General features: G+C 55.3%; 1 protein-coding gene across 3 annotated transcripts; it reads right to left on the bottom strand.

The window, feature by feature from the left end:
• Positions 1–16,401: 16,401 nt before the first annotated feature.
• Positions 16,402–107,953, bottom strand: PAX7 (paired box 7). 3 transcript variants are annotated; one of them, XM_037147998.2, is made up of 10 exons: positions 107,869–107,953; positions 105,072–105,307; positions 104,373–104,502; positions 103,355–103,483; positions 56,907–57,106; positions 52,956–53,121; positions 51,582–51,788; positions 50,729–50,755; positions 23,731–24,003; positions 16,402–16,517 (listed from the first exon to the last, which is right to left on the bottom strand). In XM_037147998.2, the coding sequence occupies exons 1-10, from the start codon at positions 107,951–107,953 to the stop codon at positions 16,402–16,404; spliced, it is 1,569 nt and encodes a 522-aa protein (XP_037003893.2). The 3 variants fall into 3 exon arrangements, with proteins under 3 accessions (XP_037003893.2, XP_037003895.2, XP_037003894.2); XM_037148000.2 differs by lacking the exon at positions 50,729–50,755 and having other exon boundaries at positions 23,731–23,977; positions 51,586–51,788; XM_037147999.2 differs by lacking the exon at positions 50,729–50,755 and having other exon boundaries at positions 23,731–23,977; positions 51,586–51,788; positions 103,355–103,489.
• Positions 107,954–141,304: the final 33,351 nt, after the last annotated feature.

Raw genomic sequence — 141,304 nt, forward strand, 5'->3', positions numbered from 1 at the left:
TGACCCTGAATCCTTTCTCTTTCCACTAGGATGTGCCGTCTTGCTTTCTGAGCTGGAGTATGACCCAGTCTTCATTTGGCCCTGGGCTCCACAGTAGGGCAGGAGGGGCAGCTGCAGGGTAGGATGGGGTCAGAGGAAGAGGGTGGGGTCCAAGTTCAAAAGTCCCAGAAGGTACTTTCCAAATGAACAGCTTGAAGACCTGGCAGTGGGTTTTTGATTGATGGGTCTTGAACTCTTTTGCTAATTCCCTGCTTTGGCCTAGAATATTTGGCTACTGCTTCCTCTGTGAAATACTGAGTGTGTCTCTTAGCGAGTACAGTCCTCCACACAGGACAGCAGCAAGGTGGGACTGGGTTGAAACGAGCAAAAACGTTTGGAAAACAAAAGCAAATACACTAGACAAAAGCAAGGTACTCTCAACAATGCCTCTTCTGAACAGTGCGGGTTTCTTTCCAGACTTTGTGTGTGTGTGTTTTCGTTAAACCTATTGGGAATCTTTAAAAATAAATAAAATCTTAAAAAAATAAATGTGCGATAACATTATTTAGTAACACGATAGACTTTTCTTTTACATCTCAAAGAGATCCTGTACATCCACACTGACACGGGCCCGGCGTGACTAGCCCAGGATGAGCCGGGAAGAGCCAGAATCACCCTCAAGGAGGAAAAGACAGACAAAACTGGCCTGAGTGAGGTGAGGCCACACAACAGAGAGGAACCACATCTGGGGTTGCAAGTGGTGAAGTCCGTCCAGCGGAAGACGGGTCAGGGCAGGAGGCTCAGAACCGAGACCAAGAACCCAGTAAGAGGTCAAAAGTCTGCCGTTAGGTGACTTGGAGGCAGATCTAATGGACCACGCCCAAAGCGCAAACCCAAGGGATGGTAGTGCAGGATGGCCGGCTTACGGACGCAGGGGAGAGGTGACTCAGAGCAAGAATGACCTTCCTCAGAGTCACCCAGCTTGGCCAGGGAACAGAGAGACCCAGGTCCACTGGCTGCCTCCCCTGCCCACTCCCGCTGGACCCCAAAGTTGTTTATCCAGCCCACAGGGCAGGAAGAGCCGCAGGCGGCGGCTGCCCATCCTTTGGTCTCCAGCCGTAAAGAGACAACAGAATGGAAAAATAATTAAGCACTAAGAGCAGAGGTTGAGGGGCTGCGCGTCGTCGGGAGGGGGGCTGAGGAAGCGATTTCCAGGGGAGAGAGGGATGGAGGGTTGGAGAGGCTGCCGTCGAGATAGCCAACAGATGCGATTCTTCAGATAAGCGTAGCAATTTAGATAAATCTCAGGCTTTGGAGCTGGTCGCCTGCGTCCCCTCTCCTCCGCCTGCCTTTTTTCAATTTTATCTCTGAGCCAAGGGGTGGGGGGCAGGGGAGGGCAGGGAACTCTGAGGGGTGACGAGGTGGGAGGAGGGGAGGGCAGCGAGGGGGGCCAACTTCATCTTCGGGGACTTTGGTTTTTCTTTTTAATGTGTTTTTCCCAGAAGGTGGGAAATGCCAACACACAGGCGGAGACCTAGAAGGCGGCCTATGTTTTTTAAAAAGCGGCAGACAAAAATCAAAATATTTGAAAATGTATTTCATGGTAATTATGTCATATTTCATGGGCTGGTGCCACTACTGAAAGAGAGGCTGAATGCCTTAATTTGTATAGAAATTGTAATCATTTGTTCATTTCAAGGTGAAAATTGCATTTTTTAATTTAAATTGTATCCTGCATGATAGTCTATTATCTAGTAAAATTGTCTCCATGTCTGAATGCCTCATATGCAGCTGCAATGCTTGTTACAAATCCACTTATATTCATAAAAGCAGGTGGACATCTCAGGAAATGGAAGCCGTTGTGTGTGCGTGCGTGTGGATGCGTGTGGATGCGTGTGCAGGCGGCGGCTCCCATGCCCATCTCTCACTCCTGCCTTCTCGGCTCCCTGCCCCGCCCCCCATGCCTGACTCTCACGCGGGCCTTTCTGGATCTGCTGAACAAATGATAATTAGTTGGAACAAACGAGGAAGCTGTGCAACGCGAAAGCTCATGGCCTGGATGGAGTTGGGGGGCCAGGCAGGGCTCCGTCTCCACCTTGCCATGGGCCCCTGCGCAGGTCGGTCTTGATCCCCACTCTGGGCCTCAGTTTCCCCCATCTGTAAAGTCAGAAGCTGGACTTCCCTCGAGTGAGAGGTCCATGCTCACATGGGGAGTGTGGTGAGAGCCTGGCCGCAGAGCCGGACCACCCGACGCCAAACCCTGGTTTTGCCACTAGCCGGCTGAGTGATGTCGCACGGGCCCCTTCACCTCTCTGGGTCTCAGCTGCCTCCCCTTCAGAATGATGCAACAACAGACTTTACTGCATCTGGTTGTTGTCGGCAAGCTATGGCCGGCGAGCCAAATCCGCCTGCTGCCTGTCTGTACGGCTTGACAGCCAAGGGTGCCTTTTCCATGTTTTTAAATTTATTTTTCACATTCTTTATTTTTCTGGTCAAAAGGAGAACGACCTATGGCCATGTGATATGAGTTTCAGGTTGACGTGTCCAATCCTAAAGTTTCACTGGGACACAGACATGCTCATGGGTTTCCGTGTGGCTGCTGTGGTCAACATCAGAGCCACGTGGTTGTGACAGAGACCCCGCAGCCCATGAAGCTTGAAATAATCATCGTCTGGCCTTCAATGGAGAAAGCTCGCCAGCCCCCGAAGTAGCCAGCCCCCGAGGTGCCTAGCCCAGGGTTGGTGGTCATAAACCTTAGTTCTTGTTGGCACAGTGGGGGATTTAAGGAAGTTTGGGCGTCAGGGAAAAAAAACAACCACCATTGTTTGCTGAACAGCTATCATGTGCCCGGCTTATACCTGGTACAAAGATACAGAACTTCTCATTGGGGTGAAAACCAGAATTAAGAACCTTGTTTTCCCAGAAGAACTTCTACTCAGAGTTTTCTTGAAAATTCTGTTAACGCTGGTTTAACCCTGGGATATCAGAAGGGGCGATGAACCAGAAGTTAGCTGCTCTTGTCCATCCACCTGCTCTGTGAAATGGGTCCCTTTCAGCAAAAAGTACAACAGTGTGTACACCATACCTCGTGTACAGGGTTAGCATGTTCTTGGCGCATAGCAGCTGTCCACATGCTTAATGTCTTCTCCTTTCACTGGGTAGACTCCCTGGTCATCGGTTGACCCTGTTTAGAAGCACCTACTACGCATCTTGTAGCCCAGCCCATTCATTCATCCACTCATCATCCATCCGTCCATCTGTCCGTCCGTCCAACAGTTCCCAAGCATCTCCTCTGTCTCAGCCATTGTCCCAGGGGGCGCTCCCTGAGTTCTCTCTGAACTCCAGGCTCCCTTTGATGAAGGAGAATAAAAACGTGCCCTGGAACCCAGGCTGAGTGTCCCGTGGGGAGTGACTTCATCTCTGAGCCTCATCTCCCTGACCAGGAAGTGGAGACAATAAGGTCCCGCACAGGACTGTGGAGGAGGGTTCGGGACAGTGTGTGTCCAAGTGCCTTGCCAACTGTAGAGCCACCCAATTGCTGTGTAAGGATTTCCCTTCGCCAGCAGTTAGGGATGACTTGCCAGAAGCCACATGGCTGAGGTGACCCAGACGAGGCTGACAGTGCCCGGCGCTGTGGACTGAATGTTGGAGTCCAACCTCCCAAAACTCCCATGTCGACGCCCTAGCGCTCCAGGGTGGTTGTACTTGGAGATGGGCCTTCGGGAGGTAAGTGTGGTCACATAGGTCACGATCAGACAAACGAATGCTTGAACATATGGGAAGGGCCTGAGCTGAGAATTCAGAGTCATGGCCTCCAGCCCTGATTATACTGGAATGGAACGAAGCCCCCGTCCGCTCTGGACTTTGCTCTCAATACTTGTTGGGAGAGATTCTCCTATAAAGTCGGTATGGTCAAACCCACTTGATAGACTAAGAAGCCTTGGAGGGATTAAGTCTCATGCCAAGGCCACCCAGAGCGCTGGGATTTGGCACTGGTTCACCTGGTCCTGAAGCCCACACACTTCACTAGGCGTCCACCCTGTATGTGCCTCCCACCCCAGACCTGTTCTGTCTCCGGGTTGGGACCAGCGGCACACCCTGCTGCCGCCGCTGGAGCTCCTCACCTGGGGCCCCTCATTCTGCAGAACGCTCCACACCTCGCCCCCAACCTGGCCACCCCCAAACCAGCCACACCGGGTCAGAGAGCACACTGTAAGTCACAGCGTACCCTCCTGAGACCGGGCATGTGGCCACCTCCAGCTGCTTTCTGGAAAGAATCAGATCAACCGCTACTCTGGTAAGGGTGGAAAAATTCCGATAATGGCATAAGTCTGGACACAGTGTAGAGTGACCAAGGCCTTAGTCTCCCAGCCTCTGAGAAATGGAACACACCACCTCTTGATCCAGCTCTGACACTTGAGATTTTGGGCCAGATACTTCTCTGTAGAGGGGACTGTCCTGAGCATTGTAGGAGGGTTGGCCACAGTCCTGGTCTCTGCTCCCTCTGTGCCAGCAGCAGCCCACTCACTCAGTTCTGACAACAAAAGGAGGTCTCCAGACATTGCCAAAGGGCTCCTGGGGGGCCAGTATCCCCCCAGGTTGGGAACCACCGTTCCGACCTTAAGCGCAGCCCAGTCCCTCGCTGTTCTTTCTTGCAGGAAAATGACTGTTATCCTAGGCAGTACTTTCCCCTGCTGCAGGCTTCTAATGGTTAGTAACGCATGTTCAGCACCTACTAAGTACCAGGCATTAAACCTCTAACACAGACTAACTCAATCACAGCAGCTCTTGGGAGCAGGTATCATATTATCCTATTTTACAGATGAGGAGACTGAGGCACAGAGAAATTAGATGAGCCAGAGTCAGAGCCAGACTCACTGCAGGGCATGAGCTCACGTGCATGTTCTCATTCAATCCCAGCAACTTCGCACGTGGTGATGTTACGATGCTCAGATTCCAGAGGAGGAAACTGGGGCTCATGTGGTTTCCATGAGGTCACTCAGTGTTCTATAGCCCCAGCAACTGGCAGAGCCAGGGTTTGAACCCCAACCTCATGGGAATGCCCACCCTCGTCCCACCACTCCTGGCTGCCCTTTGGAGACCTGTAAGTATACTTTCAGCTTGACAGGTGCTTAGAGTTTGTCCCCTTATTCAACAAATAGTTACTGATGCCCACTCCATGCCAGGCCCCATGAAGAATGTGGGCTCTTCCTTATCTTTCAGAGACACATGCAAAACTGTCTAAGGATGAAATGACGTGGGATCTGAGATTTGCTCCAAATGCAGCCCAGGATGTGGAGGGGAGGTGGGCGAGGGTGCAGATGAAACACACATGGTGGAAAGTTGATAATTACTGAAGCCAGGTGATGGCTCCATTGTTACTCCTGGGAAAATTTCCACCCTACCATGTGGTTAGAAGTGTGGATACGGGTTTCTTGTCTGCTTTCAAATCTGGGCTCTGGACCTCTGGCATTTTCAATAACTTTCTTCTCTCTAGACCTCAGCGTCCTGATCTGTGAAGTGAGGGGATTACATGTGGCCTGCAGGGTCGTCGTGAGGATTAAATGAGCTAATAGAGAGAACACGTGCCATTTCCTGCACAGAGAGAGGACCTGGACGAGAGCAGGGCTCCTCAGGGGTCACGGAAGCTGCTCTTTCTCCACCATGAGTGTCGTTGCCAGTAACCAGCATGGAAGACCCAACACTGTCACAGAGCTCATTCCAGTGCGTCCCCCGGGCTCCAGGCCTGCTCGCCAGGGAAGCTTCGGGCCCTGTGAGGGCCCCGGGGGCCTCTGACCCCGAGTTATCTGCAGAGCCAGATGAACGAAGCTCCTAATCCCCATGGGGGACTCAGAGTCCTTCAAGTCCACCCCCCTTGGCCCCAACTGTGGCACAGCCTCATCTGTAATTCTTGGTGGCTGAGCTGCCAGCAAGATCCTTGCAAAGCAGGTGAAAGGCCCCTCGCACCTGCGCAGCTCCCTCTCTTTGCTCCCTCTGCTCTGTCGAGGGGCACCTCCTTTCCCTCATCATCATCTCTCTGCGTTGGTTGAATTACTTTGATGTTCCCAGACTCCCGGGAGTTGGCGTGAAGTGTTGGGAGCCCTCGGGGGATCCTGGCAGGATTCAGGGCATGGAGAGACTTACACGTGAACTGCGCCCCGTTCATCTGTCCCTGGGAAGCGTGGGACGTCTCCGGGCCAGATCGCTGCTGTTTGGGGAAGGGGCCTGGGGCCTCCATCCAGCAAACACTCCTCCTGCAGCCTCACACTTCCCAGACTGCCTTGCAGTGGGCGGAGCCACAGGGCCAATTGCGTGAGAGAAAATGGCGACGCCCTGTAGGCGTGGTCCCATGTGGCAGTGAGGAGTCAACTCTGACTCTGCGGGGGCGAGTGCGCAGCATCTGGAGCCCTCCCGGATCCCAGCCCGGCGTCTCTTCCGGGGGCCGATTTCCGTCCAGCTCCTTGAGTTATCGTAAACCGTAACAGCTTTCAGTGAGACCTGTACCCTTCCTAGTGAACCCCCAAACCCTGGAATAAGTGAGTGTCAGAAGTGAGGGTGGTTTGGGGACTGTCCCCCTAACTTTACACTGCCTCGGCCTTCTTCTGTCATAAAAGAACTGTACCCCGACGTGGCACCGGGAGAACGGCCCCCTGTGTGCCCTGAGGGTTCACTTGTACCCAATCTGTTCTGGGTACAAAATCACAAATGAAGAACACGACAGTGAGCTCACCCCTTGACAGTGCGGGGTGGCCCAGCGGGGCTTGATGACCTCATGGCCCCGCTGCTGGCTGTTTAAGGCCAGGTCTGCGAGGAGCTACAGAGAAGTTCATTCGGCACTGTTGGTGGGAGTGGGGGGGGCGGGCAGAGGCCACCCTGGCATGCATCCCTCGGGGACTGGAGATGACACTAGCACACAGAGCCGATGCTCCGACATAGTCACGTGGAGGAAGTTCAGTGTTACCCCAAAGTGAGAGGAAAGGGGAGAATATCCACTGTACAAGGAGATGTATGCAAATGCATCACATGCACCAAGAATGTGAGGAACACGGTGGGTGCTAAGTGAGCAAAGAAAATGATAAAATAAGGCAATGAATTCACGTAGGATTAGCGATTACAGAGTTATGGGAGGCACCATAGGTTATCAAATTACTGACATAACTATGGCCTATTTGTCCTGTCCCCTGTGAGGGTCTCATTTTGCTGTCCCTCTTCCCACCCTTTACTTCAAGCAAACACATTGGCACTCATCGTTTAATATTTGATTTATTTTTTAAAAGATTTTATTTGAGACTTCCGCCAAGATGGAGGCATAGGTGGAAACGCTGTGCCCTCTCTCATAACCAAGTTTAGAGACAATAAAACATTAGCAATAGAAAACACAGCCAGAACACAGAAAATTGAAGTTTTCGGAAGTCTGATAACAACAAATTCTTCAGCCTGACCGGTAAGAGGGGCGAAACCAGCAGCTATCGGAGCGGGGTTGCACAGAAAAACTTGGTCAGATGGACTCGGGCACACGGAACCCAGGCCCAGGGTTGGACCTAGTAAGCGACTCAGCGAGTAACCTCGGGGGAAACAGCGAGGGAGCAGGGCTTCGGGTTGACTGTGGTTGCGCTTTCCTGCGCAGATAGACAAGCAAGGGAGTGGGCGGTGAGACTACAGGACTGAGCAGGCCCCACGGCGAGCGCAGCAGCACAGGGCGCCGCCATTTCCCTGCTCTGACCCCGCCTCCACATACAGCGTCAGAACCCAGCGACCTGAGTGGCCCCACCCTGGTGAACCACCTAAGGCTCTGCTCCTCACCCAGCGGCAAGAAACTGCAAAGGAGGTCCTCATTTCCCGCTCTGACCACGGCCCCCCATATAGCGTCACAACCCAGCGACCTTAAAGTCCAAGGCTCCGCTCCTCATACTTAAAGGGCGAGGACAGACCAAAAATGGCTCAAGAAGATCTCAAAGCCCCAAGCCTATAAATCTAAGCGATGAAGAAATAGCAAAACTCTCAGACGCACAGTTTAAAACACTGGTGATCAGAATCCTCACAGAACTGGTTGATTATAGCCACAAATTAGACAAACATATGAAGGCGAAACTAATTGAAATGAATGGAATTGCACAGGAAACCAATAGCGATGAAAAGCAAACTGGGACTCAAATCAATGGAGTGGACCAGAAGAAAGGACAAAATGGCCAAACAGAAAAGCAGTGAAGAAGCAAGAATTCAAAAAAATGAGGAGAGTCTTAGGATCCTCCAGGACATCTTTAAATGCTCCAACATCCGAATTATAGGGGTACCAGAAGGGGGAAAGGAACAGCCACCAGTGGAACACTTATTTGAACAAATAATAAAAGAAAATTTCCCCAATCTGGCAAAGGAAATAGACTTCCAGGAAATCCAGGAAGCTCAGAGAGTCCCAAAGAAGTTGGACCCAAGAAGGAACACACCAAGGCACATCATCATTATATTAGCCAAGATTAAAATGAAGGAGAGAATCCTGGAAGCAGCAAGAGCTAAGGGGACAGTCACCTACAAAGGAGTTCCTATCAGACTGTCAGCAGATTTCTCAAAAGAGACCTTCCAGGCAAGAAGGGGCTGGAAAGAGGTATTCCAAGTCATGAAATCCAGAGACTACAACCAAGATTGCTCTATCCAGCAAAACTTTCATTTAGAATGGAAGGGCAGAGAAAGTGCTTCTCAGATAAGGTCAAATTCAAGGAGTTCATCATCACCAAGCCCTTATTATATGAAATGTTAAAGGGACTTATCTAAGAAAAAGAAGTTAAAGAAACATGAACAGTGAAAGGACAGCAAACTCACAGTTATTAACAACCACACCTAAAACAAAAGCAAACTAAGAGGACAGCTAGATCAGGAGCAGAAACATAGAAATGAAGATCTCAAGGAGGGTTAGCAATAGGGGAGTGGGAGGAGGAGAAGGGGAGAGAAGGTACAGAAAATAAGTAGCATAGACAGTAGATAGAAAATTGATGATGGGGGTGGGCAAGAATAGTATGGGAAATATAGAATTTAAAGAACTTGAGACACATGGTCATAAACTAAAGGGGGGATAATGGTGGGGACGGGGGGTAAGATGGAGGGGAATGAAGGGGGGAATAGAACAACTGTAATGGCATAATCAATAAAAAATAAATTTAAAAAAAAGAATGAGGCAAAAAAAAGATTTTATTTATCTTTAGAAGGGAAGGAGAAAGGGAGAGAAATATCAATGTATGGTTGCCTCTTGTGTGTCCCCTGCTGGGAATAGGCCTACAACCCAGGCATGTGCCCTGACTGGGAATTGAACTTTGATCCTTTAGTTCACAGGCCTGTGCTCAATCCACTGAGCTACACCAGTCAGAGCTGGTACTCATCGATTTCCATAAAGTTCCTTTTGCTTCCTGAGCCTCATAGTCCCCTCCTTCCTCCAGCAGCCCGTGAGCAAGGTGTGCTGTTGGGAGCATCTGGTAGCCTCCTCCCACACAGTCAGGGGTCTCTGTCTGACTGCAGTCTAGCACCTGTGGGGACACCTAATCACCCCCACCCCCACCTTGAGATGAGTACACTTATCTGGGGTGGGGTCTGGTCCCCCACATCAGCCCTTTAAATGGCCCCAGGTTGCACCCAGGAATGGGAACTACCGGAATGGGTGCTCCGCCCCAGCTTCCCTCTGTTGGAGCCCCGCCCACATTCTCTACAGTTTTCTACATATTTCTTCCCAACTCAGTTGCTGCTGAACCACCTTGAATGGGACCAGCCTGTCAGGCAAATGTTTCTTTGAGACGAACTGTTTTTAAACTGTTGGAGCAGATGAGACACACGTCCTTGTTCAGCCGGACCTGCAATCATTTATTTTTCAGCCTCCCCCAGATTCAGATCCTAATTCCCCCTGGATGCTGGTCCTCTTACTTGAGAGAAGGAAAAGTCTTCTTTTTAACAGTTTTAAACAGCTGGGATCCACCCCACCGCCTTTCTGCCCGTGGCTTTATCGGGAGCCCGAGGGTTTGAGGCAGTAAGCCCAGGGGTCAAGGGCAGGCTAGGGGGTCATCTGGGCCTGGGTTTCATGTTGCCAACAAGGAGACATCCCTGGGGGAGCGTCCCTAGTGGGGAGACCTGGAGCAGGACCCCAACTTCTCATCCTAACATGAGAATGGACAGGAAAGGGATGCGCGGGTTGCTTGGTGCAGTATCTACACATATAAAATGTATCGTGAAGGGAAAATTATTCTTAGCAGCTCCATTTGGTGATGCCACCAAGCACTAGGTCTGCCCAGGGGCCCAAGAAAGCACAGCAGCCTGGGGGGCAGTGGTCTGAGTTTACGGAGAACTTCAAGGACCAGCGGTCCCATGGAGCCCACTTCCCGGCAGGTGGGACAGAGCCACACCTTGTCTTTCTGGCCATGGGGCCAGGCAAACAGGCTCCTGTGAGCCGGAGCATGCGAGAAAATAGTCTGTTCTCTAGTTAGTGTTTTCCCGGGGTTTGTAAGCAGGGCTTTGCCCGAGAGAGCACTTTTGGTTCCTTGCAAGGAGAGAGTGGAGGCGACTGGAGCTGAACGTTGCTCTCCCTGGTGCCTCGAGACACTGTGTCCCTGCTCCCTGCATGAGCTGTTGACGTCCTCAGGGGCAGGAAAATGATGCTCTGTTCAGAGTAAGTCCACAGCAGCCTGGGCAGTGGAGGGTGTGTTTCTGGAAGCTATACTCTCGAAAGGACCAGATACTGTAGATTCATCTCCACAACAGTTGGGATTATAGTCAGAAGCCCCTGTCCCTCTGTCCTGCTGTCCCTCCTCACCTCAGTGGCTGCACTTATCTCCTCCTAGGAGCCTCTTCCCCATCCTGTGCAGGGAGAAGCTGTGAAACTCACCCACCCCGAAGTGTGCATGAGCCAGAAGATGAGGAACAGCCTGCCGTGTTACGTGGCATGTTGTGACAACAGCCGACTGGCACGCTGTCTGTCCAGGACCCATTCCTCTCCATTCCTTTAGATGCAGACACCTGGTCTTATTCCAGGCAGGTAGTGTGCCTGGGAAGAAGACTGTTTCTCAGCTTTCCATGGGTGTAGGCAAAGGTTTTGGAGTGGGACTCCTAGAAGATGTCCCTAAGGGGGGTGACCAGAGAGCTCCAGGCAGGCCCTGAGGGCAGGCTGGGTCTGGGAGCTCTTTGGCCTCAGGGGGAGCTTCCTTCCCAGCACAGGTGTTGGGCAGCTCTGAGTTGGCCCAGTGCTCTCCCGGCTGCTCCCAGACCAGCCCGTGGCTCAGTTTCTTGCCCTGGTAACCTGGAAGATCCTTAGAGATCATCTAGCCTGCTTTTAAAAAATACGCGGAATTAGGGCCCGAGATGGGGAGAAAACTGTCTCTGATCCACAGCAAGTTGTATGCAGAGCTGAGAGGAGAACTTGACTCGTGCGTGTATCTTCCTGACTTCCTGGTTGACCGTTGCCTGGTTGGGTGCTGGGGGAGGGGTGGAGGGTGGGACATGGTCCGGAGCCCTGGTCTGGAATGAGTTACCTGGCTGGACTTCACACGGGGCTGGATCAGAGCTCACCCTACTGCAGGGACACCATCTGGCGGAAGGAGGGTGCTGAGGCAGCCGGCCGACCGGTCTCAGACCTCGGGCTTCAGACTCAACCTGCCTTGGCCCTGCCCTGGAGAACTTGGCCGGGTTGGGCGGACGGGGTCCGTAGGAGCGCCTTACCAACCCATCATGCACAGCTCCTCCCACAACTCCTCCATCACAGCCCCTTCCTGTGCAGATCATCCAGGTGAACCAGTGCCCTGGAATGACATGGGGACCCTGGTTTAGAGCCAGGGGAGCCCGGGTGGAGTAGACACTGCTGGTCCTGGCCCAGGTGCCCTTCACTGGGCCAGCGCCCCTGTCCTCTGACCGATGTGAATGCTGCCACCAAGGGCCCATTGCAGCACTTTTCTCTGGAGAACGGGCCCCAGCCCATAGGAGCCACTGTAACCACAGACGCTTAGGCACACACGCCCTTTACCCACCCACCCACCCACATCCCTGGGACAGCGGACAGCCACTCCTCTGGGCCAGAAGGCCAGTTCCTGGTCTCGAGGTGAGACTGCTGAATTCCCGCCTGGAGCTCCCCGCAGTGTTAGAATGAAGCAAGGCCCCAGTCAGAACTCCCCCTCTGCCTAGCCCCTTCCCCTGCTTCCTCCTGCTTCCTTCATCCCCTTACCGGTTTCTTTTGAGGGCTTCTCCCCCAGGAGTTCACCCGCCCAAGGACCCTCACAGCAGGCTCCGCTTCTAAGGCAGTATGCCTGCCGCTGGGCCCCCTCCCGCCCCCACGTGTCCCAGGAGGTGGCCACAGAAAGTACGAAGCGTAGCAGCAGGAAAAGTTCATCCTGGTGAGGAGAACTGAGGTTTTACTGGAGATGCTTCAGCAGCTGCATCCACTGATCAAGTATTGATTAGGGAGCCACAGTAGATGTAGCCGTGCATGGCACGGAGGGACCCATGGGGCGTGGGAGCAATGCAGTGCCTAGTCGGGCCCTCTGCATTAGGTCCAATTACTCCCCCCCCCCCCGCAGACCCTTTTAGGGCGGCCACACGGTGGTGATGGAGTGAGCACACAGAACCTTGGAAATGCTTTTAATTTCTTTTAATGTATAACAGTTACGCCTGAGTTACAGAGGAAGCGCTTACAAGCAGGTAGTTAAAGCAAATGCCAGTTTCTCTTTCTAGTCTACTACTCCATATAGCTGAATAAATTATGGCGCGATTATATTTAAACACACACCCTGGAGCCCACGCGCACAGCCCACTCACACTCTCATGCACACGTACACTTCCACGTGGAGGAAAACAGCCGCTGAGTCACACACACGGAAGCAACTGAGTTGCAGTTACTAGGAAGAAGGAATGATCTAGAGCGCTATGTAGATAATTTCCCGGGCAGGGGACCGGCCACGGCCGAGGCGATGGAGCAAGCATTCAATGCGTGCTGTCTCTGAGCATTTCAAGATGGCAGCGGGAGGACCCCCATTTGGTCTCGGCTTGGTGCCTCTACAGGAGGGGAGGAGAGAAGACCTGTCGACCTCAAAAAGTGTCCAGCAGGGAGGGGCACATTTGGGAGCTTGAGGAGAACACCGGTCTGAGAGAGGCCCCAGAGAGTGTCTTTTGGGGGCAACTGTGGAGTTTCAGCAAGTTCCGGAATCCAAAGCGCCGTGGACAACAACACTGGACTTTGGTGGAGTGGTCTGGGCCTGGGACCTGACCTGTTCTCAAGCCACGTCAGACCGGCCGTCTGGCCTCCCCATCTCTGTTCTGGGCAAACCTCCCTTCATTCTTCCCTTCTCTCTCATCCCCCAGTCTCTCTTCTCCTTCATGTTCCACTGGCAAAAGAATGGCAAAGGCAAATCAAGTAAAAAATAAAGAGTATAAAAGCATAGCTCGGTTCTTACACGTCACTTTTTTCTTTTCATAGCAAGACAGAAATACCAAGTGATAAAAAACAAAAGAATACAAGTGAAAGAACCCAACAGAAGCTGGAATGTATAATTTGAAACACACGATATGCAGATATATCCCTACAGGTGGTCCCTGGCACTAGCACGACACGCACTGTGGGGGGCTTTCTTTCCTTGTTTAGTATATATATTTATATATAGAAAAGTCAACTTCCTAGAAACGAACAGCACATCACCACGTTTCCAACTAATGTACAATGAGCTCAGAAGAGGGGCTGCCCGTAGGGAGAACCAACAGCTATTTGTGATCAGCTGGAGGGAATGTCTCTTATCTTGCTACAGACTCTATTTACAGGCGTGGATGGGGGTCGTTCCTGGGCTGGACCAGCCACTGGGGATCAGGCCTCCTTTCTCAGGCTGTGGTCGACCCCCAAGAGTTTGGGGCCTCGGACCTCTCATCCCACACCATCTCCGGTGAGCTGTGAGGTGCCAACGCAAGCCTGAGTATTATAGGCTGAGTCAGCTAAACAAAGCAATGTGTGGGGATTTAGGAGAAAACCTGTCTGGGTCAGGGTCTCTTTCTGAGGGGAGTGGGGGCCCCTGGGGGGGAATAAGTCTTGTGTTTTAGCAAGAGGGTGGTTTGGGAGAACTCCGGAGAAGTTGGGTGTGATGAGAAACCATTTGGTTGCTTCCCATTTCATCATAAGGGTAGAGATTTGGCTTGGTCCCTGCACTGGAATGTCACCTCCTGGGGGTAGAACCGCACAGTTCTGACATCACCTGCGTGACATCCCTTCGCCTGGGTAACAGGGTAGAGAGAGACTCAGGCGATTCCTGAGCCAGGCCTCCAGGAGGAAGGTCGGCCATTCGAGGAATGTGAATGAAGATTGTGGCGGATCTTAAGGAAGAGCTGTTTCCTGGCTGTGAGAGCTACGGAAGGGTGGGCGCTCCTCCAAGGGGCTGCACAGTCTTCCTTTTTGTCCAGAGCTTAAAGAGCCAAAAGTCTCCTAAGATGGATGTTCCGTGGAAACCTGGGCTGATCTTGATGGGCCACACACATCTTGGGTGTCCATTGCTACCCAAGAGTCTGTTTGTCCCCACCTATTAATAGGTTCTTCTAAGCCAGAGATATGGGCCACCCTGGCGTGGTCCAGGACGGGCGTGATACCACTGAGTCTGAAGACAAGAAACAAGGGAGCATTATTCACCGAAGTGATGTCCGTGCAGGAAAGCGTCCAGGCTCCCAGAGGGAGGGACTCAGCTCCTCTCCCGAAACTGCAGCCCCACTCTCTGGGGGTGTCTCGTTGGCTGAGGGCGAGGGGCCTGGCTGGAGCAGAGAGGTGGCCTCGTGTGCCCATATGGGGACAAGCAATTTGGTCCAGTCTTTGTGGATTCCGTGCCGTGTCTCCTGTCACAGTGCCTTTTACCCAGCAGCACTTGAGAAAGGTGATCCAAGTGTAGATTATAATGATGGTGATGGCGAAGATGAATCTAGTTTGTTAAACGGGAAGGTGGTAAAAAGTTCCAAGGGAGGCGTAGTCAGGGGCTTGAACCATTCCCCAGAGGCCGCGACTCTAAAGAAAAGGAGCTGGAGGAGGCCACTGGAGTGGCCAAGAAGGGCATGTCCCTCTTCTCCAGAACTGTGGGCATCCCCCTCCACCCAGGGGTGGCAGTTTGAGGACCAACCACCTCTGTCCCTGCACAGCAGCACTGCACCAGGAGACGGAGGCCTCTTGGTCAGGAGTGAATCAACACTGAAAGATGCCACTCTGGGTGGACAGGGACATGTCCCCTTTCCCCAAATGCCAAGGGGAATCAGTGGTCTTGTCTGTGGAGCAAGTGGTCCTTGCTGGTCCAAGAACCTTCTCCAGAGCTCTGAGCTCCAAGGGAAGTTCTCTGCACCCCCAGCAACTTGAAGGGACTCCCCGGCAGATGGAGGCCCCTTCCTAGAAGGCTGAGCCTGCAGCGGTGGGCTCAGGTCTCTGTGGAGGCCTTGCGAGAAATCAAAGCTCCACGGGGCTGAAGCCTCTGGCAACAAAGGGTTGCAGCCCATAAGCAGAGGGACCCCAGTTACAAACACCCCTCTGAGCTGCCCTGTGCCTCTTCATTCATGGGTCCTCAGGAGTTGATCCCTCCCCCCCATCTGATCCAGTGGACGTGAACACTGAGGGTTTTGTGGGCTCCCCACGTCCTCACTAGGTGGGCAAAATTGAAACTTGGGCTTCATTATGAAAGCCAGCTGCTTCTGGATGCTTCATTGGGTCCTTGTATCTTGGGCCACTCTACTGGTGACAAGCCCTATCCCCACACGGCCCCACCCCCTGGTTAAGTCTCTTCCTGGTTTTCTCAGTTCCCCCTGTCCCAACTAGATTCCCCCGTTGACCCAACAGAGGTGTGTGGGGAGGGTCCTGAAGTCCTCAGAATTCCTGGGTGACTTCCCCGGGACAGCCCAGGGCTCAGTTCCCTCTCTGCTGGAGTCCCGGTGTCCAGAGGAGGAGTGGGCTAAGGTTCTGGCCCTCGGCCAGACACTCACCTGGAGGGACTGGCTCCCAGCACTTGCAGCTGGGAGTGGCCTGCAAGCTCCTCCCCCACCTCTGGCCAGGGTCCCGACTGGAGTCCAAGGGCTCTAGGACCTCATCCCAAACACCATCCTCCCTTGGGTGCTCATGGTGCTCTTTTGGGGTGAGCTTCCAACTCTGTGTCTCAGGCAGCACAGAGGCCACAACAGCGTTTGACCGGGCAAGGACTGTGGGCTGCCCAGAAACTCTCCTAGGGAGAAAGTACAGGGGCAGACTCCAAGGTGGGGGGTCACTCCAGGTCTCCAGCCACAGGTGAGTGATGGACTGACTGCACGCGTCCAGAGGGCTGGCTATGAGAAGGGAATGGGCTCCTTTCCTGGCTTCCTGGGACCCCCAGGGCCAGGAGGAACTGCGGCTGGGAGGTTCAGGGATCGGTGAGGGCTGAGCTGGGACGGGGGTTGGGGCAAGTCGCCCCAGGGGCCCTAGTAGGCCTGGCCAGTTTCCACCGGCAGGAGTCCCAGCACCGCGGAGTGCTCCCCAAGCTTCATGCGTCGCTGTGTGGAGAGGCTCACGTTTTTGGCCAGGTAATCAACAGCAGCTGGGAAGAAGAAAAAAGGAAACTCCTAGAAATTAAAATTCTTTTTTTTATTCTTCTATCTGCCCTGTATCTAGCCATCAAACCACCCACCCACATACATACCCATCCTTTTATCTGTCTCATTCATGGGTCTCTCATCCATTCATTTATCCATACATTGGTTTGTCCGTCCATCCATCCATCCATCCATCCATCCATCCATCCATCCATCCATCCTTCCATCCTTCCACCCATCCATCCATTTTGTCATGAAGGTCTTTCTTCTCACCTCTCTCCAATCATTCAGCAAATATTTACTTAACACTTAATAATAATAATAATAATAATAATAATAATAGAACCTCAGCTCTCTCATGAGTTCTGTAGGGAGGTCTGGAGGACACCCACATTGGTGAGGGAAGAACTGGCCCATCTCTCTGTGCATACGCCATGGGGCCCAGGTAGTAACTAGGGCAAGGTCCTTCTGCCTTCTCTGGACCCCGAACTCAGCTCACAGATGAGGCAAAGCAAGACCCCTTACTCAAAACTTAAAGCTGCTTTTGCAGTTGAGTTGAGGGGTCCATTTGGGGGAGGAGCCAGGGTCCTGATTTGCAGGAAGGCGAGACCATTAGCCTTGTCAATTGTGGTCACCCAGGAAAAAGGGATGAGAGTTGGAGGTGTGTGCTCGTGTGTGTGTGAGAGAGAACAGTGGACATGAGAACCTTGGTGAGGTGGCAATGGGCGTGAACATGAATGTTCCCACATGAGCAATACTTGCACAAGTACGTGTGCATGGATGTGGGCGAGTTGTGTGTACCCGTGTGAGCGGAACTATGGGAATGCTTATGCATGTACAGGTAACCGTGTACAGGTGAGTTCCACCGAAGCCATGCACATGTGTCAGAGCGTGTGTGCACAGGTACGACTGTGTGTGCACGTGTTGTCTGAGCTGTGTTAATTGCACCTGCCTGAGGCTACGGCAGAAATCAGCTCTGACCAAGTGATGAGACTGGCGTGTGACCAAGGACTCCTGAGCCACACAGATGCTGCTTCCCAAGCCAGAGTCGTGGCTGTCGCCACTCCACCCCCCTGGGATGTCTCAAACCCAGGGGGGAGAGGAGGATGGACAGGGTGTTGCACCAGGGATCACGAGGCTGAGCCCAACACTCGCTTTGTCACCTGCCCACTGAGGGACCCCGTGACACTCTCCACGCCTCCCTGAAGCTGAGGGCTTCTGCCTAGGGTAGGTGGTTGGAGCCAGGAGGTGACAGGGAGGCCAGAGGGCGGGCCCAAGAACTGAGCTATAGGAGGCCATATTGCCTTGTGGTTCAAATGACCTAGGTTCAAATCCTCTGTGCCTGCCAGCTTTGTGTAATTCCGAGTATCCCACTTCACCTGCCCAAGCCTCAGTTTCCTTGTCTGTGAAATGGGGATAATAATGGCAGCTGGGCTGAAGAGCTGTGGTGAGAATGAAACGGGAAAATGCATGTAAAGTGGCTGATTGGCTGGTTAGCACTGTGCCTGGCACACAGCGAGCTCAGCAGACGTTGGCCACTAATTTAATAATCAGACGTGACCTTCGATGGGGCAAGAAGAAAAGTGAAGAGGGCAACGTGGAGTCCCGACCACCTCCTGTGCGTTGGCATTGGGCGAACGTCCTTGCCACTCCAAACACGTTTCCTTGCCCATCAAATGGAAAGAGCAAGTTCTACCCTCCTCAAGGGCTGTTACGAGGATCAAGTAAGACAATGTGCTTTAAGATGCTGAGCACAGAGGGCTGGCTCAGGGCACAGCCCCCTAGGTTCCTAAAGAACGTGCAAACATCCTGGGCTGAGCCACTGGGTTGTGCCTGAAGTCACTCCTTCTTTACAGGCCCCGCTGGTCGGGTGGAGGTGGTGGGGGCCAGCCCTGCCCTGCCTGGGTCTGTCCCACCTCTGCTCTGCCTGGGTCTGCCCGTTACTGGTGGGGGGGGGGGGGGCATTCCCCATCTCTGGCCTCAGGGGACCCTGCTCTTCTGGCCACACCACCTCTGCAGCTTGAAGCCTCTTTATCTGGGCTCTAGTGCCCGCCCAGTGGGAGGAGTCTAATTTTCAGAGTCACAGTGGGAACAGGAGGAGGAGGAGCTAACGTTTACTGAGAGCTTGCTCCTGTCCTAGGCAGTTTCCATGGTCATCTCCCAACAGCTCTCTGAGGCTGGGGATAATGATTTAGGAACCGGGGACCCTTCCCTGAGAGACGGCATAATTTGAAGGATCACGTGGCTCCTAAGCTGTGGAGCCAGGACTCAAACGGAGCAGTCAGATGCGCTCTTGACCACTCCCACGACTTCACCCAGCAGCTGCCTACAGTATAACCCCAGCACTAGGAGTGCACGGGGCACCCCCAGATCCTGCACTGGCCTCACTTTCCACTCTGGAAGCGTAAGTGACTTCTCCAAGGGCACGTGGTCGAGTGTGGTGATGCTGCCTGAATTCCCAAAGGCTCTGCCCACCCCTCCTTCCTCCACATCATGCCACCCTCTCATGCCACCCTCTCCAGCTCTTCCTGCAGACGGGTGGGAGGGTCTGGCTTTGAATAGCAGTGACAAGAACAACAAAGTGAGACCCCTGTGTATGAGCCCTTACTATGGGCCAGGTAGACATAATCTCACTGAGTTCTTTCAACAGCCCCAGGCTTTAGGTACGGCTGTTCCCATTTTACAGAGGTGGACACTGAGGCGCTGAAAGATTTGCTGGCCCAGAGTCACGCACCACACGTGAGGTGGCAGAGCCTGAGTTTGTCCTGTTTGCACCTCTGATCACTCTGTCCCTTCCTCTTCAGCTTTTCCCAGTTACTAACGATGGCCCAGCACACAGTAGGAGCTTCCCCAGGCTCTGCCAAGGTGAGCAAGAAGCCAAACTCTACTGACGACCCAGGCAATTCCAAGGACACCCATCACACCGCAGAGCCTGCCTCTCCCTGGGGCCCAGCAGGGGTCGGCGAGGGCAGGGCTGTGGCATTTCTCATTATGGCCTCTGTCAGCGGCCCTCCCTGTCCCTCTGTCTCTCTGTGTCTCCCCTTCTCTGCCTCGCACCCACGCTCGGGCTCCAAACGTCTCAAATTAGATTAATCGGGAGTTGGCAGGAGATGCGGCCGTGATGCCAACCGGTAAACAAATCTCAGCCGTCAGCATCCTGTCAGCCTGCGGCCCCAGAGGAGGACCCTTCCAGACACCAGTTCTTATTAGAGTTGTCAGATCTATTAAAATTCTCTTCACACTTCTGCGTTCTATCAGCCCCGTCATTAGTGCGGCCCTGGCCTCTGGGAACGCCAGGGCCATATTAATCTGCCGTGTGCCCTGTCCCTGTCCCCCTACCCCGACCCCCTCTGGGGACAGGGGAGAAAGACAGATGGACGGACAGTGGCTGGGGGCAGGTGAGGAGGGTGTGGCGGTGTCCCCATGCCGGGAGAGGACATGCACTCTGCCCTTTAAGGGTCTGGCCCGTGTGCACGGGCTGTGCACACCTGAAGGCGAGGCCCTTTGGGGCAGGGACGTGGGTGGGGGTGTGCACACACGGATGCACACGTTGGTGTGACCTTGGGCGAACAACCTCCCCGGTATCCCATTTCCTCATCCATCCACCAGGAATAACTATACAGGATGGCCGTGAGGATGGGCTTCCAGGCCCACAATAGGTGCTCAATAAAAAGCCATTTCTCCTTCCTTCACATACACACACTTTTGTATCTTTACACTCCAAAGCCATGTATACACACGTATTCACCAACACTCACGTACAAGCTAATTTCTGTGTGTGTGCGCCTCTGCGCAGCATAGATGGGTTGAAGCTGTGAATGTTAGCCTGTACACAGTGGGTCTAGGTATGTACCATTACGAGGTGTCTTACATGAGTTTGTGGTTTGGCTAGAGAACTGGGTTTGACGTTAGGAGCCCCGGGCCCCCTATTCACCTACTGTGTGACCTTGGGGAAGTTTCTAGCCTCTCTGAGCCTTAGCTTGTGCATCTGCAACCTGAGGACAAATAACATCTGCCTTGGGTGGGGTTTCGAGAATCACAGGAATTACAGAAAATGAGGAACATGTGTTTCACTCAGTGCCTGCTTGTGAAAACTCACGCACAGGACAGACGTGAGCAGATGGCAGGCTGGACTGGGCGTGCACAGGCAATTCAGGACTTTTGCCTGTGGGCTGTGGGAGCCTGGTCATAGGGGCGTTTGGTTGCCCATGAACATGGGGTGGGAGGTCAATGGGAACACAGTGCACCCCTCCATGGTCCCAGGATGTCAAAGGCGAGGAAGATGCTACAATGGAAAATTTTGAGAAGGTTGAGTCTAATCCCCAGGCCCCCATTTCACAGATGGCAAAACTGAGGCTCAGAGAAGCAGGGTGCCTTGCCCACTCTCAGGGTACGAGTGGGGCAGACTTCCTCAGGCCCCTCCTAGCCCAACCCTGGAGCCTTTGTGGGGTGGGGTCTTGTGTTCATTCCCTCTGGGCTGGGCTGGGCTGGGCTGAAGAATGTGCTCTAAGTCAGGAGGAAGAGCCAGAGGAGCAGGGGTGGAGCTACAGGGGAGTGGGAGAGGGGCCGAGGGGGAGGAGGGATGGTCGCCAGCTTCTGGGAGGAGATGGGAACAAACACTCCTTTCTCGCCTCCTGGGCCCTTTCTTTTTTGATCCCCCCTCCCTCACCACCCCTGTGCTGACTCGGGGTTAATTTTATTTCCGAGCTGGGCAGGCGCCCCTGGAGTCGGGCACAGGGCTCCGGGTGTGACTAACGCCTGCCCCAGGCCGGGGCTCTAAACTCTTTATCAAGAGCACATGTGTCTCGCCGCTCCGCGCCCCGGCGTGTGGCTGGGGCAGTGGTCTCCCTTGGCTCCTCTGGAAAACATCATCCGCGTGGACACACCCTACGCTCAAACGTGCGTGCACCCACTTTATTGTGCTTCCACACACTTGCTCCCCATGCACACACGTTCACACACAGTTATACACACAGATGACACCGCGTGTCCAAGCCTGGACACACAGCTATACACAGGAGCAGGCAGCCACGCCCATGCAGACACTCACATGTGCACACACCCATATTTACACATGGCACACGCCGTATACCTGTCCACACACACCCTCCTAATACAGACACATGTGCACACATGTATACAGTCACACATACTTGCACACTCACATCCACATACACGTCTTTATTAATATACGTCTACGCAGTAACACACACACACCATATGGCAAACACAGAGGCACAGCCACACGCACATGCCTGAATGCACATGCAAACACGTGTTGTTATAGCCACACATGCTTATGTGACCAAATGTGTGTAGGCATGGTCACATAAAAGGCCACGTGCATACCATATATACACCGTATGCTAATTTAAACTCGCATGTGTGTGAATAATCACATGCACACACCCCAGCATGTGCCACTCACATTCACACTCACATACACACATACACCTTTGCACAAGAACGTGTGCACTAACACTTGTATGTTGGCATCCTCACGGATACACACAGACACACACAAACTGTAACACGTCTAAAACACAGGTTCACTCTCATGCACACACAGGTGTGCACATACATCATATTCAAAGGCGCACATGCAAAAGGAAGCCGTGAACACAGCTGGGATGTGGAGGCCAGCACAGCTGGCCCTCATTTAGCCGTGGAGGCCAAGGTCACACGAGGAGGAGTGGGCTGGTGTGGGGAACAGGAAGCAGAGGTCAGGGAGGCCGGGCCGAGGCTGTGGCGAGGACGGGGGCTGTGTGAGGATGGCCTTGGGCTGGGAGGTCTCACCCTCTCGCCACACGCCCTTCTGATTAGTTTGACACCAGCAGGTGAGGCCTTTGCCGGGAGGTGGGGCAGGAGGAGCAGCCAGTGACCTCGGCGACCTGTGCCCTCTTGGCCTGCCCTGCTGCTGCCCTGGCCAGCAGCTGGGAGCTGGGGCTGGGCTGCCTTCCGAGCTTTTGGTCTGAGGGTCTGCACGCCGGCCTCTGGGCAGAACGCCAAGGGGATGGCGACTGGGCTGGGCGCGTGAGACACGCTAAAAATTTTGGGAAACCAAGGCTGAGGACAGGGGTAGAGGACAGAGCCCCCAATACAGCAGTGCCCCACAGCCAGGGGACAGAAAGGGGCAGGGTCCCTAACACCATACTGTCCCACTCAGCGGCTGCCGGCCATGGGTGGCTCTGGAGCACCTGACCGGTGACCAGTGAGACCGAGGAGCCAAATTTTACATTTTGATTCCATCATACCTAATTTAAATTTAAAAACTCAAATTCAGTTTAATTTAGTGGGTGGGAAACTTTTCAGTATCTTTGGAACAACCTGGGTATGCAAACCCATAATTTCCTCAGAGTAAATTGTATAAAACACTGACTCAGACGAAGCACTTCCAACGAACACTTTGAGTCCGAACAAAAACGGGATGCACTTCAAAGAGGCAGAATGAAGAAAAGAATGTAAAATGTTTCATTGATAATCTTATATGGACTGTATGTCAAAATGATCGCCTGTTAGATAGAATGCGTGAAATAAAATATATTAGTAAAAATAACTTCGCTGTTACTTCTCACATTTTAAAATAACAACTTCTTGGCCCTGGCCGAGTGGCTCAGTCAGTTAAGTGTGTCGGCCATACACCAAAAGGTTGTGGGTTCGATTCCCAGACAGGGCACATATGTAGATTGCGGGTTTGATCCCCAGTAGGGGCGCATGCATACAGGACGGCGATCCATCGACATTTCTCTCTCACATCCATGGTTCTCTCTCGCTCCCTCTCTATCAATAAACATATCCTTGGGGGAGGGTTAAAAAAATAAAATAAATAAAATACAATGTGGCTCCATGGAAATTTTAAATGCCATTTGCGGCTCATATTATGCAGGGTGGGCAAAAGTAGGTTTATAGTTGTGAGTGGCGTTCTTCTGAGTTCGTCGAGCTATTGTGAGAATCGTAACCTGTGTCTTTCCGTGCGAACCACTGTGAAGCCCGTTTGCCCAGCCCTGTGCGCCTACGAGAAAGCTTTCCCCTGCCGCGGCGGCGGCTGCAGGGCTCCGGCTCAGTACCGTCTTAGAACGGCTGTTCCTCCCATCTGGACGGACCTCCACGTCCTCATCTGTGAGATGGGAACCCCCCACCCCAACGACCCCTTATAGCTCTGTACGAATAAGCAGGGGGCGGGGTGGGGAAGGGGAGGCTGGGGCACGGGGCACTCACTCTGGCCGTACTGGCCGTACTGGTAGCCAGCCACGGGGTCCACGCTGTAGCCGGTGGTACTGTAGGTGGGTGGGCAGTAGGACTGGGAGGTGGGCAGGCTGTCCCCCGGCTTGATGGAGTCCGCCCGCTGGCTGCAGCTGGCCGAGATGGAGGGGGCCGAGTCCAGGCCGCCGTGCAGCGGGGAGATGGAGAAGTCGGCCTGCGGCTGCGGCGGCACTGCGCTGGGGTTGCTCAGAATGCTCATCACCTGTGGGGAGAGACCATCCGTGTCGGCTGAGTGGCCGGGGTGGGCGCTGGAAGGACCCCCAAAGATGCAAGCACTGCAGAGATGACGCCAGGCCGGCCCCAGACGGGCCGCTGCTGGAGTTTGTCTCTGGAGGTCCCGGCAGCATCGAGATCTTCAGGTGACCTGTCTGCTTGCCCTTGCGGGTTAGAGAGTTAGTGGTTTCTCCTGGTTAGGTCCTGACCCAGGGAGGCTTCCCCCGCTGCGAGCTCTGGGGTGAGGCGGGGCCTGTTCATCTCTCTAGCCCCAGGCCTGACTGGCTGAAGGAATGCCCAAGTGCAGGAAGGAATGAATGAACAAACCGGCTACTTCTGTCTCCCATCAGACAGGGAGCTTCCCGAGGACAGGGCCTGTGCCTCCCCCATCAGACCGGGACACCCCAACTCCAGCACAAAGGTTAGAGCAGGACTTGGGTCTGTTGGCTTCACTCCTCACCCCATGCTAGGCCCGCTATGCTTTTGACCTTGGCCAAGACCTGGTGCCCTCCTGGGAATGTACAACACCCATGCACATGGCCAGTCTGTCCAGTGGCCTCCCCAGAACCTTTCTTTGATTCTGACAGACCCCAGATGTCTGTGACCGTCCCCGCCTCCTTGAGTGGCCTGGTTCAGTAAACAGAAACCCACGTCAGTGCTGGCAACTCGGACCGAGGGCGTGGGACTCGTCCCCAGAGACTCCGCTTAAAGAACCGGGTGTTGGTTCACTGGTGTGTTCACGCATTCATTCAGCAAACACGCAAACATGGATGGTGCTTGGACACCAGACCTGAGGCAGAGCCCTGGGACTTCAGAGGACGGAGAGCCATGGTCACGGCCCTCAGCTTGGGGAGTGTCTGGGTCTGGGGCAGGGGGGCACATGGCAACAGACTGTCGAGGTACGGAGTGACGAACTGTCACAGAGGCAGCTCAAGAGGCAGTGCGAGCCCAGAGGAGGGCCCCCAGCCAGCTGGGTGGCCCACCTGGAGGAGGTGACACCTGCTATCCAGCTCTCTAGAAGAGACAGTGGGGAGAGAGGGGCAGGCAGCAGGACTCCCTGCAGAGTGAGAGAGCACAGTGCCATTGTCAGTCCGCGGGGGAGGGGCAGAGGGAGGGGCAGACCTTTGTGCATCTAACCTGCAGGCCCGGGACCCTGGTAACCTTCTGGTAACACCGCCCTCTATGGGAGGGAGGCCCCAGTGCCCGGTGGGGCCAGGCTTGCTGACAGTCTGCCCAACGCCGTGCTAAAGAATCACGCCGCCATCCGTGCTGGGCACATGACTATACTCTCTGACTCCTGGTTTCCCCACCCACCTCCCGGGACACTGAGGGTGAAAGACTTCCGAGCAACGACCTTATGGTTGATGACATCTTCGTAAACAGCTGCCTTCTCCCTCTTGACTTGCCCCTGCCATAGACATGAGGGCATGGTCGGGATCGACAACCTCATGCCAGGGACAGACACGGAGGACCTCCACTTCCTAGCTGTGCAGCCTCCCGGTGTCCCTGACCCTCTGTGACCGCCCCATCCTGGGGGCTGTGTGCCCTAACTCAGGTGGTGACGGGCTAAACTCAGAGTGTGGCAGGGGATGGGACGTGCTCAGCAGCGAAAGGGCTTTGTGTCCAGCCTGGCAGGAGGAAGTGCTCGGGGAACTAGCAGCCCCGCCCTTCCAGTCCTCTGCTTCCCTGCCTCCGCCTCGTCTTGCTCAGCCACACACTCACGTGACTCTCCCAATCCAGAGCCCTACAGAGACACGTGGGATGGAGCTGCGAGGCCCATTTCTCAGATGACAAACCCGAGGCCCACGCAGGGCTGGGGTTTCTCCCCATCTCACGGTAGGGCCGGTTGGCCGGACCCCACTGGCTCTCCTGGAGAGCGCCAAGACTAACTCAAAGATGACTCTTAGGCACGAGACACCTTCAGAGGTTCTTACTCCAGGGACCGGCCAGTTTGTTTCCTGGGCAGCTACTGGTGGGGGTCCTGTCCCCTAAGACTCTTCCCATGACGCTCTCAACACACTCCCCTCAGCACTGGGGACACCCCTCTTTTGTCCTTTACCTGCCCCGGCACCTTCCCAGAGCCAATCAGTCCAGACCTCCCCAAAAGAGGTGCGATCGGTACCAAAAAGCACACGCCGTGAGGAGATGAAGCAGACAGCTTTCCAGGGAGGGGAAGCAGCAAGTGCAAAGGCCCTGAGGTGGGCGCAGATAATACTGGGAAGGCCACCCGTGCCATGCACCCCGCAAGGAGAATCCTTTGTCAGAGGGACTTGCGTGGTGCCCGTGGCTCCGGGGGCCTCGGACCCTGGGCCATTACCGGGCTCCTCTGAATCAGCTCAGGCCCAGGGAGCTCTTGCTGTAACGGGACTGGCTCAGTGGGATTTGCCCTGGAACATCAAACCAAATCCCCATCTGGGGTAGGTGTGAATGGAGGGGGCGGCATCTGCTTACTCTGTCCCAGGGCCCCTGGAGGCCTGTGGATCAAAGGGCTTCCATTCCACGCGCATGGCGGCTTCCAAGCAAATGGGGCAGGACTCAGCTGGAGGGAGGTGCCAGGTAGGAGCAGCGACTCCTCAAGGAAATAGACTATTACCACCCCCACTCCGCACACGGCGGCGGCGTGAAAGGTGCCCGAGAGGACACAACCAGTGAGCAGCAGGGCTGGGCTATGAACCCAGGTCTCTCTGGCTTCTACCATGTTCTTCCCCACAACAAGCAGTGCTGGGGAAAATGGGCAGAAAACAGAGAGGGGTGCTCAGGAGCCCACCGCGCAGAGCGGTGCGGGCCTCCAGTTGGCCCGTGGACTCCCCGGAGTCCCGTTTTGCCCTCAGAAGCAGAGAACGTTTGCCCACCATCAGGGGCCTAGCCGAGGTCTGGAGCCTGCAAACTTTTGAACTTGAGGAAGTCCTGGTCTGATGCGGTAATCCACCCTCCTCAAGAATGCTAAGGCCTCTCCCTGGTGGGTTTTACTTTTTTCCCGGTGACCTTGCTTTCACTAATGTATTACTTCTTGGTACGTTACCGTTACTAACTCAAAATCAATACCGACCTCCACATCTGTAAGGTTTTATCTGAAGGCAAATCTCCCGGCTGTCCGTCAGGCTGAGTGACAGCCATCCCTTCCTCTACCCCCCCACTGGCCGTGGCCCCCGCCCGCCCCCAGCCCCTTCCTTTCTCTCTGCTCTAAATCAGTCCCAGCCTCCACCAGACTAAATCAATAAGGGGCTGGCCTCACCCCCCCCCTTCTGCCGCTGGGGAGAGGCTTGCAGGTTTTGGGGGGGTGGGAGCCGAGGGAGCCCCGTGCCAGCCCCCCTTCCACATCCTCTGCTCACCGCCCCCTCCCCCGGGACTTGCTGGCGCTCCCCTACTTTAAAAGAAGGGGCTGGGAGAAATGTAATTAATTCCCTCCGTTCCTGAGCTGGCCCGCAGGGCCTGGGACCAAGGAGGCTGAGCTGAGATCTGCACCCTCTGTGATAACCGAATGTGGCTTTGGGAGCGAGGCTGCAATTAGAAGGGGCGATCTCCATCATAGGGGCTCTGTGGCACGGTTTGGGGTAGATGAGTGGGGGCCTCCGCAGAAAGCAGAGGAGGGAGGGAGGGGCAGGGGCTGAGACCGATGAGGTCAGGACATTGGACCTGGAGGTGAGGCTGGGGCTGGAATGGGGCCAAAGACCACTCGCACCAGCGGGTAGGTTGGAAGGCTCACCATGCAGTGCCCGAGGAGGACCAGACCGAGAGTTCAGCAAGGGCGCCCGGCCGCCCAGTGCTCTGCGGGGCTTCCCTGCCGCTCTGGGAGCAGAACACCTGCAGTAGCGTCCATGCTCTGCTGCTGACTAGCTGTGGCCCTGGGCAATTTCTTTAACCTTCTGGGCCTCAGTTTTCCCGTCTGTATAATGGGAATGATAGTACTTGTAGCTGCCTATAGGGTCGCTATAAGGATTAAATGAAGTAAACACACATGATGGTACCCGGCACACCACTGGTTCTCAGTAAATGCAAGGTCTCCCTTCCTCTCCCACCCATTTTGGAAGAGACCTGGCTGAAGGGAGAAATGAGCACTCGAGGGCAGACTCGAGGGACTGCTGCTCCCTGTCGGGGACCATGTTGTCTTTACCTCTTCTTCCCCGTGGGGCCTGGCACACAGTGGGTGCTTTCTGAACAGAGAATTAATGACTCCGCCTCCGTGAAGAAGCTGCGGCCTATGCTCTGAAAAGGCGGCTGGAGGCGGGTCCCTCGGATGAGCCGCATCCCCGCTTTGGCCTGAGCGTGCTCATCTACAGTGAGGGGGTGGTATCAAAGGACACGGGGCCCTGAGAGTGAACCTGTGAAGTCTCCAGTCGAGACTTAGCATGACCCAGAATTCACACCGGGAAGCCCACGCTGCACCTCTGTGGGGACACACACCGAAGCCAGGGAGGCCTCTTGTCTGGTTGGCCGAAGACCTTTTCCTCAAAACTCCCATGAACCAGCATGAAAACCCTTCACAGGTGCATCTCTCTTTCTCTTCAACTCATTAGTATGTTTAATATGTGCACACACTTACATGTAAACACACCAGAAAACACCCATGAACCTGAGAAGCACTTTGGAGATGGATGCATTTCACACGTGGGGAAACTGAGGTTCAGAGAAGGGCAGACTTGCCCGTGGGGAGCGGGTCGGCGGCTCGCGGCCCCGCCCCTCCTGCCCCAGTCCCAGGCGTGGCTCCGAAAGGGCCTGCTGGCCCGTGTGCTCACCTCCAAGCCTCCCATCCTCACGTTCGGTAGCAGCCCTGGCCCACCCTCCAACCAATTCACTCCCGGGGCTTCCACTAGCAGTGAGAGGGGCTGGCATGTTTGGGGGTGGCCTGCAGACCAGAGGCAGAGAAGGGCACAGTGTGCTGGGCATGGAAAACAGCGTCTGTCTGGACTGAGTGAAGTAGGTCTCCTTTGGGCCCCCAACTGTCCCAGACTGGGACAGCCCAGCTTATAACTTGCCCTGGTCCCTAAGGGTCTGGGGCCTGGAGTCCGTCCCTGTGTCCATCTCTGTGAGAAGAAGGGACAGGGCCACTCCTGCGGTTTGCCCGCTCAGTCACTGCTTCTTCACCTCGGTGCCCAGTGGAATCAGTTGAACAGTCTTTCAAAATGCCGATGCCTGGGCCCCACCCCTTAGAGATTCTGGCCTGTCATTCTAAGGCCTAAAGCTCATTCCAATGTGCAGCAAGGCTAAGTACCATGCTCTCCAACCATCAGCACGATTGCTACACACACGTCATACAGCTACACACCCACACCCGGGTGGGCGAGACATGAGCACACCCCCCCCCCCCCCCAGAATGCAACAGACGCTCGTGCCGGAACACACACAGCATCACACAGGCAGACCCATGAGAACACAAGAGAATGCACATGAAAACACCCCCACCCCCACGCACCACTAGCCACGTGCCATCCGCATGCTTCAGAGATGCTCAGGCAAAGTCACACGCACATCTGTGTGCACCGCAGCCTCACAACTCTGTGATTGCCAGCGCACCGAGGCTCGCCCATGTGCCTGCACAAGCCCGCAGCAGACGCCCGGTACACATCACGCAGCAGACCCCTGCCCACTCCGCCGCCTGCCCCCAGCTCCACGCTGGGATCAGTGCAAGCGAGAAATCACCCACCCAGGCGGCCCACCACCCTCCCTCCCCCTCCCCTGCGCAGTTCTGCTAAGAGGATCTGGGCCCCCTCCCCTCTCCCTGCCCCCTGTAGACAGCAGTAATGGGCTTCGGGTGCTGACTTTGAGCTTCCAAACAAGATTTCCTGCAGGCTTCCCTGTTCCCACCCCCTTTCCCCGCCACCTCTGGCTCCCGGCCCTCTCCCTGAACCCCCTCCACGTCCGCAGCTCATCCAGTGGCCCCTGCCCACCAGCAGAGCCCACCTCCAGGCATGGCCCTCCCCCGACCTCAGCCTCAGCCCCTGATTCCAGGTCTTCATCCGTCACCACCCAGCTCTCCCGGGGGGGCCCTCTAAGTCTGCCTGCCGTCACTCTCTCTCACACAGCGCAGTACCTTAGTTCCCAAAGCATTTCCCTTCAAGCCTATAAGTACTCTAGGAAGCACCACTAGCCCATTTTTCAGTTGAGGAAACTGAGTCTTAGGGGCTCATCCAGAATTTCCTGGGGGATGCCTGGCAGCGTTGGGGCAAGAACACCTGACCTCTGACTTCTAGCCCAATGGGCCTGCCCTGGCTGTGGTCTTCATTACCACGGAAGGCTCTGGGCTGTTCTAACTGGTGTGTGTGTGTGTATGTGTGTGTGCTGAGCAGGTATCTGTTGGAATATCACAGGTGTGAGATTAGGGTGTGCATGCATGCACATATGTGCACATGGGAGCACTGTGTGTAGTCTATCTGTGAATCATGTATGTGTGTTTATGAGTTGGCATGTGCACGTGTGTGAATATTGTGGGTCGGTGTGCCCATGTGTGTGATTATCATGTGTATTACATGTGCATGTGTGCATGAGCACTTCACATGTACTCCCATGTGGGCGTGTGTCCTATTGACCTCTCTAGTTGACCTCACCAAGGGCCTGGGGACTCGGGAGCCCAGAGGGCACTCGGTGAGCACCGGGTCACTGACTGTCCTCTCGGACCAGGAGGGGCCTCCCCACTCCACACTCTGGCAGGTTATCTCTTCCGCTCATGTGGGAGTTCAAAGTGCAAGACCCGAGAAGACTCACGAGACAGGCTGTGTGCGATGAAGAGGAATTTCTGCAGAGAAAGGATTCAGCCAAGACTTCAGTAAGAGCCTCCTAGTGTGTGGAGGGCGAGGCTCTGAAGGGCTGAGCCACAGAAGGCTATGAAGTCTTGGGTTTGGGCCCTGCCCAGAGCAGACTTTCAGCCCTCCTAGGGCCCCGTCTTCCACCCTGGGCACTAATGCATCCTGACCCTGGATCTAACCAGGAACTGCTGGGGGTAGACTTGGTGTCCTACTCCTACCTAGTGCCTGGCACATAGTAGGTATACAACGAACATCTGTGAGCGAGTGAACGCCTGGCTGAATTCCCGAATGAGTGAGTGAATCCATCTGTCTGTCTCCAGCACGGGGCCTGGCACAGAGCTGAATGAATGAGAATGGAGGGTCTTGTAGATGCTCCCACCCAGCCCTCAGCTCAACAAATTTCAGAGCCCCCTCCCCACCACAGGGGTCCCTGCAGGCTTTAGCTGAAAACTATGTGGAAGTAAGAAGCTGCACAGAATGACTTCCCACTCATTGTCCCAGAAGCTACAAACTCTGATATACACACACACTTTCAATGTTTGGCCTATAAGATGTCAATCTCCAAAAATCTAGAAACATATAGAAATATCTGGAAACCCTGCAGGGAGCCTGAATTTGCCCCTCCTCCTTTCCTGGGAGGATCCTGGGTTGGCCCAAGTCCGAAGGTGTCTGTGCAGGGTAGGTCCGAGGGCCCCCTGGCCGCCGGAGGGCGCCGGGGCTGGTGGGGCTCGAGGGAGGCAGAGACCATCCCCGGTGGCGCGATAATGGCGGACGAGGGATTAGTGCAGCTCCGCTCAGAGCAGCAGCGGGGTTGGAGAAAGAAGGGGCCGATCGCTGGGAAAGATATGACTATTTAAAGATAATGATTGCATAAATTTAATTAGCACACTTTCACGCGGCAAATGGCCGTTTTGTAATTAATGTATTTGGCCTTACTAAGCATGAAAGATCCCATCTCCTCCCCCTCCCCTCCCGCTCCCCCTCCTCTGCGGCCCCTAATGAAAGACAGAAAGCAAGTGACAGGAACAGTTTGTCAGCGGCTCCAGGTGTCAGGGGCCTAATTGGCTGAGCCGAGGGGAAGCGGGGAGGCAGGAGGGCCGTGAGGGGTGAGACGAGCGCCTCCTTGGCTCGCCGGGCCCAGGTTGGGAGAGGAGGAGGAGGATGGGGAGGCCTGGGCTCTTGGCCCCCTGGTGTAGCGGGGGACTCCCCCTTGGTAATTGCCAGAGACATGAACGCAGATTGGCGGTGGCAGGAAGTGAGTGGTGGCAGGCAGGCCTCGTTAGTACCTGGGCGGACAAGCTGGCACATATCACCATGCGTTAAGGACTCATGGCCGTGACAGCCCAGGCCCAGCTTGCCCTCTCCCAGGAGCCAAGTCCTTTCAGTGGAGGGAAGTGATGAATGAGCCTCAGTTTCCTCTTCTATAAAACGGCCCCCGGTTATCAAAAGGCTCAAAAAAAAAAAAAGATCATCGTTTTCCATGACTAAGCACCTAATACGTGCCAAGTACCTACTATGTGCAGGCAGCACTGCCATTTACTCCTTACCACAGCTGTCAGAAGAATGGGTATCTTTATCTTCCTGAAATTCAAATGCATTTTACCGCCCATGGTGTCTTTCTATGGCAGCCAGGCAGCACCCCAGTCAGGCAGCAGGGGTGTCAGAGCTGCGTGCAAAGCTTTTGCTGACGCCTTCAGATAAGGTCAAGTAAGGGCCAGCATCAAGGTCTCTTAGATCCAGTGACAGAGGGCTACTGGCTGCTCCGTGTTCGAGATCAGAAAACTGAGGCTCTGGGAGGCTTAGCAATTGGCCCACGTCTGTGAATTATTTAGTAAGTGGTGGGCTAGGACGTGAGCTCGGGAGACATAACTCCAAAGTTAATGCTCTTCCTAGCATCTACCAGCAGGACCTGCTGCAGGGCTGGCCCAGCACCTGTCCTACCCCCATGGTGCCATCCTCCCCCCCGCAGGCCGGCTAAGATGCTTGACTGGCTCCATAGGAAAGCCTCTTTGTCGGGTGGCTATAGTTGTCCATTGCCGTACAGCCCCAAAGTTAGAGCTGCCCGATTTTCTTGTACGGTGACAGGAAACTGCATTGAGAGGGTTCTAGCTGCCACGTCTGACCTCTGTGCCATAGCCCTCATGAGGCTGTGTGGGCTGTCACCTCTGACCATGACCTTCCATCATCTTCACATGCTGCCCTCCGCCAGCCTCAGGCACCGGCCCTGCCCCAACGCAGCCCAGCCCCTGCCCAGTTTTCTCAGAGGAAGCCAGGGCAGGGAGGCCTTGAGCCAGCCTTGGCCGGGTGGAGCAGGGCCCAGTCAGCCCTCTCCCAGACCAAATTCAATTTCAAAGCTTAATGAGTTTGCAGAAGAGCCGGGTGAGCTCGCCGACACCACTCCTTGCCGGCTGGGTGGTTCCCGCCCTGGCCACAGAGCGCACGGCAGCCGGAGCAGGGAGAGCCCTGGGCTCCAGCGAGAGTGGCGGGGGCACTGAGCGAGTGAAAAATGTCAGAGCAAATTGCTCTTGACAGCGTTAATATCTGCACCTCATAGCAATAATTACATGTAAATAAATAGCAAAATGACACTCAGCTGGAGGCAGCTTGGGGAGGGCAGACGCTGCTAAGGACCAGCTGGGGACCCAAATGCTCTGCTCCATCCTTTCCCGTCCTTTCCATCTTAGAGTCTCTGCTTCCGCCCCCCCCCCCCAGCTAGATTCTCGCTGCGGCACAGAGCAGGGGCCTCAAGATCCTGGCCACTCATTCAAAATGTAAGGGGAAAAAAACTGCGGTCCCCATGGGGGGAACAGTTGGACCAACCATCCTCCCAGCCTCTTCCTCTCCTTTCTCCCTGAGCATCTCATTCCCCATAAGCGTCTCAGAGGAGACATGCCTCTGATATCCACGCCTCTGCCTGACCTCTTGGCCTTGACCTCCACACACGCACCCCCACCCCATCCAGGTCCCCCTCCTGCACTTCCTGTTTCTGTCTATGATGACTCCATGATGCTCTTGGTCGCTGACACTGGAGACGTCCAGCCATCCTCGGCTCCTCCCTCAGTGCCAACACCCAGGATGCTGTGCCATCACGCGCTGTGCAAACTCAGGCGCTAATCGTGGCGCGACTTCCTGGAGAGGCAACTCGACCCGATGCTGATTTATTTCATTATTATGGCCGACCAATATGGCTGCACCGTGGCAAAGAACGCAACATGAGCGTACGTCTTAAAGATAATCCGTGAACCTCTGTGATACCCCCTGCAGGGCCTCTCGGGTGACACACTCCACTATTATCAGGGGTACTTGGGACAGAGGTTTGAGGAGCCCAGTGTGCAACCAGAATGGCCCCCCTGTGCCTAGTTTGAGGGCCTATTCATTAGTCGGCTCGGTTTTGTGCTTTTGTCTGTAAAAGCAAGGGACATGCCTTACCTATGTCTGGACTCATAGGACTTAGCAAAAAAGGGCTTTGGAGAGGTTTGAGGAAGGCAGAAAAAACCAAAAAGGAAGTAAGAGGCTGGGAGGAAGGGAAGGAAGGAAGGGAAAGCTGGAGGGAGGTTGGAGATGGGGAAGAGGAAGCTGCTGCCCAAGGAGGGAACATTCTCCAAAGGGGCCCCGGGACGCCAGGTAGCTGGACTGAGTGCGGGGTTCCACTCTTCCCTCCCCAGAGGGACCCAGGGGTCGTCCTTCTGAAACCCAGCCTCCCCTCACCTCTTTGCCTGCGCAGTAGAGAGTTCCTACCAATCAGGGCTCCCCCCGCCTGGGAGGAGCGTGGCGGGCCCTCCAGCTACCTGGGGCCCTGCCTGCCTCACCTGCACGGGGCAGGCAACGCAGGCTCTTTCTTCTCTAAACAAACACCTTCTCTGGAGCGGCCCCCGAGTCCCACACGGTCTTGTTTAGCACGCCGACTAATCCACTTATCGAGGATAAAGCGTCTGTGAATCCCGGTTTGATAAAGGCAGTCACAAAATTAGCAAAAACGCGCCCTGGGCTCCCACATACCAAACAAACAAGAGGCTGGGGACTGCGTGGAGAGACGGCGCCCCGTTCAGTCTCAGGGCCCGCAGAGATGGGAGAGATGCGGGCAGAGATAGTGACTTTCTAGCGGGCGCTGCGGGCTGGGCGGGGGAGGCGCTGCCTGGGGGTGCACAGGGTGGGCAGGTGGGGAAAGGAGCCCTGGTGGAGTCCCCACCTCAACCTAGCCCACACGCACCCCAGTGCTAGCCTGGGTCCCCAGCTCCCATCACCACCCAACTTCGTGACCCGGCTGTTGCACCCACTCATAATTCTAGCTCAGAGTTTGTCCATGCTTCCTCTCTGCCCAGCAGCATTCCGAGTACTTCACGTGTTCACTCATTTATTCCTCATAACAATCCTCTGGAGTAGGACTACATCGTCCATGTACTGTAGTTGGGGAAACTGAGGCACAGAGAGTTCCAGATAACCAGAGTTAGGTTGCCCAAGTGTTACGATCTCTTATTTAACTTAGGCGATAACACTCCAGTCCAACCAGGCCCGATTCAACACTCAACCCTCACCTCCAACCATGGTCCCGGCTCTGACAGCAGTACCCCAGCACACCTGGCTCTGCCCCCGACTGCACGGCACAGGGCCTTTGAGTGGCTGAAGCCTGCGTGCCCCGTCCACGGCCTGAGGAGTCACTGACAGCTGAGTTGCCCCATGTCCGCCATCACTGACCCCACTCTCAGGGCTGCGGGGCCTCCCCGTGGGGCAGCAGCCTCTGCGGGGCCCGCAGGACCTGCGAGCGCTCTGCTGACACGGACTCCTCACCACGGCACCAGCAGTTACTAACTCCCACTGTGACACTGATGGAAACAGAGACTCGAACGAAAACTCAGTCAGCTGGCTCATCCAAGGTGGCTTGGAGGAGGGGTCGCTTATCTGCTGCGGGTGGCTAGGGAAGGCTGACAAAGAGGGGGGACCAGGAGGGGGTTCTGGAAGGCTTGGTCCTGGTGCAGTCCACATACCCACTGACTCTGGTTTGGGGAGGAAGGACTGGTCCCAGGCCTAGGGGGTGGGGACATTAATCACAGGGGAACACCTGTCAGGGTGGCATCTGGAACTAAAGGGAAACACTTGGCAAAAGGGCAGGACTTCTCACCCCGGGCTCCTGGGGCTCCGGGACCAACCACTGCCAGACCAGGAGGCCGGGGCCGGGGGCGGGGCATCTGGGGTTGGGGCTGGGCAGCTCACTTTGCCTGGGAAAAGGTCCCTGCCACGGACCCCGGACTGTGGGCGGGAGAAGGACTCATGCAGAGAGGCTGGGCTCTGGCAGGTTACCACAGAGGAGGAGGAAGGGGCCACACTGTCGCTGTTCCCGCTCAGGGAGGAACCGAACGCAAAGTTCTTTCCCTCCCCAAGGCAGCCAGCTAGGAGGTGGCAGGCCAGTTCAGTCTCGAGTCTCTCGCTGTCCCTGTCTGTACACCTCTCTCTGTCGTCTGTCTCTTGTTCTCTCTCTCTCTCTCTCTTCCTGTTTCTGTCTCAGCCTCTGGGGGTCTCTCTCCACGTGCTTCTCTCCTGGACTCTCTTTCTGTCTGCACTGCTCCTCCATCCCTGACTTCCCCTGACAGTTCTGAGCGTCTGCCTGGAGCCACCTCTCTTCTCTCCACCAGCATCTCACACCCCGATTCTCGCTATGGGTCTCTCCGTCCACTTCCATGCCCCTCTGCACCTGCAGCCGGAGGCACCTCCCCAATCAGCCCTGGAGCTTAGTGCACCAGGCCCGTGCCCTGGTCTGCTGGCTGTGAGCACAGAGAAGGGCTATGGACTGCAGGAACCCTCGGCCCGCCTCCGCTGCCCCCTGCTTCTTCCTCTGGACCTCCGGGCTGTCTCTCCTGGGTGGTCAGTCCACTCTGGGTCACTGCGGGGAGCTGACGAGGCATCTGAGAGCTGGGGAGTTGGGGAGGGCCTGACAAGGTCATTTCAGCCCGTGCTTCTCAGATCCCCTGGGATCTTGTTAAAGTGCAGACCAGACCAGGCCTGGAGCAGCAAGAGTCTGGTCTAGGCCCTGCCTGCTCTGGCAGCCCCGCATGGAGGAGAGAGTCCAGTCTGCACAGGGCAGACCTGACTTGTGGGTTCTGACAATGCCCCTTGCTGTGGACCTTGAGTCTGCAAAATGGGCATGGTGATTCCAGGCCTCGGGGCTCAGGGAGGGAGGATCAAACAGCTACAAATACCTGTCCGACTGACCACCAGGTCTGGACAAATCAGGGGTGCCATCGCTATTCAGTGGACAGAAACTGATGCTGAAACAGTGACCCTGCTCCTTTAGGGGCCAAAGCCAGATGGGACCCTAGCTGGGATAGCTGCTTCTTCCCAGGGATCTACAGAGAGAACGCAGGTGCCTGGGGATGGAGTCAGAAAGAAACCTGGGGAGTTTGGGGCTGGGGGGCATTATCTGTAGGTGGGGACGGGAAGGTGGTCTCTCAGGGGAGGCCGAGGAGATTCTGCCCAGGGCACTGTACCTCTGCTCCAGCCCGGACACAGCCCTTTTGTGGAAGACACTCACTAGGGCCCTCACAGGGCTTTCATCCTCCAGCGCTCTCTGCTGGCCCCAACAGACCAGCAGGAAGGGGGACAGGAGCCGGGCAGGGTGCGCCCCCCCCTCCGTCCGGTGCTCCATGCTGGATGGAGAAGGTTTCCCAGGGCTTTGTGTCAAGGCGGGGCTTGTCCATGTCACTCGGAGCAGAGTGGCAGGGATGGTCATAAAGGCTGTCCCCCAACCCTCTGCAAAGATGTGGCCACCGCCACACCCACCATGCCCTCAGAAAAGCCCTGCTAACTCCTGAGTCTTTCTTGGCAGTGGGAAGAAGGCAGGTTCTGGCAGATGTGTCTGTTTTTACAAGGAGGCCGTGGCTCCGCTATTCCGAGGGTGACTTCTGGCTTGAAGATTGCTGGCCAGGGGATCCCCATTCCATTCGGACAGCCCCACCCCACCCCAATCACTTCCCAGAGAGATGGGGAGAGGAAGTCGGGGTTCTGTAGCGGCCGTGGGGTCAAGGTGAGGCTCCCCAGTCTGGGCTGCCGACATGCATGCTGGGGCCCAGACCCACTGCCCCACCCAGACGGTGCTGCCCTTAACGCCCAGATCCTCCCGGCCTGAAAGAGACCTACTGGGTCAGGCCGTCAGGTGGAGCCTGGGAACTTAGGTCTTTAACAGGTTCTCTGACAGTCCTGGGCAAACCAGATTCTGTCTGCACCCACCGCCCCCCGCCCCCATGCCAGAGAGGGCGGGCTCACTGCTTTGTACAAGGCTGCCCTTTCCCTCTTCCTTTTTACTTTTTTTTAAAAGATTTATTTTATTCTCATTCAAAGGAGAGGGGAAGAGAGAGGAAGAGAGAGAAAAATACTGATCGGTTGCCTCCCACATGTGCCTCAACTGGGGATCGAACCTGTAACCTAGGCATGTGCCCTGACCGGGAATCAAACCAGTGACCTTTCGGTTGTGGGACGATGCTCCAACCAACCGAGCCACACTGGCCTAGGCGCCCCTTCCACCGTTCCATCCGGCCAGTTCCGCTGTGAAAGCCCTTCCTCGTCCTGAGCTGAATCCGCCTCCCCATGACGCCTGCTGGCTGCATCACCCCCAAACACCCTGGCTCTCTCTGTCCCAGCAACAAACAGCCCCAAGGGGATTCAGGGTGGGATGGTGAAGGCTCCCCTTTGGCCTCAGTTTACATAATCTGATCACCTAACCGCCAGGGAAGGGGCTTAGAAAGCAAAGGTGGACCTCCAGGTGGTCCGTCCAACCTAGCCAGGCCAAAGCATTCATTCCTCTTGGCAGGAGAATGCTGGGGGCCACCGACACCCCTCCTCAGCCCCTGCCTGGGGCACCCCTCCTCTCTGGAGGCTCCTGGCTCCCGACTTGCTTGCTCGTCTCTAGTGGAACTAACTGGAAAGTCCTTGAAGGCAGGGGCCACAGCCGGGCATGGAATGGATGCTCGGTGCCCAGTGGGTGCCCAGTGGGTGCCCACGACCATTTCCTGGCCCCCAGCTGCATGCCAGGCCTTGCACCTGAAACAGGCCACCGGCATAGCCTGGTCCTTGCTTTCGGGGAGAGGGCAGTATCCACAAAGTCAAAATTCAGAGGCGACACAGGGAAGACTCCCGGGAGGAAGGGACCAAGGAGCTGAGACCAGAGAGAGGAACAGAGTATGTGTGGCTTGTGAAGAGAGGGGAGAGAATGTTCCAGCAAGGGCACCGGCAGCGGGCTGGGGATGGGAGAGGCAGTCCTCATGGGAGGCACCGCCAACAAAGAAAATGCCCATCTGCTTCTTTCACTGGGTCAGCCTCACGGGCCCTGTCACCTGGCCACTGCTCACCTGGGACAGGTGGCGAAGGCGGGACCTGCGACCACAGGCCGGTGTCAGGCCCAGCCCAGGCTGCTGCTCGGCGGCGGCATTGGGGCTCAGCGTTTCTGGGGGCCGCCGGCCCGCTGCCGCTCCCCATCCCAGGCCGGGCAGCGGGAATTAAGCAGGCGGCCGAGCCCGAGCGCGTCCTTATCTCGGGGAGACAGTTGTTGGGAATCACTTTGACTGAGTGGTTTTGTCTCCCCGCATTTTCCACTGTCAGGCGGCCTCGGGCCATGGATCAAAGGCGCGGCGGCAGCAGCGGTGGCAGTGGCGGCACAGCGCACAGGGAGGGGTGGCTGATCCAGCCAGATCCCCCCTTCCGCCCCCTCACTGCCCCCACCCCTGCCTGGTCCCAGGTCGGCTGGGCCCCCAGAACCTGCGCCCAGCCCAGCCTGCAAGGCCCAGCATTCTCGGGCTGGACAAGTCCGAGAGATGGGAGAGAAGGCACCAGGGAAGGGGAAATGGAGAGGGGGACAGGAGGAGGATGGGGTGAGGGGAGGGGTTGAAGATGGAGAAAGGTGCTTGGGAGAGAGATCCGGAAGTGAGAGAAGGGGTGGAGAAGAATGAGAGAGATTAGGGGAAAGAATGGGGAGGGGGGCTGGGGGCTGGATTTGAGAGGAAAGAAAGGAGGAGGGAGAAAAAGAGGGTCTGAAAGAAGGGGTGGGCCGAGTCTGCAGAGGTGCAGGAGGCTTAGGAGGGGGTGATGCTAATGGGGGGGAGGGGGGAAAGGGGCTGAGGGGGAGGGGGCTGGGAGAGGCCCAGTATTGGAGGGAGGAAACGGGCGAGGAAAGCAAGCGGCAGAGGCGGCGTTCAGAAGAGAACCAGGGTTGCTTTCCCACCTGCTGGGCCCACGGGGAGGTTCTGGGATGAGGGACTGGCTGGAGGAGACAAGTGGGATGACAGGCCCGGCTGGGCCAGGCGTGGGGCAGAGGCTGCCCTCCCTGCAGCCAAGTGCTGGCCCTGGCCACTCCGGTGAAAACAGCAGTGCAGACTGGGCGGCTGGCTGAGACCGCACAGGGGTTAGGGTGGGCACTCGGGCCGACCCTTTGATGCCCTGGGGGACAGTGGCCCAGCTCTCTGATGCTCCCAGAGAGAGTTCTGAGGGCAGCTAAGAACACCCGTCCCCACAAAATATTCACAGCTAGAGAGGGACGGGACAGAGCAGGGGCTAGGTATGAGAATCAGCAGAGGGGGAGGCCCTGGGGCTGAGGTTGGGGTGGGGCAGACGCCAGATAGGGAGGCAGGAAGGAGCAGGGACGCCCAAAGGTGCCAGGGGAAATTATTCTGCAACAGGGGGCCGGGGGCTGGGCCCTGTACCCCACTCACCGCAGCCTTGGGAGCCCTCTCTGCAAATAGCCGCCTGCATTGTGCAAGGCACCAGCGAACAAGCTTTGCATGTATCCACTCAGATAAGCTCTATGAGATGGAAACCCTGATTACACCCACTTTACAGACGAGAAACTGAGTCAGAGAAGAACCTGTTTGGAGTCATACAAGCAGGAAGTGACAGTGCTGGGGACCGGGCCCAGGCCCAGGGACTCCAGAGCCTGCGACCTGAGCCCCTGCTCTCCTGCCTCTTAGGGCCCTGGGAATAACTGAGTCAAAACACAGAAGAAGTCACCAGCAAGTGGGAAACAGACCATTTCTGTGACCTGTACTGCGGAACGGCATGGTTCTTGGGGTCAGGCTGGTGGGTTCAAGTCCAGGGTCTGCTACTTGTTAGCAACTTATCTTACCCAAATGATTTAAACGGCTTGGTGCCTCTGTCCCCTCACCCCCCCCTTTTGTAAGAGAGAAGTGATCACGGCCCTCCCCTTCCCAGAGAGGTGTTCAGGAGATTAAATACCACAGCATCTGGCCTGTCCTAAGTGCTCAAAAAACTCTGAACCGTTACTATTATGATCTATACAAGTACGTTTAAGATGCTGATAAAGTGTGATAAATGAACAACGAAGGCACAACGACCCGCCCTGAGGGGTGAGGGGAGCCGCCTGGAAGGGCCCAGCCTGGAACGATGGAGGAAGTGGGACTGAGGAGCTGAGGGGGCTGGAGAAGGAGGCCCATGCAGAGGCAGCAGCGGGTGCAATGTCTTGGAGCCCTAAGGGGCCCCCAAATCTCGTCTCTCCTGCCTGGGGCCTTGGGGTCCAGTTGCCGGCCATCCCGGCGGCCTCCTCCTGCTGGGGACCCCAGGGACGGGCCTGAGCCACTCTGATCCGCCCGCCGTATTAATTGCTAATCTCCCTCATTTTCTTCCCCTCTATCTGCGGGGACTGTCTCGTTCGGAGCCCCTGTGCTAATCAAGAAGAAGGACAAATCCTCTATTTGCATTCTTTCCCACCCAACCAGGCAGCTCTGGACAGTTAAATGAGAAGCCAGCAGACCCGGGCTGCGGCCCCAGGAGGGTAGGGAGGAGGCACAGGATGGACGGGAGGGCTGCACCGCCCGCAGAACTAGAGGCTGTGACTCACGTGCTCATACAAAGAGCCCGGGAAACCAGACTCTGAGCAGGGAGGTTTCATACTAGCAGCTCGTCCGTCTCTTTAAATTGCCCAGGTGGGGAAATCGAGGCCTAGAGCAGGGAGACCACACAGTGGGTCAGAAGCAGAGCTGGGAGGGAATTCGGATCACCTGACATTCCAACCAGTGACCAGGCCTAGCCCCGGCTGAGCCAGGCCTCCAGTCCCAGTTGAGCAATGGGCCACGAAGAGAAACCCAGCAGGCTATCGCTGACTCAGTTTCTAATCAGAACATGGACAGCACAGAGAGAAAGGCGTCCCTTATTAAGCTCTTCCTGTACAGCAGGCACAGTACTAAGTATAAACAGTCTCATTTACTTCTCATAATCCTACAAGGTGAGTGGCGACACCCCATTTTACAGATGAGGAAACTGAGGCTCAGAGAGCTCATGTCACTGGTTGGGGTCAGGGAGCAAGGCAGCAGAGGACTGAGGATCTGGGATCCGAATCCTGGTCCATATGACCATTTCACTGGGGCTGTGAGGCTGTGATGTATCCGACTCAGACACTGTTTTCGTGTTCATGGTATTATTTGCTGCTGTCTGGTCTGCACCAGCCTCCTACCCCTTCCTGTTTTCCCCTGGACCAATCCTACTTCCTTTTTGAGACTCCTCTTCCAGGAAGCCTTCTGTGGCCACACCTTCCCTTCTCCAAACTCCTCTGCTCTGCCTGTCCTGTCGGACCAGAAATCCCACCAAATCGTCAACTGCTGATTCTCTCATTGCTGGGGGCGGGGGTGGTGTGAGCACATTCTCCCCCCAGATATACCTGGTGAGAGCAGACACAGCCGTGTGCATTTCTTCTCTGAGCCCCCCTGTATGCCGTGCTTGATAAATGAATTAGAAGGGAATCACATAATGACTTTCAAGTACAAACTAAATGATCAGCTGCCCCAAAAGGCTCTTGGGAACAGGCCACAGCTACGTGTTATCACTTAGAACCCACGGAAACCAGACTCTGAGCAGGAAGGTTCCTACCTGGCAGTTCGTCCGTTTCTTTAATTGCACAGACAGGGAAACAGAGGCCAAGAGCAGGGAGATCACATAGTGGGTTAGAAGCACAACCAGGAGAGCACTCAGAACTGCAGTACTCCTGAGGGTGGTCAACGATGCTTGTAGACCTACTAAGTGCCAGACACTGAGTTCTGTGCATTACCAAATAAACCACTTCGCACCAGCTATCAATGCCTCGCCTGTGGTCCTAACTGAAGACCAAGGTCCCTGAAATCGAGGGGTCCTTGAAAGTATCCAGGTCTCCTCTCCCCAATTGTTTAGGCCAGGAAGCAGCAGAGAAGCCCCTGTCCCCATCTTCTCAAGGTGTGGAGTCCCACTCACTGCGCCTGCTTCAGTGGTGGGCAAAATGGGAGGCCCAGGCTGGCCTCTGAGGACAGCCTTGAACCTTTATCTCTTGTCCACCCGCACAGGGAGGTGGGCGCCAGATGCCATCGTCCTGGAATCCCACACAGTCCTCTAAGAAAGGAGAAAAGACCAGGGTTGCCCCCCCCCCCCGCTGCTCCCTCAATGACTAAAGACTCCAAAGTCACTCAGAAGTCAGACAATAAGCCAGATACCCCCATTCCTAGCATAACCTGTCCGTGGGAATGACTCTTCCCCTCCCCCGACTCACCAGCAGTCTGGAAAGTTCCTTATCCCAGTCTCGCCTCTCTCCCCCACCCCGTTGTTCCCCTCCACCCAGGAGAAGAGGGTGAGAGGGACAGAGAAGTAAACACGGGTCTGTTTTCACGGAGCACAGGCTCTGCCCAGGCCTCTCCCTGCGGGCGCCGGGCCACTGACTGGCGGGAGCAGGTGGTTTTGTTTGGTGAGGGACCGCCGGGGGGGCAGGGGGTGGGGGTAGCTCAGCTTTTCCCACTGAGGTAGGTTGACTGTGGGCAAAGGCAGAACTGGATGTGAGCGCAGGATCTTGGCAGCATCTGTCTCTCCAGGGGCTGGAAGGGCTTGAGGATGCCCAGGGCCCCCTGGCCAATTCTCTGAGCCCCGTAAACTGGCCTGGCCAGGAGTCAAGAGGGAGGGGCACTCAGGGGTAGGAGACACCTGATGAGCTGAGCGGACAGTTCCCACAGCCCTCAGTTGGTGCCCCAATCAGGGCTATGATGAGGGGCTGGCAGATGTGGCTGGGGGCAGGGGCGCCTCTGGGTGCTGGGCTGTCGTCACCGGGTATGGCAGAAGCCAGTTTGGCTTCCGGTGCAAGAAAATCTGGCCACAGACTCTTGGCCCTTTCCACAAACTGACCTCTGACCCCACACAGTCACGGTTGATCATGGTGAGAAATGGTGAGAAAAGGGTGGGTGGGTGGAGTGACTCAGTTAGCTTTCCCCTAACCCTGGGAAAAGCCACTTGGAGCCAGTGTCTGTCCAGAGGGAGCCAGTCAGTCCTTCCATCCGAGCTCCTTCCTTGCCCAGAGCCCTGGGGTGGGGGGAGACGACAGCATTTCCTGTGCTTTCTGCAGAGCGGGGTGCTCCCTGCACCCCAGCGTCCTCTCTTCCCAAGACAGGGTGCAGCAGAACACTGCTCTGGACTAGAAACTGAGTCTGTTATCTTCCAACCAACTGAAGACAGTGAAGGAGAGAGAGAGGGGGAGGGGGAAGGAGATGGAAGAGAAGGGCTGGGCATAGAGCAGGGTTGGGGGCATAGATTGGGGTGGGTAGAGGAGAGTGAATGCTCGTTTATTAAGCACCTACTATGTGCCAGGCACATTACTCATGTTCTCCTTTAGTCCTCATGGTACCCTGGAGAGATAGGAGTCATTGCTCCCATTTTCAGATGAGGAGCAGGAAGCCCAGAGAGGTTAAGCAAGCTTCCCCAGGGCCACAGAGCAACTCGGGAAGTGGCAGAACCAGAACTTCAACCTGGGGCTGCTTGTCAGCAAAGGCCATGCTCGGGGGCCTTGCTCGGGGGGCCTCTCGGGAAAGGGAAAGCCCAGGAGAGACCCTGAGAAGTTGACGGGAAGGAAGTAGGAGGCAGAAGAGCCACCGGGAAAGCAGGAGGAGAAAGGGCTGGCGAGGCCCAGAGGAGCGCCGGGCTGGGGTTAAAGCCTCATGTTCCCAGAACCTGCTAAGCCGGAGAAATGAATTCTGATCCCTCCAAAACCCAACCTTGGGAAATGTGCGAGAGAAGGGTCCCCTTTCAGGAGAGCAGGAAATCCTCCGCACCTCCTCCCAGTGCCCCGGTAATGCCAGGATGTCCCCAATCTGCTTTGAGGAACGGAGAGATTAAGAATAATAAAAAAATTGCAATAAAATGTGTGTGAAGGAGGGGGTAATTGTGGACAAACGCAGCATTCAAATTCATTTTTCAGCTCTTTTACACACCATTTCAATCTTATTTTCTGCTTGTTAATGAGATCTTGTTGCCTGGGCTAGGCAAAACCTTCCCATATCAGGACGTAATTGCACATAATTTTCTCTCCTACCAGTGATTTGCATCAGTTTTTTAAAAAATTCTGGGCTATTTAACACCCTACACTCCCCCTCCCTTTCACCCCCTCCCTTTCTCTGACTACAAATCTCCCACTCCCTCCTCCTTCCCCATCCCTGGTCCAGCAAGACTCATTTTAAATGCTTATTATAAATGCAGTGTCACCAATAAAGGGGGGAAACACAAAGAGGAAGTGAGAGGGGAAAGAGGCAAAGGAGTTTCCTGTGCCCACCACGTGAGGGGCACAGCTCAGTTCCCCAGCGAGCAAACTTGATCCCGTCCTGCTAAAGGTCAAGGGAAGGTGCAGCGGTCCGGGTCAGGCAGGTCTGCTTTAGACTCTGCCGCTCACCTGCTCTGTGGCCTTCAGCAAGTTACTTAACCTCTCTGAGCCCGTTTCCCCAAATGGAGGGTTTCTGTGGGACTTGAATGATTTCCTAGAGGCCAAGTGCTTATACAGGATGTGGCACTCCAGCGGCTGATGGCGTCTTTCCTTGCTGGGCTGGCTACCCTGGAGGCCGTGAATGATGCCAGGAGGGCAGCGGTGGGCATCTGCTGTTGAAAGGCATTCTGGGGACCCCCTTGATCAGGAAGTAAAACTTAAGTGTTGAGCTTTATTTCTCCTGGGTTCAGGAGGAGGGGGAAGCTCTGAACCTGGCTATGCCCCTGTGGCTACAAACCTCAGCTTTCCCGTATGAACCGTAAGACCGACCTCCCCGGGCTAATACAACTAAATGGTATTGTGGGCTCTGCAGCTGGACCATTCGAATCCTGGCTCCGCCATTTCCCAGAACCCACCACGGAGCCTGGCACATGGTAGGGGCTTAATAAATATTTGTTGGATGGCGAAAGAATGGATGGATGACCCTGGAAAAGTGAATTTCCTCATCTGTAAAACGAAAGTCACAGGAACTGCCAAGATTCAATGAGTGGAAGCAGGCACGGTGTTTAGCCGTGTCCACAGCTGGCCCATCGTCAGCGCTCACGCCACACTGGCTGTCATTAGTAATTGTGACAGGCACAGGAAGGAAAGGACAAAAAGGCTTGGTTTACTGTGACTGTGGCCAGGTGATAAACTGTACACTTAGAGAATATTTTTCATTAATTCACTGGGGGGGGGGGGTTGTAAATACTTAAATCCCTTCTACACGTTCTTTCGTGTTAAGCTTCAGAGAGAAGCAGAGGGGCCGCCAACGTGGGACATTAGGAGGGAACGAAGCAAGTGGCAGTGGCAAGACAGAAATGCCCCCTTTCCAAGGGGCAAGGGTTTGGCTGGAGTCTGGGGCCCTGAGTGGCCGTCCCAGACTGGCCACGGACAGTGGGATGATGAGATTTGGGGCAACGTTCTCTCCCTCTCTGGGCCTCAGTTTCCACCTCCCGTTCTGGTCCCATCTGCATCCGAAACTGCTTGGGGGTAGCGGGGAGCTCCAGCTGCACCCCCTCTGAGGGCATACACACAGGTCCTGACGAAGCCCCCTGCCCAGGGCACCCTGCCTCTGGTCTCCAGCCCAGACGACCCTCGAAATGGCAAAACCTCGCACCTGATTCTTTACTTGGGAGCTTGGGTTGGCAAGCACTGCAGCTGCAAACGACTCTGAGTGCCTGCCTGTCTCATCATAGTGGGGACTCTGCAGGAGAAGGCTGCGATTCCACCATCACATCAGGGCATCTAAGGACATGACCTCCTGAGGACAGGAGCTGGGTCCCTCCTCTCGGGCCAGGAGCTATGTCTCCCCCGTCAGAACTGAGGAGTCCCTAAGGGCAGGCTTCCGTGTCCCCTTTACATCTCTCTGCCCACCTCCCCTAAAAGCACGCCTTGCTTGAGATTCCCACAAACAGGCCAGTGGGAAGTGATGAGTCTGCAGGTATCAGGTTATTCAAAGCCATTCCGGTCACAAAAGGTTCCTGTTGTCCTAAGCTGCCCGCAGTTGTTTTCCAAGTAACTGACTCTCAGCCTGGAGTGAAGGGGACAGGGTGGGCTGGGGGTCTTTGGGCCCTAGCCTTCAATGAGCCAGCAGAGAGAGAGGTCTCATGGGCAGAAGTTGTCTTCCTCTTCAGAAGGACCCAGCACGCAAGGCCGGGGAGTGCATGTGATGTGTGCCTGGTCCTATATGGCTGGCTCTGCGGGTGGGTGAGGGCCCAGGCTAGGAGAGCGATAAGCCTCACAGTTACCCAAACCTCTAGGAAGGCTTTCTCCTGTTTGAGTTGGTTCCGCCCATCAGCCCCTAACCTGTGGTCCTGGCCTCAGTTTCCTCGTCTACAAAATGGGCTGAGTGAGCTTTTCGCTCCACTGAGCTGAAGGTACCAGCTTCCCAAGACGGTTTCTTCTGGCTGCCAACCAATCTCCAAAAAAGACAGCAAGGTTGGGGGCATTTCTGAGGCAGGAAGGTGAGTGGTTAAGCGCTCAGGCTGCAGAGACAAGGGCTGAGTCCTGGTTCTCTCCCCCTGTCAGCTGGTTTCTCAAAAGAGACCTTGCAGGCAAGAAGAGGCTGGAAAGAAGTATTCTAAGTCATGAAAGGCAAGGACCTACATCCAAGGTTATTCACCCCAGCAAAGCTATCATTTAGAATGGAAGGGCAGATAAAGTGCTTCCCAGATAAGATCAAATTAAAGGAATTCATCATCACTGAGCCCTTATTATATGAAATGTTAGAGGGACTTATCTAAGAAAAAGATCAAAACTATGAACAGTAAAATGACAACAAACTCACAACTATCGACAACTGTACCTAAAAAACAAACTAAGCAAACAACTAGAACAGGATCACAGAAATAGAGATCACATGGAGGGTTTTCAGTGGGGAAGGGGGAAGGGGAGAATGGGGGGAAAGGTACAGGGAATAAGAAACATAAATAGGAGGTACAAAACAGACAGGGGGAGGTTAAGAATAGTGTGGGAAATGGAGAAGCCAGAGAACTTTTATGTACAACCCATGGACATGAACTAAGGTGGGGGGATGCTGGAGGGAGTGGGGGTGCAGGGTGGAGGGGAATAAAGAAGAGAAAAAAATGGGACAGCTACAATAGCATAATCAATGAAATAAACTCTAAAAAAAGAATATTGGAAACCGAGCAGGGCCCGAGTCACAGGGGCTCAGAAAGTGAGCTGTCCTTGTCAACATTGGCAGGAAACTGTGACGCGCTGTTTTACGATGCATATCATCTGTCTGCCCTACACAGCCAGCTCCGCAGGGCAGGGGTCTCCATCTCTCCTGTTCACTGGCTGATGCTAGAACAGGGCGGGGCATGGAGCAGGCACCCATAACTATTTGCTACCTTTGAGGCAGGGCTCAGGCACAGAGCTGAGATACCTAAGTGGCTTTTTGGTGAATTTGGCTGGGCAGTCTCTCTGGGCAGCCCCTGAGGGTCACAGCACCCTGCTGCCCAGGCTGGTCTGAAACAAAGATGGGGTCAACCCCTGAGAGGAAGCACACCTTCCCCAGGTGGCGCCAGGCCAGTCGGTGTGACCAGCAGGTGCTCAGCAGGACCCCCAACTTCACTGCCCAACATAATCCCTTTGGGCCAAGGCTACGTGGGCAGTGGTGGCAAGGGCCTGCGATTCTGTGTGAGGGGTTATGCGCCAGCCACAGCCCAGGGGGAAGCCCCAACCCACACGGGGCCCATCCTCTCGCCCAGGTGAGCTCCTCCTGTTGGGGAGATAGGTCATGGAAAATGGACTGGTCTTGGCGGAGAACCCTCACAGCTCCGCAGACCACAGAGACGTCAGGAGAGGTCGGGCGGGCCTGCTCAGACCGAGGAGGGAGTGTGCTGGGTGGGTGTGGGGGCTCAAAAATGCCCGGAACTTCTCTACAAGACCCGAACGCCCCCTGGGCTGCCCCCTTCCTTCAGGAAGTGTTCGCAGCTTAACCCCAGAGGGTCACACGCTCAGAAGCACACATGGCCTGGCCCCGTGTCTGCCCTGCACGCAGCCCCTCTCCCCTCAGCAGCTGTTCACCTCCCGGTCCCCTCTGCCCCTGTCAGACCCTCCATCTGTCTTCACACCTTTGGTGGGAACCTCTGGGTGAGTGCATGTCCGAAGTCCGCCCGATCCATCGCGGCCTCGCAGCCTCTCCGCCCTGAGTGGTGGGGAGGGAGCCTTGGAGGGTTGGGCTGGACCTGGTTGCTTCCATTAGTGGGCCAGCTTCTCTTCCGCTTCCCTCCCTCCCTGAGGTTCAGCGCTGGACCCCAACAGCACAAGGAACATCCTCACTCTTTAACCCCCTGCTGCAAATGACCCTACAGAAGCCAGGGACCCCTGGTTCACTCAGCTCTCCTCTGCCCTGTGACAAAGTGTTGCTTTGGGAATAAACCTCAGCCCATGCTGAGAGCAGGGGGCTGGGGAGAGCGGGGTCAGGGAGCCAGGTGCCCTGAACTCAGACAATGTGTGTATCCTGGGCCCTCCAGCTGTAAAGTGAGGTGGCTGGTCACATAATCTCAGTGTCCCTCCTCAGGCTTCCAAGTGATGCTCTTCCCACTTGTTCGTACCAAGAGGCCAGGCCAGGACCATGTTCTCGGGTGTAGACACCTTGGGTCTCTGCAGCATCCTTACCCAGCCAGCTCTGGGACCCTGTTGTGCCTACCATACCTCCTGACTCTGGAAGGTTAGCTGGACTCATGAGTCCCTGGCACTAGTGAGATGGAGGTCATGACCTTGAATCCCAAAGAGGCTCTACTGGGTCCCACTGGGAAAACATTCTGGTCTGCAGGCTGCATCCCCCGCCCCGCATAACATGGGCCCCAAGGGGACTGGGTGCGTCACCGTTAGGAACCCAGCGTTCAGCTGCACATGATCACCAGACACTCAACTCTGCAGGTACCTGGGCTAAGGGCATCATGTAGCTCATCTCACTCAATCTCCAGTGACCTTGTGAAACAGGTGCTAAATTGTCCCCATTTCACGGATGAGAAAATCAAGGTGTAGAGAGGAGAAGGGAACTTACCCACAAGTAAATGATGAAACTAAAATGCAATTGGCCCTCAACGCCACACATGAATAGAGGCAAACAGGAATGAACCAAAAACATGCAGAAAATTAACATTCTTAGAAATGTTTTAGGCCGGGGAGGAGGGGGCAATTTTTTCTGTCAAGGCCAGATAGTAAATATTTTAGGCTTTTCAGGCCATCTGGTCTCTTTTGAAACTACTCAACTCTGCTGTTTAGAACAAAAACAGCCATAAACACATCAATGAAGGAACACGGCTGTGTGCTAATAAAACTTTATTTACAAAAACAGGCAGCCAGATGGACATGGCCATGGTGGGGAGGTGGGGGTTGCAGCTGACTTTCCCTTTGGCCCCTTTTGTTTCAGGCATCAGGTCTCTAGACTCGTTCTGTTGTCTTGGTAATGGTGGGGGGGATGGAAAAGAGAACTGAGGTTTACCTGGCCCCCGCTGGGCCAGGCTCTATGCGGGGTGCTTTAACCCAATAGCACATGAATGCAGAGAACATCATTCTTAGCAGGTTAGGGACACTGTTTAATTGCTCTCTTGTTTAATGGGGGGGGCAGACTGAGGCTTAAGGGTGCTACCTTGCCTAACACCTGAGCAGCAGAGCTGGGATTAAAACCTCCTCCGAACCTTCCCCTTCCTACCCCCCAATTCAGGTAGGTTTGTATCACACGCATTCTTACCACACAAGAGAAGAAGGTGTCTCAGACGGTGCGAGGCAGGGTGAACCCCACCCCACCTTGTGCACAGCTGAGAGCCTGCTGTTGCTACAGAAATGAACTCACCAGTTCGTCAAATTCACTAAAACTTCCAACATCACCAAGTCCTGTTCCCCAAACCCACTGCTACCCACCTCGAACCCCAGCATGGTCTTCCCCACTTCATGTAAGTGGGTCCCAGGGCTTCTAACAGCACCACCAGGCCATGAGTGACTTAACCAGCAACCAATCACACGTGAGTGAACAGAGTTCCAAGACCCAATGGGAGTAGAGTTTTTCCCATGGAACCCAGCCACCATTCTTTCCACCAATAGGACATGGCCCTGCCTTTCATGCATGGGTCACTCCTGGTGAAAGGCGGGGAGATGGAACACAGGGTGGAATCCAGGAGGGGCTCCTGGTTCTAGAACAAAGCCCCAGCCACCATCAGCATCCCACAGGAAGTGGTGCAAAGGCCCCACCAATGCACACTCTGACAATGCCCCACTTTCATGGACTGGACAGCCACGAGGTGGGTGGTGGCCATTTTCACGAGCTCAGGGTGGCTCTCAAGCCAAGAGCTAGTCTGTAACGCACCTGTTTGTTTCTGGGCAGCAAGGAGTATGGAAACGTGTTATGAAAACCCTTCCTCTGCCTCCACCAGTGGGTCACCCAGGTCTGCAGCTTGGGAAGATAAACCCAAGGTGAAGGACCACAAAGTATTGACAAGTGGAGGTATTTAAACCCTCTCAAGGTACCCAACAGCCAGTGGCTTTGTGAGCCCAGTGACTTTTTCCCCAAGGACAGCCAACTGGGGTCACCTGGAGCCCTTGAGGCCTGGGCTGGTGGGTGTCTGGCGACAGGACCTTGGGCAGAGGGCCGAGGCCACCTACCTGAGGGGACAGGCCGTTGCTGACAGGGTTCATGTGGTTGGAGGGCGCCGCAGGGTTCATGAAGCTGTCGGAGTAGCTGGAGAAGCCGTGGCGGGCTCCATAGGCAGAGCTGGTGTCCGCGGCGGCTGCGGCCGCAGCCAGCCCCCCCTGGTGCATGGTGGACGGTGGGAGGGGCTGAGGCCGGTGCACGGTGCTGCCCCCATCTGTGGAGAGACCCAGGGGAGGGCCTGAGCGGGTGGCACACCTTGGAGGGTGGGCCTCCCAGGGCAGGGAAATGACCTCCTGTTTGGAAGGCAAGCTATGAGCCTCCTTCTCCCAGTCCCCATCCAGTGGAGGGAAGGGGCCGTCTCTTGATACCTGAAATGGGACAAGCTGGCTTCTAGGCAGGACACTGGGGACTGGCCAAGTCTGGACTGACAGCCAGCTAACATTCCAGACTACCTCTAGGAAACCGTGCACCGGTCCTGCCCCTCAGGGCTCGGCACACACTGGGAGCCTGGTAATTACCTGGACTGAAAGTCAGACCTTGTGAGGACTCTGTCTGAATCTACCCAGGCCTGTCTCAGTAGCATTTTGTGAGCATCGACCACTTGCCGGTTGCTTCTACAAACACTAAGGGTATGAAGCAAGACTACAGTTCCCATTTTATAGATGAAGAAACTGAGACTCGGTGGGGTAGGGGCTCTTGTGCGAGGTGACAAGGGTAGTGAGTGGTGTGGCCAAGGGTGCTAAGAGGCTATTCTGCTCTGTTAGGGCCCCTCTGTACAGCCTTACGGCAGACGTGACCATGATCCTCTGTGAAGGTTAATGTCTCATCGAGAATCCCAGAGAAGGTCCCCTGCTTCTCTCCTCAGCCTCCAGAGCTCCGCCTGTCTGCCAGCCCTTTCAGAGGAGGCCACCAGGGCTTCATGAGGCAGATGTTGGGTATTGGGGTTCCTAACGTGTGCTGGGAGGGGGGACTGAGGGGAGTGGAAAGAGGAGGGGGAGGGCGCAGTTGGAGACAGGAGCCAAGGAAGAAGGGGAAGAACCCTTCTCCTCCCCCAAGGTGCACCATCTCTTCTGCATTTGAATAAGACCCGGAAATTCATGAGACTTTACAGTTTGAGAAGCTCTGTTTTAAACATGGACATGGGAGTGACCTTGTTAATCCTTACCTAGATGCTCTATAGCCTGTTGGCAAAGCCAAGAAGTTCAAGGGCAGGACCTCACCTTTTTTGTCTTAATAGACTGTCCACAGGAAAGCAGACAAAGGGTCATAAACACACAACCCTTCTCATTCCTTCTTTGTTAAGGAAGGACGGACTGGGTGGGCCAAGGGGGGAGGGACAGAGGGCGTGGCTAGAATGCTGGGACGGGGGTCGGGCACTCACCTTGGGAAATGGTGGTGGTGGGGTAGGTGGAGTCCGGCAGCTGGTAGGGGGGCAGCGTGGGCATGCCGGTGGGAGGGAAGCCCCCGGGCAGAAGGTGGTTGAACGCTGCCAGCTGGTTGGCTCCTGCCTGCTTACGCCAACGGGCTCGGCGGTTGCTGAACCAGACCTGGTGGGTCGAGAGTGGAGAACAGAGCCCTCAGCCCGGCTCCTGGCAGAGAGCTGAGGCTCAGCCAGAACCAGTGTCCCCAGCCGTCACCCTCGGTCCAGCCAGCATGCTCCCCTGAGGGAGGACATGCCCTCCTTCACACTGCTGGGGACAGTTTGCAGAGAGCTCTAATCATACCTCGTTCCGTCTGAGGGTTATGGTGAGGATGAAAAAATAATGTATGTGAAGTGTTTCGCATCATGCCTGGCACATAGAAAGTACATTATACGTATTGTCTAGTATTGTGAGAAGTTTGGGTTAAGTGCTAATTAGTGAGTCCCTCTAAAATGAGAGTCAGTTCAGGGGGCCTCTGCTTCTGGAAGAATCGCAGGTGCGGGGTTCCTGGCAGCTGAACACACGGGATTTGTTTACCTTCCCAGAAGGTGTGTGCAAGACTGGGGTTGCCCTCCTGCTGTTTAAAAATGCAGATTCCTGCAGAGAAAGTTACTGGCCCCCAGGCATGCGCCCTCTTGCCTGACACCCCTCTCGCTGCCCTTCGCCATGGCTCAGGCTTTCTGCAGGCTGAGACGGGGTGTCTGCGCCACACACTGGGGGTGCCATGTAACACCCTGCCAGTTTCCAAAGTGGGGCTGGAGGGGAGCCAGAGGGAGGCAACACGCTTGAATCACGAACTCCACCTGACACATGTTTGCCTAATGGTTGTTTATCAAATATCAGCTCCATGACTACAGATTTCTGTCTGCTGAATCCCCAGGGCCTAGACCAGTCTCTGGCACATAGTAGGTGCTCAATAAATGAGTGCCGGATGAATGAACCTGGAGTTTCAAGGGTGGCTAGAATTGGAACCATCGAGAACAGATGGAGTTTTAATAATAATGACAGCCCCCACCCCCACTTGTGGCACTTCCGTGTGCTGGCCACTTTCTAGCTTGGTGTGTGTGTGTGTGTTTCCATGCCATCATTTAATCCTCAGATCCCATTCTTGCCATGTCCATGTGGCCGATGAGGAAACTGACTGTGAAAGGAGGAACTGATGAAGCTGGAATTCACACCCGGGCGTCTGTCTCTGAGACCACTCCGAACCCCTTTACCATCCCACACATCTCCCGGGGCCATGGAGAAAAGATGGCACAGAAATAAAATTGATTGCCAGAAAAGAGGAGGTTTGGGAGGATGGCTGAAACAGGGGAAAGGATTAAGAAGCACAGTTTGGTACAGAATAGTCATAGGGATGTAAAGTTCAGCACAGAAAATATGGCCAATAATACTGTAATAACTATGTATGGTGCCAGGTGGGTACAAGAAATACCAGGGAAGTATTTTGTACAGTATGTGATTGTCTAACCACTATGCTGTATACCTGAAACTGATATAAAATAATGCTGAATGTAAACTGCAATTGCAAAATAAAATTTAAGTTAAAAAAGTGGCATAGGATTGCAAAATCCCTAAACCATAGACTCAGAATCAGAGGCCAAGACTTCAAAAGTACAGATGCATAAAACTTAAGCATTGTTCAGGTGGCCTCGAGGTCCCTGCCACACTGTCCGCAGCAGAAACCCTCTCTCCAGGTTTCTGACCCACTAAATGTTGCACTTTTGCTTGAATGCTTCTTGTAACGGGGATCTCATCATCTCACGAGGCAGCCTTGATTGTAATAAGGATCCTAGCACTTTAAGAGACCTTAGTAACTATTTAGCTTGATTCCTTTATTTAGAAATGAAAAATGAAGTCTCAGGGAAAGAATCTGTCCTGTTAAATGGGACACAGCCGATCAGTGGCAGGAATCCACAGGAGTCGAGACCCGTGGCTCCCAGCCCTGCGCTCTCCTTTCTGCAGACCATCATATGGGACTTGGGACATTTCCCTGCTGACCCTGTTTCTACCCTTGAGACCTCTCAAAGCAGCCACGTTCTCCGAGTCTCCTCTTCTCCAGGCTAAATGCTGTGTCATTCCTGTCTCCATTTTTAGGGGGTTACTTTCGGTTCATTCTTCTTAAAAAAATCAGCACTTACTGTTTTTCCCTCTGCAGGGAAAGCTCTCAGGCTGTGGGGGGAAGACCCAGCCCCGCCCTGGGGGAGCCAGAGTCTGAGGGGGGCGTCAGCACATGGAAGATGTCTGCCCTGGCTGCCCCCTCCCTGTGGGTTTGTCGGGGGCCCTGGCTGTTGCCCCTCATCCCAGCCCCCCTCCCTCCTTGGACCTTGAGTGACACCTGCTTCTGGGTCCCCTGGGCCAATAAAAGCCCTGCCCTGACAGCCAGGAAATTTTACAAGGAGCAGTCAGGCTGCAAGGTGGTGGGAAGCAGCCGAGGCCCCCAGACGTGGGAATGAGAAGGCACCCAGGAATGTGCCGGGAGAACAGCTGCAAGCAGGATCAGAGCAGGAGGGAGGCCGGCGGGGGCGGGCTCGGGTGTCACCCAGGAGAGGAGGGGCGGGGGTGAGAAGAGCTGTCTGCGGCTGCTGCCCGCCCCCACTGGGGGTCTCTGTCAAAGGCAGCCCAGGGCCCCCCACTCCAGAAGTGGGGGTGGGGAGAACGGAGGGAGGTGCATTTGTTCCTGGAGTAGTTAAATGTTGCTTTGCTTCCAGAACTTTCTCTATTGCTTTCAAATTCTAGGCTCTGAGTCAGCTTCTTGTTCCTGAACGGAACCAGGGCTTTGGTACCCACCAGGCCTGAGTTCCAGGCCCACTCAGCCCCTACTCAGCTCTGCGCCTCTGGGCCCATCACGGCTCTGAGCCTCAGCTTCCGCACCTATGGCCTGGGGCGGGACCACACTGACTCTGATGGGGTGGCCTGAGGTGCCACCAGCCCCATGCACAACAGGCCCTGGGATGGCAGAGGGTGGGTGCCCGACAAGAGCTGGCTAACCTTGGACGGAAGCGCCCCCGTGAGCAGTCTGGGGCAGCCCCTCTACCTGCCTCCCTCTTTCAGGGAGAAGACCGGCCAGGAGTCGGCTCCCACTAGAGCTATTCATCGTGATCTTCCTGCTCCACCACCCAGCCTGGGTCCTTCCCAGCCGTCCCCCGAGGCCCCCTCTGCACTCAGAGAGGACCGTAGTCCTCTGAATGTGAGAGCACAGCCTGGGGAGGGGAGGCAAGTCCCTCCCCCACCATCAGCCTGGAAGGCAGGCAGGCTCGCCCTGCCTGTACCCTCCCTCCCCACCCTCACCGGTTAGGAGATGCACAGCTGAGGGTGTACGTGTGGAGGGGTGGTCAAGGTCTGGCCACTCTCCCTCTGCTGCTTCTAACCCACCAGGAACAGGCCTGCCCAGTCTGCTTGCATGCTTCCCATAACGGAAAACTCATTACCCATCTTAGGAGGCTAAGCCCGTTCAGAACTTTTCCTCCGAACGACTTCCACCCATCGTCAGAGGTGGGAAGGGTTTTATACTCCCTGAGCCCGCTCTTCCTGGCTGACCTACTGCCCTCCCTTCCTTACTGCTTCCTCCCTCCTTCCCTTGACTTCTTCTTCTCTTCCTCTCCACGTCTCTCTCCATCCCTCCTTTTATCTTTTTTTTTTTGAGGTGCTTGCTGCCTGGAGAGATGAACAGAATCCACCAGCCCCCACTGCAGCCCCTGGCTTCCCTCGGGCTGCCCGCCACGCCACCCTCCATCGGCCAATCAACATTCGTTGCTCGCTTACTCAGCATCGATTGCTGGTGGCATTACTTGTTTGCACAGTCCTCAGACCACCTGCTGCACAACTCCCGGGGGGCCCAGGGAACCCCCAGGCCCTGGCTGCGCCCCTGGACTATGCCCACTGTGCCAACATCTGAGACGCCTGCTCACCTGGACACGCGCCTCAGTCAGCTTGGTCCTCTGCGCCAGCTCCTCGCGGGTGTAGATGTCGGGGTAGTGCGTCCGCTCGAAGGCCTTCTCCAGCTCCTCCAGCTGCTCGGCCGTGAACGTGGTCCGACTGCGGCGCTGCTTGCGCTTCAGAGGCAGGTCAGGTTCCGACTCCACGTCTGAGCCCTCGTCCAGCCGGTTCCCTGCAGCCAGGCGAGAGGGAGGAGGAGGGGGGGCCTGGTGAGATGGAGGGGTGCTCTGTGCCCACCTTCAGGCCCATCACTGCACCAGGGATCAGGCCCCAGGGGAGCACACGGCACCGTTTATCAGAGGGAAGAGTGGGAAGCAACCTCCATGCCCAGCCCTGGGGGACTGGCTAATTACTTTAAGGTACAACATTCCTTAAAGAAAAAAAAAATCCCCTATAGCTGGGCATTTATTTAGGTTATTTCCACCGACACAGAAGGGTATCTGTGAGTCGAAGTCAGGGGTCGGTTTCATAATTTAAAAAAACATTTGCCAAAATTTCTAGAACTAAATCCTCCAAAAAAAAAAAAGAATTTTACAGCATGTTAACTGTACTTCAATAATGCTGACTTTAAGAACAAGGCTAGGTACAGACCGGGGTGCAGAGGCCAACCCCACTTTTAGAAAAAGCGGGCACGGTACATTATGAAACATTAGAGTGAAAAGATGAACAGACGTTAACCTCGGGTGACAGAACTTGTGTTTCCTTCTTTGTGCTTGTTCACAGTTTAAATGAAGGCACTACTGCATTTTGGGAAAAGACTGCAAAATGACGGAAGGGAGGGAACAGGGACGGAGGGAGCAAATGTAACGGCGTCCTGTCCCCACCCCCGTTCTTATTCGTGTTGGCTACATGAGCAGGTCTAGGCCCTTCCCACAAGGGACAACCTCCCCCCACTTCCTATAACCAAACACGGCCCGGATGTTACTCAGAGGTGAAAGGAAAGGCATTCCAGGAAGGGGGAAGAGCATGTGCAAAGTGCCGGCGTGCCGGAGGGCATGACGGGTCCTGTCACCACCAGGCTGCATCCACAGCTGGGAACGCGTCCAGTTTGGGGCAGTGCCCCCTACCTGAGTCCCCTTCCCTCCTGCTGCCTTGACCATTGGACAGTCACGTTGGACTGTTATTGGTCACTGCCAGGCTGTCCCTGATTGTGACAAAAAGGGAACCAAAGGCAAGGGGCCCTCCCCTCATCCTTGCCTGCCTGGTCCGCAAAGGTGGAGGCTGGAGTTGAATCCAACCCCCCCATCCGCCCTTTCCCGGCTGCCCAGCAACCCGGCACCACGAGGAGGCCATGTTGGGCACAGCTGGCACCCTGGGCACCTTCCCCAGCACGTCTGGGGCTCTGAGCCAAAGACAACTAATCGCAAGGATTCATTTCCTGAAACTCACAGCCTAACCTCAGTTTTCTGACAGTGATGAGGAGAGCGAACCCTTGGGGCCTCGGAAGGAGGCAGCAAGGAGTGGCAGGCCGGAAGGAGGGGGGCGGACGCCTGCTGATGATGAACAGAGCACCAGCGTCCCTCCTCCAGTGGGGACCCTCGAGCCCAGACAGGCGCTGAGTGAGAGGGGGTTGGGGGTCTCGGGGGCCAAACCTATGGGCAGAAACTGCTCAGATTGGGAAGGAGACGCAGCCCTGTCCCAGGGAAAACCCCGATCTGATTAAGTCTCAGTTCTGTCCAGAGCCACGCCGTCCACCAGGCCTCTCTGAGATGATGGACGTGTTCTGCGCCTGCGTGGTGCGACCTGGTGGAAGTGTCAGCCCCACGGGACACGGGGCCCTGGAGACGTGCCTACTGCAACGAAAGAACTGAATATTTTTACCTGATTTTGCTTTAATTTGAATTTACTCAGCCACGTGTGGCTGGTGGCTACCCCACAGGACAGCACGAATTTAACACTGTGGTTCTCCCTTCTCAGTAAGGAGAGGCCCAGCCCCGAGCTCAGAGCTTCTGCATGCCTTAGCTTCTAGGCAGAATTAACACCATTGTTTCCATGGTTCCCGTCTACTTATAGGACATGATACTCATTTTCCACTTACAAGAGCATTTGTTTCCTTGAATTCAGTTTGCGAAGGTGCTTTTGTATAATGTAAAACATCAGGGAAATACTAGAACAGGCTATTGGGCTGTAACCAAAAGCGTCAATGCAGTTAGCCACCTGCAGGCTGCAGGGTAAATTCGGGGTGCCAGCCTCAGCCAGCGCCCACTCAGGCCCCACATGCATTCAATGCCCTGGCCCCCCAATTTACGTGCAGCCTTCTAGAATCGTTATGGAGTACGGAGTCTACTTCCTCCTCTCCTCCTTGCTCCTCCCACCCCTGGATCCGCACAGATCTGGGAATCTATGGGCCAAAAGAGATGCCCAGCCCAAAACACGGACTGAGGAAGGCAAAGCTGGGCCCACAGGCCTCTATTGTTTGAAGGGATAGGATGTTGGCAGTTGCCATAACAACCCTCAATGCTGTGTGGGGACAGCAAGGCTCTGTCCCACTAGCTAGAGATTGAAAGAGATCGAAGAAGAACTGGACTGCGTCATTTCAGGCCTCTGAAAAAGATCTCTCGCTTCCTCACTAGCCCAGCCCAGAGGAAGAGATCCTTTTAGGTTGGTGCCAGGCTCACAACTGGTCTGGGCTATTGGCTCTTTTACAAAGAGGGAAAACAAGGCTCAGAGAGGTTCAGTAACTTGATGGAGGCCACACAGCCAGTAAGCTCGCTGCTGGAGAAGGAAGGGGAGGGAGGACAGACTGGGAGGAAGTCTGGGGGCCGCTGGGGCAGCTCTGTTCTAGTCAAGAGTCCTGGTCTGGGAGGCCTGACACCTGGACTCTGGGTTCTGTGTTGCCCTCGCTGTGTGGCCTTGGACAAGTCGCTTTCCCTCTCTGGGCCTCGGGTTTCTCAGTTGTAAAAATGAAGCTAATGGTACATGCCCACATGTCTCAATGGACTGCTCTGAGAAAGAAATGAAATGCAGGCTGCAGGAGTACTCTGGAACCTGTAAAGGGCACGAGAAGGATGATGATGACAGAAGAGGGGGGTGTCGGGACCAAAGCGGCATGAGTGAGGGGAGCTTGCTCACAAAGAACCCCGCTGCCACCGCACCGCCCTGGCTTCGGTTTCCCCAACGCCGCTCTCCCACCCCTCCCGGAGCCCGCTGGTCTCAGAGTTAGATTCATCAGCAGGATTAGGTGGACTTGGCTGCAGAGAAACCCTGACGGCTGGGGCTGAGTGCTCCGTGCAGCGAAAGCCTGGGCAGCTGGCGCAGGGAGGCACACGTGGGGAGAGTGGACATGGGAGCGCATTCATTAAACAGAGGCTGGGTGTGGGGGGCCAGCGTCCCGGCCAGCTGCATTCCTGCCCTCCTGCTCTCAAGCAGCTGTGAGATGGGAAGATGCCGGGGAGGTGGGACAGAGCTCTTGCTGGTGTGGAGAGAGCCCCAGGGGAGATGGTGAGGGGGCCTCTCTCTGGCTTCCTGGATCTTCTCTCTGCTTAGGGATGGCGGGGGGATCCGATACAGAGCAAGGAAGACAAGTCCCACCGTGGGGCCCTCCCAATCTTATGGGGGAAAACAGCCTCCGTCTTAGGAAGCTCCCGATCTGACCGAAGAGGGAGGCTTCGCCTCCTGTTCTGCGAACTTCCCGGGCGGATGAAGGAAACTCGGCTTCCAGAGGAATCCGAGCCGGAGCAGGTGTAAAACAGGTGACTTGAGGGAACCCCAGAATGAGGGACTGGAGGGGTGACAGAAATCCTTCCGTTTGTCAAACCTTAAGGTTTGTCAAGGCTAAAGGGTGGGCAGGAATGAGGCCTGTCTGGGGCAGAGTCCAGCCCCCGCCAGGTGGCTGACTGCACAGCGTGAGGCTGGGGGCAGCTCTCCAGCCACTCCCCCTGCCTCTGCCCCGCCCCCACTTTAAAGCCCATCAGCCACTGGCTCAGGAAGCCGAGGTACCCCAGTCTGCCCCACCCATGGGCCCTGACTGTGTGTCCGACTCACCCTGCGACTCCACGTGGTTCCCTGTCCAGCTCTCAGCTTCCCTAAATGACTTAGCCACGCTATTGCACACCTTCCAGAGTTTGTGGGGTGGGGGATGTGGGGGATGCCCCCCCCCCCCCCCCCCCCCCCCCCCCGGCTCACCAGGAGCACTCCTGCTCAGCCAGCAGAACCCAGCTCGGGGCCAGCCAGGCTGCAGTGCCCACACTCTGGGCTCTCAAAGCTCATTGGGAGACAGTGAACTTGCCTGTGTGTGGGTCTCTAGGCCCCACTGCTGCAGGCAGCCCTTGGGTGCACCTAAGACTGCCCAGCACCTGGCAGGGGCTCTGTTAGGGCTTCTTAGGTAAGTAGGGCTCAGCCGGATGGTTACAAACTTCCCTTTGAACGCTGACACATTGTAATAATCCTCACCTTGAACCTGTGCACGCACTCTGCAGTTTGCAAGCCCTTTCACTGTGTTAACACTGTTTCTCCTAGTTACCCTGGAGGGCCACGCAGGCAGGAACAAGCCCCATTTTACAGATGTCCGGTGGAATCCTGGCGGAGTGAGCCTGGGAAGAAAACCCAGGACTCTGGACGCCCAGCCCAGCGACAGTCAGCTTCGCTTCAATGAATTCCCGGGGGATGGAGAATTCCATCTCTGATCATGAAAACCAAGGGGGCTTGTTCTCCATCCCCACCCCTCAAACCTGCCCTAGTCACCCTTTGCCAAAGGAGAAGATGGTCATGATTTCTGGAGCTGCAGGAGGGAGTTGACCCATCTCCAAATCCTTGTCAGAAATTCTAGATCAGGGGAAGCCAGCAATGGCCTTGAGATACGGGGCCCTTCTCTCAGAACCCCTCGCCCCCAAACAGACACCCTCCCACCCCGGGTCCTGTGCTCCCGTCCCTGCTGCCTCCCTGTCCAGCCTTTATTACAGTTTAACGTAGGCCGGCCAGGAGCCGCAGCAGAGAAACGAATCACATAATAGTTGATATGCGTTTTAATCAAGTAATTCGGGCAGAGCCGGGAGCTGGCGAGTGTGGGCCGGGTGTCCCTGAATACCAAACAGGCCTGGGCGCAGGTCTCAGAAAATGGAAAAGTCATTTACGGCTCAGCTGGGGGCCAGAGAGCCAGGACCATGGCGGGCGCCCTCCCAGCCCCGCTGCCGGGACTGCTCAGCTGTAACCAGCGTGTGGTGCGTGCACCTGGGCAATGTCTGTGGGAGCCGGCCACACGCAAGGGCTGGGCGGCCGGGATCAGGTGGACAGTGGGGTTCGGACCCCAGCTCAATCCTCCCTGGAAGCGACCTCCTCCTGCTCACCTCCTCTGCTCGAACTTCTCCTGGGCGCCCATCCCAGCACCGCCACCCAGGCCTGGCACTCGTCCCTAACGCCCCTTTCCTCTCCCTTCACTCCATACAGGCAACCAGCCCAGAACCAGAGCCGGGAGATTCAGGGTCCCTGTTAGCCTCCCCTCTACCACCCGAGAGTCCGTCCTCTCTCTCTCTCCCTGCACTCCGGCAACCCCTGCTAATGCAGGGGTTGCATAGGCCATGTCCTCCCCTCCACCCAGGCACCCTCCCCACCCCCTGTGGCCCGCCCTTCTCAGCTGGCCAGGCCAAGCCGAGTGGGTCATTAAAAAGCACAGGCTCCGGACTCGGTTTACCTGGGTGCTATGGATTCCACGTGCATAAGGTATGGATAATATCAGGACTTCCCTGCCCACCTTCCTTGCTTTGCATTTTTCCACAGCATGTCTCACAATCACACACACTAAATGTTCTGCGTCATTGTTTGTCCCCAACTCCCTGTGCCCCACTGTCCTGGCTGTCACTACCGCACAAGCTCCCGAGGACAGATATGTCTGTCTTTTTTGTTCGCTGCTGCATCTCCAGTGCTGGGCGCAAGGTGGGCACTCCAACATTTGTTGACTGACTGAATGAATGAGTAGATGAATGAGTCTATTAAAACACACGGACCAGTGCCATAAACAAGAGAATGCTCAGGAAACACGCACGTGTTATGTGTCGTTTGCAGCAGCCCAACTCCTGGTGGCCGCACGAATGAATGAGTGACATCCACAATGTCCTGCCCTCAATGGCCCGGCTCAGCTCCTACAGACCCCTGCCTATGACTTCCTCTTTGGCAATCTGTCTCACGTTTGGTCTTCCCCTTTTCCACTGCCTTCTATTTTCCCAGCATTATTGTCTTTTCCAAAGAGCCCTGCCTTCTCAGGACGTGCCCGGCGTAGGACAGTTTTCTGTCACTGTTGCCTCCAGCGACATTTCGGGCTTCGTCTGCTCTGGGCGAATGAAGCCCATCTTTCCCGTGCTCCAGGGCGTCAGTAGAGCTCCCCACCAGGACCCAGAGCATGTGAACCCATGCTCCCCCAGCAGCCTTCTTCACCCTCCAGCTATCGCATCTGTACTTAGTAATTCCGTACCTAGGGGTGCTGGGGTGGGGTGGTCTCACCTCGGTCTCTGTTGACACATCTCTGCTCTTGGTCTTTCCTAACTCTTCCACTGCTGCCCTTCTGAGTTTTGGACTCCTCTTGATTTCTTGGCTCTTCTGTTAATGCTCATCCTTTCTGACTCAGCTGCAGATCACCCCCTCCAGGAAGCCTTCCCTGACTGCATCATCCTCTCTTGGGGCCTGAGGTGCTCGCATCACTGGGACCAGAGGCCGGGGACCAGAGGCACAGGCAAGGTGGGACTCCGAATTGGTCCTGTCTAACTTCCAGTCCTGTGCTGCCCCTCAGTCTCCAAGAGGAGTCACTGTCCCAGTGTCCCTCTCCCAACTCAAGGAGAGGAGAGAAGGGGGGATGTCCTTCTAGAAAGCCAGGATGGAACGCTCACTTCGCTTACAACCTAAATTTGACAAAACGTTTTCCTCTCCAGGAAGTCCCCATCTCACACATCCCGATTCAGCCACCCCCACCCCCACCTTCATTTGACTCTGAACCTGACCGTGGCATCTGTGCTAACAGGATAATACGGCTCTCAGGCACCAGAGAGGCACTCTTGCTACATTCCTACCAGGGAGGGGCAAATCCAGGAAGCAGAAAGTAGCACTGCTTGAAACGGCGCTGTGCAGTTGAAAGAGAGAAATCAGAGCCTTGCCTTCTGACGGTGGGTCCAGGGCTTTTTCTGCACTGAACTGAGAACCAAGCACAAGTCCCAGGTGGGGGAGGGGTGAGGGTCTGTGGAGGGCTGGAACCTTCTGAGGCAAAGGGACTCACGGAAGGCTTGCTGGGTGCAGAGTTCAAAACTAGGGTTCACCTGCTCGTAAGGCAAGAGGCTGACAACGAAGCTGCTGTGAGGACCCCTCCAACTCAGTCCTCTTAACCTTCTGGTGCCACAAGCAGCAAATGAGGGGCCTGGAAAGGGGGCAGCAGCTGCAGATTGGGGAGGGGAGAAGGCGAGCATTTCAAACAGGTGCTTCAGAGGCGGGAACAAGCCTGAGAGAAGAGAAACCCAGCTCACTGTCCCCTGTCACGTTCTTCCTGTGCCTCTGTGACAATCTTGAAAACAACCCCAGTTTTCCTTCAGTGTGTCAGTGGGCTGTTGGCGGATGGCAGAGCTCTCCAAGTCAGCTCCTGAGAGGGGCTTTGCCGTCAGGGTCCAAGGCAGCCACAGGCAGCCACGTGGGGAGCGGGGAGGGGGCTGGGAGAGGAGTGGTGGAGAGTCAGATGGGCTGGGGTTGGTGTGAATTCTGGATCTGCCCCGCAAGAGTGACAGATGCCAGATGCGCTCTTAACTCCCAAGCCTCATTCTCTGTACTTCTAAAATGCGGATGGTGATGGGGGTCAGAGGGAGACAGGGAAAAGCAGAAAACTAGGTCTGGAGGCTGCGCTCCGAGAGCTGCAGGTGCCGGGCACCGGGCTGACTCCCCGATGCACTCTCTCCTCTCCTTTGGACAGCAGCCTGGTACCTGGGGAGCTGGCTGGCACTCAGGCCCAGGCCCTGACCTGCCGTGTGGCCCAGAGCACGTCACTTGTCTTCCTGGAGTCTCCATTTCTCATCCATCCCCTGGGCCTGAGAACTGGCATCCACCTAGTTCTTGGGGCGTCGGGATGGGCTGTGTGGATCGGACCCTCGAGAAATGCAAAGTGATGTCTCTGATGCAGTTATCACAGCCTACTCGCCACACCCACTTGGTTACGTCACCCTCTGGGCTGCAGTGTCCTCATCTGTGAAGTGAGGGAAATAACAGTGCTCACCGCATAGCGTCCTCATGCATGAAAAGTAAGTGATTCACTGCAAGACAAGGACTCAGGACAGTGCCAGGTACCTGGTGAGTCACTACACAGTTCTCAATACACAGTACGTTAGCTATTAGTACCATCACTGTTACTATTGCTGTTGTCATTACCGGTGCCTGCGTACAATGTGAACTGAATTACCTTTGTATCTCCTAGAGGCAAGCTCATCTGTCTGGCACAAAGAGCAAAGGGAAGGAACAAATGCATGCATGCATGAACAAATGAAACCCTTTGTCATCCCTTCTCCACCATGGCGGGGACTCTGCACAACCCAGCCACACGCCCACAGGCCCCGCATCCAATCCCATGGCCAGGGAAGCCGTTCCAGGTGTGCGGTAGGTGGTGTTCACAGAGAGCAGAGGGGGCCGGAGTCTCAGGTACGTCCTACGTGTAAATGCTGGCAGGTGCCAAGGGCCCAAAGAGGGAGACAGACCTCGGGGATCTGGGCCTGGGGAGGCCTGGGGAGAGGCCTCGAAGTCAGCGAAGGGGAAAGAGCAGCAGCTGGGGCCCCGTGGCCAGATGAAGCTGCCGGCCTGGCAAGAAAAGGCAGCTCGGCCACCCGTCAGCGCCCCACAAAGCCACTGTGAAAGGACCATATGCCTGAGAAGTCAAGCCTGCTCGGACCCTCCCCTTCCCACCCCCACTCTCCCCTCCTCTGTGAGGAGCCCTGAGAGGCAGGGGGCTGCAGCCAGTTGGAAAGTTCTCAAAGGAAGCGGGATGGAAAGTGGCCTCGGGACCCCTGGCCCCTGCCCGCCTGCATCCATCCATCGAGCCCCCTGCCTCCGGGCTCAGCCCTGAGGAGGCGCTTACACCTGGGGCTCACGTACCCCAAAGCCTGGGCTCTGTGATCACACAAAGTCTCTTCCCGCAGGACTGGGTGTGAAGGTCTCAGGGGAGGAAACAAAAATAGCTACTCGTGAGTTTGGAGCTTACGCGTGCCTTTCATGTAGTGAGTCATGGTTTTCCACTATCACCTAAGAGGCAAGTATCATTCATTACCAGTGAGCGTTATTATCAGCTGCAATTTACAGATGAGGAAACTGAGGTTCAGTGGGGTTAACTAACTCAACGTCAGAGTGACAGCGAGACCCCGGCAAGTGGCCCGAATGTGCCTGTCCCTGCAGGTCACTTCCAGGCCTGTCCCCTGCGGTGGCCTTGGATGATGCTCTCATGTGCTTTCCTACTGTCTCATGTCCCCTGCTCTTCAAATCTGGACTCTGGGTCCACCGAGCCCAGGACACTTTCCAGGATGGAGTTACACCTGGAGAGTGCTCCTTGAATCCCTGTGGCACTTGCCACTGGTGCCAAACTTTGAGCCCCTGCCATTGACTCCTGCTGCAGACTGACCATTAACTTTCTGTGCGGATGTCCTGTTTCCCAAATGCACCTTATTGTCCAGTTTGTAAAGGTTCATTTGAACTTCTGGAGTGTGGGGACCTGGTTCCCCCCATCGAACTGGGGACACCCTGGCATCGAGGTGGTGCCATCACAGTGGGAAAGACTGGCGGTTTCTTGAAGATGGAGACTACATTTCTTCTATTATAGCCGGGTGTTACCCCAGGGCAGGGTAACTGGGAAGAGCTCTGAGGCTACCATTCTAGAAGGTTCTTAATAACAGTCTCCAGCAGGAACTGTGGCCACCAGTTAAACAAAGGAACGGTGGCCCTTGTCATCACAGACGTAAGAGCTGACTTAAGCTTCCCCAAAGTCATAGTCTCAGAACTGTACTGACTCCTTTCCCTTGGGGGTCACTTCCACCTACCTAATTCCCACCCTTCTTTAAAAAAACTCTGAAACCTCACATCGTGCTGCGGGTCAGGGTGCACGGAGGGGCACATGCCCAATGTTTACTAAGCACCTGCAGGGTTCCCCACAGACCCTCACCTGTAACAACTACAGCAAGTGAATTCCACTCCCATAGAAGCGAGCAGGTACCTCAGATCCCGCCCCTTTTAAAGAGCACTGCTCCCTTAAAGGTGGGCAGAGCTGCGGGCTGACCCTAGAGTGCAGACACAAAAATCAAGCAGGAGCATTGGAAAAGCAAGCCCGGCTGTCCTGCCACAGGGAGGCGTGGCTTTAAAGGAGGCCACGCCTTAGAAACAAAAAGCTTTACCTGGAAGCACACGGAACAGTCTTCCCCCCTGCACATCATCACCAATGCCATCAGCTGGGTTACTTCTCCACCTACTGCTGCCTCCAGTCATTCCAGGTTAGCGGGCAAATGGTCATTGCTGAAGTACCTGCCCCCCGCCCACAAACCAGCTACGGGTACCCAGCACCCCAGCCAAATGACAGGATCGTTGCCATTGATCAGTGTGATTCAGTTGGTTGGGTGTCATCCCACAAAGCAGAAAGTCACCAGTTCGGTTCCCAGGCAGGGCACATGCCTGGGTTGCAGGCTCAGTCCCCAGTCGGGTGGGTGCAAGACGCAACTGATCGATGTTTCTCTCTCACAGGGATGTTTCTCTCTGTCTTCATCCCTCCCTCTCTCTTTAGAATCGATAAAAAGAAGAGAAAACGGCCTTTAAAAACTGACACGATTATTACTTTGTCCCAGGGGGCTTGGAGACTGGCTGCAAAGACTAGGCAGCTCCCCATTAGAACCCTGAGGTTTGTCTCTGACTTTGCCTTCAACTTGCTGTGTGACCTCTGGCAAGTCTAAACCCCTCTCCGGACTCCATTTTCCTCATCCCTAAAAACAAGAGGTCCTCCTGGATCTCCAAGAAGAACCCTGAGAAGGCGCTTGGGTGGTAGCAGACTCGTTCACTACTGCACGCTGCAGAGCCCAGCACTGTTCCCGGCAAACCGCGGGGTGCTCGGCAAAGGCTCGATGGAAGAATGACTGATTGACATGGGTAGTGAGGCGCTCCAGAGGGGACTGGGATTCTAAGCTGGAGGTGCCGTGCGGGCTACAGGACCCCCTGACATCATCTGACTCCTGTGGGGACAGGAAAGGTGGAGTTTATCACCCCTATATTCTGCCCGGGCCCACAACTGCTTCCCAGGAGCCCCCAGGGCCTTCCTCTTCTCTTAGGGGAAGAGAGGGTAGGAAGGCTTCAAACTCACTCCCCCTGCACGCCCCCTCCGCCAGTCACAGCCCCTGTGTCTCGGGCTGGTCGCTGGGCAGCCAGAGGCCTTTCATGGTGCATTCCCCCGCTGCCCCCTCCCCACCCTCTCTCCCCAGCAACCCCACCCTGTGGTGCCCCCATCAATCTACCGCAGCCCAGCCTCTCCAGCTGGCCTGGCTGGGCCGTTCCCAGGCAGAGCAGGTCCACAGTGGAAGGTGGTGGAAAAATGTGGACAAATTTCTGATTTGCAACACTCTGGGAAAGAGTTTATTGCCATTGTTTGAGGACGAATGTATAAATAAAGCAAGGCGAAGATTGCAGGGGGAGGCTGATGAAAGGCAGAAAACGAGAAATTTTATGGCCATAAGAAGCGTACTCTAATGGTGATTTTTGAGGCACTGGACCATGGTAGTTACTTAGCCAAATGATCGCTGCGGAGCTGGGCAAGGCGGCTTATTTCTTAATTACTGTTACGTATTATGTCAGGCGGACGCACGGCCCTGGAAAACTTGGTCCTGAAGCAGACACTGGCCAGAGTCAGGTCCCGGAGCTGGACGCCGGTAGGTCAGTGGGAAGGCCATCACGCGCACCCATCAAGGGCAGGGGTCCCCCTGGATCGGCTGCCCTCTCCCCCTGTCCAGGCTCCTGTCCCCCAGAGAAACTGCCAAGAGGAAAAGAAGCCAAAGAAAGACTCAAACTTAGGACCACACCTTCAAGACATTAATCCATCCACGCAACACACGGTTTTGAAGACATGTGAGTACTGAACCGGCTGTGGCTGACAGAGCAGAGAACGAAGGGCATATGACGCCCAACTTCAAACGATATTCGCAGAAAGCAGCGAGGGGCTCATTTGGGGCTCCCTCGCTGTCATCTCTGTGTGAAATAATTCCGAGGGCAGGACAGACAGAAGGGGGCAGCTGCGTAGTCGGAAGGGAGTGTGGGCACAAGAGGGACGGCTCTGATACGGCGGTTGTCGCCTGGCCCAGGTGCTCAGCCTCTGTCAGTCTGTTTCCTCACTTGTAAAAAAAGGGGCGGGACTTGATAGTCCTTTGGGTCTAAGATCTTCCGGTTCTGTGACTCTAAGGTTCTGTGATTCTCTCGCTCTGGGAGTCGGTGAGGCTGACTTTCCAAAGCGGCTCAGCACTTGCCCTGTTGAACACTTTCGTCCGCTTCCACCACATAATGCAGTGACAGAAGGAAGAAGCGGTGACAGACAGCTTGTTGCAGGTCTACCGTGCGCTGGGACTTCCACGGGCGCCGTGTCCACTCACGGCACCCTCACAACCACCCCAAGGGAGCACATGCAGCTCCTTCCCAGGGCTCTTTGGGGAACGTTCGAAAGGCTCGGAGACCTGCTCAGAGGCAGAGAGGCCAACCCCCTCCTTCAAAGCCAGGTGGGTCGGCGCCAGAGCCAACACATGCACTTTAGGTAAATCCAGTGGCCTCTCCAGCATCTCCAGGGCGCGCACCTCCCCTGAGGGACACAGATCACTGGGCCTCTGTAGGAGCTGCTGATTCAGATTGTGCAGCCTAAGAAGTGGATCTCCCACAAGTTCCCAGGAGAAGCTGCTCACTGCTCGTGGGGGCCACGGTTTGAGAACTCTGAGAAAAACAGCAACAGCTAGAAAATAAAATGCTGCTCTGCGGAGAGAGGAAACCGTGCAACCTCATACTGATGATCAGAATGGACACCAGGGGCCTGAAGGGAGTGCCCTTCTCCGTGGGCCCTGCTCCTGCACCCTACACGGTGACCGGGTCATCAGAGTCTTGACGGGCCATGGCCCAGGATGCCTGGAGCCCTGCCCAAGGCCCAACCTGCCCCCTGATGGGCCCCAGCCTCTGAACCCACCTACTGTCACCCCTTCTCTCCACCTGACTCCTACTTGAGTCCTTTTCCCTCCCCCCCCATCCATCCCTTCAAATTCAGCAACCGGACATGTCCCTGTATTAGCAAGGGGCGAGGGCTCTCACAGTAGCAGCAGAGTGACCTTCAAAAGGCTCAAGGCAGCGACCACGCCAGACACCTGCCCCTCTGTGACCCATCTCCCAGCCTCCCGGCTTGAATAATTTGGAGGGGCAATATTTCCTCTCCAGGAGGACAAGGATTTTCATTCATTACTTTGTTCCCAAGGCCCAGAAGAAGACCTGGCCCATGGGAAGAGCTCAACAGGCATTTGTGGAATGAACGAACAAATGAATGAACGCACATCTCAGAACAAATGCACTGCCCTCCTATCCGCCCAGGCCTATGCAACCACTGTGGTGCTGCCACAGACGCCTGTTCAGAGAGACGGTCTGCTCTCCGGACCGATGTGGTTACTGGCGAGTGCTAGGATCATCCTGCACAATCACCTCATTAAAGACCTATTTATGCAACGCCAGACGTCTGGCCCCACGCCGAAAGCCCCAGCCAGCCAGCTGAACCGTTCCAAGAGGTCTGGAGGATCGGCGCTCTGTGAATCCACACAGAGGTACTCCACTGAACTCCCGGGCTGCATCCAGATGTCTGGTCCGTGCCGAGGCGGGCCAAATGCGATTTCAGCGTGTGAGCGGGAGGCCGCACTACGGCCTCCGCAGCCTCCATTGACTGCGGAGTCCCCGGCCCCCTGGATTGAGAGCATAGCTCACTGCAAAGACATCTTTGCGAAGGGGTGGCTGGAGGGAGCCGGTTTTTAAAGGAGTTAAAATTCAATTTGATCCTGCTGCTTACGCCTTTTCTAGTTTGATGTGTTTTTGATAAAAAAATTTTTTTTGATCAATAAAAATAAAATCTGTTACTCACACCCTAGGGCAATTATTGTTCTGAGTCCAGTTTACTGAATCTTGATAGAATAAATAATGTTATTTTCCCAAAACGAGGCCAGCCAGAGGTTAGTCGCATTCTGCTAGCAGGGAGGGCGTGGAGTCTGAAAACACGCTGGTTCTCAGAGGACAAAATCGCGTTTCTACATATTTGGGGGTGGCCTCCCAGCTCTGAAGAACAAGCGGTCCTCTCAGGACATGAAACAGGGATGCCAAGCACTGGTGATGCGCTTACCTGGTGCCAGTGCCGTGCTTGGCAGGCACGATTGGCACGCACAAAGCTCAGGCCCCACGGGCTGGTCTTCCTGATGTTAAACCAGACTCAGAGAGGGGCAATGACTTACCCAAGGTCACACAGCTCTATAGGGCTGTGCCAGGACTTGAACCCAGATCCATCAGGAACCTGAAACCATATACAGATCCATTTGCAATCCCATCTCCCTTTCTCTAAGTCCAGGCAGGGGGAGGCCTTGGAAATCACCATTCACTGCTGCTTTTTCTGCATCCCTTTGACTCCTTCCTTCCTCTCCCCCCAGCACCCTGCTGTGCTGGGTCCCAAGAGCCCTGACAGGGGCCACAGAAAACACCCATGCTCTGCAGCCTGGGCTGTGTTTGGTGGGAGGGGATGCAGCATTCATGAGATGGACGGGTATTGTGGGGAGGCGCTGGGTCCCGTGTTTTTGAGAGATAGGTGTGGAAGGACACACGTTACTGTCAGCCGTGGTCCTGCTGGGTGTGCACGTGTGTGCTTGTGCGCTTACTATTCTGGTGACTTTCACTCTCTGTTATGTATTTCTGAGCAAAATAATTGGTCTCTTCATAAATGAATCTTAAATGTCCTGCAAGAGGTTGCAGGGAGGAGCGTAGATGGGCTGGTGACCTCAGAGGCCGAACTAGGCATGTGACCCTAGGAGGCCAGGGGACCTGGTGGGCGGATTCAGAGGGCAGATGGGGCAAGAGATGGGAGATGGTGAGTGGAGGCTTTGAAAGCAAAGGAGATGACCAGGGCGCCTGGAGAAGTGGACAGTGCGGGCATTGGAGGCGTGGAGGCTGGTGACCGCAGCGGCTAAGAAAGAGCAGGAATCAACAGTCACCGAGCACCCAGTGCGTGTCAAGCTCTGCCCGAGTATCCCTTCATCTCATCCTGACAACTATACCAACTACGAAGGTTCCTCTTCCCGTTTTTTAAATGAAGAAATGGATGCTCAGCCACCATGTCTTTGAGTTAAGCCACCAACTCAAAGACCTCAGGCAGAGCCAAGATTCAGGATTCGAATCCAAGCCAGCTGAGGCTTCCGAGATGCTGGGAGGGAAAAGCCCCACCACCACCACCCCAAAGCCCAACTTGACCCTCCCAGCCTTCCTCCCATGCAGCCCACGGGGCCTTCCAGCCCCCACCCCCAGCTTGCATGCCCTCGCAGGCTTGGCCGCCTGCCCTCTAATTAGATTCCCCTGGAAATAAGAGTGCATTGTACAGTTCTGCTAAAGGCAAACTGATTTTACAATTTCTTTTCTTTCCTCCTCTTTAATAACTCACAATGTCTCAAGGAGGTTTCACTTATGGCCTGCACACTGGAAAATTATGCTGTCTCTCATGCGCTCATTTTTCTCTTGAGGAAAATTGAAAACCGGATTTCTCCTCCATCACTGGCCCCCTCTCTTGGCCTGTCTTGTGCCCGGAATATTCTAGTCATTCTCCAATTGCCTCCTTGGCCCTTTTCTCCCTCGAAAGCAGGCCCCCCACCCTGCCTTCCTGCCCCACAGCTTGGAAAGGCTGGCAGCCGGGACTGATCTGGGGATCGGTGGGGAGTCTTGCACAAGTTTGGTGAGTGGGCGGGAGGGAGGGTGGCAGGAGGTGGGGGTGCAGAGCGGTTCCCCCACTTTGAGATGCATTTGCCTGCAGAGAACTGGACCGGCTCCAGCACTTTTGAGGCAGGAGTTGGGTGAGTGCGGAGCCTTTATTGGTCCCATCGGGTTCCCGTTACGTGTCAGGCAGTAAATTATAAACAAATGCCTCCCATTTCCATTTCTGAAGGCATCTCCAGCCCTCCACATTTTAAGGGTACATCCTCTTAAGTGGTGCCTGATGGGACAAGGAGCCAGGTGCATGGTGTCACACAGGCCTGGGCTGTCATCTAAAGAGCTTGCAGCCCCCACCAGCCGGCTGGCACCCTCTCTCCAGGCCCTGGAGCTAGGCCAAAGATGTCATGTGATGGACAGACGAATGGACAGACAGATGGATGCCCGAGGGGACTGCATGTCCGGGCTCCAAGTCAGGTCTCATAAATTAGGGCCCAAGAGCTCTGGCCCAAGCGGAAGCAAGAGGGTGGAGCGGGGGCTTGCTGAAGACCAAGGCCTGGGCGAGGGCCACAGCCATGGGCTACAAGGTGGGGGGAGGGGAGCAGCAGGTCCCTGGGCCTGGGCACTCAGGGTGTGTGGGACAGAGTATCTTTGGCACAAGGTCAAGCCACCCTACCCAGTCCCCACCCTTTCTCCACTTCCAGCTCCACTACCTCTGCCCCCATTACCGGGTTTGGAAGTGGGAGACTCGGCCACACCTACTTTACAATCTCTGGGACCCCAGCCAGGCACCAAGGGCCAGACACTTATCACCTCATTTAACCTGGGCAGGGGTGGGGTCGATCTCCGGTCTGGAGCAGGCACCAGCCTCCGTTTAGGGCAGCTTCCCCAGGCGGACTTGGTCTCTAATGTCCGTCACCTCCTTCTGGTCAAGAGAGTCAGTCCATTCAAGCTGGGAGCAACCTAAGGATCATTTAGTCCCAACTCATTGTCTTACGGATGGGCGAACGGCGCCCGGAGAGGTCTGTCACTAGCTGGACATCACACGGCACACGTCACACGTCACACGGGACCTGCAGACACTCCCAGGGTGTGCCAGCAATTGGAGGCGGGGTTGACAGCAGGCCTCTGCAGGCAGGGGTCCCCTCAGGTGTCTCCAGTGTGACCACCATTCTATCTCAGTCCCAAGGCCACTGACTCAGGACACAGGCTCTGCAGGTCTGCACAAGCCCTGATTGCATCCCCCTGGCCTCCCCTGCAAGCCTGGAAGCAATGTCATTGGCCGCCACCCCCAGGCTCAGGGGGTTCCAGACCTGGGAGGGGGGTGGGTAGGAGGAAGGAGACTGAGGCCAAGTACGAGGAACTGAGTAGTGTCTGGCCCAGCTGGGTGTCCAGAAGCATCATGCCTTTGTCCCCAACGTAGAACTACAGGCTACGAGCAAGATACAGCTTTAGAGACCAAAAACTGGGGGGTTTGAATCCTGGGTGACTGGTCACTCAGCCTCTCTGAGCCTCAGGATCTAGGAGGCAGGTGAGTGCTCAGGCAAAGCCAGTGTCTGAGGAAAGGAAAGGGAGGCAAAGGAGAGACCCCTGTCCCCACCCCCCCACCCCCGTCCCTCCCGAGGGCCCCCAAGGAAAACCGACACAGGCGCTTGCCACATCCTCGTGGGCCCTAACTTGTTGCAGGAAGAAACCTGAGGAAGCCAGGCGGCCTGGGGAGAGACTTGGCTACAGCTGAGTCACTGTTTGCCAAAGGTTACCTAAGATGTGTCTAAACAAGAACCAGCTAGGGTTCTCCTCCAGGGCCTCTGAACACACCTGCTTGCCCCAACCAGGACAAAGGCATGCGCCAGTTCAGGAATCATCCCTGCCCCCAAAAAAGCTTATGTAAATGCATGCAAAATACCTGGCAAGGAGCAGGCACTCCATGAATGGGAGCCATTATTACTTTAACAAGCTTTTAATGAGCACCTACTAGGTACCAGGTTTCCCTTCTTGTCTGACTTGTGGTTCTGATGGTTCCTGGTTTTTGCAGGCGAGAACTCTGAAGCTGGGAGGGCACAGCTGAGGCATCCATGTGGCTGGATTATCCACAGCTCTGACTCTGGGCCAGGGGTTCAAAACCTCGGCCGGTTCACCTGAATCAGCGGGAGAGCCCTAACAAAGACTGCCCCCCTTTTCTGATGTAATGGCCTGGGGTGCAGCTGCGATTTTTAAAAGCTCCTTATTGGGAATCTCATGAGCAGCCAGGGTTGAGAACCACTGCCTGAGAGCTCCCTAGTTTTTCACATCTCCTATTCAGCTTGTGAGACAGCCTGGTTAAGAGATGGGTATGTGGGGAGGAGTCATACAAATTTCAGAGGAAGGGAGAGAACTGGGAGCAGGGGAGGGGGCACGTGTCCCATCAGTCTTGGCTTGGGGAAGAAAAGAACAAAGATGGGACCCTCTGCGCATCTCCAGGTGCTGGTTGGGCTGGCTCAGGGATGGGGGTCCCAGCTGAAGCTCACAGGTGGGCAGGAGCTCCTAGGACTGGGCTAGGAGGTCATTCACACCACCCCCTGCCTATACTGCACACTCAGAGCAAAGAGCTCCCCACCCTGGCTAATCTGCCCCCTCATCCTCCACCTCGGACCTCGTGACTTGCAGAGACTAATGGGGGTACGCACTGCCTTAAATCTGATCTCGGTCCTCCAAACGCATCCCCCAGAGTCCATCTGCTGGACTTTGCCCTCCGTGTGCGCCACAGCTAGTGGGGGTCTGGCTTCCTGGGGACAGGGCTCCCTTTAGGAGGCTGCTGCAAAGTCGGGGGTGAGTGCAGATGGAAGCATCCGTCCTTCTTCTCCCGAGACTCTGAAGGATACAGGTGGAACCCACCACGGAGCAAGCTCCTCCCACCCCTGCCCTTTCTGTAGGATTGTACATTCAACCAAGAGCCTCCAAGCAGGTACTACTATTCTGTCCCATTTTACAGATGGGAACGGGCACACAGGGGTAAGGCAGCTTGTCCCCCCCGCCCCCCACACAGCTGGCTGCGGTAGGCTCAGGACTCAAACCCGGCCCCTCATTTAGCCGCTGAGCTGGGGCAAGTGGTTGAGGCCCTGCCATCCTCTGATCTGCATCTCGAGGAAACGAGGTCAGACCGAAGGAAGGACTGCCCAACCTTGGTCTGTGCGGTCCTAAGGCCACAGTGGAACCAGCTGCCATGGAGAAGCAGGAGGAGGTCTCAGGGGGTTTCTTGGTGACTCCTGCCCCCTAAGCCTACCACGGGAGCCAAGCTCCCCGGTGCCCCCGCCACCAAGCAGTCTGAATTTCTCCCCAGGTGAGTCGGAGGGGAAATTCAATCCAGTTTGCTTTTCTCTGAACTTGCCAAAAGCTTGTTTGCTCTGAGAGGCCCATGAGGCCTTGGCTCCCCTGGTTTCAAATAATTGACGTTCAAAGCCTGTCTTCAGGTGGAACGCTGCCACGCACCACCTGGGTGAAGGGATGAACCTCGAGGACCCTGCCAGGGACCGAAGGGGAAGCTGTCTGGGCTCCAGGATCAGCCGGTGCCTCCCACAGTCTCCTCCGGCCCCCCCACCCATCCCCCCACCCCAGAGCCTCCCCATGGCCATGGGCTGGCATGCGTCTACTCAGATGGAGGGTATCCTGGGCAGCTAGTAGACAGAATGTGGAACTCGCAGGTGCGTTCACCTGTGCCATCAGCCTCTCTGGGGCTTGAGGCAGAGAGTACACCCCCGCACCCTGCAACAGCTTCTCTGGAGAGCCCATGCGGTCCCCACAGGCCACAGGGCACTCAGGGTCTCCCCTAGATAGCACCTTGACCTCTGATTTGTGGAACACAGACCCGAGCTTTGGAGCTGGCCTTCCACCCTGGGCTGCAGAGCTAGTTTTCCCTCCAAATCATAGGGGGCAGGGCAGAAGTAGGTCAATAGTACAATAATAAATAAAAATACAAGAATGGAACCTGTCTGACTGAACTGCACAGTCTCCGGGGAAAGGAGGTGTGAATAACCACGCCACTGCTTCTGCAGCTGACCTGCCGCTGCGCCTGCCCACACCCATGTGTCCGGCTTTAGGCACAAGACATCTCGTTCCTTCTAGGCAGGCCACATGCCACACACAAGTGTGCTGACCAGGCCACTGGGGTTGAGAGCAGAGCCAGTTACAACCCCCCTCAGTCCTCCCTGGTGACAGTAAACAGAACCAGCCACCCACGTTTACCGAGCACCGTGACCAGGTCCGGCTAAGCTGGGTGCATGCCTACGACCTCCACCCCGCACGACCTCTGTCTCTGATGGAACTCTATGCTGCACTGAGAGGCCCAGAGACATCAGGTGTTTTCCCTAAGGACACACAGCAGAGTCAGGATTATGTACTTTAGAGCCTGGAAGCGTGGCCACCACCCTACACTGCCATGTTTTTAAGTCGCTGGAACCAAAGAGTGGCATCTCAGCTGGGCCTTGTCAAAGGGCTGGCATGTTCCCTGGCAAAGGAAACGTATTGTCCTATTCCCCCTAAGGATCCGGGGCTCACCTGTCACATGTCTAAGGGGACAGCATGTGTCTAGGGGAGCAGTTCCCAGAATAGGGAGCTCCTGGCCCCCGCTTCCTCGTCTATGAACTGAGAAGAGAGTACTAAATGGTCCCCCAGTGCTTCCCCGCCCACGTCTGACACCCCATCGCTCACTGTGTGACCCTGAGCAATGGAGGTCACCCTTTTGGCCTCAATTCCGCCCCCCCCCCCCCCGGTGTAACACAGGGGGACAAGGCTACTTCACAGAGGTGTGAGGCTCACAGCCTTGGAAGAGCTTTGTAAACTCTAACGTGCTGGCCAAAGGTGGGGGCTTCAACAGCTTCGCAAATGGGCTTCCAGCATGGCCGCCCCACCGTGGTCTCCGGGAGCAGCTTGCCTCCACCCTCCCCCACCGCGCAGGCTTTGTCTCCCCTCTTCCAGGTCACCAGCTCCCCATTTGTTATGCCTCCTCCTGGCCTCCTCCGGGGCTGGAAGGCTTTCCTCCGTCGTGGGGAAGGGAGAGCCCAGATGTGGCTGCGGGCTGTGCGGGGGCCAGGGGAGAGGTTACCGCTGCCTCAGAGGAAGATCATCTTTCCAGCAGGATGGAATCTGTCCCAGCCCTGTCGCCAATTAGCTGTGTGACCTTGGGCAAGTCACTTAACCTTTCTGGGACCTCTGCCCCTCCATCTGTGAAAGTGAGAGGTGCTTTGGACGAGATGCTCCCAGACCTGACATGTGAAGAGGCTCTGATGTAGGAGCAGCTTTTTTTCAGCCCCCAGATCCCAATCTCAGTGCGATGATCTGGTGTGAGTTTCAGGATCCTTGACTGGGAAAGGGCACTGAGGCTGCGGATCCCACGTTCCCACGCCAGGGGAGGAGGGGCGGGTTTACGCAGCCTCTGTCTCTTCCCCATTCGCTCTCACGAGGAGGGGAAAGGCATGCGGGAGTCCTCTCAGATGGGCTGGTGGCAGCTGGCCCGAACTTCCAGGCCAGGTTAAAGTCACGTAACCCCTCCCGGCCTGTCGGGAGGGTGTCAACCCTGCTTGCCTGTCACCGTGGAGCCCGGCTGCCCTCCTATCTGGAGTCCATCCTCCAAACCGAACAGCTCTATTTCGGGATGGGGCCAACTCCTCTGCGCAGCCCGGGATATTCCAGATTCAAATTCCAACCCTGCTACGTTCCAGAAGGAGGCCTGAAGTAACCTTCTGCTTCTCTGGTCCTCAGTCTTAGCATCCGTCCAATGGGGACAGCAATGGCTCCTTGGGTCAATAGGTGACAGTGACAGGCACAGGGTGAGGCTTATGAGTTCTCACCAGTCAGGTCCACAGTGACAAAGCCCAATGCTGAGGAGGCGGCAAGGAGGCGGTGGCCTCCCACTCCAGCGCCCCCCCCCCCCGATGACGTCCTTGACGCACGAACCCTTTAAGTCTAGAACAATACCTGGCACCCGGGCCCACTTTCTCCAACGCACATAGGTGTGGAGGTGCCTGTTACCCTGCAGAGAAACATCCAGATCAGAGTCCCAAGCTGCCCACGATATTTAGCTCTAGACTGTGAAGAGGAGGGGGCAGCAAGCTTTTTATTTTCTATACTCTCCCAGTGTTTAACTTCTCCCCACCCTCCACACAAAAAGCATATCATTCTTGTATCATAAAGAACGAATACGATGTTTTTGGAAGGGACCTATGCTCACCACTATACCACCAACGCCGAATACGATGTTTTTGGATGCTAGAAGCCAGGTTGGTTTGTTTTGTCTGCTTTTTAGCAGAAGTATGACCTGAAGCTGCAGCCTCTCTCATTGAGCAAAAGAATAAGTGACTGAGTGAATCACCTAAAGGAGGAGCAAAGGAGCCAACTGCAGGACTTCATAAAGGTCACCTAATGTGGTCCCCTCACCCAAGGTCACTGAGCACACCTCTCAAGGTGGCTGGGGCGGGCTCATCGTCTTCAGGCCCGTTTTGAAGGCAAGGGCACAGAGGCCCAGACGGGACAAGTGGCTTGGCCAGATCCCTGGTCACAGGCTTCAGAGGTGCTCCCTTGAAGCTTTGGGAAATCGAACTCTCTCTCCCCCAACTCGGGGTCTTCCCAGCCCACCAGGAGCTCATGGAAGAGAGACGCTGCTGCCCTGGCGGCTGAGCACCGACTGGATCCCCATGAACTGCCATCCTGTTGTCCTGCCCCAGAGCAGGCCTCTGAGGATATTGGGGCAGATGGAGACCAGGCTGTGCTTGACCAGGGACCGAAAAATAAATACAGCCGCCGTCCCAGCTGCAGGCAGCCTGCGTCCACCCCTCCCCGCAAATGTTCTTTGATTCCACAGCAGGCCCCAGTGTAAAACCAATAAAGCTTCCTGTGCCCATAAACAAACAGGCAGCCGTTAACCTCCCCTTCCCTGTGCCCTCCGCCCACCCCCTGACACTCCAAGGCGCAGTCAGAGGGCAGGGCCGAGCGTCATTATCCCGGTAATTAATTGCGGTAATAAGGAGCTGTACTGAGCTTCAAAGGCCAGGCTGGGCTGGGAGCCCGGGCCCTGGGACCTGTGTGCAGCCAGCAGCCAGCGTGGGCACCAGGCCTGCCTTTGGCACCAGAACCCTCCCTCTGAGGACCTACTGTGCGCAGGCACAGCACCAGGCACTTGGCTTTTTCCAACTGTGTGAGGTGAGTGTCCTTCAGCCTACTTGACAGATGAGAAGACTGAGGCTCAGAGAGCCTCCTTTTTGCCTGAGGTTACAGAGGAAGTGGAAAAGCCACGTTTGCTGGCCTGTCTCCCCACCACATACGGGGGCCCCGAGGGCGGGGGCGCTCCTGTGCTGTTCTCCGCTTCACCCAGCACCAGGCATTTACTCCGTGATCGACAAAGACGAACTGATCCGCTGACCTCAGAGGGTTAAGTGCTTACGCCTGCGATCACCCTCCCATCCTGTGCCCACCCACCCTGGTCTAGCACATTTGTCTCTCCGTTTTCCCTCGAGCACCGAGCACCATTGAGCCCCTACTACGTACGAGGCTCACGCCTGAGGTGCTCTCACCTACAGGGGCTGGCGGCGTCCTTACGGACAATTCTGTGACGACGGTATGCTTAGATTCATCTTACAGGTGACGAAACTGAGGGTCAGAGAGAGGACATGCTTTATTTGGGGGTTGGCCACCCACTTCTTCTTCCCTCTTTCCACCTTCTGAGCATCCTGGCCCCCACCCCACTTCCCCTACCCGGCCCCCCTTGGCCGTGCGCTCACAGTCCAGGACGGGCCCCACCTCCGAGCCCCTTCTGTTTTTCCGCTCAGGATTCCTGAGCCCACAGAGCCCGCTTGTTTATAGCCCTGCCTGCCCTGTTGCCTTGGTCCCAGTTCGGGTCACCTCTCTGGGGTGAGTGGGAGCTTTTGAACGTGGTAAGTACAGGTTACCGGGGTCAGGGGTCACAGCCCTTCCTTGGGGGAAGTTTGCCTCGAATCATCCATGAAATAGGGACTCTTATCTTGAGGGGAGGAGGGGGACCCCCACCCCACACCTCTGCTCAGTCTCTCTGGATAGATTTGGTGTCTGTGTTTCCTGGTTTGTTTGTTTTTTTCCCTCTAACTCTGTCCCGAAGCCAGAAAAACGTTTAGAGTCTGGGGACAAACGGAGCAGAAGTTTAGGGAAGAACAACACTGGTTGCAGGCCCGCTTTGTTCTGAGCAAACCTGAATTTCAGTGGCATCTCCTGTTTCACAACTGGGGTGATGGCACCCCCAAAACCAACCAGCGGCAAGTGGCCAGGGCGGTACTGAAACTTGGGTTGGTCTAAAGTGAAGCACTGAGCTCCTGCTGTGAAAAATGAACATGGGTCCCCCACCATGGGGGCTTCATCAAGGAGAAGGGGGCCCAGGTACCCACGGGAGGATGCCCCATTCGGCCACCCAGCATGGAGCGCAACGTTCACGAGTCCTCCCCAGCGAACACCGCACATGCACAGGGCGCCCCACAGTTTCCCTCCCTCCCACCCAGCCCCTGATCCCACTGGATGGCAATGCACTTGGAGGGGCAAGCCAAAGACTTGTCCCTGCGCCACAGTGTGACTGGTCATCCCTGCCCGCCCAAGACTGAGGGTTTTCTGGGACATGAGACTCTCGGTGCTGAAACCAGGAGACTCCCAGCCAGTCACGCCCTCCCCGCCCCCCAGGAGGGAAGGCAGGATGTAGAGGCGCAAGAGTGGTTTCCTCCTACCTGCTCCTCCCCTTCCTCACCATCACTTTCCCCAGGGAAGAACCACCAGGGAGAATGAGCACCGACACCCCTCCGGCTTGCCTACTAGGGAAGCTGCTCAGCAGGTGAAGGTCAGTGATACAGGTCTGATTCCTTAGCCCATGATCATGAGGGACACTGCCCTTTCAGCGCCCTTCAGTACGCAATGAAGACAGGTGTCAGATACGGGGGAGGGAAGGGGAGGGGAGGGAGGGGGCTAGCCTCTATCCTCAGCAGAGGCCTGGTTGCCCCTCTCCCCTACACTGCTCACACGTCTGGGGAAAGTTCTGGATTTAGGAAGATGTAGTGAGCACCTGCTCTACAAACAGCGTTGTGCTGGCACCGAGTAACACGCGGTGGACTAGTCCTCACCCTCCGAGGAAGTTCTGGTCGGACAACGGACAAGGAAGCACAGGGCTAACCTCAGCAGGACGGTGAGTCCGCAGTGCACACACAGACGCCCACACAGCGCACACGAATGTGTGTACACATGTACACATCACACACATGCACATACATACATCCGTGCACTCATACGTGTGCACGCTCATATGCACACACCCCCCATCCCATTTAGAGGGATTGCAGGTTTTCTCCGACTGTGGCTCATCTGAGCCCCAGCACCTTCTCCCTCAGCAGTGATCCTCAAGAAAGCAATCCCCCACGGCCACTTCACGTCCCAGCGCCCCAGCCAGCTCTCCCACACCCTTTCCCAGTCCCATGTCCTGGGGTTCAGGCCCCCTGAACACGCTGACTCCCTCTGGGCCGGCCGAGTCGTAGCCACCGATTCAGAAACCAGCCCCATAACTGGGCATCAGATGAGCTTTTCTCCCGCACCCCCGTCCTGAGTGCAGTGGTTGGAAAATGGGGTGGAACTCGAGTCAGCCAGGACTGCACTTACGGCCCTGCTGGAAACTCCCCCAAGAAAGACACTTCCTCTCTCGACTAGCTTTGCCATCTACATCTTGGTGGGGAATAACACCCACCTTGATGCAAAAGCCCCCATGAGCCGTGACACACACAAGTTCCCACAGCGCCCCCAGGACACAGTAAGTGTTCAGTAAAGTGGTGATTATGACGAGGACAGAGGGGAGGACACAGAGGCGGAACCCCTTCTCTCCTCCGGCAACACCCACCCTGGGGTCCCTTCAAAAGCACAAGCAGGCTGTGCTCAGCAACATATGGCTGGAGGGCCGTGGGGGAGGGGGCAGGCAGAAGGAGGGAGGAGGCAGGTGGGGGCAGGGAGAGGGAGGAGGTGGAGGAGGAGGAGGAAGGGTGTATTTAGCAAAAAAGAAAAACCCACACAAAACAGACAGAATTCCAGCCGATTATTCCTCCCGCTGCAGATGTACATTAATGCAGGCGAGGTGGGGGGCGGAGCTTCGGGCTGGGGAAAGAGAAAACGCAGGCAGTCCTTTTAACAAGCCGTTGTCTGGGCTGATCTTGTCACTCTAAAGAGGGCCATTGAGAGGTATTCATGCGTCGGCCCTGGGGCGACAAAAGGGCCCAGTATATATACTGACTGCTCAGTTGCCCGCGGGCCTGGGGCCTTTGTCTAACCTCCCTTAATAAACTTTTGGGAAGAGTTCATCAATCCGCCTCAATAGCTGATGTTCTCATTTTCAGAGAGAGAAGAAAAATAGCAGAAGGCCGGCATGGGTTGGTTTGTGTTTTTTTTTTTCCTCCGAGAGTCATTCTCAATGAGAAGGGGAATGGGACGGAGAGGGGGAGAGAGCCCGTAGACACCCCACTTTAAAGGGAAAAAGAACCCATCATGACTACAGCCACAAATCCTAAATGGAAGCCCAGACAAAACCGCTATTCATGGGGCCTGGAGCCGCCGCCATGCCGCCATCGGAGGGTCTGGGGCCGGAGCTGGTCCCCCTGGGCAGGGGCAGGGAAGGCTGGGGTCCTGCCCCAGGGAGCCAGGCTGAGAGCAGGCGTCTCTTTAGCAGGAAAGAGTGGCTTCAAGGCAACAGTGGGCAGGAGCCCTCCGAGAAGCCCCTTGTTTCCACCCAGGGTCACTTGGTTTCCTTGCCATCGGGTGGCTTCAAAAATGAGTGGTGTTTTTGTTTTGTTTGTTTGCTTAAATCAAGGGCAGAGGAACCCTTTTTTCCTACCTTTAAGTAGCTATTCCTTCTCTACATGAGGTTCCTGCTTCTAAGAACACATGAACATTCCTCCTGAGGTTGAGGTGGGGTTCAGTCCCCAGCCCCTCTCTGAGAAGCCTGTATTCCAGACCCCCCCAAACTCACTCTGGAGCGAGACCTAGACTGTACCCGGGTGCTCCATGCTGCTCTGAGCAGTGCGGGAAGTGGGCTGCATGGGGGGAGGGGCCAAGAAGAAAGGACAGTCCTAACATTCATGCAGTGACAGATCTGTATGTGTTAACTGTCTCACCACAATCCTATTTTTAACATGCATTTCCGTTACTGCACTCATTTTACACTTGAGGAAACTGAGGCTCAGAGAAAGGACCCCTGCTCCAGAGTCCCATAGCAGGAGGCTGAGGCCCCAACCCAAGCTTCCAAGTTCTAACCCTCACAATTTAAGGTACTATTCGTCATAATAGCTGCCAGAACCTGTGCTTTTAAAACGTGCCAGGAGTTGTTACAAGTGCTTGATGCCCATTACATTCCTGACAGCCCAGGGAGCTGAGTCCTACTATTAGAATACCCATATTACAGATGGGGTGACTGAGGCACAGGAGCAGAAGGAACCGGCCCATGTCAGAGCCAGGAGGGCAAAGGCAGTTCTAACTCCAGTCTGACTCTGGGGCTGGGCCTCAGCCCCCTTGCTGTTCCGCCTTGGACAAAAGGTGGATGCAGACGGAGGGGAGGAAATGAACAAGGGAATCTGACTTCTGCCCCCACCAAGCCTCAGAGGTGGGCCCTCCTAGGGCCTGGTTCAGCGTAGCAATGAGTGTGCCCAGACACACACACACACACACACACACACACACACCCTTTCCAAGTCTCCCCAGTGGCTCTAGTTCAATGTTTTACAGGCCTAATGAGTGTTGACAAGTTTAATGAGTTTGTTTTAAAGAAGGGAGGGGGGACCTGGTCAAGTTGAGATTTCCGAGTCAAATGAATTAGCAGAGGCCGCCAGACTTCGGCTGACAGGCCTGGAAACCCTCCCAAGGGCTGCAGCCCTGAGCCATGGACCACGCTCCCCTCCACGGGACCTGGGCCCCGTGCCCAACACTGGGGGCTCTGGGGGCCTCCGAGTGGCCCTCGGGTGCCTGGGTCCTAGTCGAAGCCCATCTCTTTATCCCACAGCCCCCCTCCCAGCCAGCCCTCCCCTGGTGGGCCCCCCTTCTGCTGGACTCTCCTCTCCCACTGGGTCCCCAATGAGAAATTTGATTCAAACCCAGTTTGGCACTTGTTTGCATATTGATTGCGTGGTAATTAAGTGGCTTCATCTGCGGAGGGGACGCGCCACCTGCATTTCTCAGCTTCCTAGTCATGGGCTGGGACCGGCCACAGACCTCGTTCTGACCGTGCAAAGTGGAATCCAGGGAGACCGCCTTCTGGCTGCTAGCTGAGTGTGATGCTCGTGTTTGCTTAAAATAGGATTCTTTATTTTGGGGGTGAGGAGATGACCTGGGAAGGAGCTTGCACAAACCCGACCAGCCAGACGAAATAGCAGAGTTAAAATTAAATCATAATACTGATGCCCTAAATAAAGGAATGTATGCCCTCTGGCCCATGTCACCGGGACATGGCAGGCAAGAGCAAAGCAAGATTAGTTGGTTCTCTCTCTGGTCCCTCCTGAGCTGCCTGGGGGCCGACCTGAGTCTGGCAGCCAAAGCTGGAGAACCCAGGATTCACGCTCCTTCCGCCTCTTTGTCTAGCCCCGTTTTGGGCAAGTGACTCGACCTCTCTGAGCCTCAGTTCTCTCATCTGTAAAATGGAATTAGTAAAACCTGTGACATTCACAGGGTTCTGGTCCTTAAGGGACGGTGCCCTGCACCCGGCAGGTCCGGCACAATCCCCAGTTTGCTCTCCAGGGCTGCACCCCAGTTGGGAAGGAGCGCAATCTCTCCGGTTATTGTGGCCTCGCACATGAGCGCAAGCTGCCTTCCAGCTCACCCAGTGCGGTTTGTTTCTTCTCTCCACTTCCCCTGGCAGCCCACGGTGTTCTCAATTGGCAGCTGCCACTCTTACCGATCACGGGGGAAGTGGGTGAATGGAGGGAAGGAGAAAGGCAGCGCACCCCTGGGCTCTGGTTTGCTGTATCCTGTTGTGTTTTGTCCTCCATGAAGGAGAACAGAGGCGGCGCGGACACATCTCAGGCTGGCTCACAGCGCCCAGCCGGGATTCCAGGGCCCCTCTTCAGCTCTCTCTCGTAGGTGATTATTGATTGGATTTTTCCCCCTGGGGGTGCCCCTCCCCTTTTTAAACTCCCTCCTAATCTCTGGTCTAAGGTGGTCGACTGCTGAGAAGGGTTCTTTCTGTTGAGACTTTCTTAACAGACTGTCTTCCCCTTCCAGCTGGGAGCATGGGGTGGGGGGCGGGGCAGGAGATGAGTGCAGGGAGGGGGATGGGCCACTCCAAGTCCATCAGGCAGACCCTGGGACCCACCTCTCTGGACAGGGCTGCTGTGCTTCTCCGGCCACTGCTTCACTTCCTGGGTGTCCCCATTGTTCAAGGCTGAAGCCAGCGGCAGGCCTTCATCTTCCGCCTATTTGCAATCCCCCAAAAGAAAGGCCCCTGGCCCCCGTGCTGCAGGGCTGGGCTAGGGGCCCAGGGAATGGACAGAGGCTGAGGCACCAGATGAGTATGTGACTGTTACACGTCCATCTGCCAGGCCCATAACCAAGGCAGCAGCTCCTCACACTGGCATTTAAATCTCTAGTTGCCACTTAAACCTTCCCTAGGGAGCAGGGGAAAGGGCTGGATTCTGAGGTCATTCCTGATGGCCCGGGCTGGCTCGGCCACTTACTGTCTGGGTGACTCTGGACAGATGACTTGACCTCTCTAAGCTTCGGTTTCCTTTCTGAGAAATGGGGGCAGATACGTTCAGACCGAGGACAAATGCGCTGACCTTCACCTGTGCCACGTGGAACTGACATGGCCCCACCGGTACACACGTCCCTTACTCTCCAGCAACACCCGGGCACATTCGCTGCTCGGCACCAACAGAAGCACACCCATATCAACACCACTGCATACGCCTGGACACGCCCACACTGTCCGTCACCAGGACAAACCCCACACCCCAAGCACTAAGACAGAGCTCCCCGCCCGGTCTAACAAGGACCCACTACTTCCTGATGCCCAGGATGTGATTCCTCGGCAACCACGCACACAGTCGAGTTGCAACAACAAACACACACAAGAAAGAACGTTCCCTTAACAGAGATCCCAACAGCTACCCTCCAACAGCCTCCCAAGGCCACCTGAGACCTCCTGGTTCATAATCTGGCCCGTAAGTCAGAAAGGTGGGCAGGGCACTTCTGAAAGAAAACAAATCAGCAGGCGCTCTTAATGAAGCTTCCGTGAAGGATAAGCCCCTCACTCTGGAGAGAGGGGAAGCCACTCCTCAGGGGCATAGGACCCTGTGAATTAGGGGAGGGCATTCCAAAGTCAGATGCTGGAAGTGTTTGCTGGCCAGAAAGCCAATGTGTCGCAGCAGTAAGAGTCTGTGACACCTGGATTCAATCATGGGCTGTGTGACTCTAGGGAGCTGAGCAAACCTCTCTGAGCTCTGCTTTCATCTGCAAAGCTGGGATCATAGATACCCAGGTGCAGGGCTGGGGGGCTGTGAGATGAGGTGTGCAAAGCACCTGGCACAGCTCCTGGCATGTAGTGAGAGGCGGACAGGTTGTGCACAGGCTTCCAGCGAGACGTGCCCGTTCATCTGGTGCCCAAAGGGCGGAGGCACCTGCTTGTGCCTCGGTTTCTGTATCTATAAATGGGCATCTTAATCACGCCTTTTCCTAGGTGCTCTTGGGAGGATTCCATGGATTCATTCCTACAAAGCACTTCACCCAGTACTTAGCACACGGTCAGCTCTCAATGGGCTATTCTCCTAAGGAGGATCAGTGAATGACTGGCTCGTTCCTGCCATTCAGGTCTCAGGTCAAATATCACCTCCTCTGGGTAGGCTTCCCTGATAACTCATCCACCATCACTTCCCAGCTCAGACACTTCGCCACCTTCTGAAAGCGTTTTCCTATTTGTGGACGAGCTAACTGCCTGTCTGCCCTCAGTGGGTAGCTCCGTGAAACAGGGCCTTGTGGGGTTCGAGGCTATGTTCCCCCGCCTCTGGGAGTGCTCCTACATTGTCATTGTGAAAATAGAGTGGGAGCCCTAACTCCCCCTCCCTGGGGCACTGGTGTGGCCGGGGGCAGGGGGAGAAGGCTGGCAGAGGCTGCAGGCGGAGGGGCTCCCCCTTCTCCTCGGTCCCTGCCCTCCCTGCACACACCCCACCCTTTGCGAATGGGAGTGTGAACCCACGCTGCTGACCAGCCTTTCCACTGTGTAGCCTGGGGTTCTCTGCTGTTTCCTGCCCAGAGGCAGGTGAGCCTTGATGGGCTTACCTGGGTGTTAATCCCCGGACAATCTCCCCTTGCCTGACTGGTCAGCTGGCCCCCATTCTTGTCCTGGGTCTAATTAAGCGCCTGAAATGCCACGTCCCCTTTCAAACCTGGCTGCTTCCTCAGGGGCGAGGCAGGTAAAGCCCAGCCTACGCTTTGAAGCAGAGGAAGTCGGAAGCCCTGGCAGGTGCACGAAGGGGAGAGGGAGGGGCCGAGGGGCCTGGGGGGAGGCAGGGAGGGCTTCTGTCCGCCCCTGCTCAGAGAGGACAAACACCTGCACAGCTCCCAACTCAGGATGAGTCCTGGGAGACCCAGGAAAAGCTAAGGCTCCCTGCCCGGGGAAATGCATAGATCCTTCCACACATACACGATTGAGAACTCCGTTCTGGGGCTTTGTGGTCACCCCTGATACGACTCTGTAGTCCCCAGGTTGAGTTCACCTGATGCCATGTTAAATCTCTGTCTGTATCTGCCCTAACTGGAGGCAGCTCAGTGGCTTGGGTGTCCTGAAAAGCCAAAGGTCAATGGTTTGATTCCCAGTCAGGGTACATCCCTGGGTTGTGGGTCCCATCCCAGGTCAGGGCACAGACGAGAAGCAGTCAATTGATGTTTCTCTCTCACTCTGATGTTTCTCTCCCTCTCTTCCCCCCTCCCTTCCCCTCTCTCTACAAACAAATAAATAAAAACCTTTACAAAAATCTATGTCTGCATCTAGATGGGTACATGGATGGACAGATATAACACAGACTTAGACATATAAATGCAGGCAGCTGTAACACTCCCAAACTCAACATGATTACCTCTAGGGAAGAAGGATTTTCGATTTTAACATCATATACTATTTGCTGATTTGAAAGTTTATGAGCACATACCACTTTTGTAATAAGTCTTCCAAAAACCTACAACAAAACTATACACACACACCTGAGAGCCCTGTTAGAACAGTGCGCCTCTGACTTGGGGAAGTCTCCTCTTAGACACCTTTATGGGTCACCTACTCAGCCCAAATGACTTCCAGGTCTTTCATTTCATTGTCGCTGGGCACTTCCTGTGTGCCAGCCACCTTCTCTGTGTTTTAACTCATTTATCCCCTTTGTGATTTTTATCCCCATTGGGCAGATGAGAAAACTAAGGTTCAGAGTGGTGAGGTGACTTGACTTGCTCCAGGGACCCAAGCAGGGAGGCTGTGCCGGGCTCCCGGACTCCGAGTGGTGCTCTCGTGTTCCCGAGGCTGCCTTTGGCTGTGAGGGCTGAGGGCCCAGGGCCTTGGCAAAAGTGGGTGCCAGGAGGGCCAACCCCAGGGTGTGAGCAGGTGTTGGGGACAGCAGGGGAGGGGGGGCCCAGCCCTGTCAGCTCCCCGGTTCCTAGCAAGGTGCCCTTGCTGATCACACCTCTTCAGGTGACAGTGATAGAAAGCAAGTGACCCAGCAACTCCGAAAGAACGTTCGTTCTGAGTGCTGGTTTGACGGCCTGGAGACCGGGTACCTGTTCAGACTCTGCTCTCCATTTGCTGCACAAGGAACAAGTCCCTTCCCCTCTCTGGGCCTCAGTAAAACTGGGTGTCACCCGAGACCAGTGGCTCTCAACCAGGGCAACTTATCCAAAAGCCACGGACCTCAGCTGTCCCCAAACAGAGAAAGTGCTCAGGTGGGCTAACTCAGCAAAAGCACCCGAGTGACTCTGGGGCACACCCTCCCTCCCTCCTGGCCTACAGTAGTTTCCACCTCCCACAGGCTGCATCGGATCCTCCTCAACCCAGCCCCTGACAATGACCATGAAGCTCCAAGAGGGGACCTGCCTCCTCTGGTCACCCAGCAATCGGGACAGGAAGAGCCCAGTATCTGCAGGCAGCCTTGCCCGTTCTCCAAAAAGACCTCCCAGCCAGGAGAGAAAGTTCTCTAATCAAGAGAATAGAAGGGGAGGCGGAGGGGGAATCATTTGTCACCAGATAAGCAATATCAGCTTATCTCTGAAGACCAACACCCACAGCCCTGGGCTCTGACTCCAGGCAGGAACGGAGCCTCTCTCTCCGCCCCCTCCTCCAGAGTCGCCTCAGACAGGAGGTGACCCCAGCTCCTTCCCAGGACAAAGTGCTGTCCCGCTGGTCTCCTCTATCCACCGTGAGCACACTGACTTTTCTCCTCCGATGCGTATGTGCCCGGGGTACCAGAGCGCAAAGGGTCTTCACCTGCAGTATCACCTCCTGCTCGGAACCCCAAGGTGCCATGGAACACAGTTTGAAAACCACCGCGCTCCTCGTGCCATTGTGCATACAAGGGGGCAAGGACCAGAGAGGTCAAGCGGCTTGCCTGGATTTACACAGCAGTTAGAGAAAAAGCCAGGGCCGCTCCGTGGGCCATTCGTGAGAAGGTCTGAATTCCAACCCTAACCACCACACTGCAGTTCCTTTCCTTCTGGGCTCGATTTTTCCTTGTTGCTAAAAGGACTTTTCCCAGAAGATGAAAACTCCCTTCAGAAGCCAAATCTCTGGCATCTGTCGAGTCTCAAGATTCTGGCGGGTGCCCATGGGACCTGGGAGGTGGGTGGTACTGGGGGGTGCTGGCCTGAGCCACCGTCTCCCCTGGGCCTGAGGAGAATGCAATTGTCAGACCGGGCAAAGGAGGACAGCTGGGCTGTGTCCTCTGGGCCTCCTAGAGTAAAGGCGTTAGGGTCCTGTGACCTATTAGGAGAGGCCCCTCTGTGAAATGGAACTTACGGAGGGTAATGGGCTGCCAGGATGGAAAAGGGCCGTATTTCGCATGGCTACCCTCTCCTTCAAATTCCTGGAAGCAAGACTTTAGCTTACTTCGCTCCCCTATCCGGGCAGCTGCCAGCAGTCCAGTACCTTTCCCTCTTTTGGACTCACTCACGACACGCCCCCTGGACCTCAGCTTTTGCATCTGTAATGACCAGATGACCTCTAAGGCCTGTTCCACTCTGACTCACCCTTTGGATCTCAGCCCAGAAAGGAATTCCAAGGTTCCTTTCATTGACCTTGTAGCCAGCCACGCATTCTGCACACCTGGGTATCGGGCGGGAGGAGGATGGGAACAGCTGCTTCCCTCTCTCCCTCTCTCCTCCCACGTCAGGCTGGGACTGCCTTCTCCTTATCCCCCTTCACTCACGCACCCTCTGCGTTCCATCCCCCCCTTCACCTTTCTGTCTCTCTGTCACCCCATGAACCTCCTAGCTGGCTTCTCCCACCTCCGTTCTCTGCTCAATCCATCACTCCCTTGCTGAAATCCCTTCCTTGGCTCCCCACTGTCCTGAGAATAAGTACTAACTCCTTAACTTAGCCTGGAGGAGCCACGACCCAGACTCTGGGGATAGCCCCCCAGCACAGCCCACGCCACATAGGGCTTAAGAAGGATTTGCAGGATGAACGAATGAAGGGTCAGATGCCTTCAAAGCACTTCCGAGTCATCCCACCAGGACGGAGACCCGAGACCCCCCTATTTTCAAGGGGCCCAGTGATAGTTATGGTTGGGGCAGGGGGGACGATGTCACCTGCCTCCTTTACACCTGGCAGATGTTGCCACCATCCCCCTTAGTCATCACCTAGGTGCTCACTCCCCACCCTCCACCCCGCCTCACACTCTGGTCGCCAAAGCTGCCTGGCCTCCACCTGGGAGGGGATGGAACTCACTCAACAGCTGGGGCTTCTGGGTCCCCAGAACCGCCTCTGTTTCGGCCTTCTGCCCCTGGCCTTCTGTTGAAGAAGAAGCTGCCCACAGGGGTCGCTTCCTTGTTTCAGATAAGGGAGGATGCTGTCCGTTTGTGCCTGGTTGCACACCTGTCCTCACCGCCCCCTCCCAAGTCTGGTGGTCACTTCAACAGGTGCAGCCCCCATTATTTCTCAAGCCAGTGGAGAGTGGCCTCTAGAGTGAAAGCCGCCTTGGGGGAGATGAGAGTGGAAGGGACCGGAGAGGAATATTTATGCGGCCTCCACAGTGCCCTGCCTTTGATGTAATTACATTGACTCTTGCCCAAGCACTTTGAAGTTGTCATCCGTGGGGCCATTTTGCAGACAGGGACACTGAGGCTCTGGGGCACCTCATTCAAAGTTACCCACGTCTTTCGGGCTAGGGGTGGAGCTCCTCTTTCTCCTTCATCCCCACCTCCCTGCCCCCCACTCAGGCTCCTCCTCTAGAGCATCGCCAAGGACTTGCCACCGCCCACCAGACATCAGGGATCACACACCCGCAGGTGGCCGCAGCTGGGATTTTTGGAGATGTTTGGACCCAACGCCCCGGGAAGGGAAGGCCTGAGAGCCAGGGCCGGTGCCCAAGTCACGGGGCACTTAAGCACAGATAACCTGCTTCCATAGGTGTAACTTTCTCCTTTCTTTCCCCACCCCCTCCCAAGAAAGTCACCAACTCCAAGCGAAGGCCGAGCCCGCGCTCCCCCTGCCCCTCCCCCCTCAGCAGGCCGCAGGGGCAGCTGACCCAGCAGCGGCTCAGCAGACGAAGCCCGCTGCCAGGCCTGGCTTCCCCTAGCCCGGAGCCGGGGTTTTGTTGTGGGGTTTTGTGCGTCCCGTTTTGTTCCGTCTCCCCGCCCCCGCCCCCGTCTGCTCCCCCTCCGGGCTCCCAGCGCACCCGCTCTTGACTTCATCCACTAAGTCAATAGCCCGGGCGCGGGCGGCCACTCCCCCTGCTCCCCCCGCCCCGCGCCGCCCCCCGGTTTTCTTCTTGGGATAATGGGGGCTCTTTGTGGTCTAATCAGCCTCCTGAGGGGCCTGGAGGCCGGGAGCGCTTCCCCCGCGGCCGTCGGTGAAAATGAAAGCGGGATTAGGCCGGGGCCTCGGCCCACAGCATAGTAAAGCGCCACCAGGCATTCGCCCCTTCAAAGCCCCTTTCGGGGTTTGGTTACTTTATTTCTAAAGTTGTTTGTATTTCTAAAGTGGCCATTGAGGCGCGAGCGGGGACTCGGCCGAGAGGGCGGCGGGGAGGGGGGCGGCCGAGGAGGAGGGGAAACTCTCGGAGCCTCCCTCCCCACTCCTTGGACCCGCCGACCAGTCTCCAGCGCGCTTTCTGCGCCCTCATTTCCTCCTGCGCGGAGGCGGGTCGAGGGGCCCTTACCCCAGTCATCAGTAGGGAAACTGAGGCTCCACAGCAGAAGATGGGCTCCCCAGATTCAATCCTACCGCAGCAGGAAGGGGGAAAAGTGTGTGTGGAGAAGGGGGATGCAAAGGGACGTGTACAGTGGTCCTCGTCCGCGGCTCCTAGCTGAGCGCACCAACTAAACCGCTTGGGGGTCTCCTGGGCGGACCACGGAAGGGACAGTCCCGACCCGACACAATTTGACCTCCCGAGGGAGAGAAATTTAGCCCTACTTCCTTAAAGAAAGTTCTAGAACTCCTTTTCTTAGGATTCATTCCCCGCGCTTCCAGTACATCCCCAAAATACACCGCTGCAATATTTCAGAACCTTCCCCATCGCCCAAAACGGGAGCGCGCGGGCAGGAATCTGGAAGTTCCGTATTTGCAGGCAGTTGGAAGGAGAAGGGAAAAAGGGGTATCGACTGGGGCAGCTGCAAAGGGCGGAGGAAAGGGCTTCTCCTCGCCGCGTCCTCCTACCACGCTCATACTTTGGTGTTCCTTTTTATTGTAGGACTTTTTGACCCTCGGAAGGGCGATTCCAAGCTCAAGAAGTGCAGGCCAGGAAGGTGTCCAAGGATGAGGTGTGTGGGTGGGTGGGGTCTCAGGGCAAAGTTGGGGGGAAGCCTCCTGTGTCTGGACACCAGGGGCGTCTGTGGTGGCCGAGGTTACAGCAGGAGTTAGAAGGCTCTTCCACAGGCCTCCGCCAGGAGAGAGAGCGAGCCAGGAGGGTCCCCGGGGCTGTCCTGACCCCTATCGAGTCCTAGGGCTTGAGTCCGACTTTGGTGTCTGTGCAGCCCACATAAGTCTAGCAGAGACTCCTAGGACAAGTGTTTAGGCGATGAGGGCTTGATCCCAGACCCGCAATCTCCCCCCAAAAGTATATACCGCACAGCACCGACTCATACACTCTGCGAAACTTCGCCTGAATGCTGCCTTCTCTCACCTCCCCCAGTCACCTAGAGACTCTCCGTGTGAACCCGGACCCGCAGCCACAGTGGTCCGTCCCTCCCCACCTGTCACCCGCTCTGAGGCTTAGGACCTCGGAGAGGGCCCCACCGAGCAGACAGCCGCTCACTTGTCTGGGGTCCACTGTCATCTGGGTCCCACCGAAAGGACCCCAGAAAAATTCAGGGTGGAGTTTTCCAAGCTACAACTTGTGCCCGAAGCCCCACCCCTTTTTCTGTCGAGTCTGGAGCCTCTTTGATCTTAAGTCTTTTAGGGATTCAGACAAAGAGGGTAGTCAAGGCGAGAGGCTCCGGGGACCGCGGCCCGCTGCTCCGCCCTCCTCCGCTCGCTCCAACCCGAGGCGCTACGAAGTCCTGGCTGACGCCTGCGACTCCCGAGGTCAGGCTGGGGGCTGCCTGCCAAACTCAGCCCCCGCCCGAAACATCCCGATGTGCTCACACAGAGAACCCCCCCCAACACACACACACACACACAACATGCACAACCACAGACACAGCCCAGCAAGGAGGCAGGCGCTGTGGGATACCCGGGTAAACACCACACAGTCACACACTGGGGCATCGCTTCACTGCGGGCTGGCTTAATTTCTGCATCAGCCACCTGGCTCAGAACTCCACGAAAGCAGGAACCTTCCCGTCTTAGGTATTCCTGGACACGTAACATGATGCCTGGCACATAGTAGGTGCTCAGCAAATTTTTACAGAATGCGTGAAGAAATTTGACCCCACTGGAAAATCTCTTCTTTCCTCTCTCCCCTCTCCCTCCACTCCTCCCCCCTCCTTCTTCCTTCCTCCCTTACTCCCTGTCTTCCTTTTCCTTTTTATTCCTTCCTTGTGACAGACAAAAGGGAGCTCAGTATTTGTACTTATCTTTGCATGTAACGACCTCAGAGAAGACCCTTCCAACACCCAAATGGGGGTGGGTGGGTGGGGAGGAATGGGCTGTGCTGTCCTTTTAGGGAAAAGGAAGCCACAGCAGGGACCAGGCTGAGGGCAGACTCTCAGCCTCATACCCTCTCACGCTCAAACACCCCATCCATTACCTCATCAAGGGCGCCTGCTTCTGGAATCGGAAGCGCCCTCAAGAATACTGGGGTCACCAAGAAAGATGCCTGTGTAGAGTTTGTAATAGAGTGTGGCCCCTAGAAGCCCAGAGAGCCCTTTATACTGTTTGCAAAGTTCTGGCCATGTGAAGATGTGTGAATGGTCAGTTTCCCAGGTGTTACCAGTTTTTCTTAGGTTTTTATCTGACTCTCACAGGGGCTCAGGGTCCCCCCCCCCTCAAAGAATAAGGATCTTAGCCCCATTCTGGGGTTTTTCGTGGGAGGCAACTGAGAGCCAGAGAAGTTGAGCGAGTCCCCGGTTACATTGCTAGTGAGTGGGGGGCAGGATGAACATTAGAACGCTGATTTCCTGGGGCCACCACGAAGGTCTCTGCCCTTCCAGAGCCCCCCTGCTTCGCACAGCTGGGTTCAGATGGAGACAGGGACAGAGGGCCTGCTGAGGTAGGATTCGCTGGGAAACGGTGGGTGTGACCGCGACCCAGCGCAGCAGGAAGCCTCGCGCTCCCTCGGAGTTGCAGCCTATCCTTACCCTGCGGTCTGCAGCATCCAAAGCTGGGGAACGGGGATGGGGGCCTCCGTGCCATCCTTCCCAAGGCTGGCAACTTAGAAGGGGCCGTTGCAAAACAAACACACAGACAAACAAACCCAAAAGGCGGGCGAGCTTCACTCTCTCTGCAGTGAAACCTGGACTGGCCTGTTTATTTGGCGAGGCTCTAAATAAGGGTTCCCCGCCCCCTACATCCCCTCGCACTGAGTCCTGACAGAGCCAGGAGCGGACCGGCCCCTTCCCAGCACCTCGGGTCGGAGTGCGGAGCCCGGGCCTCCCTCCAGCCCCGCTGGCCTGACTCGCTCGCCTCTAATTAAGCGGCGGGATCGCAGTGAGCCGCCGGCCCGCGCTATAATATGATGAACTGCTTTTGTGCCGGTGTCACCGAAAGCGCTGTCTGATAAGGGGAAGCCACGAAGGATCAAAAGGACGACAGCGGTTCGCCCGCCTCCCGCCGCCCGCCGGCTTTGCGCACTCGCCCTTTCCACTCTCGCAGCCCCACGAGCTGTGTCTGGGTCCCTTGGCCTCTCCTGATCTGCCCGTCCCAGGGCCAGCCTTTCTGCGGCTCTGTGTCTTTCTGTCTTCCTGTTGCCCGGAGTCTCCCTTGACCCCTCTGCGCTTCTCCCTATCTGCAAATGCTGCACTCTGAGTGTCTTCTCCCTGCTCGGTCTTTCTCGCTCTGAGTTTGCGCGAGTTCTCTCTCGCTCTCCTCCTCCTCCCTTTTGACTCTTTCCTCCCACCTCTGTGGCTCTGTTGGTCCCCACCGGCGTTCAGACCCAGCGCACCCCCAGGGCCCAGGGAACCAGGTCTTGGAAAGGTGCATTAGTTGACCCGCAGTCTCGGGGATGTCCAACCAACCGATACATCCGCAGCAGGCTTGCGAAGCCACCCTCGCTGCGCTCCCCAAGGGACGTCCAGGAGAGCGGAAAGGCTCCCTGGAGAGCCCTAGAGTGTGACTCGGGGAGCACACAGCTTCCCCTCATACCTCTCAAGGCTGTGGCTGCGGCCAGAGACGCTTTTCCTCACCCCCAGGGCTTAAGCTCCAAGTGCAGCCGACCCCCCACCCCACCCCCACCCCTCTGACATTACCATCCTTAACCCCCTTCCTCTGGCTCCCGCTTCCCCTTTGCCCTCGACCCCTTCTCTTCCTCCTCCAGGCCCCGCCCCTCGCAATCTCCTGGTCGCCCCCCACCCCACGCACCCCGCCGCGCTTTCTCCGGACTCCTTCCCAGCCTTGCCTCCCCTCCCCCCACTTTGTTTGAAGTTTTGGAGAGATCTATCTGCTAATGGCGAAGTTTCCCCCTTAGGTCACCGTTCTGCTTTGATTCGATTTGGGGAGGCGAGTCCCCTCCCTCCCCGCGCCCGACCCCAGCCAGGGCCAATCGCTCCGTAGCAGGTCAGAAAGCGCTGACCCCATTTCCACCTTTTCCTCTTTTCAGTCATTGTTGGGGGAAGGGAAGGCTTAGAACAGCAAAAACTGAGGGGGCATCCTAACCTTCCAATCCCCTCTCATCCCCATCCCCAACTGGGTTTCCTAATTACCTCATTAGTGCGGAGTGGGTGAGGGAGAGGAGCTATTTTTTTCTGGAATTCATGGAATGTCCCCCCCTCTTGTCTCGGCCTTCAAGGCCCCAAAGTTCCTGGAGAACCTCCCCTTTGGGGTTTTCTATTCCATGTTCTTAATAGCAGGAAGGGAAGTTCACCAGGCACTGTCTCTTCTGGGGTGGGAGTCCGGTTTGGCTTTAGACCAGAGCTTCCAGAACCAGAACCAGAAGCAGGAGTCCTGTCCATCTCGTGTTCATATCCTTAGGTTCCCATTGGATAGGAAAGAAGCCTCGTCAGCTTCGCTGGTGATGGCAAGTGGGAACTCCAAAGAGGCAACCTGGCAGGAAATCTCACTTGCTCAGCCCTCTCTCCCTGTTTAAAACTATATGTTTTCACACAATATTATTTATCTATCATGCAATGTGTGACAACGATCATTTTCAGAAATTCTTTTTATTAAACAGGCCCAAGTAATCACCTTACTGCTTTAAGGCGACTGTTATATATGTGCTTTAAAATCCTTCCATGTAAATTCCACTGAAAAATTTGGAAAGCCGTGCCGGGGAGGGGGCGGTGGGGGTGGGGGAGGTTAATCCGGGTTTAACGCTGGGATGCTGTCTTAGGACCGGGGTTAGCCTGATTGCGTTATCTCTCCCCAACATTTGAGACGCCCACATTTCACCCAGCCAAATAGCTTGGAGAGCAGCGCAGATGGCTGCCGTGGTCGCGCCTCAGGAAAATGTGTTATTAATATCTAAATAACTTCCCAATACTGTCTGGTAAATCTCTCCTCCACCGTTCCGAGTGATGGATTCGTTTGAAGTCTTCCCCCAGCCTCATCTTTTCAATGTCTCTCCCTCTCTCTTCTTAGCCGGGCTTATTTCAAACTGGTAAATATCTAATTCCTTGAACGGCTGCGCCGTGCACGGGAATCTTTTAGGTACAAAGGCCTGGAAACAGCCCGTGCGTGGCGGTGCGTGCCCAGAAGTGAACAGAGGACTCGCAAGCCCTGGCAGCGGGGGACCCCACCCTGTTTAGAAATGCTGTGGGGAGAACGGAGTTGTATAGGAACCTCAGTCTGCGAGCCGAGCCCCCCCCCCCCCCGCCGTGCACCCCTGGGACCCTCTTGCGGTTTCCCCTGGTCTCCCAGAGGTACCCCCTCCCCCGCCCCTGGCCCAACACACAGCCCTGCAGCGGCTCTGGTCCCTCACCCCACCCCCAGCGCCCCAACGGCTTCCCCGGGTCTCTGGGGCGGATAATTACTCTCCGCCGGCCTGTTCTCCCTTGTTTAAAGTTTGTTTTCTAAATGTCTATTAGATTATATTTGCTCATTCCCCCTCCGACCTTATCTCTTTCTGTCTCTTCTCTCCTGGCCCGTCACACTGGATTTAGGCACGAGTTTATCTGGCAAACAGTTGGCGGACTTTGTGATTTGCCGCGGGTTCTGGGGCTGGAGCGAGCGAGCGCCAGTGTTTGCCTTTGTAATAGTTATCTCATTGTTGTTCTTCCTTAGTCTCAGGCCCCTCCTCCCCTCTCTCTTCTTCGGTGTGGGGGGGGATGGATGGAGGGAAGAAAGGGGGAGTCTGTCTGCCCAGCTTGGACTCGCCAGGAGTCTCCTCCCCCGGGTTATCCGGCACCCCCCGCCCTGTCCCCCCCTCTCCCCCCATCACTAGGGCCCAGTGAAACCCTCACCCCCGCCCTCTCCCCCTCTGGTCGCACTGAATATCCACCACCCTGCTCTGCCTGAAGCCGGGGACTTGCCCGACACCCTCCCATTTTCCTCCGAGCCCCCATTATGCGAAGCTGATCCCACTCTGAACAGCTTCAAATCCCGCCTGGACTCTGTTTGATTAGATTGCCAACCCGGGGTAATCCTTTGATTTGGTGGAGTGTCAATTACCTTTCTCTAAACACACATTTACAGAGGAGGGAACTTGTTGGTTTCCATCAATGCAGATTGTTTCTTGATAAATGGACTATCTTCTTCTCCTCCTCGCTCCCTCTTCCAAGGCCCCTGTCTCTCTCTGCGTCCCCCTCCCCTTCTCTCTCCCGTTCCATCCGATCCGGTAAACAATGCCCCTTCCAGGTGTGAAGCCAGGGGAAAAAAAAAAAAAACAGTGTGGGCTGAGGGGAGCTGTGCCCCCCTTCCCCTATTCATTCGCTCCCCCGGAGCCTAATTAAATTTGGCAGGTCCTTGTACACACAATCAAAACAGCTTCCTCCTGTGTAGCAAACGACCGAAAACCGCATTAGCAGCTACTGCCGCTGCCAAATTAAATTGTTTCCCACCTCCTTTTACAAGTGTCTAAAACCGACACTCGGGGCTGTCCCTCCTTTCCGAGCCTTCTTCGTCATTTCCCACTCAACACCTGTAAGTTTGTTGCTTTAAAAACAAATTAAGGGAAGATGAGAAAAAAACACCCACAAATCTCTCTCTCTCTCTCACACACACACACACACACACACACACACACACACACACACACACACACCCTCCGTCCAGACCTCAGATGATCTTTTATACCAAGGAAGTGAGCAAATTCTTTCAGATGGACTCTGGCACCAACACCCCCTCAGGAAAATGTACACTCTTTTTAATCTTACTACTTTCTCCCCTCCTTTCATATTGACTTTGACCCTGCTGGGCTTTCTGCTCTAGAGAAGAAGGTGGAGACTGGTCTGGTCAGTTTCAGATCAATGTACCCAAGTTTGTCCACTGCCAGGCTTTTGAGGCTTCAGTTTTTTGTTCGTTACTGGCTGTCACTGCTTTTATTACTCTCGCTGCTTATTTCTTCATACTCCCTCGGTTCCCACCGGAGGGTGGTTTGACTCGGCGCAACCCCCTGTCCAATTTCCTACCAGAGTATTACTGGGCTCCTTAGGAAAATCTTGTTCTTTTCCTTTCCTCCTCAAATCCTTTCCCTGTTGGGTCCCTGGCCTGTCTGCCCCCTGAGCCTCCAAAAAGGGGTGAGGAGGAGAGAATCCAAGCAGATGAAAGCAAGGACCTGTCCACTTCCCTGTCCAGGTGAGCAGAGCATGGCTGGAGCCCCTATCTGCAAGCGGTCTGTGAATTCTCACAACCAACAATCCTAATAACTCAGTCTTAACAAGGATAAGAGCAAAAAAAAAATATGAACAGCCTCATGAATATCAGCCCAAGGGGAGCAGGAGTGAGCTGTTCAGAGATGAAAGTGCACAGAAATAAAAGCTCAATTTAATCTGCTTTAAAACCCTTCAACTTAACGTTTGTGCTTCGAACTCTGAGAGTGAGGACTGATTGCGGATAAATAGTTTCTTACCATGCCTGGAAGCTATTACACCCCTCTCCAACACAGTTTCCCATTCAGCAGTCCCAGTTTTCATTACCAGCTCTAATAAGTCTTAACATTATTAAATGCCAAGCAGACGATAGGAAAAAACGGACTCAGGGAGGGATCTGTCTTTAGCGCTTAAAGAGGAGAGCTCTTAAACCCCTGCTTTGGCGGCTCCCCGCCATGAGTGGGGCAACCCACGGAGCAAGCATTTGTCAGGAGCGAGAAGCCAAAAACAAAGTTCGTGAATGTTCCCTGCTCTGCCCACGGAGCCTCTCTGCCTCTCGGCACCTGGTCAGCTTGGGTGGAGGTCGGGAGGTCTTTTCACCTTTAACTTGGCCATGACACAGACGTCTGCGGCCTGGGAGAGAGAGGAAAGGTTCCAACTGGGCAGTTCACTAGGCACCCACAAAGTGGCCCAGGTACCCCACCGGGAGCTGAGATGATCTTCCCACAGATGGACAGACAACCCACTGGCCCACTGTCCATCCATTCCCCTCTACAATGACACCGCACACACGCTCACGCTCTCACTGGCTCGGAACACGCCCCACGTACTTTGATCCAAAGGCCCGTGGGCACGCAGTCACACTGAGAGACACAAGGGCCCACACGGCCATCTAACTCAGTCACAATGCCCAACATGCCCACTGCCACTCAAAGGCCGCAGAGCTCTCCGGACACCAGGCCCGCGGCTTGCCCATCTGGAACTACCAGGCTCCTCCTTCAACCCTGGAGACTTCCTGGTTCTCTGCAGGAGAAACCTCTCTCCAGCGAAGTCGCCTGTTAGCTGGTTTTGTAAGTCCAGACCTGCACCGGAAGCCCCCAAACTCCTTTGAGTCAAAGGGATTCCCCAAACCACACAATCTTTCCATCCTCTTCACTTCCTTTTTTTTTTCCTCGAAAGAAATTAATCAATTGTGCTTCTTCACAGACTAAATTGGGCATATCCCCGCCATCCCCCACACCTCTCAAATCTCTCCAAATAAAACCAAATCTTGCACTTTACCCGGGCTACCTCCCAGAAGCAGTGTCTGCTGTGCAGTATTTGACTGCAAAAGATTATCTAAGTTTTATGTCTCCCACCCCACAAAGAAGAAGTCCGACTAAGTACCTTCTCAGTACAGACTGAAGTGAGGACTGGGTCCCCCCAACACTTTCCAGGGGTACCAGGGCTCTGGGCAGTCTCGGGCAAGCCACGGGCTGCTGGGCAGCCGCAGGGCCCCTCCCGCCCAGAGGCGGCCCCTCTGTGGGCCCCGCACAGTGGGGTGCCAGGCCCAGCTCGCTCCCTTTCTTCCCTCGCCCTTTTGTCCCTGGTGGGACAGGGCTCCACTGGGGGCCCTGAATGTCAATAGCCTGCCCGGTCCCCAGCTCCGGGCTGCTCTCACATGGGCCTGACTCTTCTCCTCCATCTCTCCCCCTCCAACCAGGCCAGTGGGGGCTGGGCCTGGCTGGGTGTTGTCTTTGGAAGCGGGCTTTGTCTGTGAAGTTCATCTTCAAGGTTGGGAGAGGCAACGGGAAAGAGACCTGGGCTAGGAGTTCACAGGAGGCAAAGGTGTGGGGGTCAGGGGGGCTCCAGAAACTTCTGGAGGGAGACTCTAACATAATGTGTGCTCTTTATAAGTTTCTGCACCCTCCCCAAAGCCGCGGTGTCCCGGGTTTGGAGGGCCACTGTCTTTCTCGCTGCCTGCTGTCTCCCTACGTGTGTATTTGGGGACCTGCTTCTTTCCTCTCTTTTCCGGTTGGCCTGAGACCGAGTCTTCCATTTCTGCATCTCCCTACAGCCTTATTTAACGCACAGTTACCAAATCTCAAAGACAACGGCAAGGGGAGGAGTTTCGAGGAAGGAGTTTCTCTTCAGAAACTTCCCACCTCAATAAAGGAGAGCGTGATCTGCCCTGGCCCGGGCACGCAGGCGCTGGAAAGAGAAACGCCTTCCCCGGAGACGCCGGGTCCCCAGCCGGGCTTAGACTCCAACACGCGGAGGGGCTGCGCCAAAAGGGGGAGAGGGCGTGGGAGCCCCAGTTTCTCTCCTTCCCTGGGATCCTCCTGCCCAGGCTCCGGGAACCTGGCCTCAACTCCTGGCCCCGAGGGAGCAGCGCACCTTAACAGTTTGCCCATCTGCCTCCCCGCTCCCGCGCTTTCTCCGTTTGGGCCCTGGCAACGCGGAACTGAGAGTTAGGCGGCGGCCCTCGCTAATTTTTATTGATTGCGGCGGTCAGTCAATTGTCAGGCGGGGTTTCAAGGGACCATTTAGAGAGCGTGTGCGGGTCTGGTTAACAAATTCATTTAGGGAGCCGCGGGCTGGCTCCTCCTTCCTCGCCCCCTCCCTCGCCCAAGTTTCCCATAAATAATAGATCGACACGGGGACCAACAGCCAAAATGCCAGCCCCGGAGGACACGCGCCCGGGAGTCCCCGGTGACACTGAGCTCAAGGTCCGCAGACGCTCGGTGCACGGACCTGCAGCCGAGCTCCCTGGGGACTTAAGAGGCCATCTTCGCCTCGTCTTTGCTCCCTGTGGGCCCCGGGGGCGCATCGAGAGGGTGCCCTCCGCAAACCCCGAGGGGTCCTGGCTGCCCGGGGCTGCCAGTCCTACCGATCAAGTTCTGTCCGCCAGTCTGGGGCGACAGAAGCGAGACGCTGGCCTGCACACCAGCACGTGGGGAAATGCGGTCCAGCACGGCGCGGTCCCCTGGGGGAAGGTCCCCCTTACCTTTGTCGCCCAGGATGCCGTCGATGCTGTGTTTGGCTTTCTTCTCGCCGTCGTCCTCTTTCTTGTCCGCTTCCTCCTCCTCCTCTTTCTTCCCGAACTTGATTCTGAGCACGCGGCTAATCGAACTCACTAAACCTCAGAAATTCAAAGGCAAAAGAGCTAGTATAAGTTGTTGGGGCAAGGGAGTGCGGGCCGCTGGGGACCCTGGAAGAAAGTCCCAAAGCGCCTTCCCCCCAGACACACTGCGAAGGTATTCACACCCACGTTTACACCTTTACGCCTACTCCCAGGCACGAGTGCAGTCGCTCACCCACACGGGGAAGCCCGATTCACACCAGGCGCTCACACGGTGGCCAGACGGGCAGAAACACCCACCTGCACATTCCTACACACACCCTTGCACACACGTGTACCTGGCACTATGACATACCCTACACGGACTCACATCCACACCCGCTTCCCCAGAAGCTCTCCGGAGGCAGGCCCCCAAGCCCGGCCGCTGCCTTGCCACTCAGGTGTGTCCTGGCCCTGCACGCCCGAGTTCCCCGGGCACACACACACACACCTCTGGCCACTCTCCCTCTCACGGGCAGCACCAAGCAGGGCTTCCATGTTTGAGACCCTCTGGCGGCAGCAACGGAACAGAAGTGGTGACTGGAATAGGGGCTCCGGGAGCCCCCGGAGATCAAACCTCCCGGGTCAGAGCCTGGTCTAGGCCACTTCTCTGAGAAAGCGCCTGGAGAGCTTCTCTTCTCCCCCGACCTTGTAGGTCAACTTTCCGCCCGTTCCTTCCTCCCTTCCACTTCCTCTTTTCTTCCCTTCTCTCCTTCCACCTTCCTTTCGGTTTTGATTCCGTCCTGAGCCCTCGCTCTCTCTCTCTCTCTGCCCTCTTGCTCCCTTTCCTCCCAACTTTCCTCAAAGGTCCCACCACCCACCATCTCTCCCGCATCCAGCCCGCGCCCCGGACGGCGCCCTGGCCGGACCTGGGCGGGCTCTGCCTGCTCAGCTGCCTTCTCACCTGAAGGCACGGTGCTGCGGTCACAGTGCCCATCCTTCAACAGCCGGTCCCGGATCTCCCAGCTGAACATGCCTGGGTTTTCCCTCTTGTATTCCTCAATCTTTTTCTCCACATCCGGAGTCGCCACCTGCTTCAGAGGTGGAGGTGGGGGAGCAGGAGGGGAAAGATGGGGTGGGGGGAGAGGGAGGTACTTTTAATATCAACCTCCCAAGAGCCCCAGACCAGGCGAGTGGCTCTGGTCACCATGCCCTTCTTGTGAAATTGGCTTTATTCTTTCAAGAAACCTGTTCTGGCTCCTAGGGAGGCCGTGGGCTGGGGTGGAAGGTGAGGTAGAGATAGGTAATGAAAGAGAAACCTGATAGGGACCCTCAGTGTCCTCTTCCTCACTATTTCAGGCAAGACTGAGGGGCCATGGTCCCTGGTCTGGGATGGCGGCAGGGGATCGGTACAAATACAGGAACAGCCCAGCAAGGACTCATGGACCTCAAAGTCCTGGGCAATCTGGACTTCAGTTATTCCCATCCCTGAGAAATTCGAACAATGGTGGGGGGATACCTGGGAGGTGGGGACGCTCTCCCACTGCCATGGAGCACGTAGTTGCCCGGTGCTACTGGGTGGCACAGGGCAGTGCCAGGGGCCACAGCCCGGACCCCCAACCATGGAAAGGCCTGCTGCCAGCTCTGCGGCAAAGACACTCACTCTGGGCTTGCTGCCGCCGATGGCCCCAGGCCGGATGGACCCGGTCTCCTGGTAGCGGCAGAGAATCTTGGAGACGCAGCCGTGGGAGACCCGCAGCTGGCGGGAGATGACGCAGGGCCGGATGCCGTGGTGGGCCATCTCCACTATCTTGTGGCGGATGTGGTTAGGCAGGGGTCGCCCATTGATGAAGACCCCACCGAGCTGATTGACCCGGCCTTGGCCCAGCGGGGTGGACACTGCAGAAGGAAGGGGAGACGAGGAAGGAGAGAGGCACAGGGTGAGGATGCGGAGGAGGCACTGGGTGCACCCCTGGACTCCGGTTTTTCTTGAGCCCTGAGACCCCTGACAGCTCTGAGCTCCCCACATTTGGAGCGGTGGCAGTTCCTTAATCAGAAAAAGAAAACTGTCCTGAAGCTGAGGGACGTCCCGCAGGGGTGGAGAGAGGGGTTACTGCTGGCTGCTCCCGTCCCCCCAGGTGCTGTCTGCTTCCAGTCCTGCCGCACTGAGGGGAGTGAGGACACACCTGGGGGGGGGCTGAATGCCTCTGAGCAGGGGCGGGAGAGAGGCAGAGGCAGAGCCAGGGGTCTGGTGGAGCCTGGAGGCTCCGGCAGCAAAGGGTCTCTGTCCCCCAGGGTACAGCTTGGGCTGCCTCTTCGAGACGCCAGCACTGGGCGAGGTGTTGCCCATGTGGTCAGTCAAGACTCATCCATTTTGTTGGGGCCCAGAAGGGGCTGATCAATTGCTAGTATTTGCAGCCCCAGCCTGGGCCACAGAACTGTCCTACCCATACCTGCGTAGCTGAGGACCAGTGACATAACGCTGTTGGCTGTTCCCTCTCGGGCCACCTGGCTGCCCTTCCAGGGACTCCCCTTGCTTCTGACCTCCCTCAGAGCTCTAATTTCGTTTTGGGACCATTCGGGGGGACACGATCCCTTGTTGGCCGTTTCCCCAATCAAATGCCCACTTGGTCCCAGAAATCAACACACTGTCCCTGCAGGCTCTGCGAGGCTGGTACACAGATGGCCAGAGTCCCTGGGTCCGGGTGACCTCGGGAACCGGGAAGACGGGGACGCCTGGTGTGTGTTGGGGAGAGAGATGCCTCGCCTCAGCAGCCTTAATGCAAAATCTACACCGTTTCCTCGCAGAAGACTGGGGGACACCCGGTGCACTAATCCGGCCTCGATCCCCCCAATTTGGGGACTCGGCGGCTGCGGAGATCTGGCAGATTAGAACGATTTCACAGCCGCCTTGGTGGAGGGAGCCGACAGTATAATTGGAAGAGAGGAGGCGAGAAGAGGCTCGGCTGCGGAGCCGTCCCTACCGCCTCCTCCCTCGCTCTCCAGGTGCCCCCACCTCTCTTTGTAAAAGTAGGTGTCTGAAGCCACCCTCGGATTTAATCAGAAATCGTGCGTCGCCGAGCCAGAGTCACTCGGTCTCCGTGGCGGGATATGCCATTAGCGCTCGAGAGCACTCGAGCGCCCAACTTTATATTCAAGAGCCTCTCGAACGACCGGCACTCGGCTCTCCTCAGTATTCTCCGTCATGTTGGGCAAATATTGTTCTAATCCGCCGCGCGTCCTCGGCCGCCTGTTTTCCTTGCATTCGCTACAGGAGAGGGCGGCGGCAAATCCCCGGGCCGGTGCGCTCTCCCGCCTGCGCCGCCGCTCGCGCGCACTTGATCACGGAGCCACTCGCTTCGCCGCCCTCTAATTCAGGGACCCGCGCCGTCTCGCAGCCGGAGGGACCCTCCTCCCCAGCCCCCTCCCTGCCTCTCTCCCCGGGCCTCGAGCACCCGGGGGCTCCTATAATTACAAAAAGAGTGATTACAAAATAAAAGTCGCACCTTTCTCGAGCCTCGTCTCTAAGACACTCGGGGCTACCTACCCCAGGAACTGAGCAATCTCCCAGTTGACAGGTTGAAGACCTTCCATTAGTTTCAAAAGAAAATAAAATAAAATAAAAATAATAATAACGCAGCCAAGGGTCTCAGCGGCGCGCTCCCAGCCCTCTCTCCAGCCGAGAGTCGGCTCACCGCCCGTTCTCTCTGCTCACCCCGGTGCTGGGTATTTAGGAAGGACACATCCCAAAACGAACGCTTTTCCCCGCCTGCACAGCGCGGTGCCCAGGAACTTGGCCATCTTGAGGTTCTCTCCTGGGAGATTTCCAGAGTTGAGAAGCTCCAGAGAAAAGTTTTTTTTTTTTTTAAACGGGGGGGGGGAGGTTTGTTACTATTTATCATTTCTAATTAGTTGGTTTCCACATCCCACAGCTGGAGTTTCTGATCGTTGCTCTGGAAGAAGCGGACAGCCTTCCCCGTTTAGACACACACAGTATCACACACTGTTGGAATTTCGAAATAAGAGGGATCGGAAGGCCATCCCGAGGTGGCGAGAGCAATTCAAAGCAAGAGCAGAAAGCCAGTATCCGGGGAACGCAGACAGCGGAGAAAGAGCCCGGGGGCGGAATAGTATCTGAAAACCTTGGAAAGAACGGAAATTCACGAGGACCTGAAATTTACTAGGGCCCCAAATCTACGTCGTCAGCTCTGCGCCCAAAGGCCAGAGAGCCCCGCGGCCCCGCGAGTCTGAGGCCGCGGGTTAGCGAAACCCACGCACAAAACCCGACAAGTGTCAGTCCCGCCAACTTCCCGGGTCTGACGCCCGGCCTTGGACCCAAGAGAGAAGGGGACCCCGTGCTGTGCGGGCCCTGGCGCCGCCGCCACCCGGTGGAGGCGGCCACCTCTCCAAGGACCTCGAGTTCCCGGCGGAGGAGCGAGGAGTGAGCCCGGCGCCCTTACCTTCCAGAGGGAACCCGGTGCGCGGGTAGTTCTGCCCGGGAGCCGGCCGCATCATCCTGGGTACGGTGCCGGGAAGGGCCGCCATTCTCGCGCCCGCGGGGGACGAATCCGGAGTCGGCAAAAATCGCTTCCCGTCCGTTCCCTTCACCCCTGCTGCGATCTCTTTCTTTCCTCCTTCTCCTCCTTTTTTTTTTTTTCTTTAAAAAAAAAAACCTCTTCCCGCTCCCCTCCCTACACACTGCCTACCCCCACCCCCCCACCCCCGCCTGCAGTCTGCGCGTCCAGAAGCTGGGGAGGGGGGCGAGGTGGAGGCGGAGGTTGGGGGAGGGAAGGTGGCGACGAGGAAGTTCAAACAAACAAACACTCCAACCCCAAGTGCGCCTGTGCCCGCTCCGCGCCGCCAGAAGTTGTGCGGGCGGCCGGCCGCGCCGGGCAGACCCGGGGCACGCGGCCGGAGTCGGGGCCCCAGCCGGGGACTGGCGAGCGCCGCGCCCTCGCGCTCCCGGCCGAAGTTCTGAGCCGGAGAGGCTGCGGGGTGGATTCTTTTTCGTATTTATTTATATATTTATTCCCTCGCTCTCGCTCCCCCCTCCTCTCCGCACTCCCGTCCACGCCTTTCTCCAGACCACACTCTCTACTCTCTGGCACACGCGCTTTCACACCCCCGCCCCCAGAACCCTCGGGGAGGGAAGAGGGTGCCTCTCAGGTTTCGGGGCTCGAGGGGAGGCGGCGGGGCGACGAGGGGAGGCGAGGGGGCGAGTGGTTCTCCGGGCAAGTTGTGCAAAAGTGCTCCGCCGGAGTGCGAGGAGGAGGAGGCAGCGGACGGGATCTGATAGGTTCGGACTTTTCTTTTATTTATGAGGAGGGAAGGGGGCCGCGGCGCAAGGGAGCCGAGGACCAATAACGAAAAGAAATCGCCAGCGAATATCTTTTTTCCCCTCTTTTCTAACCCTCAGCTCGACCTGGTTTGGGGCAGGGGGGGAGGCGAGACTCTGAACTGCCCGTTACGGCAGAGGGAGCAGAGGCGGGGGCGGGGGTGGGGAGAGAGGAGAAGGAGGGGGCCCACTTTGTCCGAGTGTCTGCGTTTGACGAATGGGCCGGATCCGAAGAGCGCCCGGCCCCCTGTCGCCCACGGCCCCTCTGGCGGCCGGGCTGCATGGGAATGTCTGCCTCCGGCTGGTGACTCCTCCGGAGTCTCGCCTTGTCTCTGGCCTCCCAGGGTCAGAGTCCGCTGAACGTCACATCTTCTCCTTCATTTCACTCACACGCTGAATTTTCCGCGAGTGGGGCTGAGGGTGACTTCATGGAAGCGATTTGTGACTTTTCTGAAATACTGTCTGAGCCCCGGCGTCGCCTCGGGCTCGGCAGGGTCTAGGGCTTAGAGGATTGGGTCTGCCGAGGGTTCGGGACGCACCTCCTCGTCCCCTCCCCGCGCCGCGTCCCTCGCCCTTCCCCAGCCAGTCAGACCCGTCCTCCTCCGCCGGCTCCCAGACCACACCCAGAACCCCCTTCCCGCAGGTAGTCCGGCTCCCGGGAGCCGAACAGCAAGTGGGTGCCGGGGACCCAGGGACGGGGGAGCCGGGTGGGTGGGAGGAGTGGAGCTGGGCAGCACCAGGTACCACCCTGACTTCAGCCACTCCGCGCTCCTCTGCTCAGATGTGGACGACGGGGGGCGGGGGGCTAATTGAACGGTCAGGAGTGGGGGGGGGCGCTGAGAGGTTCCGAAGCTCTGCGCTCTCCTGGGCGGGAGAGACTAGACGCCCCAGCCTGGACACCGAGTCCTGGGGGCGAAACGCCCTCCCAGCGGGGCAGGACGCCGCGACCGCGGCCCTTTTGTCTCCCCCGGGAAAGGGTGTCTCCGGCCCAGCGCTGGAAGCGAAACACAATAAAATAAACCCAGCCCCCAAACTCGCCCCCAACCCCACCAGCCCGCCTCCTGCCCGCCCTCTCCCAGTGCTGGGGTCAGCCTAGTCTTGGCCTGGGGGGCTTTCCTCGGGCTGGCCCCACTGTGTTCCCTCCCCTCCCCTTTTCCTCACCTGTGACCTTTGCCCTCTCAGCATGGGACACACTCCCTCCTCTCCTCGCTCTCCCCGCACGGGGGGGGGGTCCTCTAGGAATGAAGGCCTTCTAAAAAGCTATTAAACCCACCCCCTCCAGTGGCCCCTGAATTGAGAAGGGGGAGGCAAAGTAGCTTTAGCATTTAAAAGGAAGACACCAGGCTGCCAGGCTGCCTGAGTTGCAGGGGCCCTAGGAGGTTTCCTGGTCCCCTTTCGTCACTGCAGGTGCCACCCCACTAGACCCAGGGCCCTCAGGAGAGGTTGGGAGATGCAGTTTGAAACCACAGCGTGTGCACATGGGAAAGGGGGCTGCCTGAGCCCCCTTTCCCTCTCTTCTTGCTGGGGGGGTCTGGCCTGCCTCGACCTGCAGAAGAGGCGATGCATTTCAGGTACATGTACACACATGCAGATATAGACATACACATGCATGTGATATGTGCACACAGGTACAGACAGACACATGTGTGTACGCAATAGACACACATGCGTGCAAATACAGGTGTACGTGCGCAACACGTGCACATGCAGATGATGTGTACACAGACATGCACATGTGGCACACATGTAGATATAGACATGCCCACGTATACAATGTGTGCATGCACGCGCACCTATCAATGTGTGCATGTGCGTGCCATACATGTGCACATAATAGACACACATACACATATGCACACACGCGCACACAGACACAGGCATGCATGTGCGCACAAAACCACGTACATACAGACACACACGTGCAACACAGACATGTATTCAGATACAGGCATGCATGCATGTAACACATGTTGCACATATTGTACATTCACTCATTCATCAGTCACTGAGTTCCCTTGTCTGCATGTTTGTGGGTGGACGGGGTCGGTGTGTCTGTGCGTAGGTGAAGGTGGGTTTGTGTGTGCAGGTCGGCCGGAGGCCGTGATCCAGCCTGAGTCTGTGTGTTTATGAGTGAGGGTCTCTGTGTTTGTGTTTTGGAATCTCTTTCACGTTGCCTTAGCGTAGCTCCACGTGCCATCAAGAAGGTGTAGGTGCTCTTTCGGTCAATCCCCCTCAGAGGAAAGAGCCCTGGACCACAACTGGTGGGGATGCTGGACGACTCTGTCCCTCCCGTCACCCATGTCTCCTGAACTGTGTGGGGCAAGCATACAGCAAGACCCCGAGATTCAGGGCTCGCCAATCAGCTGCTGCTGGACACATTGGAACCCCAGGCAAGTGGGGGACCGCCTAACCCTTGGCATGGTTCCTGCCTTTTTTGGCAGCTGACTGGGAGCAGCAGGTCTAGTAGCAAGGGAGGATCCCCCCACAAGGTGGCTCCCCCAAAACTAGTGCTGCTGGTGCCAACCCTGCATTTGCACAGCTTGGGGATTCCTTGGGCTCCCTCGGGGCAGACAAGGGGGAGACAGGGGAGTGTCTGCTGGAATGAGCGTGGCCGTTCTCGCCTGTTGGAGACCAATTTCACAAATGATTTTTGCAACAATTAAGAAGTGTGGCGGGGTGAAATGGCGATTTCACATCCAGCAGGGAAAAGGGGGGTTCACCTGGGATCGGGGGCGGCTGCAGCTGGAGGTGGGGGGAAACTCCCCCCCTCTCATTTTCTCTTGCTCACCTTCTGGTCCCAGCCTACCCCCATAGAGACGTTAATCAGCTCCTAGGGCCTCCAGTCGCTGCTGTAGGTGCCCAGGGGTGCCAGCTGCATGTTGGGTGTTGGGTTGGGCTTGGCCTGGAAAGTTTTTCCTTCAGCTCTTCACCCCACCCTGTCTCTTTCTCCCTACTTCTTCCTCCCTCCCTCTTCTCTCTCTCCCCACCTCACCACACACACACACACACACACACACACACACACACACATCACACACTTTTCTGTCTTTCTCTGCACCCCCGCCCAGTCTGTCTCTCTGGCTCGTCCATCTCTCTTTGCTTGTTTCTCTCCCCTTGCCTTTCTGACACCTCCCGGCGGCTTCCCTCTCTTAGTCTGCTCATCTTGTCCACTGCCTCCCCCATCTCCATGGTTTCCTGAGGTATGTCAGCCCCCATTGCTCTCTGGGCTGTAACTCAGACATGAATCCCTGGGAGAGCCCTTTGGTCTTCACGGAGTGGGGCAGAGACCTTTGGGAGGGGCCCTTCTCTGCACCGCGTCTACCTCGGGCTCTCTCCAGAGGAGCATCTCCAGACCGGGCCCAGCTGGATTCCAGCACCCGCCGCTGCCCCCAGAAACCACCCCTGTGCTGGTACTCTCTGGCTACATAACTGCCCTCCCACCCCCACCTCCATCTGTCTGTACTGAGATCCCCCTGCCCCCACCACACACACATTTCTAAGGGCAACAACAGTGCTAATAGAAATTCTTCCTCCCAAGTTCCCAAATTGAACCTTCCACACCCAATTAAAATGGGAAAGAAGAACACAGGCCCAAAGATCAGGGGCCAGACCCCAGGACGGCTGGGGAAGCTGGCTTTTCTCTGGCAGCTCCCGCCCCAGAGTGTGAATGACGGGAAGTGTGGGACAACTTCGGGCCACTGCTGGGCGCCCCCCTTGCCCTGCCCCCATGTGCCCTGTGGGGAGAACACTCCCTATTTCCGACCTCTGCCACGAGCACTTTGGGGAAGCGATTGTCCAACAAATCTTCCTCTAAAGGTGGTAAGTCCACCTCGAAAACCTGGGGTTTTCGTTGCAGTGGGCCTTCTGCATTTTCAGAGGCTACTGCCAAACATACCGACGCATGGTGTTATTCAGTCTTCGAATGTTTGGTAATGGGGGGGGCGCCCTTGAACGAAGGACCCTCTGGAGGGTCACTCCAGGTCCCGGAGGCCGGGATTTTTCATTGCCACGTTGGAAGAGGCACCCCTGAAAAAAAACACCTTTTCTATACTCCCCCAGTCTTTTATTCTTATTTTTCTCTTAAGAAGTAGCTCTCTTCAGAGAGAGACCCGAAACATCTGCTGGAACCAGAATAAGAAGGAGAGGGAGACGGTGGTGTTTCCTGGGTTGACATTTTCATTTTCCCCGGAAAAATAAAATAGAGTGTGTTGGGTTCCAGTTCTCAAGGCAAACAACAACGATAATAATAATCTGGCTTCTCCCAGGCCCACCGCTGAACAGGGTTTCCCTAAGCTCCTCCTTGGGAGCTTTCTGGCTCCTGAAGTTCTGGAAAAAAGACTGTGAGGTTGATGCTTAGTGGGAGCTGCCTGGATGCCTGTCTTGCCCGCCTCGCTGCGGTGGTGGCCGGTGGCCGACTGCTGGGACGGCTGCCTCCCCCCCCCCCCGCCCCCGTTCCTGTGGACATGGCTCTCTCGCTGAATGCTTTCCCACTGGCTCTCAGAAATGCAGTCAAGACCACCTTCACCCTGTGTTCCCCCTTATCTGGAAAACTCTTTCCTCTGCCTAGTAATCCTTCTTTCCATTTCTGGTGTGGGAAAGGCACCCCGCCCCCTCCCCCCCCCAGAAGAATGCCCCTCCAATCTGGTCCCAGTGCCCTAAAGGGTGGAGGTGAGTATGTGGGCATTGGAGTGTCCATTTAGGAATGTGAGGCTCAGAGCCTGTATGTCCCTGTAGGAGAGTATAGGAGAGCGGTGAGAGCGCCTGTGCGTGTGCATGTGTGCACGTGTGCACACAGGATGCATGTACACACATGCAGATTCAAGGAGGAGGTGGTATGTGTGCAATGGGCTTGTGTTTCCTGGAACCTCTGGGAGTCTCCTCCCAAGCTCCCAGCCGCCTGAACAAAAGACCGAGTGTTGGATCGCGCTGGGCTGCCTTCTCTGGCCCCTGTAGATCACTTCTCCAAGTTCAATTTGCAGCGGGTCCAGTGTTAATGGGTTGTAGACTGCGCCCTTGGACAATTACCTTATCACAGTTGAACATCTATGGAACTGGCAAAGCATTTTCACCGAACAAATCAAAGAGGGGCGGATCGCGGGGCCAAGCGCCGGCCAAGCGCCGGCTGGCTCGCAGCTCAGGCTGCACACGGGTTCCAGGGGAGCTCCCAACCCGGACTAACTCTTTCTCTAGGCCCCCAGGCTTTTTGTGGGGTGGGGTGGGATGGGAAGGAGGATGAAAAGATCAGATGCTGCCTGATCCCCACCTCATATCAGCTTGTCGCTAAGGGGAAGCTGATGGCATTGGGCTCCTTTGGTCCGCAGGGCTAGTCCTTTCTTCTCTCCTTGGAAGCCCCTCCTCTATCATGGGCCCCCTCAGTAGGGAGGGCTCTTTGCTGGATGCAGGAGTACTCATTCTGTTTCTGTAGCCTGTGTTCCATAGTACATGCTCAAGCAATTCTCATTGGATGAATGAATGAATGAGTGATTGTAACACTCATTCGTTATCTGGTATTTGGTACTTGGATTTGGGAAAAGGTTGAGTGGCCTGGGCCTGAACCTTCTGAGGCCGGCGATTTTCCTGGTAATATTGAACCTTTGATGTGCTGCATACACACACACACACACACACACACACACACACACACTCACACCTGCTCAAACAGGACTCAAAACATGGCCCATCTGCACGATCTTAAGTAGCGGTGATGCCTAGTCTGGGTCTGCTGTCAGCCCCAGTGCTTGCCGGCTCCCTTGCTTCTTGCTTCCTCTGTAGCCAGCCCTGGGGCCACTGTGTACTCATCGCTGCGATTCTGTGGTCGGGCTCTGTGGCTGGGAGAACCCAGAGCGTGCTCCATCAAGAACGGAGTTGAATGATCATAGTACTCTTTGACCTTGGGCACCAGTATTAATACCCAGCTGTTTCTGAGTGCCTACCCGGTGCCAGGCATCTAACAACCAGCCTTTTTAATCCCCAAGCTGCGCTGTGTGGTGGATACCAGCATTGCTGTTTTATAGAGAGGGAAACGGAGACTTGGAGTCCAAGGTCAAATGGAGACCCGTTCTAAGTCTCAGTGGTAGGACAGTGGTTTTAACTTAATCCTCCTTGACCCCAAAGCCTGTCTTCTTCCTTGCTCCCATTTTTTGGCTTGCTGCCTCAGTCTCCCCTTTTGTAAACTAGATGAACCTGGCATTGATCACAGAGATGGGCACAGGCAGGCACCCAAGAGGTGGTATGGGTTGAGTGAATGAAGCCAAAACACTCTAATGACTGTAGGATGACCCAGGAATCGATGCGGTGGGGGCAGGGGACAGCAGGACCACAGAATGCTGGAACTGAGAGGGGGCCTTTGAAATGACCTTGTCCAAGGAGTTTGTGGCTTCAGGAACCCACCTTCCTCCTAGAGGCTGTGGCGAAGCCAGGAGGGCCTTTGTCTGGGCCCAGGGAGGAGGCGGCCAGTGTGGGGGTGCCAGGAGCCCCCAGTGGGTGCCAGGTCTTCATTGAAATGCATGGGTGGAAGGAAGAGGGCACCGCATATTTGTCTAGGTGCATTAAAAGCACAATCCCCATTTCCCAGAGGGAGCGGTTGGTTCATATTTATACATTTAGTCTTACAGGTGTAAAATAGGTTTCCTTTATGCTTATATAATAATTTTTCATTTGAATTTCAAGGCTTTATTCCCTTCTTTGGATTCAAGTCTTCCACCTGAACCCGATTCTCTCCATGACCATTAATTCCTTCATCATAGAAATGAATTCCATCTTATTCTCTATAGTGGCAGTTACAGCAGATCAAAAAGTGCCTCTGCAGAGGGGCTCCCCCCAGCTCCCTCCCCCCACCTGCTTCTACCACTGTGGTTTTCAGCCACCCCACCCCCACTGGGGCTGAGTTTCAGAAACCAGGGCTTGAAGCAGAAAAACTTACTCCTGTTGCTCAGGAAGGGGTGTGTGTGTGTGTGTGTGCACACGCTGTAGAAAATGCTCTTCAGTTTCAGGAAGGCAACAACAGCGACCATAATAGTGGTGACTTAGTACTTATGATGAGCCGGTCACTTGCTAGGCACTTGGCACGCACTAGTAAGTGCTGACATACATCCATGAAGTAGGTACCATCTGTAATATCTTCATATTACAGATGAGGAGACAAAAGTCCAGAAATGTGAAATAAATTGCCTAGGGTCACACAGCTAGGAGGTGGTCGGACTTAAAATTCTAAAAAATATATGTATTATGAAATGCTTCATGTAGACATCGTAACAGAACGGGCACTTAGAGAAGCCTCCCCTCCCTACCTCCTTGTCTTTCTTTATGTCCCAGAAGACGCCACAATGATGACTTGGGCACAAATCATGTCTATAAATGCTCTAGTAAGCTGAATAATAGCCCCCAAGGACATTAGGTCTTAATCCCTGGACCCTGTAAATGTTATCTTAAAATGTAAAAGGCTCTTGGGTGATAGGGCTAAGTTAACGATCTTGAGATACGGAGGTTATTTTGGATTATCTGGGTGGGCTCCAACTGCCCTCCCAGGTGTCACTGCAAGAGAGAAGAACAGGGGGACTGGACAGAGAGGGAGAAGGTGCGGTGACGGCGGAGGCAGACGGGAGTGATGTGGCCGTAAGCCAAGGAGTGCTGGCAGCCTCCGGAAGCTGGAAGGAGGAATGGAGGGCCCCTTAGCGCTCCCAGAGAGAGCACTCCCTGTGATACCTTGGTTTTGGCCCAGTGAGAGTGTGATCAGGACTTCTGGCCTCTGGAACTGTGAGAGGGTAGCTTTCTGGACTTTTTTTTTTCTTTAAAAAATATTTTATTTATTTAGTTTTATAGAGATGGGAAGGGAGGGAGAAAGAGAAGGAAAGAAACATTAATGTGTGGTTGCCTCTTGTGCATCCCCGACTGGGGACCTGGCCAGAAATCCAGGCATGTGCCCTGACTGGGAATTGAACCTGCGACCTTTGGTTTTGCAGACTTTCTGTTGTTTTAAGTCACCGAGTTTTTAGTAATTTCTCATGGCAGCCACAGAAAACTAATACATGTGCTTTTATAATTTTACTACTTGTTTTCATTAAAATATGTTGTTTTTACAGTTTATATATATGGTATCCTGTGGGCATCAGGCTGAAACTTGCTTTTCTTGCCCAACATAATGTTCTTGAGATTTGCCTTTATTGACACAGAAGGATGTTGGTTTAGAGGCAAGAAGGAATCTGATCTGCCAGGCAGATGCGTGTGATCCGGAATGGCCCCGATTCGCCTCTGCGGGATGCTCGGCCAGGAGGGAGCCGAGGTTCTTCTGGCTGCCACGTTCGGAAAGGGCAGAGCCACACCTGTGCTCCCTGGAATCCCACATGTGGGGACTCAGGTGAGCACGGCTCTGCCGTGGGCCCTGTCTCATTGGAGCCTGGGGGAAGGTGTGGGGACCTGGTGTCAAGTGAACTCAGGATCCCGTGTCTCTGAGACCTTGGAGAGCCAGGGGTTCAAAGCTGTGGAAGAGAAAGACGCCAGAACAGAACAGAACAGAGAATGTGTGTGCACACGTATGTGCATGCATGTAGCCGTGTACATGTGTGTGCATCGGTGTGGGGTCCTTGAGGAGGTAGACTCTCTGGCTCTCCCCCAGAGAATGAGTGACTGAGTGCAGGCATGGGAAGGGGGCTGGTGATCCGCCCTGTCGTACAAGTATCTGTTTATATACAGTCACTCGAGCCGATGTAAATTGTGAGGGTGCGAATGGACAGTCATATTCTGTGAATGAGGGTGCCATTGGCACCTTTGTTGAGCCCCTTCACGGTCTGCAGGGTTTTTGTGTTTGTGTTTTAAAAACCCGTTTCTTGCTTCAACATTGAGTGGTATAAGCCAGGTTATCATTACCCTCAGGTGATGGCAGATTGGGATTAGGGTGCAGAGGGGGTTTTGCTGGTGTGACGGAGCATGCGGCTGGCAGAGCTGGGGGTTACAGGCAGGCGGGTCCAGCGAGTGGGGCCCTGCAATAGGACCCCGGCTCTGCCACTCGACCGGCTCCATCTTAACCTGGGGTTCAGCCCTCCTAAGCTGGGCTGCCCGGGGCAAGTTACTTAACCTCTCTGGGGTTTTGTTTCCTCATCTAAGAAATGAGCAAAGTAACACTTGGCTGGCGAGGGATTGCCAGAGAGAAAACACGTGTCCGGGGGCCAACTCTGGGCAGGGTGCAGGAAGGGGCAGCCTTTACCACTTGTCCTCAGCCAGTGTCACTCTTGCCCTTGCTGTCCTGGGCCGCAGCCAGCATCCACCAAACACCCTCCGGGACATTTAGAGCAGCGCGCAGCCAAGCCAGTTGGCCGGCATCTACTGTCATCACCAGGGGGCTTGAGTTATCCTTTCTGGGGGCTCACTGGGGCGTGATGACCTGTGACCTGCACAGCCAGCAGGGGTAAGAGCCTAGCAGATTTGGGGTCATCTAGGACTTCTGGAAAGACCGGACTGACCACTTTCCAATCTGGGGTTTTTCATTGTGTAGGGGCCAGTAAATCAAAGGGACTGCTCCAGGCTGCAAACTTAAAAGGGCCCCAGGCTGATGGAACTTGGCAGGGAAGATGCTGATGGGGGAGGCAGTTAAGGCTTCCCTGCCTGGTTACCAAATGAATCTGATGGGAACAACGTTACACCCGAGGCGAAGAAGAACCTAGCAAAAATCAAACTGAGCAGTAAATGACAAACTGGAGGAAATGCTTTCAATATCTCTGCTGCAGAGGCTTAATGTCTTTGCTATGTAAAGAGCTCTTGCAAATCAATAAGGATGATGAACAACCCTCAGCAAAGGCCACGGACAAGGCATTTATTAAAGACATCGCAAAGGCTAGAAACATGAAACGTGGTCTCACCAGATACCTAAGACAAGCAAATAAAATGGCAAGAGACACGCTCCCCCATAAAAGCGTCAGTTGTAAGAGAGGAAGTGATACCCAGGGTTGCGGGACAATGACCGACTGTGCAGGGGTAAATTGGTCCCAGCTCCCTGAAGGGCTACCTGGAAAGTATGTTTCAAAAGCCCTGAAATGTTTACACCTGTCCTTGGGGTATTTCTTTGTCCTTCTAGGGATCTGTCACGTGTATGTGCAGAGATATACCAGTAAGTATGTTCATCACAATTTTTTTAAAGGAATGTTTTTCTTAATCCTCATCTGAGGACATGCTTATTGATTTTAGAGAGAGGGGAGGAGAGGGAAAGAGAAACATGACAGAGAGACAGACAGACAGAGAGCGAGACATCCACTGGTCACCTCTTGTATTCGCGCTGACCGGGGACCGAAACCACAACCCAGGCCCACTCCCTGACCCAGAATGGAACCCCCGACCTTCTGGTTTATGGGACGAGGCGTTGACTGTCTGAGCCACAGTGGCCAGGGCACAACTGTTTTTTAATAATAAGAAAAGCTTGAAAAACAACTTTAGCAGTAAGATATTGACAGGCATGTTTTGAAACATCTATGAGGTGGAATACTCCGGAGCCGTCACAAAGGCACGTTGTAAGAGGCGACACTTGCATGTTTCTCTGGCTCCGTGCCGGCACCATCCCGTGTGTGAGCACCGTCACACACGGTAGCTCTTCTAAACCTCGTGACAACTGTTTGAGGCAACTACAACTGTTGTATCGGTGAAAATATGAGGCACAAAGAGGCTATGTGACTGGTCCGTGGTCCCTTACCTCGTAAGTGGCATGTACCAATGTGTACTCCGGTAGTCTGAGTCCAGGGTCCGTGTTCTTCGCTGAACTACATCTCAGAATTTTTAAAGACCTGAAAAATGTTCATGAAACGTTGACTGAAGAAAGGCAGCTTCCAAAACTGCATGATCCCCTCTCAAAAAAAAAAAAAATGATACGAGCGTGTGGAAAAAACCCAAGAAGAAGGGGTACCCAGATGAGTGAGTGGACTCCCTGAGTGATCAGTGAGTCCCACCTCTTAAGGTGAGATGATGGATGATATTTACTTTCGCCTTCTTACCTCCAAGCATTTAAAAAATGTTTTTTTTTTAGAAGGAGAATTGGAGCTTGTAAAAATAAGGACACCAGAGTGAAAATCATCACAATGAAAGGAAGCAGCCTTCGGGCCGAGTTCATGCCTCAGAGCCAGATGACCCCGGCCAATGGCAAGGCAAAGAAGTGAGAGTCAGGGGTCACTCCAATGTTCCCGTAGCCCCCGTGCCATCTGAGTGTGAACTGCCTCTACCGGACAGCGACGATCGCTCCAGAAACACGCCTGTGTGGGCCGCCCGCCATGCGCCAGCCCCAGCAGGCAGCAGGACCAGAGGGCACTTTCGGAGCCTATGCGTCTGTGGAAGGCTCGGGCCACCCACCTCTGCTCGACCTTGAGTCTTGCTCCACTACCACATGCCTCTGCTCCCAGATGAGTAGAGCTTTCTTTTCGCCCTTTTATCCCAACCACTTAGGTAGTAGCTTCAGTGGCTTCAAACGCTGACCCTCGAAAGTGTGGTCCCGCACCAGTGGGATCGGCACACCTGGGGATGCGTTAGCAATGCGGCGTCTCAGGCCCCCCTCAGATTTGCAAAATCAGAAACTCTGGGTGGGTAGCAGCGAACTGTTTTAACAAGCCTTCCAGATGATTCTGATGCTCGCTTGAGTAGAAGAGGCCCTAAATCAGAGGGACCGTCCGTGTAGAGGTCTCGAGGGCTAGAGGCATTTGTCATTTTCTCGGGTGCCCCCCCCCCAACGTGGCTGGCTCTGCTAAACGCATTTTTGAAACCCTGAAAACAAGCTCTGGGAAATGAGTTAGTCTGTTCTGTCCTCCCCTCCCCCCCCTCAGAATGCTGCTGACGGCTGATTAATGGGGAATGACTCTCCAAAGATTTCTTTACATATATTAGGTTAGGAAAGGCTTTGAAAACTTTTTGTGCCAATTGTGCCCGCAAAGACTCCCTTCCTTGGCTCTCCTTGGGGATGGAGAAGTTGTCTCCTTGAAATTTAGACAATGACCTCTGTCGCTGCACCTCTCCGGGCAGTGGCCGGGCCTCCCACTTGGGCTCCAGCACGGAGCCACTAGATGACCTTGGACAAGTCACTTCCCCTGCAGGCTGCCTGTGCTCCTCTGTTAAATGTGGGCCCAGGTGGTTTGCAAGCTTCCCTCCATGATTTCAAACCTGGAAATTCTCTTCCATCCCGGATTTCCAGAGCTGGGCACTGATAAGACAGTTCATGGAGGAGTTTTTCACATTTTAGGGATGGAATCTATGGAGCCGTAGGAGACAAGGTGTTGTGCGTGTGTGTGTGTGTGTGGGGGGCGAGTCTGGGCCCTAAAGGTCGAGGTAGCCAAGTGCAGATAAAAGCAGCAGATTTTGGGTTTCTTCATCTCGGGGAGGATGCTGACTAAAAAGCGTGGGCTGATACTGTTTTGTGGGGAGTGGCAAACTGTGGGCCATTCTGACGCTCTCTCTGAAGGGCAAACGTTTTCCACGTGCTCACGGACACCCGTGGTTTTACATTAGAGCTGGGAGTCTACACTGAAGCAGAGCTTCCTTGGAACACACCGGGAGGCCTTTACATTTATGAAGGGAGGCCTTCAGAGGTGAATTCTTTATCTTCCCTTCAAGTGAAAAGCAAACCCTAGCGGGGGGGTCCAACCCATGGCCCAGATGGCTGTGAGTGTGGCCCAACACCAAATCATAAATTTACTTAAAAATCTTTTTCTTTGCGCATCAGTTTTCATTAGTGTTTGTGTTTCACGTGTGGCCCAAGACAACCCTTCTTGTTCCGGTGCGGCCCAGAGACGCCAAAAGGCTGGACACCCCCGCCCTAGAGGGTGGGAGAGGGCAGCGGAGATCCAGCTGAACTGAACCTCCCACTTTGTGAGCCGAGGGAGATTTGGACCTTCCGGAACCTGAGGTGGGTGTGCGTGGGTATGGGGGCTGAGCCAGTTGCTCCCCCGGGTGGGTGCGCAGGGGTGTGGGGGCTGATCCCACCGCTCCCAATCGCAAGAGGCCTCATCAGTTCATGTCCAAGGCCATGGCATGGAAGAGGCTGAGAAGTGGGCACCCACATTTTGTTGGTGGGCCACATCCAAGGTTGGCAAGGAAAAAAGCATCCTACCTCGTCTGCTTCAGCTGGGTGGTGTCCCCTGGCCCCCTTACCTGCCTCTGGGTCACGTGTCCATCAGTTCACATCTGGCTATGGCTCACTGTTCCCGTGGTCTCTGCCCAGTAAGGGGAGACTCGATACAATCTAGGCCCACCCAGCCCAGGGATCCAGGGATCCCAATTTCCTGTGGTCAACTCCACCGGGGGAAACAGTTTAGAATTCACCCCTTGTGGTCCTATGTAGATACCAACTGTCATTCCCAAGCCATAGAGCTCAGAGTCTTAATCTTCACCCCATCTGATACTCCAGGGTTCAGATCCTCTGACACTCCGGCTGTGTGTTCCTGGGCGGCTCAGTTCACCCCTCCGTTATGGGGATGCCAAGAACGTCTCCCCTCAGGGACTGATGGAAGATTAAACGAGGCGATGTATGAAACGCACTTAGCCGAGTGGCTGACACTTTGTAGCTGCACGATAGATGCTTATTATTATTACAGACTCTTCACAAAGGTCTGCTGGTTCTGATGGGGTAACGTGGACACAAAAATGAGAAACAGTTCCAAGGGGCTTGCACTGGAATCCTGACTCTGCCATTTCCCAGCTGTGTGGCTTTGGGCAGGAGGCCACACCTGTTTGAGCCTCTGTCTCCTCAAGGGCCCAGTGGCCTCTGCCTCAGAGGGCTGTCCAGGTAGATGAATAATCAGCCAGAGCCACCACAAACCCCAGGCAGAACAGGGAGCCCCGAGGACTTCCAGTCTGAACCTACCTTGCTATTTGAATCTCTATTTGTTTTCACTGGTGGCTCAATCGGCTCGCCCAGGGACACACGGCAGCTTCGGGTATGGAATCGGTGGACGCCTGCCTGTACTTAGATCTCAAAGGAAGCTCCTGACCCTGAGACAAAACTATCCCGGGTGCAACCAGACGATGGAGAGAAACGGGGTTCTCTGCAGGGAGGCCCTGTGTCCCCTGAAGCCCCACTGCCTCTCTAGGGCCGGCTTTTCTCTGCGGCTCTCGGCCGGCCGTGGCAGCGTCTCTGGGAGGTGGCCAGGCGCAGCCTGCCTGCAGCTCAGAAGCTTCTCTGCCTGTGATCTGGATTCCCCTCCGTGGCTGCAGCGAGGCATAGAGCAAAGAGGCAGTGAGGCCGTGGGCAGGCTGGAAGCCATTTCAAAGGGAAGCCTGGTTCTTGATACAGTCCCTGAAAATATGTGAAAGGAAAATAGTTTTCGACTCCTAAAAGCAGCACTCACTCTTGGCAAAGTATGTAGCAGAAATGAAGAAGACTGCCCATCCCAGAGCCGTCCGCTGCATTCGCAATGGTATTGTGGGTTCGTGGGCCCTTTCACTCCATCTGTAGGAAAACAGACCTTCACGCCCTTAGTTTCTGTTCGTTAGTTTGCAGGTGGCCTATGCAGTAGCTACAGTGTCCCGTCCTGTGGACATAGCACAGTTTCATTAGCTGTTCCCACCAGAGACTCTGGTTGCTTTCCCCTCCCCCCAGGACAGATAATGCCGCGACGAGCCCCTGGCACACCTGTTATGTAAAAGCCCCAGGGGACAGTGAGGCCCAGCAGGCATCCCTTTCCCGTCACTCCGAGTGGGACCCAGGCTCACTTTGGCTCTGAATGCCTGCGGTCAGATCCTTCCAAGAAAGGACATTCCCGCTTCTATTAATTGGGCAATTTGGAAACCTGGGCTTGAGTAAAAATATTATTTTTCCCAGTCATTCTCAAATTGCATATTCGCCCAGTGAGAGCAGCCAGTTGAAGCGAGGGAAAAGAAAACAAAACCCCAAACTTTGAACCAGCTGTGCCGTGTTGTGTAGACAAAATAACCCTTTGACGGACCGGCCAGCTCAGCTTTTTGACCTGTTGGTTCTCGCCAAGGTCAGCAAGACTTCAGCTGTTCCGACGGTTTGCGCTTTGGCTTGTTTGCTTCTTCTTCTTTGGGTTGGTTGGTTGTGCAAAGTGTATTTCAATATCAGATAAAATGAAAAGGAGGACAGAGATGCTCATATACGCCGGGCCCAGCACAGTCAGACTGGCTCTGCCTTTTCCTCCTCTTCTTCCCTCCCTCCCTCCCTCCCTCCCTCCCTCCCTCCCTCCCTCCCTCCTTCCTTCCTTCCTTCCTTCCATCCATCCGTCAAAAAAACTTGTGGAAAAATACTCCTACATAACACCCTGTTTTAACCACCTTAAATTGTACGGAAGAAATGGTGGCACCCACGGTGTGGGGCAGCTGTCACCACCATCTGGTTCCAGGATGTGCTCTGCGCTCCGAAAGGAACCGGGAACCCCTTCCTCCCCCGACCCAGCCCGAACAGCCGCTCGTTTCCTCTCTGCCTCTGTGCAGTTGCCTCTTCGAGTATTTTCCTATAAAGGGACTCAGACGAGAGGCGCCCTTTGGTGTCTGGCCTCTCCCGCTCAGCGCTAATGTTTTCCTGGTTCATCCACGTGGCAGCGTGCTCCTTCTTGTGCCGGCTGATACTCCATCGTGCGGACAGACTGCCTTGGACATACAGAGTCTGGCGTGGACATCAGGCCGTGGCGGAGCAGAGGGAAGGGGCGTGGCGGTGATGGGGCGGGCTGAAAACATGGGAGGCCAGTGTCCCGTGTGCCGATGGTCTGGGTCACTTGGCCTGTGTAGGCCGCAGAATGAACAAAACTGGCGTTTGGATGAGGACACCAAAGTGGATCACCCAAACTGGTTGGGGATGTTGGGTTTCCTCATCTTTAAAAAATAAACAGAGTCATTTTTTAAAGGGTAGCTGAGGACTAATTGGTTAATTCAGACAATGAATTGCATTATTGTTATTCCCTAGCTAGGCAGATCAGTGTGATCTATTTCCTCCTCGACTCTTCATTTTCGTCGTGTGTAAGTCCCAGCGCCACTATTTACTCAGGGGTCACCTGGCCGAACATGTTTCCTCACCTGCTTGTCTCCTACAACTGTGGAAAGGGTGGAATAAGGTATAAATGCAACCGCAAATCATACAAAACTTTTAAAAATCACTTAAAAAAAACGGGTTAGGTTATGTTTGGTTTATATACCCAGTTATCCCTGTAACAGTAAAACGTGATTCAAATAAGCTAAAAATCCCGTGGGCCTATTGAACACAAGATAAAAGAAGATACAGAGTAATTGAAAATGGCTGTGAGGGTAGGAGTAGAATCAGCAACTGGCTGAGAGAAACTATATATATAGTCAACTGAGTATAAACAGTGCTCTGAGCTTCCTACTGGCCACAGCAAAAAGGGAAAGCAAGAGTGTTTTATCAGTCTGATGCATGGTCTCTCAACCTGAGTACCACTGACTTGTTAGGCTGGGTACTTCTCTGTTGCGGGGGCCATCCCGTGCACTGCAGGGTGTTTAGCAGCATCGCTAACCTCTGTTCCCTAGATGCCAAGGCACCTTCCCCCTCCTCCCCTGCTCAGTTGTAACAACAGACTCTCTGGACATTACCCATTCTGGGGCCCCTTCTTGGGGACCAGTGATCTAATGAAAGGAAGCAAACCTTGACATGGGGTCTTCAGATAAAGAATTGGACAATGTGACCTCCAAGGCCTTCAGGGTCAAGTCTCAAAGTCCAAAGACACACCTTGTCTTAGCCTGTGTTATTCCCAGTCCATGAAGACATGAGACCAGCTCCGGGGGCTTCCGTCACGCTAGTCTTCCCCGGGTGACATAACTGTTCCTTGCAGCCCACGGCCGCTTCCTCAGTCAAGCGCAGTGTCGGGTGCCGGCTGAGCACCTCGGGTGCGCCTCACGGGCTTTATCTCACAGAAGCCTGGGATCCTGCCCTTTCTTGTCATGTCATCCCATTTTACAGATGGGGACACTGAGTCTGCTGAGGTTCTGCTGCTCACCGAATGCCACACTCGAGTGGCATTTGCACCAGGGTCTCCTGGTCCCTGTACTTTTTACCCTCTAGTGGGCAGCGGCCAAGGATGCACCTCGACATCCCACCGTGCACAGGACAGCCCCCACGTCCCGGAATTATCAGTCCCAGGTGTCGATGGCATCGAGGTGGAGAGCCATGGCCCCAGACGGTGGGCCGGCGGGAGGAGAGGTGGTGGGATGTGGGGTCTGGAGGAGGAGGTGGTGGGTGAGCGAGATGATGGAGTTGGTGGGCAGGTGGTGCCTCCACACTGGGCGGGGTGGCCTCCCCCACGCCCCCTCCCCAGCTCCTGGACTGGAGACCCAGACCTGGGTCTGTCCACATTTCTGCTGATAGCGGTGCAGGCAGCAACCGCCCTAGGAGGCTTTAACATTCTGGATGCGTTCCTTTCTCTTTAGTCCGTGAGGGAAAGTTGGAAGATACATGTACAATCTCAGACCTGCAGGACCATCGAGACGGTTTTTCCGAGAGTCCTGGGAGGGATCTGGGGTCGGGCGGGGTGGGGCACAGGCACCGCCACTGCCGGCTGCCGACAGGGCTTACTGGGCCTGCGGGGCCACTGCGCTGGCTGCCCCCCCTCCGGCTCCTTGGCCCACGACGGCGACGAGGACAGGAAGAGTCCCCAGCCCACGGTGTTGTTGCGAGGGCTCTGCAAGATGGCACACGTGACCGCACGGTGCTGGCGCCGGTCAGCTCTCATCACCTGTTAACGCGTGTCATTGCTGTTGTCCCAGTTGGGAGTGTCCCTCGGTGTGGTCCAGCCCAACCCCTCGGCTGACTGGTGGGGGAAGAGGGAGGCTCAGAGAGGCAGCCGCCCGCTGGACAACCCCTGTCAGCGAGAGGACACGCAGGGCTCGGCCTCCCAGCCCGGCGCTCGGGGCCCCACGCCTGGGGCTCGCTCTGGGCCCATCCTGGACAGAGCAGGAATTTCCTCCTGAGCTTGGAGACACCTTCCCCAGCCTTTCCCTCCCTGAACCAATTTGTAATTAGTGGCTTGTGGCCCGCTCCCCGCCTCCGTGGCAGACTTGCTAAACCTGTATGAGAAGCTGCCGTACGCAGGGCAGCTGGCCGGGGGAACAGCCTCTCTGTTCCGGCCCCTTTGTCCCTTTGCTCCTGTGGGAGGGAGGGGGAGGATGGGCCAGCTCCCCACCCGGCCTCCCCAGCTCTTTCCTGCTGGCCAGTAATCCACCTTGTCTAGGCTGCAATTTGCGGTTGGTGCTGAGGCATTCTGGGGGCTGGTGCCCCGCTGGGGGAGGTGGGGGGATGGGAGGGGCAGGGGCTCCCATTTGAAGAATTCGGGAGGTGCTGGGGGCACAGCGGCTGGGATGGAGGAGGACAGAGGTGGGTCCCAGGCCCAGCTGGGAGGTTCCCCACTCCCTCCCAGAAGCCCCGTGGGTGATGCCACCGCAGCCGGAGTTCCGGGAGTTGGGGCGTCTTTGCCACAGCTGCTGACTTTGGCAAAAAAGAAATCCTCCTACTTAACATGCCCTCCTTCCAGATAGACTGGGGGGGGGTGAAGTGCGCCGTGGAAAGGGAAGACAATCTCGTTGCTAATGCACCATGAAGTACAATAAATATTCTGCTGACAGACTCCAAACCCGGAAAACAATTCTGAAACCCTAAAAAATAATAATAATAAAGAAAAAGAGCCCAAACCTTCCTGAAGCCTCATTCTTCTTCGGTAAAATTTTATTAAGATGGGAGGTGAAGTCACGCTCCCTCCTTGCATCCGCTCCCCCACCCCACCTCTCTTGGGTCAAGCTCATCCTCTTGCACCGAGAACTCCTTCCTGATTTCACCGGTTTGAGATCAGAGCACCTGGCAAGTGGGTAGGGACGCGGTGCCCTTGTCCAGAACCCTCCTCACAGACTGAGGCCGTTGCAGAGCCACCCAAATAAATACATTCCAGTCCCTGCCTCTCCCCGCACCCCACACGCACACCTGGCTTCAAAACCGGCTTCCTTTTTTCATTAAATCTGAGAGTCGCACGGAAGGAATGACCTGGCTACTTCAATTAAAATGTTCTCCTTTCAAATCACAAGGTTCCATTTCCTTCGGAGGTGGTAGGATCTTGCAGGAGTGAGGTGGGGTTTAAGATGCGGGGCTGCATTTGAATGTTTGGTCTTGATAGGAGATAGGGACCAGCATGGAAAATCATCTTTATCACCCCAATATGGAAGGTAAGGCGTGTGGCCTGGGCCGGCATACCAAGCGGCCCGTGAGCCCTCCTTATCGTAATCCCAGGAGCGGCGCCCCCCCTCGCTGTCACCTCTGCTATTCCAGCCAAGTGTCAGCTGTCTTCCCTTCTGTGGGGAGCCAGATAGCACCGAGCTAGGCTGGCACAGCGGGCTTAATAAGAAGTGGAAATTGCTCCCAAGGAAAGTTTCCGAGGAATTAACTTCTGATGGGTGGAGGCGGTGGGAGGGCAGAGGGAGGGAGGGAGGGAGGGAGCAGGAGGAGGAAGATGAGGAGCTGAGTGAGGACATGGAGAATGCCAGCTGCATCTGAGGAGGGAGTGGGGGGGTGCTTTGGATGGACCCAGAAGGAACGTGTTGCTCTGGGGAAGACAGGTGGGCCAGCAGCAGTGCCCCTTAGGCCCTAGAGAGGCCCAGTTGGACAAGGGGGTGCCTCTGAGTCTCTCCCTCCGGGTGCCCGTTGTGCCGGACAGGCTGGGCTGCGTGTCTGTCCCAGAGCGCGTGTGGCTGGGTCAGAGGGAGCTTTGGCCTGATGCCTCTGGATTTCTCTTCTCTGAGCGTCCTGGCCACTCCCAGGCTGTTGAAGTGTAAGCTTCCCCTCCCTGTGCAGGGGGATCTACAAACCACTGCCTTCCATCCCTGATTGGAAAACATTTCTTGAGTACCTACTACTTTCCTGGTGCCATTCCAGGCCCTGCACCCCCCGGGAGGGAGTAGGAGGGTCCCCATGAGCCTGCAAAGTCAGGGCCAGTGGAAATAAGCACCATCCTGTACACACACACACACACATACACACAGACCAAGAGAGCACGAAGCCCTGAAGAATCAGGCGTTGCCATGGATGACGGAGCAGCCTCGAGACCTCGGGCAAATGCCTCCTCCCCAGGCTTCAGACTCACCACCTGCAAAATGAGGATGCAAACCCCATGTTTCTCGGGAGGTGAGTTAGCCGTGAAAGGATAGTGTTCAGCACAGAGCCCAGTTTGTAGTAAATGCCCAGTACAGCTCTGTTCAGGTTCATGGTCAGCCAGGAAAAGTGGAAGGTCTGAGTAGGAGAACTTGGGAAGGAAGCTGGGGTGTCTCCTCTGAGCATCTGCTGAGCACGTATGAGAAACGGCTGGAGCCAGACCTCCCGGACGTGACGCCTGGCTCACCTGCCTGTCAGCTGTGGGAGCTGGGGAGACCACTTGTCCTCTGGCCTCAGTTTCCTCATCTGGAGAGGGGGGATATGAGCAGCTACGTTACAGAGTCGTGGTGAGGATTAGAACGTGACTCCTAGCTACAATTAACTAGGAGCTCTTCTTATCAAAGAGTCTGATACCCATTTGACCCTCTGCCCGGGGCGTCGGTGTTTGGGATGGGAGCAGGGGAGGAGCTCGGGCCGGGAGTGAGGTCCCTGGCTTCCTCCCTGGTGGACACCCCATCTCCCATGTAGAAGCTATAGGGCCACCAGGGGGAAGAGGGGCAGGTGTAGTGCCTCATGGGTCTGGCGATTTGCAGGGACTTTCAGGACAGCTAATGAGGCAAGACACCCAGAGAGGGTGTCTGGACTCCCTAAGGCCACACAGCAAGCTGGAAGGACTCAGGCCCAAGCCCACAGCTCCTGCCTGCCCCAGCCTGGTCCCAGCAGGGGCACCTGGAAGGGGTGGGGTGGGGAAAAGAGCCTCCCAGCTTCAGGGGGGCCAGAGCGGTCATCCTGGAGTACCTGGGTGCTAACACCATCTCATCTCCCATTTCATGCTCCTACGTCCCAGGGCTCTCTCTGCTAGGATTTCAAAGCCCTGAAGGTGACGAGGCCGTTAACTGAGAAATCTCCTTCCTGCCTGCTGGGAGAAGTGGGTGTTCTGTGCAAGGTGCTGAGGAGTTAACCTCAGTTGGTTCCCTCTGATTCAGCCCTCCAGAGTTGCCGGGCGGTGCTGGGATTTGTCAGGTCATGGTCAGTGCTGGCCGGGAGGTCGGGACGTCAGGACAGGGCTGCTGGGGAGGCTGAGCACAGCCCTGTTCTCCGACTGAGCAGATTTAGCCACAACTTCACTTCCCGATTTTCAGGTCAGCCCCGTTGCTTCAGGAACCCATATTCCCATTTCACAGCAGGGGAGGCCCCTGACTGCCATAAGGTCTCACAGCAAGCAAGGAGGAAGGCTGCAACTTAACCCCAGCCGCCGCTCTGTCACCAGGCACAGGTGGTCTCGGAAGGGAGCAGGGACAGGGTGTCTGGCCTCCTGCCAGCGTGCCATGTGACTCAGGGCTGTCACTGACCATCTCTGAGTGGGACTCTGAAAGATGACCTTCAGGGGTAAGGGTCAAGGTCTTAGGTTTAGTGGTTGCTTCCAGATTCGAAGGGGTCGCTCTGCCCCTGAGGGAGCTGGGTGCGAGAGGAGGGTGGCACACACATTTGTGCATTCATTCATTCATTCATTCATTCATTCATATATTCATCATTCTTTGTGCTCCCTCTGCATAGGGTAGAGGTTAACGGGCTGCTGGGGTTCAGATACATTTCCTATGTGCTGTTGGGCAACTGACTCCATCTCTAAGCCTCAGTCTCCACCTAGTGTTGCTCATTCATTTGTTCTGCACCCGGATGCTGAGCACCTGTGCTGGCCCAGGCGCTGGTCCCAGCCTGGGGACTGGCCGCCAGGCCCGTGTGGCCCGGTGGGGAGGCAGACACACACACAGAGGTCGGTCTGTGACCATTAGGAGAAGGGTGTACTCACAGGGTGCAGGATGGTTGGAATTAGACCAGATAATCCACAGAGGACGCTTCCCGTGGGGCTGGGTGCATGAACAGTGTTGAATTAGTGTTACTGAGGATTTCCACGTGCTGGGCCCTACCCCGGGGGCTGGGGACATGGGACACTCACACGGCTGGGGCGGGCAGGGCGCTTGGTCAGCGTGACTCTGAGAGGCTGCCTGCCCACCGAGAAGTGAGGCAGAAGCAGCATCTCCTGGTGGCAGGGTGGCTCTGCCCTGCCACCCGTCCCCTCCACCCTGACCAGAGCGGGAGGGACTGAACCCCCACAGCGCCCTTTGGGAGCTGCAGTCTTCCCAGCCAGGGCTGTGGGGAAGGGAGGAACAGATGTGGAAACTGGGGCCCAGAGGGGTGATGGGACTCGCTCCAGGTCACAAGACCAGGCTTTGACTGTTCCTGAGAGCCACCGGCCACCCCATCACGGAGACCACAGGGGTTTGGGATACGCCCAGAGAGCTGGGGTCTGCATTAGAGACGGCTGGGCTTCCACACTTTGTGGACAAGAACTGTGTCCCGTGTGTTCCTCCCAGTCTCTGTTCACCGCACAGCTCGGGGTTGCGGGTGAGTAGAGCTTGGGTGGAGAGACACAGCCTGTGGGTTTGCGTTACCCCCACCTGTTTCAATGCCAAAGGAGGGTGGGAAGTGGGGAGTGGGGTGTGCCCCATCCACATAGAGCAGCGAGGAATAGCAAGGAAAAAAAAAGCAGGATGCCCTGTTCAATTTGCATTTCAGATAAGCAGTGCATCTTTTTTTAGTATAAATGTGTCTCGGGTACGGTCCTGTGTCTGTATGTGCTAATCCCGTGGGCAGGGTGGAAAGGGCGGCCGGGCAGTGGAGCCTCCTCTTGGCCTTGGTTTCCCTGTTTGTCCAGGGGGTCTTTTTACTAACACAGGGTAGGGGTCTCCAAAGGACTTTGGGGGGAGTGGTTTGGGGTGTGCACACGACCATTACCTTCCTTTGCTCCCCACTCTGCATTTCCCTCCCAGCCCCGGATCAGACATTGCCCTGTGGGGAGGGCAAGGACAAGCTGGGGCCATGGAGTGAGCCAGACTCGCATTCCTCTGACTCCTGGCTCTGCTACTTTTGAGCTGAGTCACTTCTGTCCAGCCCTCAGTTTCCTCGTCTGTACAATGGGCACAATCATAAACCATCCGATGGGGAGGCTTCGATGCAACAGTGGGGGAGCAACACGCTTGTATCTAACCAGTGTTGCTGACCCTGAATGAGGCAGGTGGGGACAGTGGGAGCCCAGACTATTATGGGGGACTCCAGACCCCCAATTCCATGCTCTCTTACTCAGGATTTTCTCCAAAGAAGGTGGGGACCATTATGGCGCCTTAGCACTGGGAGGCTCTCTGGGGGATCACTACCCTAGTCTTGACCTTCTCCTGGGGAATGAGACCCAGACACGCCACGTGGCCTCCACAGCAGGTTCCTACCTGGCCGGGGCCTGAAGCCAGGCTTCCTGAATCCCTGTGCTCGAGGTCTGCTCCCCCACAGTGTTACGGCTTGAAACTTAAGTTAAACATTTCTTTCTGGAGGCAGAAGTTCATTCTGCGTGAGGCATTACAGAGGGTGGGGAAAGGGTGGCGCAGGGGTGGGGCCAGGGATGGAGAACAGGCCGGATGCAGCAACAAGTGGAAACAGGAACAGGAAGTGCGGGGCGTGCGACCTCTGCACACCTGTCTTCCAGGGGCCTGGGTCCCTGCTCCCAACGGGGGTGGGGAGGCCTGAAAATAGCAATGAGTACCAACCCAGGTGTCCTGTGCCAAAGTCGCTGGGTGTCTCACGAGCTTTGCTGTGTTACCTCAGACAAACGTCTTCCCCAGTCTGGTTTTCCAGGAGAAGGCAGGGTGGGTCTGCTTGGCTCCCAGGATCTGGAAAACAGATGCAAAGGCGAGAGGGCTGTGCTCACTGACTTGCCTGGCCAGGCCTTACCTGTCCCTGTGTCCTCCTCTCTGTCTCCCGAGTCCTCGGTGGCATCTTCTGGTCTTCATCTCCCCAGTGGCTCTCTCTTTTGTCTGTTTGTCTCTCTGCCTCCTACCTCTGCCTCCCTCTCTCCTTTCTGGCTACTCCTCTTTCTCCCCTTCCTGTCTTTTCCCCTCCTTCCCTCTCTTCTTTCTCCCTGTCACTTCCGCTGCTGCGTCTGTTTGTCCCCAAACCACTTTTCCTGCAGGGAGACACTGGAAGGCCCTGGCTCCAAACCGGTGCCACCCTAATCTTCCCAGCAGACTCCCCAAAATGTAATTTATGAGCAAAGGTCTCCCAGCTTCTCTATCCTGCAGCCTGGGCAGGACTCCTAGCCACTGACCAAACTGGGGAGTGGGTGGGGGTAACAGGAGTGGGGACGGCGGCTGGCTTCCCTGGGTCATCTCAAATTCTGCTCCATTTGCCCATCAGCCGGGAAATAGACCCAGACCCGAATGGGGATTCTCCCTGCATAAACCAACTCCAGCTTTGGGTTCATGAAACGCAGTGGTCCCTGAGGCAGCACCAGATTCCCCCACTGCAGCCCGTGTGAAGCTCCAGGAAGAAGGGACCTCATGGAGGCCATGGGATTAGGCCAAGGAATCCATTCATTCATGTTTGCATCCATTCATCCATGTATGTATTTGTTCATGCATGCATCCATTCATTTATCCATGCATGCATTCATTCATGTTTACTGAGCACCTCTGTGTGCCACCTGCCAGTCATGGGAGCTGAGAATACAATTTGGAGCATAAAGAGACCAGTTTCTGTTCTTCTCTGGGCTGGCAGCTGGTGGGAGAGAGAGAGGACCCCAACAGTTACTTAGGAGGATGTTAAACGGGTTCCCTTTAGATCTGAGCCAAAGGAGAGGTACTCCGAGCCTTGTATCAGGGGGTTTGACTTGGTCTGTGGAGGGAGGCATGTGAGGAGCCGTTCCCTTTATTCTGAGTGAACAACAAATGATAATGCCACTGATTGTTTATAAAGACAGGCAGTCACACAGTTTCTCCTTTGCCATCACTTTCGATCCTGTTTTCATTTTATGTGGGTGGACTTTAGATACCGGTCCACCAGCTGAAGTGATGGGGTTCTGGTGGCCCCTAAAAGGGTGGAGAAGTAGGCTCACAACTCTCTCTTCTCATCCTCAGAAGGGCTGATCACCTGCTGGACTCATAAACCAAGACACGTGTAAAGGCACTTTCCCCACTTCCTCCGCCCCAGCACTGTTTCAGGTTCAGGGAGGAAGACCACGGTCCATGAGGAGGCCAGTCTCCGCCACTGGAGGATTTCGGGGCCCCAATGCGCCCCTCTGTGGACCTCATTCTCACCTGTGAAAAGGACTACCAGCTCCATGGGATGATCCCGCAGAATTTGCTGTGTCACGTGAAGCAACCGATGTGAATGGCAATTATGTCTTGGGAACCTTGGGATAATCACCACACTCACTGACATGATCCCTATAAGTCCCTGGGAGGCGAGGGCTGGGGGAAGGTTCAACTCCCTTCTCTCTGGATCTGAAAAGTCCCAGCTCCGGAAGTGCCACGCTGCCTCCTCGGCAGAGCAATGCTGCCACCTACTGGTCATCTCATGCCTCTCTCTTTTGCAAGTGGGGCTCGAGCCAGACTTGAGATCTGCCCCCCCAGGAGTCCCTTTATTATCTCCTCCTCTTCTCCACCCCCTCAAAGCTCCTGATGATCAGGGCTTTCCTATCTGGTTACTGGAAGGCAAATATTGCAGTAGGGAAAGGAGGGCATGAGGATACAGGGTCCCTGCCCTTAGACAGAACATTGGCCCGCAAGCCCCTTGTTGCCTTCTGCCCTTGAATTTGGCCTGGCTGAGACTCTGTCAGGGTGGCTGAAAGCAGGGGCCTGAGGCTCCTGGACCTAAGCTGGACTTCCACAGCCCCATGTCTATCAGTGTCAAAGGCAAGAAACCGAGTCTGTTTCTACTGCCTGACTTCCTGCGGTCTATTCTCTATGGCCTTCAGAGCGATCTGTTTAAAAGGTCAGATTAGGTGAGCCATCCACTCGACATCTTATAGTGGCTTTCATTCCACTCAGAGTGAGCTGAAGACAGTGCATCTTGGCCAGGCTGGCCCTCCCTGCCCATGTTTACCTGTCCCACCTCACCTGCCCTTTGCTTGCTCTGCTCCAGCCACAGTGACTGGCCCCCTTGCCATTCCTCAAAAAGTCATTCACTCTCCTGCCCCAGGGCCTTTGCACTTGCAGCCCCCTCTGCTCAGAACGCTCTTACCCGAGACATCCACCTGGCCCGATCCTGTGCTGTTGAGCGCTCTGCTTAAATGCCACTTGTTCAGAGACACCCGCCCTAACTAAACCGGTGGCCTCCCCACTTTTCTTCCTCTCTTCTACTTTACTTCCTTCATAGGACTCACAATATGCTATAAACGTGTGTGTTTATGTGGGACCTGGGGGAAGACACAGCCTTCCCCTTTGGAAGTTTCCTGGTCCGGTGAGCACATATCACGCAGGTCCTTCGAGGGTTCCCAGTCTGACGGGGAGGAACAGCTTCTGCCTGCGAGGAGGCAGCCAGTGCCTTGTTGGGGGTGGGAGCTGTCTCCCCTCATACGTAGCTCCTGCTGGGATGGCCCGACAGGATGCCAAAGTGAATGGGCACCACCAGACAGCAATTTTTATAGTTTCCCACTGGATTTTCTGCAAAAGGTAGATAAAACTCCTGCCTCCCAATTCCCTCTTCAGCAAAACTGCAATTCAGAGAATGCAGACTCAAAAATAACACACAAAGCCTGTCCCAGAGCAGCTATAATACTGAGGTATAAAAGCCACGTGGGTCACAGACACCGTGCAGGAGGATGGGATGGTAAGATGCCACCAGAGACTCAGAAAACAGGAGCAGAAACATACTTCCCCCTGAAGGGGTGACCGTGCTGTCGCTCACAAATCACAGGAGCAGGAGGTGTTGCCTACAACTCAGCAGACCGAGAGAGCCTAACTTTTTCCCCAGCCTTGTAGCAGCAAGGGAGCTGGACACCAGCAATAGGAGGATGTTGTGAGACAGCAGAGCTCTGCCTATGAGAGCTGACCGAGGAAAGAAAGCACGAGGCAGGATTTTATACTGTGCTGAGCTGTGCTGCCCTGCTGGTACCAGGCTGTCCTGACACCAAGTCAACTATCATAGAATTCAGTGAGTACAGGGCCCACCGGGTCCACCTGGAGCAAGTTCAAGATGCAGATGGACTGCAGAGAGTACCACAGGGCAGACCTGCCGGTGCATTGATGGTGATCACCTTTGGAAGGGAGACCAACACAAGGGTGGGGAGTGAGGGGGCCGATGCAAGTGTGCGCCCTAGTTCTGTTGATGGTTTCAGAAAAAACGGTGCATCAGAGGAGAAATGGGGGGCAGGATGGGAGGAGGGGGAGTGTGTTTGCTGGATCAAAGAGCATCCTTCAAAGTTGACAAGTCAAAAACGAAGTGTAAAAACGTGTAACAGCACACAGGAAATCACTAAGAAAGGGAACTTTAATGCCTAAAATGGGGATGGTCGAGGAAAGCGAGAGGGGCTGGGCAAGAATCAGAAACACTAAATTTTCTCATTTTCTGAGAAATGGTGGACCAAGGATATCATATAAAGTTACAGTAACACACCAAAGCATTAAACTCCTTGTGTAGTAGAAGTACCGCATACAAAAGCAAAGAGAACAAACCACATAGTCAAATACTTGAAAATCCATAGAAACAGGAAGAAAGTTAAGCAATACACCGTGATAGACCCCAGGTATTGAAAGGTCAGTATGTGTAAACGGGCTTCATTTGCCAAGTAAAAGAAAAATAAAATCCGGATTGGATTCCCAAACCAAATCCACCCCTACGCTCCATGTGAGGGCGATTCCGCACCGAGGGATTCGGGGTGGGTGAGAATTGAAGCCGAGCGCAGGTGTAGCAGGCAAATGCAAATATAGATTAGTACTGTAGCATGATCGTAATATCAGATGATGAGGAGTTCAGACTGAAAAAGTATTTAACGAGACAGAGAAAGGCACTGGAGGATGTATGGGCGTGTGATTCACAGTGGAGATGAGACTTATGGACACACAGGCCCGACATAACAGTCAGTGCCTTATAAAGGAGAAGCTACGTGAGGCCCAATGGGAAACGCGTTTCGCTTTCCTTCTTACAAGACAGAAGGCGGACATACAAAATGTTCACAAGGTGACGAACGGCTCATCCTCTGCCTGCCTGTTAGGACAGTGTCCCGACCTGGCACTCCACTTCGGGCACACATTCCTGTGTTATTGAGGATAAAAGATCTAACTCATAGGGTCTATCACAGCATTTTACTTAACTTTTCCCCTGTTTTTATGGATTTTCAAGTATTTTTCTAGGGGGTTTGTTCTCTTTGCTTTTGCATGCAGTTCTACTAACCAAGGAGTTTAATGCTTTGGTGTGTTGTTTTAATTTTCTATAATATTCGTGGTCCACCATTTCTGAGAAAGTGAGAAAATTTAGTGTTCCTGATTCTTGTCCAGCCCTCTCTCGCTTTCCTCCACCCTTTTAGGCATTAAAATTCCCTTTCTTAGTGATTTCCTGTGTCCTGTTACATGTATTTCCACTTCTTTTTTGAAAAACACCCCAAAATGCTTTGGCTTGAAGAACACAGAAGTCTAACTCTCTCACAGGCGGACATTGTGAGGTGAGCGGCTTAGCTGGGGGGCAGCTCTGCTCCAGAGACGTCTTTAGGAAGCCAGACGCTTTCCAGCACGTTTCTCTGCTCCCTCATAGGCCACTGCCATGGTTTGCTCGGTTGACACTGGGTCACTGTGGGCTCCAGAGAGAGGGAAGGGGAAGGGAATGTGGAAGGGGTCCTCACAGACCTCCATCACAGGCCATTGGTGAGGACTCAGCATGCTGTGGCCTTGTCTAGCTGCAAGGGAGGCTGGGAAAGGTAGTTTCACCATGTGCCCAGGGAGAAGGGAAGAATGGATCTGAGCAGACCACCGGTGGAGTAGAAAGGAGTACCAGTCCTTCAGAAACCAACAGGGTTTTATCTGCCGAAGTTCACATACACACACCCTAGGCCCAGGCAAGCTGCTTGCAGGAGGGCCCAACAGAAATGAGCTCATATTTGCACTGAAAGACATGGTCTGGAATGTTCATTTACAGCAGCCTGGTTCCTAGTGGCATGGACCTGGAGACAACCCAGATATCCATCAGCTGTAGAACACTTAGACACTCTGTGACATGGTCACATGGGGGAACACTACACGGTAGTGGAAGTGAACAAAGGACCACCATGCCTCACACTGCGAATTAACCCCACTGACACGGTGTTCGGTGGAAGGATCCAGGTCCAAAGAGCACAGAGAGTGAGACTTAAATTCTTACGTTCAAAACCAGGGGACACTCCTGACATCGGAAGAGGGGGAAGTGGCTTCTGCGGGCAGGACGGGTTTGCAGACGGGGGTGCTGGGGTGCTCCCCAGTGCTGGGGTGCTGATCATGTTCTGTTTCTCAGTCTGGGTGGTAATTTCACGGCCGTACTCCCTTCGTGAAGATTCCTCGAGCTGTGCCCTTCATGATTTGTGGCTTTTCTGTATACATCTTCTGTTCCAATAAATACTTCAATGAGCAAAATTACTAAAAGACCAGAGATGTGACTCAGTAGAAAGATATATCTTGGTGCAGGAAGGAGACTCAGCACCATGAGCTTCTAATTCTCTCTAAGCAAATGGATTAATACACTTCGATGCTGGCAAAAATACCCACAGTTTTTGTTGAACTAGCTATGTTTAACCTAGAGTTCACGTGAAACATTAACCAGTAGGCACAGCCAGGGAAATTCCGGAGAAAAGACTGCTGATAGGAAGGACCGACCATGTTATGAAGCTTCATTCATTAAACCCATGTGCTTTTGACCCGTAAATTCTCAAGTGGACCAATGAAATAGGAGAGAAGACCCAGAGATAGGCCTGCATTCAGATGGAAATTTGGTGTTTGATCAAGTTGCCTTAACAAGTCAGAGAAGAAAAGTTTAATTATGCAGTAAATGGTGCTGGGAAAATATGGCCACCTGGGAAAATAATTCTGGGTTCCTGCTTTATATCTCAAACAAATTCCAAAGGAACCAAAGATTTTCATGTGAAAGTGTAACCATAAATGTTTTCAAAGGTAATAGGGAAGAATTTCTTTATGACTTTAAAGTTTGGGGGACCTTCTAATTATAACTAAAAAAATCAGAAGCCATAAAAGGAGTATAAATTGCTCAGCTGGTGTGGCTCAGTGGATTGAGCACTGGCCTGTGAACCGGGGGGGCGGCCGGTTTGGTTCAATTCCCGGTCGGAGCACAAGCCTGGGTTGTGGGCCAGGTCCCTGGTTAGGGGTGTGAGAGAGGCAACTGATCACTGTGTCTCTGGCACATAGATGATTCTCTCTGTCTCCCTCCCTTCCCCTCTCTCTAAAAGTAAATAAATAAAATCTTAATTAAAAAAAGATATATAAATGTACTTATTTAAAAATAAAAAATGGCCCTGGCTGGTGTAGCTCAGTGGATTAAGCGCAGGCCTGTGAACCAAAGATTGAGGTTCAATTCCCAGTCAGGGCACATGCCTGGGATGTGGGCCAGTTCCCAGCAGGGGACACATGACAGGCAACCATACATTGATGTTTCTCTCTTTCTCTCCTTCCCTTCCCCTCTAAAGATAAATAAATAAAATCTTTTAAAAAATAAAAAAATAAAAAATGTTTTGCATGCTGAAAAAAGACCCCATCACGGGCAAAACCAAAAGACAGGTGACGAACGGGGGGAACTTACTTGCTAATTCCCATCAGAGGCAAAGGTCTAGCCTGCCCGCGAGGAACCTCCAGGAATCTCGGAGCAAGCCATGCAGCCCAGCCCAACAATGGATGTGATCCCTTTGCGGAAAGGGAAGCCCTGATCTTCCCAAACCCAGGGAAGGCAGTTCAGCCCATTCACAGTAAGATCAGCGTTGCTTAAAACTCCAGCCACGCATCACATCCATCCCTGCGCAACCCTGAAGGCAAGACGCCACCTTCCGCCCTCGGTTCCCTGGGAGAAGCAGTCTCTTGCTTGCCCGCCAGACGCTGGCTCAGAGTGGCTGGGCCTTGTGGTGGCACGGAGGGGGCGGCTTGGTGATGTCCATCATCACTTCAGGGGCATTTCCTGGCTGACCAGCAATTCCCTCTCGGGAATTTGCTCTGCAGAAATATGTCATGCTCGCAGGACATATATGTCTTGTGTCTACAAGGCAACTCAGGTATAAATCACATTGTTTTTAATAACAAGTGGCTGGAACACGAGCCGTGCCCAGCAGGGAGGGGCTGCTCGTACCATGGCCCTTCCATAAAATGGGATACCGTGGTCAAAGCCAGAAAAAAATCAAGGGGAAAGGCTGTGTTTAGTAGATTGCACTCTGGGACAAAAGGAGGACCACTAAGAGTCCGTATCCTTCTTTGCGTGGATTTGCCAGAGAAGTGCTGGAAAGAGACAGAAGCAACTGTGAGCAGCCGGTGCCTGTGCAGGAGGCTGGCTGGCTAGGAGAGCTTGTCACTGTCTATATTTTTATGTTGTTTGGTTTGTGAAGCATGTGAATGCACGAGCTATTCAAAAGTTAAAACGAAACACAATGTAAACAAAACTGCCCAGGGGCACACAGGATGCCCCCCACACTGGCGTCTGTTCTCACACACACCCTCTCTGACACATGTGTAAACCCAGACCTGGACCAGGGCTTCTGTGTGGCACGGCCACCCGCTTCCTGCGAACCGGAAATGTCCACCGGACCCAAGGGATGCTCTTGGGAACCTCGTTGCCCGTCAGAGGATGCCAGCACGTTCACTCCCAAGCTACGGATGCTGGGAGAAAGGTGCCCTCTCGTTTCTGCAGGGCACGAACGAGGGCGTCCATAGCTGCCGGCCCACTGCTGGCCACCCTCAGGGACCGCGTGGGCTGTGAGCTTCAGGGGGAAGCCCATGCTTCAGAAAGGACAGAGATGGAAAGAGACCAGTGTCTTGGTTATACCCTGAGCTGCTGCTGGGTCCTGCCTTGCTGACCCGGCAAACGCCGGGCTGCACGGTTGTGTCAGCCACTAAGTGGCTTCTCTTTGTGGCTGAAGTCGGATTGGGTTTCCTGAAAGTGTCCTCGGAGAGCACCTGGCCTTCTTACCCCACCTGCAGCCAAAGAACTGAAGTGCAGAGCAATGCATGTGGCCCGGTCGCCTGGGTTGGGGCGGGGGCCGTGCCCGGTCGCTGGTCAAGGCCGGTGCCCAGCTCTGGGCCACGTGGCGTTTTACCTTGGGGACTATGGCTCTGGCCCAGCCACGTGGGGTCACCCGATGGGGTACATTTCTCACTGTGCTGAGTATGGAAACAGCGTAGGGCAGTGGGTCGGGCCTCTGTTTCCCCTTTTGTGCCCCATGGGGTTAGACGAATTAACCTCTAGGCCCCCCTTTTGAAATCCCTGGCTCTGTGGTAGAGGCCGGGTGGAGGCAGGGTTGGGCTTATGTGGGGTCTTTAGGTGACTTCCTCAGACTGCTGTACAGTTCAGGGGTGGCTGCCCCTCTGGGCTGCTTAACACCAGACTGTTTTTTAAAAACAGCTCTATCGACATAACTGGCACACGATAAACCACACACATTTAAAATGTGCCTTTTGATAACTTTTGACATACGTATACATTGTTGAAATCA

The sequence above is a fragment of the Artibeus jamaicensis genome, unplaced genomic scaffold (genome assembly GCF_021234435.1).
Source record: "Artibeus jamaicensis isolate MK-2021 breed Jamaican fruit bat unplaced genomic scaffold, CSHL_Jam_final scaffold_847, whole genome shotgun sequence".
NCBI classification, from domain to species: Eukaryota; Metazoa; Chordata; class Mammalia; order Chiroptera; family Phyllostomidae; genus Artibeus; species Artibeus jamaicensis.

Coding starts and splice junctions, on each gene's coding strand:
- PAX7 (XM_037147998.2), bottom strand. CDS start 107,953: ATGGCGGCCCTTCCCGGCACCGTACCCAGGATGATGCGGCCGGCTCCC. Junction 105,308..107,868: donor CACCGGGTTCCCTCTGGAAG/GTAAGGGCGCCG, acceptor TTCCTTCTGCAG/TGTCCACCCCGCTGGGCCAA. Junction 104,503..105,071: donor TCGGCGGCAGCAAGCCCAGA/GTGAGTGTCTTT, acceptor CCACCTCTGAAG/CAGGTGGCGACTCCGGATGT.